At 34.0% G+C, this 142,244-nt stretch overlaps 2 protein-coding genes across 2 annotated transcripts; both read right to left on the reverse strand.

The window, feature by feature from the left end:
* Positions 1-16,721: 16,721 nt before the first annotated feature.
* LOC114338401 (pseudouridine-5'-phosphatase) lies at positions 16,722-83,409 on the reverse strand. The gene is made up of 4 exons (XM_028288992.2): positions 83,064-83,409; positions 61,428-61,655; positions 39,129-39,352; positions 16,722-19,078 (listed from the first exon to the last, which is right to left on the reverse strand). Exons 1-4 carry the CDS (start codon positions 83,116-83,118, stop codon positions 18,902-18,904), a joined length of 684 nt encoding a protein of 227 aa, XP_028144793.1. The 5' UTR covers positions 83,119-83,409; the 3' UTR covers positions 16,722-18,901.
* A 46,146-nt stretch (positions 83,410-129,555) lies between these two features.
* On the reverse strand, positions 129,556-130,249 carry LOC114338402 (phosphatidylethanolamine-binding protein homolog F40A3.3). Its single transcript, XM_028288993.2, has one exon. The coding sequence runs from the start codon at positions 130,163-130,165 to the stop codon at positions 129,635-129,637; it is 531 nt and encodes a 176-aa protein (XP_028144794.2). The 5' UTR covers positions 130,166-130,249; the 3' UTR covers positions 129,556-129,634.
* Positions 130,250-142,244: the final 11,995 nt, after the last annotated feature.

Raw genomic sequence — 142,244 nt, forward strand, 5'->3', positions numbered from 1 at the left:
CGAGATAAAAAAATTTAATAAATGTTCGCTAATTCCATAGTACTTTAGTTTACATAACAAACTGTCGTGACTTACTTTATCAAAAGCTTTTGCAAAGTCTGTATATATACAATCTACCTGTATTTTATTGTCTATATTCTCCCTTACTTTATTAACGAATGTCAAGAGATTTGTTTCAACTGATCTCCTTTTACAGAAGCCGTGTTGTTCAGCTGAGATCAAATGTTTAAAACTGTTGTACAACTTATCATGTAAAATGAATTCAAAAATTTTCGCTATACAATTTAGGACCGCAATAATTGGTCTATAATTTTTGACATATTTTTTATCACCATTTTTAAATATTGGCGCAATCTTGGTTTGTTTAAATTCGTTTGGATAAACACCGGAGCATAATGATTTATTAAATATTACCATCAATGGGTACATCAAACAATCCCTGCATCCTTTAAAAATATAACAAGGAATATTGTCAGGGCCAGAAGACCTTTTCGGTTTCAATTTATAAAACGCTTTTTCTAAATCAGTAGTGCTAATCGTCTCAAAATGAATGTTATCAAAAAATTGTAGGGTAATTCACACATTTTTTCGGTAATTACATCTTTATTATACGAGGAATCATTATCATAGACCGAAGAAAAGTAATCAGCGAACTCACCTGTTATAATTTTAGGATCGGATACGTCCCTATTCTCAACCTGAAAAGTACCATCGGAATTGCTGGTTTGCCTATTATTTTTTACAAAATTCCAAAAAAGTGTCGGGCTTCGTTTTATATTACCCTGTATATCTCCAAGATAAGCATTATATGCATTTTTAATTTAATTTCCTTTCTTTTTTCACTGTATTTTACCTGAAAATCTTCTGATTGATTCCTTCTGCGCCTATAAAACTCTTTTACTTTTAAATCACTTATAATATCACTATTAAACCAAGGCGGAAATATTTTGCAGTTTTTTGGTTTTATATTAAATTTTGGTACCGTTATATCTAGAATATTATATAATATTTGATAAAAATACGACACACAATCATTAACATTTTCAAACTGACCTAATAATTCCCAATTAAAGTCCCTTAACAATTCATAAATAAGCTTAAAATTTGCTTTATTGAAATTATATCTACTTTCTAAATTATTACATTTGTTAAAACTACTTTTCTTCATACTAAATTCTATTTCCAATGAAGGATGTCTTATATCTATTTTTACTAATGGTGATATGCTTTCTTCGACCTTGATACAAAAATTACTCATGATCAAATCTAGTGTCCTATTATCAATGTTTACGACATTATTATATGATTTTAAATTATACGACAACATTAAATTTTGAATTATATTTTCTACTTCATTTCGATCATTAAACTGGTAGTTTATACCATTTATTTGTGGTATATTATAATCACCCGCCAATAAAATATATGTACTGTTGTCAACAAACTGATCCAATCGTTCAAATAAATTAGCATACTCGTGGTACACAACTAATTTAGATGCTGGAGGAATATATGTAGAGTTTAATATAATAGTATTTCCAAACACCTTAACGTTTACAAATAAGGTTTCTAGAGGAGTGTCTACCTGAATTTCAGAAGAACTAAATTTTCTACTTACTTCTATAAGAACCCCGCCTCCTCTTGTTTTACCTGTAATTTTTAAATTTCTGTTCTTTCTGTATACAACGTAATTTTTATTAAATAACTCTCCATCCTGTATATCATTAGCTAACCATGCCTCTGTTAATATAATAAAATCGTAAGACTCTGAATGTAAATTTTGGATAAATTCTGCTGTCTTGGTACGCAGACCCCTACAATTTTGGTAACACGTAGTTATAGACATTTTAAATTAAATTAAACTAGTTATATTTCAATAATAACTTTAAAATTTTGTTTCAGGATCTCTATTAGTCCCAATCACTGTAGCAGTGGAGCTATGTTTTTATTTTCACGGTGCCAGTATATGGCGCATAAATCGTTTAATTTTCAATATTTTTTTTTATGAAAACTTTTTTAAATGTACTTCTTTTCATAATAAATTTTCGAAAGAATTGATACAGTACTTCTTATTTTAGAAATTTCCAAAAAATACATGAATTTCGTACTTTTACACTAGAATAGCCCCTTAAACATACTCTTTTATTATGCAGTATGAGTTATCCCCATTCCAAACTGCTTTCTGAACCGTTACACTTATATCAACAAATTTTTGGTTACTGATCTACATAACTCCGATTAATTGTTTTTATGGCATTTCATTGGGTAGTTATTAAAGGGGAACTAGTGCCATTTTCTAAGATAATTTAAAAGGGGACTTATATGTCAGGGTAGGCAAGGTAGGCGCCGCCTAACCTCTTCCAATGTACAATAATAAATTATTTATTAATATAAATTACTTATTTCAAAATTGTGATTTATAAATTTTGACACTATCTAAAATAAAATAAAAAACAGAACAGAATGGGTATATATGTCTCTCACTCTTTACGCTAACTAAGCACGGCGCTGTAATTGTCGCTTGTCTGGCCGTGGTGGGCGAGAATTTGCAGGAATTTTTTGGGACTAAAGGCGACATTTTGTGGCGCCTTCGACATTGGTTGTCCCGAGATACATCGCGGGACAGCCAATTGTATGTTTTAAGATCCTGACTACAGATACTAAAAAAACTAAGTGCTAATTTTGTCATAAAATTTGGTATGTGGGGTTAGAATAATATTTGGAACAACTTTTCAAATAATGTTTTCCGATATATCTAACGCGAAGCAAAATATCGAAAATTTGCCCTGTATGTGGATTCGCAGTAGGCCGCGTTTAAAATTTAAATTTCAGTTGACTCTTAAAAAATGTGAACCGTCAACATGTAAGACTGCAAAATTTCAAATATCTATTTATTTTCATAGCCGAAATATAGCGTTATCTTCATCTTAAATGCGACACTGTATATACATATGACTAAAGGTATATGTGTCGTCAAAAATGAGCCATAACTACCTCTTAAAATCCACCAAATTTCATTTGCACATCTCAACCGGTTTTAGAGCAATAAATAAATCGTCGGTTTGCAAGGAAAAATTCAACATCCCGTATCTAGGAAACGAAGCATTTGCGGACATATGTTTATAAAGCAAACGGTCATTATTTTTCATGCAGAATTACCTCTTAAAGTTTGTCGCACTCATTTAGAAACACCCTATATTGATGAAGAACGTGACTAGTTGCTAAGGTATTGTTCGTCCGCTATAACTTTTCACATGCGTCACGATTCATTTTCAAACAAATTAAGTCAAAACATAAAGTGAAACGTACGCCGATGTGTGTAGTATATACACTCCTGGCCAAAAAAATCGGGACACCTTAAAAATGGGCAATTTTTGATGTCTCGAATCTCCTAAACCTGTTGTCCGATTTTAGTGATTTTTTTAATATGTTATAGCCTTATTGTCTAAGAATATGGATGTAGTAATAGTGTTGCTGAACAGGTAAATGTCGTTGTGTATACCGGTTGTAACAATAATACTGTGTTTTTTCCTAAAAGTTCGTAACACCCTGTGAAATATTCCAGCATTTAAAAAATATTGAAATTAAAACTCAATTGTAGCCTTAGCCTTTTTTAACATTCTGCCTTTTGATTCATTCACTTATGTTGGATAATGAAAAAGTTAGGTACTTTGACAACTAGCCATGTTCTTCATCAATACAGGGTGTTTCTAAAGAAGTGCGACAAACTTTAAGGGGTAATTCTGCATGAAAAAATGATGACCGTTTGATTTATAAACCCATGTCTGCAAATGCTTCGTTTCCGAGATACCGGATGTTGAATTTTTTCTTACACACAGACGATTTATTTATTGCTCTAAAACTGGTTGAGATATGCAAATGAAATTTGGTGGATTTTAAGAGGCAGTTATTGCGCATTTTTTGACATATAATTATGTATTTTATATTCACCATTCACCAGGTAATATGACCTGTACGCACGCCAATGGCGAATATAAAATTTTTAGTTGTATGCCAAAAAATGTGAAATAACTACCTCTTAAAACTTACGAAATTTCATTTGCATATCTCAACCGGTTTTAGAGCAATAAATAAATCGTCAGTTTGTAAGAAAAAATTCAACATCCCGTATCTCGGAAACAAAGCATTTGCGAACATATTATGTTTATAAAACAATCTGTCATTATTTTTCATGCAGAATTAACCCTTAAAATTTGTCGCAGCTATTTAGAAACACCCTGTATTGATGAAGAACAAGGCTAGTTGTCAAAGTACCTAACTTTTTCATTATCCTAGAGAATAAGGCTATAATATTTTTAAAAAATCACTAAAATCAGACAACAGGTTTAGGAGATTCGATACAACAAAAATTACCCATTTTTAAGGTGTCCCGATTTTTTTGGCCAGAAGTGTAGTATACGTATACAGTATAAAAAATGTATATACACATCAACATTCGTTTCACTTTATGTTTTGACTTAATTTGTTTGAAAATGAATCGTGACGCATTGGAAAAGTTGGAAAAGTGACGCAAGCGAATGAACCAAAAAACAGAATGTTAAGAAAACCTGAGGCTATAGTTGGGTTTTAATTTCAGTATTTTATAAATGCTAGAATATTCCACAGGGTGGTGAACTTTTGAGAAACTTTTGAAAAAAAAACCAGTTTGATTGGTACACCCGGTATACAATGACAATTTACCTGTCTAGCAATAATATTATTACAGCGATATTGTTAAAGAATAAGGCTATAACATATTAAAAACATCACCTAAAGCGGACAACAGGTTTAGGAAATTCGAGACATCAAAAATGACCAATTTTGTGAGTGGCCCGTTTTCTGTGACGCGCAGTGTATAAGTGTTAGGGTTCAAAAAACAATTGGGAGTGTAAGATCTTAAACTCGCACTGTATTATCACTCATTGAGATTCTAAAATATGAAAATAACATATCCATGATAAATACATGGAGATTATATGCGCCTAGTGACTTTTAAAAAGACTAATACTATGGAACTCACGCACTCCATTTTTCACAGCAATATTTTATAAGAGAAGAGAAATTATATGCTTACTAAAGGCCGTGGGTAATGAATTAGATATATACATCTCCCGGAGCGAACCATGGCCAATGAGAAACGCCGTCGTCGGTCGTACACCCACGCAAAGCTCTATGCAGAGAGGATTTCTCTCATCGGCCATAGTTCTACAATACTTAAAGATAACAAAAGTTTTGAGTACTATTAAATGAGATCAATCAATATTATAATAAAATGAATAACCGTTTTGTCTAATAAGAATCTTAGTCATCCTTATGCCAGAGCATACATTAATGGCAAAATAATTATCGTTGCAAATATAGATTTAACGATGACGTCATAAATAAATGGTAAAATATTTTTCAAAACAATTATCGGGTATAAATCTGCCGTGTTAAGGTAAAAGGCAGTATGTGTCATTTTTGTCAAAAATGAGATACCCAGATAGCATGTACACTTGTAGCAAGTTCTTCTTTGATTTTAAATTGCTGCGTCAAATATGACGAGGCAAGTTTGTGTCAAGTTTGCTGCAATATTGTTATGACAAAGATGATGATTCAAGTTTGTAGCAACTTTTTGGTTGACTTACACGTTACGGTCGGTTCGGTTTCGTTCGTTACCCTGACTGATGTCACGCCCACGAAAACGAGACTGTTGCCACCGGCATAGGCGTAACCAAGGGGGTTTTAACCCCCCCCCCCCATTGGGATGTACTTTGAGCTCTATAGGCTTAACACCATGCTCTTTCAGTAATTGTAACCCCCCTTAGGATCATCCTGGTTACGCCTATGGCCACCGGTGGTAAATTTCCCTTTCTGAGAGAATTTTCAACATAAAAGGGAAAAGTTAACTTATGAGGGAATCTTTGCTCCAGTCCAAATTGTAAAATGTTTATAAAAATCAAAATATTTGAAAATAATTCAACATATTTTCACAGATTTTTTAAATACGAGCATAGGAGGGAATTTTATCATAAAAGTGGGAATTTTTAAGGTACGTTGAGGGAAAAAGTTTACTCGACAGCTGGCAACACGGGAAAAGTAACCTGGCCTGCCATCCTGCCAAGCGGTGATAATTTGTGGTTAGGTATATCCTATCCTATGTTGATATTTTCTTTGATTTTTTTACAACATTTACAGTATAATTCTCCGAGACTATTACTTTAATTACTAAGCTGAAGCTTGTTTTCTTCAGTTTTTCATAGACCCACCTGCATGTGGTGATTAGGTACAGATTGGTATTCTTTTTGCTTTGGTGAAATTAAGGTAAGTTTTTTTTAGGTTTTTCGTAGAACTGTAGTTACATACATACTATCTAAATAAACATATTATAATATATTATTTATAAATAAGTTTTAGGTTTTATTGTAAAATTGTTACTTTAACATGTTTTTATCTCATTTAATAGCAAATATTAATTCTGTTCACACAGCAAGACTTTATAACAATTTCTTTTATTTGTTTCAGAGCTGAAACAAAACTGAGCATCGGAATCTGAAGCTAGTGGGTTTAATGTAAGTTCCAATAAATAATTTTAGACAATATATTGTATTTTAGTTGAGTGATTACTGAATAAATAGTTATATAAAATGGTATTGTATTTTTTATTCACATTGTTTATTCAAATTGTGGCTAGTATGTCAAAACAAACCTTAAGCAAGTTTGTATCAAGTTTGAAAAAACAAACTTCATGCAACAAAACAAAAACAAACCTTCAGCAAGTTTATTATATCAAGTTTGAAAAAACAAACTTCATGCAAGTTTGTCACACTCCAACTAGCAAGTTTGATTTAAACTTGCTGCAAGCTTGCAAAGTTGCCATGGCAAACCTGCAGCAAGCTTTCATGTTTGATGTATCAAACTTGTTGCAAGTTTGAAACAAGTTTATATTGCTATCTGGGTATTAATGTATCCTGCCTAAGTAGTAACTGCTCTTACTTTTACAAAGGGTTTGGTGCACATTTATAGTCAACTTATACCAGAACTAACAATGGCAAAAAGCAGTAACTAACAAAGAAACTTTCAATGTGATGATAATACAGACAGTATCCAACGTAATAACTAATTACTGCTGTTTGTCTACACAGAGATCTGGAACATAATTTTTAATGTGAATGTAAACGGCAGTATCTACTTAGTAAAGTATTCACATTTGTATTCAAAGTTTGTATTATATCATGACATAAGGCAGTGTCTTCTCAGATACTGCCATTTGCATAAACATCACCTGATTTTTTAACATCCGTTAAAATAAACACATGACATCGCGCAGAAAAGTGCAATTTGCAGTTCCTGCTCGTACTTATGATTTGTTTAGTCTACTGTTTGAAGTGTATGTAAGGTATTGTATTTTGTGGAGTACACCAAAAGTATTTAAATAACATGTTCACCTCACGGGGTAAATATTTAGTGTCCTTAATAATACAAGCAGAAGCATCGGCTCAAGATTGTAGGTATATTTATGTTTTTAAAATTGACGGTTTTTTGTTATAAACGAGTAATATGTCTCTTGAGTCTGTAAGCATGAAGTTTGAAGCAACTTGTACATCTTGCTTGAAATGGCTACATCACTCTGAAAAGGCCAAAAAAGGAAGATTTGAACACAAACAGGATGTAACACAGGAAAAAGTGAAAACCGAAGTAGTAAGGAGTGTAGACTTACAGAAAGTTATAATGGTATCAAGGATTCCCGGAAGCCAGAAGACATTTTTTACAAGACGACTTGTGGCTTTTCATCTAACCTTTGCATCAATGGCAAACAAGAAGAGTAGAAGCACTAAAAAATATATCAGTCTTGTGGCATGAAGGAGTCGCTGGAAGAAAGACAGACTTGCATCTGCATGTGTAGAGCTTTAGTTGAAGAAAGAGACGCCGTTAAAGTATTGTATTCGACAGACAATTACTCAGTCCAAAAAAAGAATGTGTGTGTACTTTGTACGCACGTAAGAAGTTATACTTCTATTATATGATTTCAACGAAATAAGTATACTTTCAACAGGTTATTTGTATTTAAAGATTAAACTAATTTTTACCTACTACTTTCCAAAAATTTTTACTAAAACAATACTAAAAATAAAAAAAAGTTAGACAACACACGGAATTGAACCAGGGACCTCTCGATCTCCGATCGAACGCGCTACCACCGAGCCAAACTCACTTTGCTTTGACAGCTTACAAGATTTCTCATACATACTGACAAATTCAATAGACCAAGTTTAGTTGAGGTATAAAAATACTTTAAAATTTAAAGTAAATATACTTACTATTATTATAAAATATTTTATTTCCGAGGAAGACAAATCCAAAGACACAAAAATTATAATAAATAATACATTTACTAAAAACACTAATATATTCTTTTAATGACTTATTTGCGCTGATATTGAAGTATAACTTCAATAAAAATTTGTGCTTATTTACCATGTTTGTCACTATGGTAAATTCAAAAATTATTGCTACCTCTGAAATTACCCTTAAATATTTTGAGACGGGCCACACCTTCATGAGTGCGAATTCTATTCATCACGGTGTGGAAGAGAGCCTGAAGATCACAAATGAAGGAAATATTTACAACTTCAACGATTTTATCAAGGCAGTAGAAAAGTCAAATGAAAAAAAAATGAACGTAATTTGTTTAAAAAACGAAGATGTTTTAAATTGGCAATCTGTAGATTCAAAAGCCAAATAAAAAAGCGGATAGACCTTTGCTTTGCGATATATCTGTGGTAATACAGTTCAGACGAGGCAGTCGATCACTTTTTTATAAAAATAATATTAACGACGAAAATTTCAAAGAATATAATTTTCTTAAGGAAGATTTTAAACTAGAAGTTCCTAGTAAATTACGCGATAATTGTAGAGGTGTCTCTAAGCAAAAGAAACAAGATACAATTTCTCAACTGTGCCCTCTCATACCTGAAAACAGACGGCATTTTTTACTTTCATTAAAAGATGACGTAGAGACTTAATACATTTTGAATAGTTTTTTAATATTAAGTAATTAATTAGGACTTTTTTCTTTTTTTCTAATGTGAATTACGTTTGATTTTTTATTTGATTACACTACTGCTTTATTCTACATTATTTTTTTATTTCTAAACCGATATTTACATAAAGCTGACAATTCTACATTTCTGTTTAAGAAAACAACTTCATTATTAGGACAAACAGCAGTAACTTCTGAATTTTCAGCCAAAAAACAAGTAACACAATTGTTTGATTTGTCAAAAATTAAGACATATTTTTTAATGTTTTTTAACGTTTTTCTGCTTAAAATTAAAGAAATAATAAATTGTGTGAAAGAAAAAATCTTAAATGTCAAATAACTCAAAACCATTATTTTAGCACTGCTTTTTACCTTATCACGGCAGAAATCTTCTCAGGGCCGCGTCCAATAATGACGTATTGTTATGTTTTAGGATGTTGAGAATTATCGCAATATCGTATATTGACTGATTTGAAAATAAATAGTTACTTCGATTTTAATTAAGCAGAGAATATCAACGGTAACATTCTTTATCATCATAATCAACCCGGACGCGTCCACTGATGGACATAGGTCTCCCTCTGCTCTTTCCATCTATCTGATTTGTGCGACTTGCATCCAGTTACCGATAAAATGCTTCAGATCGTCGGTTCATCTGGTTGGTGGGCGTCCTCTGCTCCGTAGTGCTTTTTCTCGTGGCCTCCACTCGACAATACGTTTTGTACATCGGTTGTCTGACAATCTGGCGACGTGTCCTGCCCAATTCCACTTTAGCGACGCGATTTTTTCGACAGCGTCTGTTGTTTTTGTTCTACGACGTATTTCCTCATTTGGGATTCGGTCCCCCAATGAGACACCCAACATCTGGCGCTCCATAGCCCTCCGAGTTACGCGAATCTTGTTCACTACCTTTTTTGTGAGTGTTAATGTTTCCGCTCCATAAGTGAGTACAGGCAATACACACTGGTCAAAGATTTTCATTTTCAGGCATATGGGTAAATCCAATTTATATACATAGTTCAGTTTACCAAACGCTGCCCAGGCTAATCCTATGCAACGTGGGAGCTCGCACGTCTGGTTATCTCTTACCAGCCGAATTTCATGTCCCAAGTACTTATAAGACGCAGTCTGCTCAATATGCATTGCATCAACAACAATATTACGATTTAGCATCAGATTTATGTTAATCTTTAGTCCGACCTCTAAGGAAGCATGATATAATGTGTTCCAACATTATTATTGCATCGTCCATACGATCGACTATAAGGACGATGTCATCTGCAAATCTTAAATGACTGAGATTCGCTCCATTTATGTTGATACCATATTCGTTTATAACTGCCTTTTTAAAAGTGTGTTATAAAAGGGTTGTGAATATCTTTGGTGAGATGGTGTTTCCTTACCGTACTCCTCGCTGTATACAGAATTTATTTATTCAGACAGTTCAGATAGTTTTACGCTAGCCGTTGCCTTATAGTAGATACGTACAGGGTGTTTGGTAAAGAATGGGCCGCTTAACCTTAGATTCCTGGGGTTAAAATAGGTCGTTTTAAGCTAACTGACCTTAGTACGAAAGTTGATAATAACCGAAATACAGGGTGTCGAAGTTAAACTTTTATTGTATTTATTCCTGAATATTTCCTAACAGGCATGGGATAATAACAAGAAATTTGGTAAGCGGGGGTTTTTGGGACAAGAAATCTAAATTCGCCACCAAAACTGATGTATTGCCCAGAGGGCGTCACACACGCCTTTCAGCGCTCATTTAATAGGTTTAATTTTTTTTATTACCCACTCTACATACTCTTTGGATCAAAAATTTTATTCTCTTAATATTTTTACTTCAAAAAGGTATACTACATAGATCTCGCTAAACTCAACCGTTTTCGAGATAAACGTATTTTAAATCTAAGAGGCAACATAATTTTTTACATAATATCATTGTAGTTATATATATATATCAATCGGTTTTAAAACGTCTTGCGACGTTGTCCGATGCCTAATTTCCATGACACTCTATCATCCCATTGGCCCTCTCTAAGATCTCTTGCGCTCATCGCCTTCGTTACTCCCTCTCTCCAAGATTTCTTGGGTCTTCCTCTCTTTCTGCGGTTTGGTGGTACCCATTGCATAATTATTTTAGGGAGTCTTGAGTTATCCATCCTCTGGACGTGTCCGTACCATATCAGCTGTTTTCTTTCTATGTCTGTTGTTAGAGAGCCGTCAACCCCCATTCGCTGTCTTATCTCATCATTACGTATTCTCTCTCTGCGTGACACTCCTACTGATCTTCTAAAAGCGTCCATTTCTACTGCCTCCAGCTTTCTTCTGTTGTTTTCGGTTATCCGCCAAGTTTCTGCTCCGTACAATAGACTGCTTTTAATAAGAGATTCGTAGATATTGTGTTTTCTTCTTTTTCCTATTTCATGATTCCACAGTACGCTGTTTAGACAACCTATTGTTTTTCTGGATTGTGTTATTCTTCTCTTTATTTCTTCATCATCTTTCCCGGTTGTGTCAAAAACGATTCCTAGATATGTGTAATGGTCGCAGTGCATGATGATTTCATTATTTTCTAATGTGATGTTCGATAGTTCGGTACCTATTGGCAGGTATTTTGTTTTTTCTGTATTAATTTCTAGTCCCCACTTTCTATATTCTTCTTGTAATTTCCTTGCCATGTACTCTAAATCATCTTTATCGTTTGCTATAACAACCTGGTCATCAGCAAACTGCAACGTATATAAGCAAATCTCTCCAAGGTCTACGCCCATGCCTCTGCATTTTCGTTTCCACTCTTTCAATGCTTTTGCAACATATATTTTAAATAAGGTCGGTGATACACAACACCCCTGACGTAGACCTTTATTAACCAGGAAGCTTTGCGATAATCTGTTTCCAGTTTTTATTTGTGATGTTGACCCTTCATACAAATTTCTTAAGGTTTTTATTAAGGTGACACTAATATTCGTCTGTCGTAACACGTTCCAGAGTTTGTTTACAGGAACTGTATCGTACGCCTTCTGCAAGTCAATAAACATGAAGTGGGTTTCTTGATTTGTGCTTAATTTTTTTTCTATTAGTTGTTTGAGGCAGAAGATATTATCAGTACAGCTTCTTCCTGTTCGAAAACCGGATTGTTCTTCTTCCTCTTGGTCTTTGTACTCCTTCTCAATGCGGTCTCTAATTATTCGTCCATACAAACGGCTGAATGTACTAGTCACTGATATCCCTCTATAGTTTTCACATTTAAGCTTATCTCCTTTCTTATGGATCGATGAAATATAAGCAATTTTCCACTCGTCGGGTACGGGAGAACCATTTATAAATTGATTTATGCACCAAGTGACGGTTTCAAACAATTTTTGTGATCCACATTTTATTAGTTCGGCTGGGATATCGCCTGGTCCTGGAGACCTACCGTTTTGCAGTTCTTTTATAGCTTTTCTAATTTCTGTCACTTGTATTGTTATATCTTCTCCTTCAATGTTAACCTCTGTTGGTGATTGAGTTAAGTATTCGTCCCTATTTTCTGTCAGTAGTTCCCCATAGTACTTTTCCCATTTTTGTGTGGATATTAATTGAATGTTTGTGCTCTTCCTTTCGTTAGTTCTTATTTTATTGAGGAATTTCCATGTTTCTGTACATTTTCTGCCTCCCAGGTAGGTATTAATTTCCTGGCACTTCTTATCCCACATTTCTCTTTTTGCTTTAACTGTTGTTCTTCTTGTTATTCTTTTGAGTTCCAGGTATTCATCTCTATCTTTTTGTTGTTTACTGCTCAGCCATCTGATATACGCTTGCTTTTTCTCTTCTACGAGTGCTTCTATTTCTTTGTTCCACCATAGTTTTTCACTTTGTCTTTGAGTGTTAAAGCCGAGTGCTTCTTCTGCAGCTTTTTTAACGCTAACGACTACGTTTCTATATACCTCCTCTACTGTTGATGTTTCAGTTATATTCATTAGTTTGCCATCCAGTCTTTGTTGATATAGTATTCTTGTACTCTCTTGGGTCAAACTATCCAAATTATAACTTCTTTTTTTCCAAAGTTTCTTCTTGTTGGGGTTGACAATTTGTTTGATTATGTGTTATTTTATATCTAAATGGACAGGTTACTTTTGATAAAGTAACCTGTTTTCGAGATAAACGTATTTTAAATCTAAGAGGCAACATAATTTTTTACATAATATCATTGTAGTTACACCCGAAAAATAACTTAAAACCATAAAAATTTCCAAAAATGTATCGCAAATTTCTTCACATGGAATTTGCGATGCAATGACGTAAATATGAGAAGTGGCACAATTATTATGGTTTCAAGTTGATTTTTCGGGTATAACTACAATCATATTATGCAAAATATTATGTTGTATCGCAGATTTAAAATGCGTTTATCTCGAAAACAGTGGAGTCTAACGAGATGAATGCAGTATACCTTTTTCAAGTAAAAATATTAAAAGAATCAAAGTTTTGATTCAAAAAGTATGTAGAGTGGGGGATAAAAAAAATTAACGTATTAAATGATCGCCGAAAGAAGTAGTGGCCCCTTTTGAGTAATACATCATTTTTGGTGGCAAATTTAGATTTCTAATCCCAAAAAACCCCCGCTTATCAAATTTCGTGTTGTTGTCCCATGCCTGTCAGGAAATATTCAAGAATAAATAAATTAAAAGTTTAACTTTGACACCCTATATTTCCGTTATTATCAATTTTCGTACTAAGGTAAGTTAGCTTAAATCGACCTATTTTAAGCTCAGGAATCTAAGGTTAAGCTATGGGCCATTATTTACCAAACACCCTGTATATTTGATCATGTTAGTGTAGCGATGGTCTATGGTCTAACGATAACATTACATCTTAATATATAGGATGGAAGGCACTTATTGAATAAAATTATTTCTGCCCTTGTTTTAAAAAATCGTAAAAAACGCCGAACCCGTCGATTTTTATATAAAAATGTGCGTTTTTTAAACATAAATTTGAATACCTTTTAACATCGAAGTAAAACTCCTTTTGTAATAGGTACAATTTTAATTATTAGAATTTTAAATAATCCAATTGGATTATATAAATGTTCACAACATTTTCGGACCTCAGTAGAGCCTCAGTGAACTCATTTTCCTGGCTAAATAGCCCCAGTACTAAGCAGTAGTTGGATTTAATATGAAATTTACATTATAAAATTGCCTTAAATAAATTGAGTTAATTGACGTTGAAATAAGTCAACGAGTCAGCAGATATTCTGCTGCTCGAGATCTCCTATATATACATTATTGAAGATGACAAGCAAAGCAATGGGCAACTGGAAATAGAAAATTTCGATATACATAAGAGTATGCAAGAAAACATAAAAAGAGAAATGGGAAAGAACGATAACATAAACGACGTCTCACTGAAAATCTCCAAATACCAAAGCCAAAAAGAGTAGGCATAATTCAACACTGAAATTACTAAATAAAAGAGAAGAGGAATGATCCCTAGTATATAAGATTCTTGAAAATCATTGTCTACCACTTCTTCTTCTTAGCCTTCTATCGTCCACGTTTGGACATAAACCTCTCCCAACTCCTTCCATCGGTCTCTATCCTGAGCAACATATTTCCGATTTGTTCCAGCTACTCTTTTAATATCATCAACCCATCTCATATGTGGTCATCCTCTCGGTCGTTTACTTTGGTAAGGTCTCCAATATTGTATTGTTGCATTCCAACGTTGTCTACCACAGCCATCAGCAATACGAAAAATTTTTGAATCGATGGTTGATATTGTGGAGACTTTTCCACTACGTGACCAGGCAGATTAACTAAAAGTCTGTCAGTTGGTCACCGAGAGGTAGATTCAACTTAGTATGCCACAATATGTTGCAGCTCCAATGTCATCCGTTAATTTAAGTACTGTGACGGTATCGGTTTATCATGCTGCAACTCTAGTGATATCTGATGATTCAAAACCTATAACACCATAGACACAGTATAAGAAATTAAATAATAAAACTAACTAGAAGCAAGAGGAATCTTCCCAAGGTTATGTTCAATTAAGTAGGTTCAAGTCCAGGAGTTTCTGAAAGGCACTCATAAGTATAAATTTATCAGAAATCTTCCTGTTTTCTAAAAGTTAAAGGACATAAGTATCTATCTGTTTTTGTAGTTAGCTCTTCCAATTCCTATGCCCTCAAACGTATCTACGCCCAGCTCTCCTCCAACAACGCGAGTAGCCGTACGCATAGTACGATTGAGTGATTGCTCTTTTTTCAATTCCCATATCGGCCTATAAGTAAATATTTCGTTTGTTTCCCTTATTTCGACCAACCCTCAACCCCATCTTCTGAGTAAGCATCCCAATTGTTACAATATTACCCCGTTGACGTGGTTTTAGCACTATTTTAATATCTAAATGTTAATTTAGAGGTTAAAAACATATATTATTTATTATTAGTTAATAAATGAGTTCTCAACCTAAGAATCGAACTCTGTCAAAACACAATTTACAAAGTGTCAACTGTCAATAGATAAATCAATCACCGACCATCGTTCTATGGCTGTCTTTTTTCAATGCATGGTGTTATATAGACAGACGGCTTAAATTAATCGTTTCAGTTTCTGTTAGTAGGAAAGAGACGTGGTATAAAAAATAGTTCGTGAATAATTTCATACATGTGTAGAGATAAAGTGGAAGGACCATAATTATACTTACATATCACGTAATAAATGCTGCATACATTTTGATAGCATTTCAACACGAAGGTAAAATGTCGAAAGTTAATATTTTCATAATATTCAACATTGACATGATCTCTATAAAATCCAATAAAGTGTAAACTACAGTTATCTAGACAGATTCGCATTATAGTCCAGGAACCGAAGCTTTTCACCTCGCAATTTTTACAGAATTAATCGATTTGCTTGAAAATTTGAGAATATGTAGTGGATAGTCCAAGGATCAAAATCTATATGATGCCGAAAGGCGCTTTTACCATGGGGGTGGTTGCCACCCCATGTCCGGGGTGGAATTTTTTTATTATATTTAAGCCGCAAAAGTTGATAAAAATGTTCATTCTAAGCAAAAAATGCTTAGCAAAAAAATTTTTTTGATAAAATTAATAGTTTTCGCTTTATTCGCTATCGAAAGTGTTAGTTTTATATCGAAAAAATCAATGTTTTACCAATTGTACTCATTTACGATTCACTCAATTTTTGCCGTAGAAAAAATTTTTTCAAACCAAGTTCTTGGGAATTAAATAACCTACAATTTCGTATTTAAACATTTTCTCGTATCCCTGATGCTAATCTTTCTATTCTGAAGAAAATGGCATTTTTTACCAAACTACAAAAAATCGTTATTCGCTTTTAAGTCTAGTTTTTTAAAAACTAATCATTTTAAGCCACTCAAACTTCTAAAATCTATTAATAATACATAAATAAAGAAGAATGAATAAGGCCAATGACTAAAAACACCGCTAACTTACATTATTATGCTTCCAATTGGATTTCTCCTTTTTTTTTCAAAAAAAAGAACGTTTGGTAAAAAAGAATTTTGTAGGTTTTTACAAGATCTATAAGCATATTATTATTAAATCTTTTAAAAATCCTCAGTTGCAAAAAGAGGTGACTTTGAAAGGGTTGGTAAAGATGGTTTTTGCATGTTATTACAAGTTTTAATTGTCAATAGTTCACTGAATTGTTGCCGTAGAAAAAATATATGCAACGATAATAGCTTTGCCTTTATTTGTATAAATACAAAAAATAAAGTTCCACAAAATTTTTTGTAGAGATAAAATTACATTTAAAAACTGTACAAGGAAATACTTTTCATGAGAACATCATGGATAACAGTTAATACTGACGATATAAGTACATTATGCGCTGTTTTCTTGTGTTCATAATTTTACAATCAAAAATTAAAAAGCTAAGAGAGATTGTCACAGTAACATATTAAAAGTTTGATAATTATTTATATTCTTGGATTTTTTAACTAACAAAACGTTGCAAATGTAAATACGCTGCATCTGTTTTATTGGTTAATAGATCCAAGACATAATTTTCAACGTATCACTTTTCAGAAATATTTTCCAGTCAACCTTAAACACTAGAAACTTTGTAAGCATTTTTTTTAGTGTTTAATAAATAGTAAAAAATTTAAATCATTCAAAATCGTTAACACATTGACTAGTCCTGTCGCCAGGGGGGTACAACGGCCTTCTTTATTCAGAAGGACTTACCCAAGTTTTTTTATGTATTTTGAGCCGTAGAACACGAATTTTTTGGGTAACAGTTAATCCGGATGTCGATACGATTGTTATCAATAAAGAATTTGAGGAATTACATAACAGCGATTTTTCGCTACATAACAGCGATTTTTCGCGAAACAAATTTTTTTTATATATTCTGGTTCATTGTTGTTCTGAAGCTATTTCCTTGTGGCATTTTTATAATTAAGTATTTTCTATGGGAAATAAGCCACAATTTTACTAAAAAATGAATTTATTAACGTTTCGAAGCCCAAATCGGGTTTCGTTGTCAAAATACAAAATACTATTAAAATAAACAAAAATATTGTTGCTAAGTAAAAAAATTCTTCTAATAATTTATTTAATCTGACTCATTTATATTGGCAATGCAGACGTATATTATACATTTTAAAGTAGAAGACTTTAAAATGATATCGCCAATATTTATGAGTTGCGTTCCTGGGACGACTTTACTAAAAGATAGTTTATTCGATTACATGAAATCAATCCCAACTCAAGAATATCCGTCGCAAAAAAATCATAGCATGTGATCTGTGCAAAAAGACAACCAAATGCAACGATGACAGTAAAATTCTCGCGTTAGAGATTCCATAGTAAATCACGAGGGAAAACCAGGAAAAAAACCTCGTGATACTATCCCGACATCGTAAGTATTTGGTCTTACATTTAATTTACCTTCATTCTAAGCAAAAAATGTTCTTACAAGTTTTATCGTAGGCTGCATAGTTTTCAAGATAAACGCGGTTAAACTTTCAAAAAATCGAAAAATTGCATTTTTTGAACCCGAATAACTTTTGATTAAAAATAAAATAGTAATTCTGCTTAACGCATTTGAAAGTTCAAGTCAAATTATACCGGTTTTGATTATTTGCATTGCTAAAAATTAATTATTTTATCGTCAAACAAAGCTATAAACAAATAGTATTTGAGCGTTTTGACCCGTGTCCAATGCATGCGTTTTAACGCATGCTACGTAGAAATTGCCTGTTTGTAGGCGCGCCTACTCGTTCGATTTTAAATGAGAGATGCATTGAAAACAACACTCAAGCACTATGTGTTTATAGCTTTGTTTAACAATAAAAAATTAATTTTTAGCAATGCAAATAATCAAAACCGGTATAATCTCACTTGAACTTTCAAATGCGGTAAGCAGAATTGCCATTTTATTTTTTAATCAAAAGTTATTCGGTTCAAAGATTGCAATTTTTCGATTTTTTGAAAGTTCAACAGCGTTTATCTCGAAAACTGCAGCCTACGAAAAAACTTGCAAGAACATTTTTTGTTTAGAACGACCCAAAAAATACAAAAAATGTTTTGTTTTGCGAGAAATCGCCGTTATGTAATTCCTCAAGTTCTTTGTTTATAACAATCTTATCGATATCCGGATCAACTGTTACCCAAAAAATTCGTGTTCTACGGGTCAAAATACATAAAAAAACTAGGGTAAGTCCATCTGAATAAAGGAGGCCGTTGTACCCCCCTGGCGACAGGACTAGACGTAAAATATCTTGTGCAAGTGTTATTTAAAAAATTGGCAGTTACACTCACTTCCGCCCTCTATATATAAAACATAAAATATCGATAAATAAATAAATAAATATTTAAATGAATTGTGCTAAAAACAAATTTGATCATTCTATGGCAGGTAAACCGAACAACTCCGGTTTGAACTGCGACAGGGAATCCAAGACTAGAGTAGCAGGTTTTCGAAGTTCCTGAGAAATATAGGAAGCCGGTACCATCACAGCTTGCATACCAGCACTGAGGGCTCCTCGGATTCCATTGGGAGCGTCTTCAAAAACGAGACACTAAAAATACGAATGTAAGAATTACAAAAAGGTCATAACACAACATAAAAAGAAAATGTCAGTAGGATTCAGTTATAGGGCTTTTCATCGATTGTCATTTGTTTCGAGCTTCTGTCATATGTTGTATAATTTGTGTATAATATTAATATACACGGATTATACGACATTTGACAGGGGCTCGAAACAAATGACTGTGAATCAAAAGCCCTATAAATATAAGATCAATCGAATCGTATTCTTTAGCAGAAGCCTAAAGTGATTAAAAATACGGTACGCCAAACATAGCTTAATGTGTGAAATTCCCATTGCCTGCGAGAACAATGAAGTGAGAGCGCACATACAAACGGTTTGGGAGGTCTTATTCACTTAATTCTAAATCCTGAGCTAATACTTTGTGACGTGTAATTTGGGTTGCCTATATGAATTTGAATCGGCGAAATGGGCATATAAATAATAAAGTTTTGCTGTATTAACCAGTTAACCACTTTAAGAATTCACATTGTAAGGCATGAATGAATCAAATATGTAGTACCTTTTTTGTAGATGTATTTAAAAATGAAACTGAAAAGTTATTAAGTACTATAAAGAGTGATCTGTAGGTAATACCGTAATACCTACAACGCTATAACTGTGGCTATGCTTGACTTAAATTTTTTTTTGTTTAATGTTTATTTTGCAATCTGTTACATCATATAATAACAATAAGCATACATGTTGATTGGTACAATGTCGTGAGAGAGGGTTAGTCCAATGATCCACTCTCTGTATGTACTTTTACATCCTTACATTTATGTTAAAAACAATAAAAGTTTGTAACTTTACATTATTACATCGATATTAAAAAATAAAATAAAACTATCACAATTTAAAATTAATTTCATATGTAAAATTATTGCTGTTAGAATGGTAGATCCAAGGGTGTTCTTATTTTCAGCCTTTGGGTTTCTTCACTGTTGTCAAGCAGATTAATTGCCAGTGTGTTTGGATGTTGCTCTAGGCGTCTTAGGTAGTTTGTGCTAAGCTGTTTAGTCACTGCAGTAACCGTTGGCATCTCTAGCTCAATATAAATGTCTCGGTTTGTTACGAACCAAGGAGCATCTACTATACTGCGCAGGGCTTTTGACTGGAATCTCTCTAGCAATGTTCGATTTAGATGCTGTTCCCCATAACTGGATTCCATAGGTCCATACTGGTTTGAGAACGGTATTGTAAGCTAGTAATTTGTTCCGCAATGATAATTGTGATTTTCTGCCAAGGAGCCAGTACAGCTTTTTCCATTTAGTATCCAGCTGCTTTCTTTTTTTCCATATGTGGGTACGCCAGGTTAGATGTTTGTCCAGGTGTATCCCCAAATATTTTACGCTGTCTGTTTTAGGTATTCGTTCATTGTTGAATGTGATGCTTGGCGTTTCACCATGGCATTTTGTGAATGTTATGTGTGCAGATTTACTTTCATTTATTGTAATTCGCCATTTCCTCGCCCACGTTGCTATATTGTTGAGACTGGTTTGTAGTGTTGTCGCTGCTACTTCTAGTCCAGAGAAATAAGGTTTTTCTCGTGACACATCCCCCTCCAGGCCGAAACCAAATTTTTTGAGTAGTATGCACATCTATATTATTAACCTATATGTTTCCTGCAGCCGATTTTGATGATATACATAGTTATAAACAAATGAAGATCGAAAAACGGTAAATTATCGCTTTTTTCGTCTATTACCAAAAAGTTAAGCACTTTAAACAAATTTGAGAGTAAGAAACTCATAAATCGTATAAAAAACTTCAATATGGCATTCGCTGAATATGTCCAACCTTATTGGTTGCTTAGAAAATTGCAAAATAAATCATAAATATTGAGTTTTTATCAGTGCCGTTTTATCCATTGGGCGCTTGGGGCGGGCGCCCAGGGGCCCGGACCCCGAAGGGGCCCGTAGGGAAGCTTCCTTTTATTCATAACAAATTAAAAACCGCTAAATAATCGAGGACCATATTTTTTTAAATAGAGAAAAAGACTACGAAATACCTGCGATTTCGATATGGTCTGATTTTAAGACTGATAGATAAGAACTGTGACAACTTTAAACCAAAGAGCGATTCCTTAGAAAATTGTAAAAAATGTATGAATCTGGAGACAAAGCTTATTATAGAAGATTAAATGAAAGCAACTCTTATAGAGTAAAATCCAATGGAGGCGAAAAGAAGTGTTAAAGCTGTTTATTGTTACCCGTGCAAATTATTTTCGATTGAAAAAAAAATAGTTTAACTGATTTTGGATATACATATTTTACCCACTAGAAATATTTGAATAGTTTACTCAAATCTCACGAAGAAATTAAATTTCATCTGAACTCTATTGTTACATTAATAACAAGATCATCAGTTGGAGTTAGATGGATCATCAGTTAAATTGGAGTTACAGACGTTCGACGTTGGCTTGAAAGAGCAAGTAGAACGCGAAGCTGACTATTGAGAAGAGTGGTTGTCACCATTAAATTACTTGCTTCTCAAGGACTAGCTTTTCGTTGATCCCATGAGAATTTAAAGAGTCGTCATAAGGGAAATTACTTAAGTTGTCTTGTATACTTTGCTTTTGACAACTTCTTAGCTCAGCATTTACAGCGGAATGCGAATAAAGAAAAAGGTTCAGTTAGCTATCTGTCTGACCAAACTTGTAATGAATTCTTGGAAGCAATGAAAACAAAACATGTAGAAACTTGTGACGCTGTAAATGCTTTACTTAAAAACTACGGATGCATCAAACATATTTTTCCAGTTACGCAATAATAGAGACAAAAAATCAGCAGTTAGAAGTGAAGCCAAGACACTGCATAATAAAATGGATACCTTTGAGATAGGTTAACTTGGACACTCTATTGACACTGATTTGGGCAAGGATTTTAAACGAGTCAATGCAACAAGCAAAACATTAGAAATTGTGAACTTGGACGTGTCAATTGGAGTAGAATTAATGACATTTGAGTTTTGTTGGAGACGTAAGAAATAAAATAAGCGAAATTGAAGCCCAAAAATATTTTTTTGGGAAGGCAATAATCTCAAATATATTCTATAGAATTGGCCCTCAAAAAACAAAAAAAAACAATTTTCGATGAAGCAGTTGAAAGTGAAAAAATTTTAAAGGGGCAAGAGATATTCAGAATTGAAGTACCTATTTAATGTTACATGCCACAATATTTCTTACGGTCTTTTAAAGAGAATATAATGCTACAAAGATGTTACATCAGCTGTTAGATTTTTTTTACGCTAAATAAAGAAGAAATCAAAAATTGAATTAATATTTTATGCGAGGAATATAAAAAAGATGTTGATGAAACCAAAGAGAACTTGCCTAATAAAATTATTCATTATAATATAACGTTACGCCAAAATTTCAATAAACATTTGAAAATTTGGTGTCATCCAACCAGGATGTAAAGGCAACTTTTGCCAATTAACTTTACTGCAAGTTTATTTGACGATACCAATTTCTAATGCGTCAGGCGAGCGGTCTTTTTTGCCTTTAAAAAGAATAAAGATACATATATTGAAGGTCAAAGGATCAAGAAAACCTAGACGCATTATCACTATCCTATTGTAAAAAATGTAGAAGTGGATCAGCTATATTTTGATAGTATTAATATGGCAGTTTGCTAACTAGCCTAACTAACTTCTTGCCTAGTCAAGAAAAAAAGTGAGCTAATTTTTGTCTTAGAATATGTTTAGGCTTAGAATATGTCATATTTTTTAGAATATGTTTTTTTGTTTGTCATGTGTTGTTCTGTAGAACTTTTTTTATATTTGTTTTTTGATTTGTTATTGAACTGTTTTTTTGTATTTTTTGGAATATCTTTTACGTTTGCTATTTTCCTCGTTGGTTTTAAAAATCTTTTTTAAACTTTTTAAAAATGTATGGGTTTTACAATAAACGTTTATAGTTAATGCAGGTTAATGCATGTGTTTTTTTGTTAAAAAAATTGACAACGAATAGCAATGAAGGGGCCCCTAAATCTCTAGTGCCCAGGGCCCGAAGTTAGGTTAAACCGGCACTGGTTTTTATAAATATTCGTAACTTAGGTAAAAAATTAACTTAGAATCTTCTTATTACGCGGAATGCCGAGACTTCTTGTACTTAAATTATATTTTAAATTTCAAAGCAATTGGTCAAATAGTTTAAAAGTTATTTAATTTATTTTTCCCAAATTCATTTTTTTTGCAACACTATAAGTCAGAAAATTATGAGGTTACAATAATACTTCGGACAGTTTATGAAAGAAGAACATTTATACTATTACCTTAATTAAAAATAAATGACAAAAAATAATTTTAAACAGTGTAAAATTATTTTGCAAAAACATGTCCATTTTTTGCTTACTTATAAACAATTAAAATAACTTTTTAACCGTTACCCGTAGAAAAATTATTTTTTCATATTTAGAAAGACTGAATTTGTATACACATTTACAAAGAAAAACAACTGTTCTAGGACATTTAGGGACAAAGTTAGCCCTCCCATTTTTTTAATTCACATGTTTTAAATTAAATTAATACTGTAAATTTTCTTCTTTCATAAACTATCCAAAATATTACTGTAACTTCATCATTTTCTGACTTACAGTGTTGCAAAAAAATTAATTTTGGATAAACAAATTAAATAACTTTTAAACTATTTGACCAATTGCTTTGGAATTTAGGGTGTAATTTAAGCACCATAAGTCTCAGCATTCCATGTAATAAGAAGGTTCTAAGTTAATTTTTACATAAGTTATGAATATTTATAAAAACTCAAAATTTATGATTTATTTGGCAATTTTCTAAGTAACCAATAAGGATAGACATATTCAGCGAACGCCATATTGAAGTTTTTATACGGTTTATGAGTTTATTACTCTCAAATTTGTTTAAAATGCCCAATTTTTTAGTAAGAGACGAAAAAAGCGAAAATTTACCGTTTTTCGATCTTCATTTGTTTATAACTATGTATATCATCAAAATCGGCTGCAGGAAACATATAGGTTATTATTATAGAGCCTGGAGGGGGATGTGTCACCAACACGATATTTTTTTTCCTTATTTCTCTGAACTATTCAGGATTTCTGTTTACTGCTAATATAGCTGTGTCATCAGCAAAGGTAGAGGTGACTGTGTCATCAGTACATGGCAGATCAGCCGTGAAGGTATAAGACTGGGCCTAAGACACTTCCTTGTGGGACTCCTGATTTGATGATGCGTAGTTTAGTTACTTCATTTTCATATCTGACTCTGAAGTATCGTTCTTCTAAGTAGGATTTTAGAATCAAATATATTGTTGTTGGTAGCTGCGTTTTTAATTTGTAAAGGAGTCCCTCATGCCACACCTTGTCAAAGGCTTTGCTGACATCCAAAAAAGCTGATTCACAGTAACTCTTATCTTCGAATGCTTTGATGATTGTGTTAACAACACGATGCACTTGTTCTACTGTCGAGTGTTTCTGACGAAACCCAAATTGATAGTCTGGGATTAAGCTTTTTTCTGCGACAGTTTCCAACAGTCTCTTCATCAGTAACTTTTCCATTATTTTTGACAAGACTGGTAGTAAACTGATTGGTCGATAGGAGCTAGGTTCATTTGACTGTTTTCCCTGTTTATGAATTAATATGATTTCTGCTACCTTCCATTGTGCAGGGAAGTACTTCAGTCTTAGAACTGCGTTGAAGAGTTGCGTCAACATAACGACCGCTTTTCTAGGAAGTTCTTTTAATATTTGGCCGGTAACCAGGTCATATCCAGGTGCCTTCTTGGGGTCTAAGTGATTTTTTATAACGTCGTAAGTTTTTTGTATTGTGAAGTTTTTAATAGGCTCCATTTGTTGCTCGTTTTCCTCAAGGGATGCATATATTTCGTCGTCATTAATTCCGTTTGCAGGTGGTAACGGTTGAAATACTTCCTCCAAATATCTACCGAAAACTTCTACCTTTTCTCCATCTGTTTTGGCCCAGGTACCATTAGATTTTCTAATTGGTGGGATTTGATGTGGCTGTTTTAGGTATTTTGTGGCTTTCCAGAGACTATAGTTAGTATCGGCTGAGGGTGATAAGTTTTGTAGATATTCTGTGAATGATTTATTTTTAAGTCTTCTAAGTGTTTCTTTTAGCTGCCTTGCAGCTAGATTGTATCTTTGTCTATCATCTGGGTGCCTTGTTCTTTGCCAGGTGTTTCTTAGTCTTCTCTTTTCATTAATCATCTCTCTGACATTTAATGGGCAGTTTACTTGTTTTTGCTTTGGTGTTGTGGTAGGGGTTGATTCCCATGCAGCCCCTTGGACCAGTGTTGTGAAGTACTCCACCGCATCTTCGAGTTCTTTTGCGTTTAGCTTTTCTTCAATTTTATCCCGGAATAGATCCCAATTAGTTTTGTTATTGCATAAGGTTATTGGTTTTTCTTTTAATACTACCGAAGAGTTAATTGTAGCAATTACTGGTGTATGATCAGAGGCAATATCAAAATTTGACTGTATGTCTAGGTATCCTTGTGCAAAACCTTTTGTAATGAAGAAATCTAGACAGTCAGGTATTTTTCGATGATCTGTTGGCCAGTAGGTTGGTCGATATGTAGATAGATGGTCTAGTTTTAATTCCTGTTTTACTTGATGGAGTATTCTGCCTCTACCGGGTGCTGTAAGCCGAGATCCCCAGCTGGTATGTTTAGCATTGTAGTCACCCCCTGCTAGGAATCTATTGCCAAGACTTTTGAAGAGGTTGGTGAATGCTTCTTTGTTAGGTGGATAATTAGGAGGGCAGTAGGCAGCTGAAACCGCTATTGGCCCTATCCAATCCTCTATGACTAAGCTGACTGCTTGGAGGTATGTTTCTTCTACTTTGTTAGCCAAATGGTGTTTAATGCCATCCTTTATTAGGACCATGGCTCCTGCTCTTGCTAGTCTAACAGCATCGGGGTGCGCTACATTATAACTGGTATATCCATGTATCTTGAAACTAGTGTTAGAAGTTAGGTGGGATTCTGAAATTAGCATTATATCTATTTTATGAGACTCTAAAAATACCTGCAATTCATTTTTATGGTTCAATACACCATTAGCATTCCAGACAGCAATTTTGAATAACTGTGCCATCTATACTCTAGTTTTCCTGTCTTGTTTTACCTCCAATCTTAGGTTTTTAACCTCTAGTATTAAGTCGTTGATTGAAGCTTGTTGTTTTTCAATAGTTAGCTGCAGTTGTCTGTTTTGGGGTCTAGGACGTTTCATCGCCGCCGTTTCGATGCCGCCAGTTCGATGCCGATGCCGGCCGATTCATCGCCAGTCAATTAATCGCTATCTGATATATTTCCGAATTTTCGACAGTTACAATTATTAGTTATTTTTAGTATTAATTAGGAATTCTAGGAAATGCGAGATATGACGGCGATGAAATGTACTGGCGATGAACCGGCGGCATCGAAACGACCGGCGATGAACCGGCGGCATCGAAACGTCCCATTCCGCTGTTTTGTTGCTGGAGGTAATTGTTTTGGTGTTGTATAAATGTTATTATTTGAAAATCATTTGCTGAGGAATTTGGTTGGGCGTTTGTATTTGTTGGTAACACTACATGTTCTGCCGCAGCTTCTGCATACGTCATAGCTATTGACCTTTCTTCATTTGTGTTACTATGTTTTGTTATTTTGGCTGGTTGGGGTGTGTTTATTTTGCCAGGTGCACTTCTGTTTTGAGGAAATCTACGATTTATGATATCAAGATATACCTGGCACCCTTTGTAGTTTGAGGGATGCGCTCCTCCGCAAAGAGAACATTTGGGTGGCTTACCATCCTCTTTTTTCTTTGTGCACTGTCTATAATCGTGTAGTCCTGCACATTTAACACATCGAAATTGCTGTGTACATTGATTTCTAGTGTGTCCATAATTCTGACATCTGCATGCAGTAATAATTTGATGTCATAGATTTCTTTATTTTTTTCGTTTCGTTGGAGGTCTATAAAGAATAAGTTTTTTGGCTCCTTGGTTCGTTTGTCTCTGACATTCAATATTGATGAACCATGTGACCTTTTTCTTTTAGCGCTGTTATTATTTCATTGGTGTCTGTACTGTGGTGGAGGTTTCTCAAAACTACTCGAAAAAGTTTTTCTTCTGGTAATTTGTATGTATGTCTTACAATCTTATTTTCGTCCAGTAGTGTTTTAAGTAAAGTTTTTAGTGTAAAGTAAGCGATATGTAAAATCAGTTGTTACTGTTTCAACTTTAGCAGGTTTGGGGCATTTTTATTCACCCCGTATAGTATAAATGGTGGAATTTCTTTGTGGTACTTTTGCTGTCGTTTGTGGTTTCGTTTTGATCTCCCTCAGTATCTTGCAGTATATCAAAACGATTGCTCAGTTCAACTTTGTTACTTATGGTCATAGTTTTTGCTGATTTCGAGTTGTTCTGTGGGCTGTCTCCGCTTCGTTTGCGTTTACTCCGTGATTTTATTGTTTGGAATTGGTTTGGTTCGTAGAGCTCTTCTACTTCTGGTTCATTTTCTTTTGATTCCTCAAAGAGTTTGGTTTCATTATTTCGCTTAGAAACATGGCATGCTTTATTGATGGGAGTGTTTTGCGTTGGTAAATCCGGATATCTCGATGTTGATGGAAAAGACATCTGTTGTGGGACGTAATTACCTGTAGTGGGTTGTTGGTATGCTACCTGTATGGGTGGTTGTGTGTAATTTGCCATTTGATCAACCATCATATTTGTTGTCTGTGCTTGGGATTGACCATATGCAATTTGTGGGTAATGTTGTTGAAAAAATAAAGCTTGTGGTTGGTGTGATTGTAACTTAAATAAAACAATGAAATATAAAAAATCACAAATTTTAATAAATGTGGGAAAGTATCATAAATACAAATACTGATTTTGTAACGTATTTAAACACTAAAAATGTACCCAAGTTTTTGGGTTAATTTTTTTCTTAATCATTCACGCTTTTTGTACATTTCATATTTTTAACTTGGCATCGGAGCTAATGGGCCGTATTTCAAAATTTAAATATTTATTTGTAGGTATTTACATACTTTAGACTTTAGAGCATTTAAATACCAAGTACTTATTTATAATTATAGAGTATTTAAATACTTGGCATTTAAATACCAAAGTTTTAAATACATACTTACAAAAAGTATTTAAATTTTGAAGTACTGCCCATCAGCTCTGATACCAAGTTAAAAATATAAAATGTGCAAAAAGAGTGGATGATTATCACAAATTTAAAAAAATTTGTGATTTTTTTTATCTAATCGTTGTTTTATTTTAGTCAATCATATTCGCGGTGTGCAAGTACTCGGAAGGGATACGCGAAACGATCGTGCGCAAATAGCGGAGAAATATTGCAACTTTCTTAAATAATTCATATTGTCAATTGAAATTGTCAAATTGACGTACATTTCATACCTATTTTCATTTAAGAAGAAAAATTATATATTGCTCCACAATATTGATATGATATGCAATTATTATATAAAGGTAAATTTAATTAATTGTATTTTGCTTGCAGTACTGCATTTTAATAACTAACTTTATTTACTACATACAATTGTTTACGTTTTAATAACATAACCTAAATCTTATTTTTTCTTCTTATTATTTTTTTTTGGACTATGGCCTTGACAATTATCCAGTAACCAGGACCATATGATTGGCCAATATAATTAAAAGTGCGAATAAAAGTGCAGAGCGAAGAAACCAGGTGTCGCTTTTCCGAACTTGCACGGTCCCAATAGCCACAGCATAATTACATATTTACATATCACTCTATATATAGTAATAACTTTTCAGTTTCATTTTTAAATACCATCTACAAAAAAGTTACTACATATTTGATTCATTCATGCCGTACAATGTCAATTTTTAAAGTGGTTAATACAGCAAAAGTGTATTAAAAATAAAAAATGAATAACCATTTTCAATTTCGTTGCAAAACGAAAATACAGCCGAACCATATTCTAGTCCAATCAGAGAGTGCTGCAAGCACCTCTACCGGTTTCGAAACTTATTAGTCTCTCATCAGGAGGCACATATGCTGCTCTCCCCGATCCAACCAAAACAAACCCCAGCGTGCAGTCCCGGATTGCAACGAACGAAATGGCATAGATGCCCTAGCGGCAACTGCTACAAAAAGACTAAGTTTTCACTCTAATGGCATATAAAACAACATAATTCTCGTTGGAACTTTACCGCGCTGAGCAGATGGGACGTGAATTGCAAATTGTAGAATTCCCTCATCTTCCTTAGTCTCAGCAACCGTATGGCTTGCAAATTGTAGAAGCCTCGGAGGTGTAACCAGAGAAGGTTCCCATTGTTTTCATTCTGGTGGGATGTAGAATAGCATTATGTTGTTTTATATGCCATTAGAGTGAAAACTTAGTCTTTTTGTAGCAGTTGCCGCTAGGGCATCTATGCCATTTCGTTCGTTGCAATCCGGGACTGCACGCTGGGGTTCGTTTTGGTTGGATCGGGGAGAGCAGCATATGTGCCTCCTGATGAGAGACTAATAAGTTTCGAAACCGGTAGAGGTGCTTGCAGCACTCTCTGATTGGACTAGAATATGGTTCGGCTGTATTTTCGTTTTGCAACGAAATTGAAAATGGTTATTCATTTTTGATTTACATTTACTCTGTGTGGAGTATGAAGGGAACCATTCTCGTTGGAACTTTACCGCGCTGAGCAGATGGGACGTGAATTGCAAATTGTAGAATTCCCTTATCTTCCTTAGTCTCAGCATCCGTATGGCTTGCAAATTGTAGAAGCCTCGGAGGTGTAACCAGAGAAGGTTCCCATTGTTTTCATTCTGGTGGGATGTAGAATAGCATTATGTTGTTTTATATGCCATTAGAGTGAAAACTTAGTCTTTTTGTAGCAGTTGCCGCTAGGGCATCTATGCCATTTCGTTCGTTGCAATCCGGGACTGCACGCTGGGGTTTGTTTTGGTTGGATCGGGGAGAGCAGCATATGTGCCTCCTGATGAGATCCTAATAAGTTTCGAAACCGGTAGAGGTGCTTGCAGCACTCTCTGATTGGACTAGAATATGGTTCGGCTGTATTTTCGTTTTGCAACGAAATTGAAAATGGTTATTCATTTTTGATTTACAATTACTCTGTGTGGAGTATAAAGGGAACCATTCTCGTTGGAACTTTACCGCGCTGAGCAGATGGGACGTGAATTGCAAATTGTAGAATTCCCTCATCTTCCTTAGTCTCAGCATCCGTATGGCTTGCAAATTGTAGAAGCCTCGGAGGTGTAACCAGAGAAGGTTCCCATTGTTTTCATTCTGGTGGGATGTTGTTTTATATGCCATTAGAGTGAAAACTTAGTCTTTTTCCAAAAGTGTATTATTTATATGCCCATTTCGCCGAATCAAGTTCATATAGGTAAGCCAAATTACACGGCACAAAGTAGTGAGTCAGGATTTCGACAGAATAGTCTTATTCTCGAGCCATTCGAAATATATCGACGGTGACGAATGTCGAACAAAAATGTCACACGCAAGTGCTCTATCGTTCGAGATTGTTTATGTCGATCGTAATCGAGATTGCTATTCTCGAAATTCCTTGTTGGACATAATATATGTGAGGTCTAGAACAGCGGTTCTCAATCTTTTTGAGTCAGGTACCACCAAATACGTTTTATTATTTTTGGTACCATCTAACTAAAATACCTATCTAGCTAGGTGATCTAATTAACTATAATTGTGCCAATAGCGGTGCTGATTTTGGCTGTATTGAGTTTTGTGTACCACCTCAAATAGTGAAATGTACCACCAGTGGTACATGTACCACAGATTGAGAACCGCTGGTCTAGAATCTACAACTCAGAGATTGGACATTCTTAATGAAACCCCCTCTATAAGCAAAAATATATCTTTTACTATTCGCGGTGTGCAAGTACTTGGAAGGGGAAACGAGAAACGACCCTGCGCGAGTAGCGGAGAAATGTTGCAACTATCTTAAATAATTCATATTGTCAATTGAAATTGTCAAACTGACGTATATTTCATACCTTCTGTCAATGAAGCAGAAAAATTATATATTGCTCCACAATATTGATATGATATGCAATTACTATATAAAGGTAAATTTAATTAATTTTATTTTGCTTGCAGTACTGCATTTTAATAACTAATTGTATTTACCACATACAATTGTTGACGTTTTCATAACATAACCTGAATCTTATTTTTTCTTCTTATTATTTTTTTGGACTATGGTCTTGACAATTATCCAGTAACCAGGACTAATATAATTGGCCAATATAATTAAAAGTGCGAATTTTAGTATAGAGCGTAGAAATAGGGGTCGCTTTGCCGAACTTGCACGGTCCCAATAAGGAAAAAAAAGAAGAAGAAAAAACGACAAAAAAAAATTGTTAATTAGTGGCGGGAAAAGTTAAAGGAAAATCACTTGAGGAATTAAAAATAATGGCGGAAAACAGAAAATAATGGAAGAGATGGGTGAATGTAAATTAAAACAGCGAACCCAAATCCGACACCCTGATAGGGTACAAGGAAGGGGAGAAAGAAAGAAAGAAAGAAAGTTAATTAGTGAAAAATTCCCAGGAACCCGATTATCGAAACAGGATTTCAAAATGTTTAATCCCCGTGACGTTATTAAAAAACAAATTATAAACACATTAGAACAATTTTCAAATGCCATTTTAGAGGGGAGTTAAATTGAAATTTGAATTTATCAATACATTTATCGAAATCATACATAAAAATAAAAGTAATGAGGTTTTACACAGATTTATATTCTTTTGGTAACAATCGCGTTTTTGCAATTGAAAATATAGTAATATTTTATAAACAAATTAAATATCTCATAAATTATTAAATTTTTTTTTTTTCTACGACCGTTTAATAATATTGCTCATTATTCGCTGTTTTTGAATAGATAAGAACACCCATTACTTTACCCGTGAGTAATGCTTCATTACTCACGGGCTGAAGTTACTCACGGGTCATTACTCACGGGTTGAAGTTAGATTCAAGTGGTGCATGGCACTTTTGATATACCTATTAGCAAATAATAGTATATTATTCAACGAGCATGTAATGATGGCTATTACTCACGAGGATGAAGTTTGCGACACAAGCCATTGGCGAGTGTCGTAATTCATCAGAGTGAGTAATAGCAATTACATGCAAGTAGAATACTATACTTTTTCTACGACTTTTTTTTATTTGGATTAGTAGAAAAATATAATTATCAACTACTAACATTATTTAAAACGAAATATTTTATTTTTCATAAGAAAATAATATATTTTATATAACTATGGCAACACTGTTAGAATTACACTCGTTGAACTTATAAAACAATCGAACAGTTGTCATTTAGTTTAGGGCCGGTTGTTCGAACGCGAATCAACAATGATCACTATCAAATATTTAATTACTGTCACAACTGTCAATGTCAACTTTGGTTGGGTTGCTGAAAACATAATTGATTATAATTATGAGATTAGTTAATTAATTAACATAATAATTATTAACATAATTTATTAACTAATTTCATAACTGTAATCAATAATTATGTTTTCAGCAACCCAATCAAAGTTGACATTGACAGTTGTGACAGTAATTAAATATTTGATAATGATCATTTCTGATTAACGTTCGAACAACCGGCCCTTAGTCGTGGAATGGCGGAGGCTTTTAAAAATAAGACATATTTTAAGACAATTACATGAAAAAGAACGTGTGCTCTCAATTAATATCTATTGTATGAACAGTAAGTAAAACAGAATTCATTGATATGAATTTCATATCCGTAAGTCCTTTTACGAAATTAATACCGATTGTTTATTGTTTACCTTTTATAATAACGTCAATCTTAAAATGTCAAATGTTGAAATTTAAACGTAAAAAATATACTAACCCATTGTTAAGGCTGTATGACACTATGCATTTTCTTGTATCATTTCTAATATCGTTTCTGATATGTCAAAAAAATGTATAGTGTCATACACAGATACAAGAAACGATATCAGAAACGATACAAGAATTTGTGTCAGGCACAGATTCTTGTACAATAACTGCGCCAATTTCTGCGCAGAGAGCAAAAACGTAAAACCTGCTGGTAAAACTTCTAAATGGCATAATGGCGGCTGAAAATGAGATCATATGATTTATGTCTTGATGAATTTATTTGTGTTTTGTAGGTATTATTTATAAATATTTTATTGATACTTAATATACCGTTTGGTATGGACTACTGTTCTACTAATAACCATTTATTTAATTTAAAAGGTTTCATATTGCATAATTTTTTAATAGAGGAAAATACAATAGTTCCAATTTGCATCAAACTGAAGATAATTATAATGCAAATATTTTAGCACAAATATCAAAACACAATAAAAAACACAAATAATCAACAGTCAACGTAAAAATTCTAGTTATTATAACATTAAAATATTTGTTTTTAAAAGTTTATAAATTTTATAAAATCCTTAAAATCAGCTGTAGACGCAGTACTACCATACCAATGTAACGTGACAGGGTGACAAACAAAATTTCGACCAATCACGTGCCGAATTTCATACAGTTTTCGATACAAGAACTTGCATAGTGTCATACAGGGCACAAATGTACGTACAAGAAATGATACAAGAAAATGTATACAAGAAGCGATATCAGAAACGATATTAGAAATGATACAAGAAAATGCATAGTGTCATACAGCCTTTAAAGTTAAAAATCCTTTAAACATTTTTCAAATTTAATTGTTCATATAAATTACAATGATTATTTTATTAAATAAACAAGTTTAAGTAATTTTATTTGCTAATAGGTATATTAAAAGTGCCATGCACCACTTGAATCTAACTTCAACCCGTGAGTAATGACCCGCGAGTAACTTCAGCCCGTGAGTAATGAATTATTACTCACGGGTAAAGTAATAGGTGTTATTATCTATTCAAAAATAGCGAATAATGAGTATATTATTAAACGGTCGTAGAAAAAATTACTTAAACTTGTTTATTTAATAAAATAGTCATTATAATTTATATCAACAATTAAATTCGAAAAATGTTTAAAGGATTTTTAACTGTAACAATGGGTTGGTATATTTTTACACGTTCCTTTTCGTGTAATTGCCATAAAATATGTATTATTTTTAAAAGCCACCTCCATTCCATGACACTAATGTCAACTGTCTGTTTCACTGTTTCGTAAGCTCAAAGAGGGCAATTCTAACAGTGTAGCCATAGTTATATAAAATATGTTTTCTTATGAAAAATAAAATCTTTCAATTTTGAATAATGTTAGTAGTTGATAATTATATTTTCTACTAACCCAAATAAAAAAGGTCGTAGAAAAAGTATACTATTCTACTTGCATGTAATGACCATTGCTCACTCTGATGAATTACGACACTTGCCTACGGCTCGTGTCGCAAACTTCATCATCGTGAGTAATAGCCATCATTACATGCTCGTTGAATAATATACTATTATAGTTAGTGCTTATTTAAAACGCAAATAATATTTTTTGCAAATTTGATTTTTAAATTTTATATACAATTATTTATATAAATAGGGGGTCAAATTTAATTTAGTAAGTCTTAGGTAAAATATTTATCCTTCAGCTTTGTAGAAAAAAATCCCTAAAGACCTTCATTAAAAGGTAAATTACCTCAGCAGTTAGCAAGTAAATATTGTGCAAAAATGACCCTTTTTAATTATTTAAACAATGATCTCCTCATATCATTTGGATACTTTTTTGAAAATATCTTTTGTATTCACCTAAACTTTGATATAAAATTTATTTCAACCTGTACGGAATTACGTTTTGATTTTTTTTTATATTATTAGGCTAATGTTCCACTTTTGGTGTTGAAGACACCAATTTACGTGATCAATCTTGTGCTGCCTGGTTAACTCGGGATCCCGTAACTTGCTTCTGCTATAGCAGGGGTTCCCAAACTGGGGGGCGTGAGGACATATCAGGGGGGGGGCGCGAGACAAGTTGAACATTAAATTAAATTTAGTTATTTTTCTAAAATTCAAAATTAACCGCTTGTTAGACTGTGTCTGGTAACGCAGAGTAAGCAAAAGTTATCTCAAATACCTCTTTTTGACAACACTATGAAACGCCGCATTGACGATATGACCGAAGACATACAAAACCAGGTAGTTGATACAGTAAAATAATCGCCATTTTTTGCTATTCAGCTAGATGAGAGTACTGACATAGCACAATGTCCTCAGTTAATTGTTTATGTTCGGTATATTCAAAACGAAAGAACGAAACACGAGCTACTCTTTTCTACAGAGTTGGAGACTGGAGACCACGACAAAAGCTATTAATGTTATGAAAGCAGTGTGAAAGGTTTTTGACAAACATGAACCCTCTTTGCAAAAACTGATCAGTTTATGTACAGATGGCGCCCCTTCAATGCTTGGTTTTCGCTCAGGCTATTTGCAATTAGTAATAGAGAAAAATTCTGATGTGATTGGGATACATTGTTTTATACATCGACAAGCCTTGGCAGCAAAAACCATTCCAAATAAACTTATGGCTGTCTTAAAGTTGTGCTAATGAAGTACATAAAAAAAACAGTGCGTTGAATACTCGACTGTTCAAAACTCTTTGTGAGGATTTAGAAAGTAATCCCAAAACACTGCTACTTCATACAAAAGTACGATGGCTCTCAAAAGGAAACATGTTGGCAAGATTATTTGACCTTTGAGATGAAGTAATCACCTTGGAACATCAAAAACAAAATGAGCTAAACATGGCCTTCAAAAAACATTGTACCCAAGTAATATTGGCTTATTTGTCAGACATCTTTGACTCGTTGAACAGCCTTAACCTAAAACTGCAGGGTGGAGACTTAAATATAGTAGCATAGTAGTTACTCAGTGTGATGGAGGCTTAATTACTCAACTTTGGAGGCGTAAAATATCAGCAGACCCCTGAAATTATTCAAATTTTTCTAAAGTAAAGCAAATCTTAGAAGAAACACGCTTCAGGACATTTATGAAGGATAAAGTTTGAAAATCCAAATATCAAACCATTTGGAGCGCCTAATTGAAGAGTTCCAGAAATACTTCCCAAACACTTATGACAATTTTATTTACAGAATGTCAACTGATCCATTCCATGTCAACATAGTCTCCCTGCCTGAATCACTTCAGGAAGATGCTTTGCAAATAAGTCCAAATGATTTTTTGCATGATTCCTCTGCCAAATAATTTGTTATAATTGACAAACCTTCATTTTGGTTAAAATATTTCAAAGTGTATCTTAGTGTATCACGGGAAGCTCTTCATTTATATTTGCCTTTTTCAAGTAACTGCGATTTTCAACACTTGTGACAATTAAAACAAAGTATCGGAATAAACTTGATGTTGCTAGTGACTTGTGCTGTGCACTTACTAAAACTCAGCCACGAATAGGCATACTAGTAAATAAAACGCAAACACATCCATCTCACTAACCAACCTAATCTATTTTTCTTTTATTAATTTTTGTATTTTATGGAAACTGATATTGTTGTATCTTATGGCAGAATAAATAAATGATTTGTTTTGTTCCTATTTAGGCGCATACAATTTATTATAAAGGGGGGGGGGGCGCGAGAAGTTTTCATTTCAACAAAAGGGGGCGTGGTACAAAAAGTTTGGGAACCCCTGTGCTATAGTCTTTGGGCACGGCAGCTCTTCTTCTAATCGTTTTAACTATAATAATTAACTACCTTTAGCTTACAAAAGTTGCAGGTTTCAAATACATAGTGATTCCATATAAGTTTGGTTGAGTATTAAAGTATCCGTTTTGGATATTGGCGACTATCATGACAATCTGTACTTTGCCCATGCTGCCCTGAAAAGATTTGTGGTTGTTGTTTTAAACCCACAGATATAATAACCTGTAGATTAGGCTAGCTATGGGCCGCTCTGTGCATCGAGGTGTAACGCCAATATCAAGGACGCCATTGGTCAATATTCATTTTGAGTGGTCTAGCCATCTTTGTCCGTCATATGAGCGGTATCGCTTAGTAAAAAGAGATAGATAGACCACCGATCGACTGCCCTGCTTTTTTGCTCAGTATGCCTTGTCTACGGTTAACATGTCTCTGGTTAAACCACGTACATAGATTTTTCAGCCAGGAAATTCTTCGCCTTCTTGCTCCTCAGAAGAGCTTCAGAACTGTCTGAAGTATTGATACATTCTTCGGTAATTCGAATTCCGGCTTCAACATCATCTACTGTTTCGTGAAAGCAGTGGTGATAGTATACATCCCTGTCGGAGCCCACATTAGATTTTGATATCGTCGGATTCTCCTGCCTCTGTCCGGATAGATGATGATTGACTATCCTCCTCCTCCATCTGTTCTCCTTCGTAAGGATGTAGTGTCGTCATGTAAGTCGTTTGACTATTTCTATCCAATCCTCTCTCTCCTGTGAGTGTTGTTTTGCTTCGGAGAACGAGTAACCAGTCATGTCCCTTATTTGGTCCGACCATCGTAATGGAGATCTTCCTCTGGATCTTCTTCCCTCTACGTTGCCTTCAACTATCATTCGTTCCATGCCTTCCCTTCTTCTAGTTATATGTCCAAAATATCTCAGTATATTTTGGTTAATAGTTGTGCTGAGTCTAGTTTTTATGTTAAGTTCGGCTAATATTGAATTATTTGTGCAATTTGCGGTCCATGGTATGCGCAACATTCTCCGGTAGACCCACATTTCAAATGCCATTATACGTTTTGAATCTGCTTTTTTGATGGTCCAAGTCTTTGAAGCGTAGGTGGCGATACGAAATATTAACGCTCGAACAAGGCGTAATTTTGTGTTTTTTGTAATGTCAGTATTCTTCCATATTTTTGTGAGTTTGGCTGTTGCCGATCTGGCCATTATGATGCGCCTACGGATCTCGTCTTCGCATCCTCCACTGTTAGTAATAATGGAGCCTAAGTAATTAAATTGTCTGACCACTTCGTAACCTGCAGAGTCTCTTATCTCCGGTTGGTTGTTTCTGATTCTATCGATGATCATTACTTTGGTTTTCTGTATATTTATTTTCAAACCATATTCTGTACTCACCGTTCCTAGCCTATTCATAATTTCTTCCAGTTCTTCTAGTGAAGACGCCAATATAACAGTGTCATCAGCATAACGTAGGTTTTTTATTTGTCTTCCTCCTATCGTTGCTCCACCTTGCCATTCCTCAAATACTTGACGTATAATGTGTTCACTATATATATATATATATATATATATATATATATATATATATATATATATATATATATATATATATTGAATAGAATGGGGGATATTATACATCCCTGCCGCACTCCAGATTTTAATTTAAAGTTTTTCGAAACCACATTATTAACTCTTACATTAGCGGTGTTATTTACATAAAGTGCTTGTAATAGATAGATTAGATGTTCTGGCGTACCCATTTCTCTAAGTATATGCCACATTTTATCCCATTTTACGTTATCGAAGGCCTTGGAGTAGTCAACAAAGCACAAAAAATATGTTTCTATGTTAAACTCTCGAGATTTTTCGATAATTTGACGAATATTAAGAATATGTTCTCTTGTCCCCCTACCTGGGACGAATCCGCATTGTTCTTGTGGAATTTGCGGCAAGAGAATGGATTTTAATCTTTCATTGATTGTACGGTAATTACTGCAATCTGCCGGAGAACCTTTTTTGTATATGGGAATAAACGTGAGTTTACCCCAGTCATTTGGCCACTTTCCGGTATTCCAGATCTCATTGCAAATTCTAAGCATTACTTCCGTCCCTAATTCTCCCATTTCTTTGAGTATTTCAGCTGTTATTCCATCCTCTCCTTGTGCTTTTCTACATTTTAACTTTTTTATTGCCGACTCAATTTCAGATTTCAATATTTGAGGTTCTTTTTCATAACTTCTTTTCTCTGATTGACTATAGTACTGGTTAATTTCTTCATCAGCTTGTGCTTTACTTTACTGATTTACTGAACGCTTTATGGTTACAAAACTACGGTTAGCTTGTTACAAAACATAAATTTCAAAATCATGGAAAACTTACTTTAGAAGGACTAGGTTTATCAGGAAATCTGGAAGCACATACTAAAAATATATCTGGAGCTGGTTTTCCATGTTTAACAGCTGGATCCGTGCTACCACAGACAATGTGATGGAACAATTTAAAAACATCTTGGTGATCTTTGGTTTTTACTTGCATCGCTTCTAAGGAGGATGACGTGGCTACGGCAATGGGAATCTCATTCTTGTAAAGGTGTTTTACCAGTTCTAAAATAATAAAAATGTTATTATATTTACTAACATTGAAACTTGAACAACACAATAAAGGTAAAAGTAGAAGAACAACTGACAAAACTGAAGCTGGCAATGTCGCCTATTGTTAAACCTGATCATGGATATGGCAAGCCAATTACGAATAGTCCAAGTAATGAAGCTTAAAATAGGACAAAACCTCGCAATTTTTACAGAATGGATCGATTTGCTTGAAAATTTGAGAATAAGTAGTGGATAGTCCAAGGATCAAAATCTATATCATGCCAAAAGGCGCTTTTACCATGGGGGTGGTTGCCACCCCATCTCGGGGGTGGAAATTTTTATTATATCTTGACCGCAAGAGTTGGTAAAAACATTCATTATAAGCTAAAAACGTTCTATACATTTTTTTGATAAAATTCCTAGTTTTCGATTTATTCGCTATCGAAAGTGTTAGTTTTATATCGAAAAAATCAATGTTTTTAATCAGTTTTCTGCTAATAACTCAAAAAGTTTTCGTTTTATAAAAACAACTTTACTTAACAAAAATGTACCATTTTAAAAAATAAACAAAACCATTTTTTTTTATTTTCTTTAAGACCAACACTAATCGAGCTATACTTTATTATATGTTGGCTCTTCTTCGTTAAATGCTAAATATTATAGTTTCAAAGTCAAAGGACGGGAAAACTATGCATTTTTCGAGGATAACTTGTTAAAACTAATTTAAAGTATTTAAAAATATGTATCTCCAGAAATAAAAGAAAAATCTCTAGCTAAAAAAATTAAGTGACTTATAATGAAAAGAATGCCAGTCCCTATTTTTTTTCAGCAAAAAAGTGATCGTAAACAACCCCCTAACCACCACCGTAATTAAAATTTGTCAATGATCTGATTTGGTTTTCTTGATTTATGTATTGTTAATAGGTTCTAGAAGTTTGATCGGCTTAGAATGATTAGTTTAAAAAAAATGGAGTTTAAAGCGAATAACGAGTTTTTGTAGTTTGGTAAAAAATGCTCTTTTCTTCAGAATAGAAATATTAGTATCAAATATAGGAGAAAATATTTAAATAGGAAATTGTAGCTTATTTAATTGCCAAGAACTTGGTTTACAAAAATTTTTTTACGACAAAAATTGAGTGAGCTATTGACAATTAAAACTTGTAATATCATGCAAAAACCACCTTTACCAACCCTTTCAATGCCACCTCTTTTTGTGACTCGAGAATTTTAAAAGCATTTAATATTAATAACCTTATAGTTCTTGTAAATACCTACAAAATTTTTTTAACGAACTTTCTAAGATAAAAAATAAAAAGTTACGGTTAAAAAATCAATATATTTTTTTGAAGAAGAAAAAAGGAGAAATCCAATTGGAAGCATAATAATGTAAGTTAGCGGTGTTTTTAGTCATTGGCCTTATTTATTCTTCTTTATTTATGCATTGTTAATAGATTCTAGAAGTTTGACTGGCTTAAAATGATTAGTTTTTAAAAAACTGAAGTTTAAAGCGAATTACGAATGTTTGCAATTTGGTAAAAAATGCCATTTTCTTCAGAATAGAAAGATTAGCATCAGAGATAAAAAAATGTTTAAATATGAAATTGTAGGTAATTTAATACCCAAGAACTTGGTTTGATAAAATTTGTTCTACGGCAAAAATTAAGTGAATAGTAAATGAGTATACCATCGAAAAACATCGATTTTTTAGATATAAAACTAACACTTTCGAGAGCGAATAAATCAAAAACTATTAATTTTATCAAAAAAATGTATAGAACATTTTTTACTTAAAATGAATGTATTTATTAACTTTTGCGGTCAAAATATAATAAAAAATTTCCACCCCCGAGATGGGGTGGCAACCACCCCCATGGTAAAAGCGCCTATCGGCATCATATAGATTTTGATCCATGAACTATCCACTACTTATTCTCAAATTTTCAAGCAAATTGATCCATTCTGTAAAAATTGCGAGGTGAAAAGCTTTGGTTCCTGGACTAGAATTAAAATGCGATTTTTTCTAATAGTGGCTTATAGTAGATACATCGACAAACAAATACAATATGTAGTGACATGAAATCTACATTCGCACATATGTTTTTATCAATTTAAAATTGGGTATGTTGCTAAAAGACAACATATTTTATTATGTTGCCACAAGACGACATATTGCATTTAAGGGATACGTTGACCAGGTTTTATTGTATAGGAATATTCGTAGACGACAAATAATAAACGAGAAGTCATCTTTGAAAAAGGCCAATAAAAACCTAATACATAAAATTAAAAAATTAATGAGTATTTATTGAAAAACAATCTCCTGGTCCAACATCATTAAGCTATAGAAATTAAAAATCAATAGTCTGTTAATCTATTTTCCGAAACACAAAAACACATAAAATATTATCAAATCAAAGAAATATATCGAATATGTCACAAATGAAGTTTTAATGCAGTATTTATTAATCAATTAATTATATGTTCTCTTTTGTGATTTTTTAGTAATATACTTAATGTGATAGAAATAATCTCTTTAGAAAATAATTATCTCTTTAACTTTAATTAAGTCATTAGGGTTTAGTAGTACTACTTTTTTTCCAAATTAGCAAAAGCCTGGTTTTTACTTCAATGAACAACAAGCAAAACAGAATTTTTCCCATTCTAATTTTTCAACGGCAATTGGCAAATCTTTTTTAAAACTTTCTATTTCTCTAGCAATTTGAAACAATTCACATTTCTGACTCATGATCGTAAAGGATTGAATCAAACCAAATGTTACATGTTTCCTTCCGATTCACTCAATCTATTTCATATTATTACATACTTATAACGCTACAGCCCAAGTCGGGCTCCAGTTTCTAAGTAAATTCTTCATTTCATGTCTTTCCTGATATTTTTGTTTCTCCATATTGTTTCATTCAGGCATCCTGCGGCTATGTTTGCTCTATTCACTCGATCTTCCACTTCTGTTTTGAGCTTGCCGTAGCTACGCAATGTGATGGATAGATATTTAAACTCCATCACTTGTTCTATTATCTGATCCTCCAGCTCTAATTTACATTTTAATAGATTTGCTGTTATAACATGCTAATTTTTTGGCGGTTATATTAAATCGGTGCAGCAAGGGTTGAAAATCATCTCCACTTTGAGATATTAATATTGTGTTATGGCAGACTATTTTAAGTTGTTTTTCTCCCATTTGATATACTTTTTTCGTTCTTACTGTTTTTATTATATCATCTATGATCAGGTCCAACAATGGAGGGTTCAGGGAATCCCCTTGTCTTATGCCATTGCCAGCATCAATTGGATCATTTAGTACTTCCTTTACTTCTACTTTTGTTGTGTTGTTCCGGTAGATATCTTTTTAATTATTTCTATAGGGTACAGACATCTTTTAATTTGACCCTACCAAATGCCTTATTAAGGTCCACGAAATAAATATACCGTATTTGTTGTATTCTAGTGATTTATCTTGAGCCCGACTTATTGTAAATATAGTGTCGGTGCATCATCTTATAGACCTAAAACCTTGATATTCTTTTGCTAGTGTTATATCATCATCATTCTCTTTGCCTTGTCCCTATGCGGGGTCGGCTCCCTAATTGCATTTCTCAACACAATTCCATCTTGGGTCATATCAATGTTAATCCCCTTTACCAACATGTCCTGCCTTATCGTCTTCCCCCCCCCCCAGGTCTTCTTTGGTTCGCCTCTCCTACTCCTTCCAGAAATCTGCACTTCAGCTATTTTTCGTATTGGGTGATTAACGTCTCGACGTTTAACATGACCAAACCATCTTAACCTATGCTCTCTCGTTTTGGCATCAATTGGTGCCACACCTAGACTTCCCCTAATATACTCATTTCTAATTTTATCCTTCTTTGTCACTCGACTTTGTCAATAATGTGAGATACGCTGACGACACAGTGATATTAGCAGACAATCCTGCAGATCTGCAACGACTGATGGAACGCATTAACCACTACTGCAACAGCTACGGACTTACATTAAACCTCAGAAAAACTAAATGGATGGTAATAACAAAAGATCCACACGCCAGGAATGATTTGGTTGTCAATAACACCGTTATAGAAAGGGTATCCTCCTATAAATACCTTGGAGCTTGCCTGGATCATACAGGCGATCAAACAAAAGAAATAAGAGCAAGAATAGAAATAGCTAGATCAGCATTCTCCACTTTATTATATGGAGTTGAGTCATGGACCATGAATATGGGCAGCATTAAAAACATTGAAGCTTTTGAGATGTGGTGTTACCGTAAAATGCTACGTGTATCTTGGGTGGACCACGTGACGAATGCCGAAATTTTACGTCGGATCGGAAAAGGATGTGAAGTTGTACTTACTGTTAAAAGAAGAAAGCTAATTACTTTGGCCATGTTATGAGAGGTGACAAATACTCGCTGCTGAGACTGATCATCCAGGGTAAAATCAGGGGTAAGAGAAGTATCGGTAGGCGCAGAATATCTTGGTTAAGAAATCTGAGGGAATGGTTCGGCTGCAGTTCCATCGACCTATTTAGGGCGGCCGCCAGTAAAATAAGAATAGCTGTGATGATTTCCGGAGACGGACTTTAAGAAGAAGAAGATATTTTCATGGTGTGGCTAAGTAGTTTTATAGCCCTGTAGTTTGACATTGTTGTATGTCTCTCTTGTTTTTGTAGACAGGTACTAATATACCGCTTCTCCATTCGTCTGGCTAGTGTTTTGCTAGTGTTATAATTTTATTAGATTTGTTTGTTATTACTTTGGTTGCTAATTTTAGTGTTGTGTTTAACAGGTTAATTCCTTTGCTGTTCTTCGAGTCGGATTGGTCTCCATTTTTGAAGAAAGGTACATATTAGGATGTTTGATCTTCATTTTTGTGGTATTCTGTTTTGTTCTATTATTTTTTGGACTAGTTTTAAAAGTTGTTTGACATGCTAACACATAAAATAAATTTTCGTAAAAAGTTTTGGAGCAATATTAAAAAAGTCGGTTATATTTTGTAACTCTAAGACCCCGCAACTTTTTCACGGTCCACTTTTGCATATGGGTAAGTTAGGCCAAATTGACTTATTTTCATCTCTAAAAATGGAGATATAATTTATGGCCAATCTTTTTGTGACACCCTATACCTACACACATGAACGTCAAAACTTTAACAAATTCTTTCTTGCTAACTTTCTAATTTACGCAGTATAAAAATAGCAAAAAAATCGAATGTTTTAAAAAGAAGGAACAACAAACTCGTGATTATCTATCAAAATGAAACCTCAAACATTCGTACATCCCACCGCATGTAACGTCAGCAGACGTTGTATCCGACTTATTCTTGGCCTACATACAAATCAACATTTCACGTTTTTAAAACATTTATTAATAAAATTTATCATAAACCCATTAAGCCTAATTCGGTTTTTTGGCACCGGATTTCCAAGAAAATTACGTCTTTTTTGTCACACGAAAAACAGAAAACAAACAATATTTTAATGTTGTTTGTCAGGAAAAATCTGATAAAATCTGTGACTTGATATTTTTACATGATAAAAGTCGTACGACTAATACTTATATGATATAATACCCGATATATATTTTAAAATTTATCTTATTTACAATGTAGTTGATAGATTTACATCGAGTGCCAATCTTTAGATATTATTAAAAACTTTATTATCATTTGTCAAACACCACACAGATATTATTAATTTATCGTACAATGAATAATTGATTATTATTATATCTATTAAGAAAAAATAAAACAAAAAAAAACCAAAATAACTTTGATTGTTTTGTAGTATCAAGTAAACACCATCTTAAATCAACAAACGAGTGAAATAAAGTGAGTTAAATTGAGTTTTTAAGAATTACGGAAACATTAATGAATCATTTTCTAAAACTATTTTTAAAAGACGTAGGTATACAAAATTTGGAAGCACTTGTCCATATTGACAATGGCGCTACCGCAGAATTTGTTTGGTTACTATTTTGGGCTCAATTTCCTTTTCCACTCCTCAAATATATCAAGAAATACAAAGATAGGGCTATATAAAACAATAATACGTCCACGTCCAATCCTTACATACGGGTCAGAGACTTGGACTCAATGAAAACAAAAAGCAATGAAAAATGCAAATGTTTCCCATTCCCATTATTTGGCATTGAATATTTCAAATTGTGCATTTGACGAAAAAAGCTAACCTTTAACATGCCGTATCTCGGTTTGTATTGGTCTTAAAGATATTATAGGAAAAGAATTTGGTTGGTGTTACTAAAAGATACAATTTTGATATCTACAATTTTTTTTTGATTAAATGCATATTTTTCGAGGTATTCTCAAAAAACCCTCTAAAAAAGTCGATTTTTTCGTCGAAAAACTGTTATTTTCAAGCGCGAATAACTCGAAAAATATTAGTTTTACGAAGAAAATGTAAAAAACATTTTTTTCTTAGAATTTCTCGCTTTTTCCATCGAATTACGTGGTTAAAATGTAATAAAAAATTTCCACCCCCGAGATGGGGTGGGAACCACCCCCAAGGTTTTAGCGTATGATAGCGGCATGATATAGAAAATGATCCTTGGACTATTCCCTACCTTCTGTAAAAATTTCCAGTAAATCCATGCTGGACGAAAAAATTGCGAGCCAAAATGCTTCATTTCCTCAATCGACTATTGGGGCCGACCGACCGGCTCTGTCCCGTCATACAGTTGACCGACTATAATAACTTTTATTTATATTTAATTTAGAATGTGTGTACTGACTTTCAGCCTTAGTAAATGGAAATAATTACCTTCGTAGGAAAGCAACTTTGATACCCTCTCAGTAACCCCTGTTCTACGTTTCGATTGACCGACCGCAGTATGTTTCTCTACACACTCACAGTAATCAACTGTGAAAAATCTAGCTTTAGTAAATTCAAAGAGATTTTCCAGCGCTGCCTCTTGGTCTATTTGGTTGCTAATTTTAGTGTTGTGTTTAACAGGTTAATTGCTTTGCTGTTCTTCGAGTCGGATTGGTCTCCATTTTTGAAGAAAAATTGTTTTGCTGTTCTTCGAGTCGGATTGATCTCCATTTTTGAAGAAAGGTATCAGGATGTTTGATCTTAATTTTTGTGGTAATCTGTTTTGTTCTATTATTTTTTGGAGTAGTTTTAAAAGTTGTTTGACATTCTAACAGTAACACACAATATACATAAATTTTCGTTAAACTGTTTTGGAGCAATATTAAAAAAGTCGGTAACATTTTGTAACTTTAAGACCCCGCAACTTTTTCACGATCCACTTTTGCATATGGGTAAGTTAGGCCAAATTGACTTATTTTCATCTCTAAAAATGGAGATATAATTTATGGCCAATCTTTTTGTGACACCCTATACACTCATGAACGTCAAAACTTTAACAAATTATATTCTGGCTAACTTCCTAATTTACGCAGTATAAAAATAGCAAAAAAAAACGAATGTTTTGAAAAGATGGAACAACAAACTCGTGATTATCTATCAAGATGAAACCTCAAACATTCGTACATCCCATAGACCAGGGCATTTAGCACTAAAAATACTCGAATAAATAAATTTTTAAATACAGCACCTAGAGACTCGCAGTTTTTTGCATTATGTTCAGGATGACGTCAGGAAAAAAGTCTACTATTCAAAAATGGGTGGAAATGCATAATTGCACTGTAAAGTGCATAAAATGCATCCAAAATTACATAAATATGAAAATAAAGTCAAAATTAGTATGCTAAGGAACAAAATTTATTATTTGGAGGGTTTTTGGGGTCACTGAATACGATTAAGCCATCAGAACTGATCCCCGGATCACCTGGTGCCCAAGGTCACGACAACAGACGTCATCTTCTGGAGTTTCGATGGTTTTCGGCATTAAATCGATGCAAACGGATTAGTCACAGGTTTTGGGGATCGCTAAATATGAATATGATATCAGAATTGACCACCGGAGTACCTGGTGCCCAGGGTCGCTACTAAGGTATGTCGTCTTCTGGAGTTTCGAGGGATTTCGGTGTCAAATTGATGCAAACGAATTACTTACGGGTTTTTGAGGTCGCTAAACACGAATATGCCATCAACCGACTCCCTGTGCACCTGGAGCCCAAGCTCACTGCAAGGGGCGTCCTCTTCTGGAGTTTGAGAGATTTTGACATTAAATTGATAAAAATTGATTACTCGGGGGTTTTTAAGTCGTTAAACACGAATATGCCATCAGAACAGACCTCTCGATCACCTGGTGCCCAAGATCACTGCAAGGGACGTCATCTTCTGGAGTTTCGAGGGCTTTCGGTATTAAATTGATGCAAACGGATTACTTACGTGTTTTTGGGGTTTCTAAACATGAATATGATATCAGAATTGAACTCCGGAATATCTGGTGACCAGGATTGCTACTAGGGCACGTCATCTTCTGGAGTTTCGAGGGTTTTCGGCATAAAATGGATGCAAATGGATTACTCGGGGAGTTTTTCAGGTCGCTAAACACGAATATGCCATTAGCACACACCTACCGAGCAACTGGTGCCCAGGGTCACTGCAAGGGACGTCATCTTCTGGAGTTTCGATAAATTTTGACATTAAATTGATGCAATTGGGTTACGAGGGGTTCTTGAGGTCGCTAAATACGAATATGCCATCAGAACCGAATCCCAGAGAACCTGGTGCCCAAGGTTATTGCTAGGGGCGAATACGCCATCAGATCTCACACTCGGAGCACCTGGTGCCTAATGTAGGATATTTTCTTTAGTTCCGAGGATTTTCGGCATTCAATTGTTACAAACGGATTACTTACTACTCGGATTTTGGCGTTGTCGAACACGATTGCTTCATCAGAGCAAACACCAGAGCACCTGGTACCTAGGGCACGTTATCTTCTGAAATTTCGAGGGTTTTCGGTACTTAATTGATGCAAATGGATTACACATGGGTTTTGAAGTTTCTGAATATATATGCCATCAGAACAGACACCGGAGCACCTGGTGCCTAAGGCACGTTATCTTCTGTAGTTTCGATAGTTTTCGGTACTAAATTAGTGCACACGGATTACTCTTGAGTTTTTGGGGTTGCTGAATATGAATATGCCATCAGACCCAACCCACGCAGCATCTGGTGCTTAAGGCAGGTCATCTTCTGGAGTTTCGAGTGTTTTCGGTACTAAATTGATGAAAACGGATTACTCATGGGTTTCTCAGGTACCTAAACACGAAAACACCATCAGAACAGACACCGAAGCACCTGGTGCCTAAAGCACGTTATCTTTTGGAGTTTCGATAGTTTTCGGTACTAAATTGATGAAAGATGGATTACTTTTTGGTTTCGGGGTTGTTGAACACGAATATGGCTTACATGAGGAATTCTGGAGTATCTAGTGATTACGGTAATCACTAATAATGTCAACGCATAATAAAACTCATGTAAAAAATTAAATAGATCAACATAGTAGAGTTCGTATTCCGTAAACCCAAAAACCCATGAGCAATTTGTTTACATCAATTTAGTACCAAAATTTTTCTAAACTCCATAAGATGATATACTTTAGGCACCAGGTGCTCCGGTGTTTGTTATGACGGCGTATTGGTCTTCAGCAACCCCAAAAGCCCATGAGTAATCCGTTTGAATCTATTTAATGCCGAAAACCCTCGAAACTCCAGAGGATAACGTGTCTTAGGCCCAGATGCTCTGGTGTCTCTTCTGATGGCGTATTTGTGTTTAGCAACCCCAAAAACCCGTGAGTAATCTGTTTGCATCAATTGAGTACCTAAAACTTTGGAAACTCCAGAAGATGACGTGCCTTAGGCACCAAGTCCTTCGGTGCTTGTTCTGATGGGGTATTCGTGTTCAGCATCCCCAAAAACCTATAAGTAATCTGTTTGCATCAATATAGTACCGAAAACCTCGCCTACCGGGTGACGCCCTTTGCAGTGACCCTGGGCACCAGGTTTTACGATGGGCTGGTTTGATGGCATGTTAGTGTTTACCGAACTTAAAAATCCCCCGAGTAATTTATTTTTATCAATTTAATGCCGAAATTCCTTAAAACTTCTGAAGATGACGTCCCTTGTTGTCACCTTGGGCACCAGGTGCACATGGGTTGTTTGTGATCGCATATTCGTGTTTAGCGACCTCAAAAACCCTCCAGTAATTCATTTGCAACAATTAAATGCCGAAAGCCCTCGAAACCTCAGAAGATGACGTGCCCTAGTAGCGACCCTGGGCACCAGGTATTCCCAAGTTCAATTATGATGGCATATTTGTGTTTAGCGACCCCAAAAACCCGTAAGTAATTAGTTTGCATCAATTTAATACCGAAATCCCTCGAAACTCCAGAAGATGACGTCCCTTGCAGTTACCTTGGGCACCAGGTAAGCCTGTGGTCTATTCTGATGGCATATTCGTGTTTAACACCACAAAAACCCCCCGAGTAATCCATTTTTATCAATTTAATGCCAAAATCCCTCAAAACTTTAGAAGATGACGTGCCCTAGTAGCGGCCCTGCGCACCAGGTATTTCCAAGTTCAATTCTGATGGCATATTCGTGTTTAGCGACCCCAGAAACCCGTAAGTAATCCATTTACATCACTTTAATACCGAAAGCACTCAAAACTCCAGAAGATGACGTCCCTTACAGTGACCTTGGGCACCAGGTGATCCAGAGGTCTGTTCTGATGGCATATTCGTGTTTAACCACCTCAAAAACCCCTCGAATAGTCCAGTTGCATCAATTTAGTGCCGAAATCCCTCGAAACTTCAGAAGATGACGTGCCTTAGTAGGGACCCTGGGCACCAGGTACTCCGGAGGTCAATTCTTATGACATATTAGTACTTAGTGACCCCTAAAACCCGGAAGTAATCCATTTGCATCGATTTAATGCCGAAAACCATCGAAACTCCAGAAGATAACGTGCCTTAGGCACCAGGTGCTCCGGTGTCTGTTCTGATGGCGTATATATTCAGAAACTCCAAAACCCATGTGTAATTCATTTGCATCAATTAAGTACCGAAAACCAGTTGCATCAATTTAATGCCAAAATTTTCTTGCACTGACCTTGGGCACCAGGTGATCCGGGTGTCAGTTCTGATGGCGTAATCGTATTCAGTGACCCCAAAAACCCCCCAAATAATAAATTTTGTTCCTTAGTATACTGGATTTGACTTTATTTTTATATTTATGCAATTTTGCATCCATTTTATGCACTTTACAGTGCAATTATGCATTTCCACCCATTTTTGAATAGTAGACTTTTTTCCTGACGCCATCCTGAACATAATGCAAAAAACTGCAAGTCTCTATGTGCTGTATTTAAAAATTTATTTATTTTGTGCTAAATGTCCTCGTCTACCACCGCATGTAACGTCAGCAGACGTTGTATCCGACTTATTCTTGGCCTACATACAAATCAACATTTCACGTTTTTAAAACATTTATTAATAAAATTTATCATTAACCCATTAAGCCTAATTCGGTTTTTTGGCACCGGATTTCCAAGAAAATTACGTCTTTTTTGTCACACGAAAAACAGAAAACAAACAATATTTTAATGTTGTTTGTCAGGAAAAATCTGATAAAATCTGTGACTTGATATTTTTACATGATAAAAGTCGTACGACTAATACTTATATGATATAATACGCGATATATATTTGAAATTTTATCTTATTTACAATGTAGTTGATAGATTTACATCGAGTGCCAATCTTTAGATATTATTAAAAACTTTATTATGATGTTGTCAAACACCACACAGATATTATTAATTTATCGTACGATGAATAATTGATTATTATTATATCTATTAAGAAAAAAATAAAACAAAAACACCAAAATAACTTTGATTGTTTTGTAGTATCAAGTAAAACATCATCAACAAACGTTCAGTTATGAAATAAAGTGAGTTAAATTGAGTTTTTAAGAATTACGGAAACTAATGAATCATTTTCTATAACTATTTTTAAAAGACGTAGGTATACACAATTTGAAAGCACTTGTCAATATTGACAATAGCGCTACCGCAGAATTTATTTGGTTAACAGGAGCTATTTTGGGCACAATTCCATTTTCAACTCCTGCAATAGGTATATCAAAAAATACAAAGATAGGGCTATAGTCCGTTCTTTAACGGTAAAATATTGCAAAACCTCTAAATTTTAAAGAACCGCTTGGATTGACATGAAATTTGGCAAACACATAGCTAACAAGTCAAAGAAAAAAAGTGATAATGTGCCGATATGTGCTTTTGCCCTGGGGGTGGTTTTCACCCCCTCTTGGGGGGTGAAAAAATATTCGTCCAAAGAAAGTCAGGAGATGGATAAACTGGCTAATTTTAAGTAACTTTTCTTCTATAGAGTTTTTTCACTAAGTCAATACTTTTCGAGTTATTTGGCAGTGAATATGTTCATTTTTTCAACAAAATAATCACGCTTTTAGACGGTTTTTCGTAAATAACTCAAATAGTAAGTATTTTGTCGAAAAAACGTTCTTAGCAAAAATATAGCCTGTAAAAAATTTAAAAAAATGGTGTATATATCACGTCTCTACATCTAGTAGAAGCAGAGTTATAGCTAATGAAAAATAGGTTCATATTCGTCAAATTCCAAATGGAATACTTTAACGTGAAATAACCAAAAATTAAGCACATTTCGGGGAATATTCATTACAACTTATTTAAAGTGTTTAAAAAAGCTTCATTTTTGTTTTATAAAAAAATTTCTAACATCAAAATTAAACAAGTTACTCTCAAAATAAAGTTAGTCCCTTTTGGTTTTGGTAAAAAACGAGAAAATCACCCCCTAATTAGTATCTTAAATGAACTTAATCGTTACGACTTCACAAGTTTCTTGACTCGTGTATATATTTTTTATATGATCTGTAAGTTTCATCAGTTCAAGGTCCTTATTATTGAAAGGGCTGCAGTTAAAAGGGGTTGAACGAGTCACTGATCACGAATGTATGCAAATTTAGAAACACCAAATCCTAATCAATTTTTGTCTAACAGAAAAACAAAAAAATACATGATATTCAGAAAAGCAAATCTGACTTTTTTTGTTTTTCGAGATTTTTGGTATCTCTAACAATTTTTAAGTTATTTTGAAAAATGCATATTTTTAAAAATTTAAATTTTTAAAAATTTTATTTTGAAACCAAACTTACAGATCATATAAACACAACATAAGTAAAATAATTTGTGGAGCGGTAACGATTAATTTCATTTAAGTTGCTAATTAGGGGGTGGTCTTCCCGATTTTTTTTTTTGCAAAAACAAAAGGGACCAATTTTATTTTGAGCGTAACTTGCTTAAATTTAATGCTAGAAACTTTTTGTAAAAATAGAAATAAAGATTTTTTAAACACTTTAAAAAAATTATAATGGATTTTCCCCAAAAAGTGCTTAATTTTTTGGATATTTCACGTCGAAATATTCTATTTGACATTTGGTGAATATGAATCTATTTTTCATTGGCTATAACTCTGGTTCTACGAGATCCAGAGACCTAACGCGCACACCATTTTTTTTTAAATTTTTTATATGCTATATTTTTGCTAAGACCATTTTTTCGACAAAATACTTACTTTTTGAGTTATTTGCGAAAAACCGTCTAAAAAATGTAGTTATTTTGTTGAAAAATTGAACATATTCACTCGCAAATAACTCGAAAAGTGTTGACTTGGCGAAAAGGCTCTATAGAACAAAAGTTACTTAAAATTAGTCAGTTTACCCATTTCCGGACTTATTTTGGACATATATTTTTTTACCCCCAAAAGGGGGTGAAAGTCACCCCCAGGGCAAAAGCACACATCGGCACAATATCACTTTTTTTCTTTGACATGTAAGCTATACGTACGCCAAATTTCATGTCAATCCAAGCGGTTCTTTAAAATTTAGAGCAAAAACCGTGAAAGAATGGACTACTATATAAAATGAAATAAAAATGTATACCATATTTATTCAGTTGCAATGCGAAGGCAAAACTGTCTTATTTTTCACTTAGAACAGAGAGCGCAAACCAGCACTCTAAATCGACGATTTTCGACTCTATTTGGAGTCATCATCAGAGGCGTAGGTTTGCTGCTCCCCAAGTGACGAATCTCCGAGAGTTATCCCCGCATTGCAACTGACGTTTATGGAGTAGGTGTCTAACGACATTTGGTAACTGAAAGTCAAAGTTTTAAAGTTTTCAACCTAATAGAAATATTAAAAATATTCAAAATATTCCTAAAAGATATTTAATTGAAAACTTATTGGACCGTTTTCCTGGTAACACCTCCATGGCTTCTAAAAATTGCAAGCCAGATGTATGCTGAAGCGAAGAAGACAAGAGGGAATTCAAAAAACTTACAATTTACGACCCCGTCTGTTCAGCTGGTAAATTCAAACGGAAAATGGACCTAGTTACTCAAAGAAGTAAAACCAATATAAAATTAAATAAAAATGTATACCATTTTTATTCAGTTGCAATGCGAAGGCAAAACTGTCTTATTTTTCACTTAGAACAGAGAGCGCAAACCAGCACTCTAAATCGACTATTTTCGACTCTATTTTGAGTCATCATCAGATAGGCCTAGGTTTGCTGCTCTCTGCCCCAAGTGACGAAACTCCGAGAGCTTATCCCCGCATGACGGAGTTTGGTTACTTGGGACAGAGAGCAGCAAACCTACGCCTCTCTGATGATGACTCAAAATAGAGTCGAAAATCGTCGATTTAGAGTGCTGGTTTGCGCTCTCTGTTCTAAGTGAAAAATAAGACAATTTTGCCTTCGCATTGCAACTGAATAAAAATGGTATACATTTTTATTTAATTTTATATTGGTTTTACTCCTTTGAGTAACTAGGTCCATTTTCCTTTGAAATTTACCAGCTGAACAGACGGGGTCGTGAATTGTATGTTTTTAGAATTCCCTCTTGTCTTCTTCGCTTCAGAATCCGTCTGGCGTGCAAATTTTAGAAACCATGGAGGTGTTACCAGGAAAATGGTCTAATAAGTTTTCAATTAAATATCTTTTACGAATATTTTTAATATTTTTCAATATTTTTAATATTTCTATTAGGTTGAAAACTTTAAAACTTTGACATAGGACTATATTCGCGATGAAAAACAAAGTAGCTGACCTCTGGTGGAATAAATTTAAACTACTATAAGTGGTATAAACAAACCAGAAAATTGTAGATTTGAGTGGAATTTGGTCATTATTAAGAAATTTTTAGTAAATTTCAGCATTATGACTACATTAAAATATTTTGAATCAAATCGGTATTGTTCTATTCCTCAATTGAATGTTTGTTTATACCATTTATATCGGCAATTTTCTTGCATTCGACCTGCCCTCTATATTCCGTTTCAATCGCGAATAGTTCGTCCGCTATAACTTTTCCCATGCGTCACGATTCATTTTCAAACAAATTAAGTCAAAACATAAAGTGAAACGTACGCCGATGTGTGTAGTATATAGTATACAGTATACAAAATGTATATACACATCGACGTTCGTTTCACTTTATGTTTTGACTTAATTTGTTTGAAAATGAATCGTGACGCATGGGAAAAGTTATACCGGACGAACAATATAAAACAACAACACGTCCAGTCCTTACATACGGGTCAGAGACTTGATTCAATAAAATTGTGTTTTGACTAGGAAAGTTTTGGGGTAGTTCTGATTTCTTTCATTATATATGGATTTTGGGCTGCTGAATCCGAATATGGGGTTTGCGGAAAAAAAATTTCTTGCCGGAACATTGAAAAAATCGCGAAAAAGCGAAAAATTTTAGCTTTTTTCCGCTTTTTTGCTCAAATCTCGAAAACTATTAACTTTTAGTAAATGGTCTGTTAACAAAAATTAAAGTACTTAAAATTATCTACAAAAATCACTATTTACTTTTTTTTTCAGACGAACCGTTCGGTCTAAAGTACAAGTTGAAAATTGCCAATTTTTAACGGTCTCGGCAAAACCCACTTTTTACATTTCAAAACACTATTTTTTATTAGAATGCTGTCATTTGATAAATTTTTCCTAGTTTTCTGTACAAATAATAAAAGTTAGTTCATAGGTATGGTATGTCTCTTGTGACAGCTTCCATGAGTCCATTCCATCCTAAGAGGCCGGGAATGTCTCTCCTTTTCCCTTAGAGCCACAGAAGATCAGGCACAGATGGAGTCACAGTTTCAGTTGGTGTGAACATTTTCTTTGGATCTGTTATCTTGATTTCTGGTAAACCTTGAGGTTTTGTCCTTTTAAAATGAATTAGTTGAACAGCTCCCTGACTTTAATAAACCTCAGGCGCGGGTTTCATTTTTATCCGAGGAATGGATTGCTTAGGAGCTACTGCATGTTTTGGTGCAATACAAGAAATGCCACATATGACGTGAAAAGTGTGGTATTCGTCGATTGTATGTACGTTAAAATCAACGTTATCGTACACCTGCTGTGTAAAGCACGGCAGGTCAATTTTCTGCAGATCGCCTGCGAATGCTGACACTTCCAGGCGAACAGCTTCTGTATAGGATGAACAAAACCCCAAAGAGGAAACTACATCAACCTATTTTCTTGAGCCGTACTTTTTGTAGAGAAAACGGCCAACCCTGCAAGGAATGGTGAGACCAACTATCTGGGCCTTACTGCCGCTACAAGACTTTGAGCAAGCGCGTTGCTTATCTGGAAGTGTCAGCAATCGCAGGCGATCCGCAGAAAATTGACCAGCCGTGCTTTACACAACAGGTGTACGGAAACGCTGATTTTAACCCTTTCTATGCCAGGCCTTAATTTGCATGTTGGTCCCTCAATTCCAAAGGTTTTTTCATGCTTAGAGTCCCATTGCCTTATATATACGTCGCATATAAATAAACAAATAAATGACCAAAACATGTTTTTTAATGAGTTTTTTTTAACCAACTTAAACGTTTTCTTTTCAAAAGTACTCATCAGAGAGCAAAACCAACTTAAAAAAATGTAACTAACTTAAAAAAGATAATGTAATGTAAATTACCATTAAAAGTTTTTTTTTTGTGTGGTACTCCTCAAAACATGACACTACGCAAAGGCCGACTCCGCATCTTGCACACATGTGTCTCGATTCGCTTCTTTTTTTTTTCTGGTCTTTTCTGTAGCTACAAACGCTTCACCTTCTAGCAGCTACCTATAAGCGTTGCCACCAGTGCTACAATATAGCATATATCTAAAATATGTGAACAAATATATACGGCAATGGGTCCGCATGACCTGTCTTAGGTGCCAACATTTTGAGGCTTTGGGAACAATAATCTAACATTTTCGGACATATTTCTACGGCGTTGGGACACCAATGAGTCTAAAATTCTATAAGCAACGCATATTTTCGGCTTTGGTAAATTGAGACCATAACACCTTGAACGTATATATACGGCGGCTGGGAATACAGACCCACTTTTTCAAAAACATATATATGCAGCGTTGGGACAGAAAGGGTTAACGTACATACAATCGACGGATACCACACTTTTTACGTCATGGGTGGTATTTCTTGTATAGCACCAAAACATGCAATAGCTCCTAACCAATCCATTCCTCGGCTAAAAACTAAACCCGCACCTGAGGTTTATGGAAGTCAGAGAGCTGTTCAACTAATACATTTTGAAAGGACAAAACCTCAAGGTTTATCAGAAATCAAGATCCGAAGGGAATGTTCACATCAACTGAAACTGTGATTCCATCTGTGCCTGATCTTCTGTGGCTCTAAGGGAAAAGCAGAGACATTCTCGGTATTTTAGGATGGAATGGATTCATGGAAGCTATGAGAAGAGACATACCATATTTATATTATGAACTAACATTTATTATTTGTACAGAAAACTAGGAGAAATTTATCAACTGACAGCATTCTAATAAAAACTAAAGTTTTGGAATGTAAAAAGTGGGTTTTGAAAAAAAAAAGTAAATAGTGATGTTTGTAGATAATTTTAACCATTTACCAATTTTAACCAGACCATTTACTAAAAGTTAATAGTTTTCCAGATTTGAGCAAAAAAGCGGAAAAAAGCTGAAATTTTTCGATTTTCTCGCGATTTTTTCAATGTTCCGGCAAGAAATTTTGTCCGCAAACCTCATATTCGGATTCAGCAGACTTAGACAAGACCGAGACTTAGGTACCAAGACAACCTAGAAAATGATTTGAAATCTATTGGAATTAAAGCATGGAGAAGAGTTGCCAGAGACAGGGGTAGTAGAACAGCAAACTATTATCGACGGATATTCAGAGACGTCACAGAAATACATAATAAATAATAATTTTTGCATATTTAACATTGTTTCAAGTAACTAGTGTCGATGAACACTAGCCCAGGGGGACCGACGGATTAACGTACACTCCGAAGCAGGATGAACGGCTCGTAGCATTTTTAAAAATGTCGTTGTTAGTGCCGAGAATCGAATTCGTGCTCTCTGGCTTATGAAGCCAGTACCTTGCCGCTAAGCTACGGCCGTCCACAACAGAAATAAAAAACTAATGAAGAATAAACATCAGGAAGAAACAATTCCAGACCTGGGTCTATCATTCCGAAAACTAATGTAGCAGTTTAAGATACCTAGTCCAGAAAGCCACTGCGCATCCGCTAGGAAAATATTCCGATTCGGATTTTTTGCACAATCGTACTCAAAAAGGACCCCTTTTAACAAATTTGCATGTTGCCAGGTCCAAAAGTAGGTCAATTTTTTTAAACGTTTTTTTTCCTAAAATTATTTTTTTTGCATCGAACAAAGGTTTTTTAGGTTTTTTGGATCATTTCAAACAGAAAAGGTCTTTAGTGACTTTTCTCTAAAGTTAATCAAGCGGGCGCTTGATTAGCAACCGTTGCATGTATATGTCACATGCGTAAATATATATGCGGAAAAATATTTCGATTAAATTTTTTTTCACCATCTTGCTTGAAATATCCCCTCTTAACAAATTTGTATGTTGCCAGGATCAAAAAGTCAAAAAATTTTTTAAACGTTTGTTTTTTGTTTTTTTCTAAAACTCTTTTTTTTTGCATCGGACAAATTTTTTTAGGTTTTTTGGATCATTCCAAATAGAAAATATCTTAAGTGACTTTTCTGTAAATGTGATAGTTTTCGAGATATAAGCGATTGAAAATTTAAAAATTGCAAAATAGGCCATTTTTAACCCTCAAAAACTATGTAAAACACCGAAAATTTCAATGATACCAAGGTACGTAGATATTCTAAGAATATCGATTGATGAAGTCCCGAAGAGGTTTTTGCAATACATTATCGAAAACCCCTTTGTTTTTTAATTGCTAGTCAAGCGGTCGCTACACTATTTTTAACCGTTGCATGTATACAACATTGTATGTAATATGCGTAAATACACTCGCGATCATGAAATCCGGGTCACCTTAAAAATCACGGATATTTCATTTTTAACGAGCTTTATCGTAAATAATAATAACACAAATACAAACTAAGACATGTTTCTGACAATTGTTGTCGGCTTAGCGATTTCCTTTGTAACAAAGAATTCCAATATTGCCGATTTCGTGGAAACGTGCAAACAAGTCAAAATGAACGATATCTATAACTGTCAAACGCAGCGAACACCGTTTATTATTGCCGTCATAATTGTTCATTAATGTCATTATTAGTGTTTATTATTGTTTATTTTTTGCCAAAAATGCCTTTGACTGTTGTTGAAACGGCACGAATCGTTGCGCTTGTGGAAGACGGTCACTCTCAAAGACAAGTCGCAAGAACTGTTGGTGTAAGCCTTTCTACGGTTCAACGAGTACTTCAACGATTTCAGGAGACGGGTCTGCTAACCAGACGGCCTATCTCTGGACCAAGAAGAAAGACCACGGCACGAGATGACCGTTTTCTTGTGTCTCAAGCTTTACGAAACCGGACCTCAACTGCAGTTATGCATCGAAACCGTCTACAGGAAGTACGAAATCGCAACGTTAGCGTTGCAACAGTCAGGAGAAGACTTTGCTCTTCTGGACTATCTTCTCGGGTAATGGCTACAAGACCGCCACTTCGCCGGGAGGATCGAGTTGCACGACTAGCTTTTGCTCGACAATACGCGCATTGGGGAATTAACGATTGGAGCAAAGTGTTATTCTCAGATGAATCCCGTTTCTGCCTAACTGGATCCGATGGACGTGTACGAGTTTGGAGGAGAACCGGCGAACGATTTTCACAAGCTTGCATTGCTCCAAGAATGCCATTTGGTGGTGGCTCGGTTATGGCTTGGGGAGGTGTGGCTTCCGACTTCCGCACAGAGTTACCTTTTGTCGAAAATGGGTCCTTAACTGCACAAAGGTACATTACGGAAATTCTGGAGGAACATGTTATGCCCGCCATGGTGGGGCTTGGAGAAGATGCCGTTTTTATGCAGGACAACGCGCGACCGCATGTTGCCAGGATGAGTATGCAATACATGGACGAGGTTGGAATTACGAGGTTACCCTGGCCAGCTAGGTCTCCGGACATAAATCCTATCGAACATATCTGGGACGATTTGAAAAAACGTATTCAAACCCATACACCTTCTCCTAACAACGCACAGGAGCTTAAGGGCCTGTTAGTTAGAGAGTGGAATAACATACCACAACATTTAATCCGGAGTAAAATTGAGAGTATGCCCCGTCGTCTTCAAGAGGTTATTAGAGCAAGGGGAGGCAATACACGATATTAGTTATTGAAATTTCACTGATGTTCTACCACGTTCTATTCTTTTCATTTTTTTTTCGTTTGTCTGAATTATTAACAATTTGGTTTGTTATCTACTATCTCAATAAAAACAATAAAACACCGTTTTTTTTTCAAACAAACATTGATGACAAATAAAAAATACATTAGCTTAGCCTAAAAAATGGTTATTACTGTACCAGAGGCAAAAATGTCCAAGAAACTTGAAATTTTCAGGGTGACCCGGATTTCATGATCGCGAGTGTATATATGTGCGGAAAAATATTCTGATTCAATTTTTTTTCACCATCTTGCTTAAAAAGGTTTCCTATTAACAAATTTGCATGTTGCAGGGTCAAAAATGTGTCAAAAAAAATTTAAACAATTTTTTTAAACTTAAAATATTCTCCGATTACATAATTATACACATGCAACGGTTGAAAATAGTGTCGCTCCCGCTTGATTAGCATTTAAAAAACAAAGGGGTTTTCGATATTGTATTGCAAAAAGCTCTTCCAGATTTCATCAATCGATATTCTTAGAATATCTACGTACCTTGGTATCATTGAAATTTTTGGTGTTTCACATAGTTTTTGAGGGTTAAAAATGGCCGATTTTGCAATTTTTAAAATTTCAATCGCTTATATCTCGAAAACTATCACATTTACAGAAAAGTCACTTAAGATATTTTCTATTTGGAATAATCAAAAAACCTAAAAAACGTGTCCGATGCAAAAAAATTAGTTTTAGGAAAAACAAAAAACAAACGTTTAAAATTTTTTTTTGCTTTTTGATCTTGACAACATACAAATTTGTTAAGAGGGATATGTATTTTCAAGCAAGATGGTGAAAAGAATTGAATCGAAATATTTTTCCGCACATATATTTACGCATGTTACATTTCATGCAACGGTTGCCAATCGAGCGTCCGCTTGATTGGCAATTAAAAAACAAAGGGGTTTTCGATACTGTATTGCAAAAAACTCTTCGGGATTTGATCAATCGATGTTCAAAGGATATCTTCTTACTTTGGCAACATCGAAATTTTCAGTTTTTCACATAGTTTTTGAGGGTTAAAATGGCCGATTTCGCAATTTTTTGAATTTTTAACCGCTTATAAGTCAAAAACTATCAACTTTAGAGAAAAGTCACTAAAGACCTTTTCTGTTTGAAATTACCCAAAAAACCTAAAAAAACTTTGTTCTATGCAAAAAAATAATTTTAGGAAAAAAACAAAAAAAAAACGTTTAAAAAAATTTCGACCCACTTTTGGACCTGGCAACATGCAAATTTGTTAAAAGGGGTCCTTTTTTAGTAAGATTGTGCCAAAAGTCCGAATCGGAATATTTTTCCTAGCGGATGCGCAGTGGCTTTCTGGACTAACGGATCATTAATGTCTTTAAACCTGTGTGAACTATTGACTTACCTCTAACGCCAGGTAATAAAGGTGGATGTGCAAGATCTTTAATTTGCCTTTTCTTGTAAACTACCAAAAATTCTTCAGGAGTAATAGGTAATCCTAATTCTTTTACAACTATTTTAGCCGTATCTAGTTCTGGAGAACCTAGCACTTTTACTCTACATTCTTCGGTATATTCTTTACCATAATTTCTGGCAATATCACCAATAATTTCGTCATAAATGGATTCAGACTCTACAAAAGAAAACAAACACCTAAGTTAGATAAAAATATGAGTGGTTTATTATTTTGTGAATATCAACAAGTAATTTGGCAAATAGTGAAATACGCATAAATGAAATGCACTTTACATTTTCTTCTTCTTTAACTTAAGATGTGTTTCTTAACTACTGCCAGAAGAACTAGACAGAGGAAATGTTGAAAAATAGTTTTTATTATTGTAAGTAAACAATGTTTTAAAATTATTTTTAATTATAAACATATTTTCTGTATATTAATTTTTGATATTGTCAAAAATAGAGATATTCTTGAGCAAGAAGCACATTTTTTACACACTTCCTATACAATTAATAAAATTTGATATCTGATGGAATATTGTAAAGAATTATTTATTTATTTCATTTATTAAGCTTAACAGGCCTTGTAGGACTAGGGCTAAAATGTTTACATTTCTGATTACATTTTATTTTAATCTTATGAATTTCATTTAATTACACTTCAGTCTTTTTATACACTCCTTCACCACCTCCCTCCATCCCCTTCTGTCCAATACTAGGTCTTCCCATCTCTCAATGTTACTTTTCTTCAGGTCTTCGTACACACTGTCCTTCCATCTTTGTCTTCACCTGCCTTTGGTTTTTGGTCGTCGTCGTGATCGTTGGCTCTTTATATCGTTCTTCCAATTCTTTATTGGTTCTTCTTCTCCACTGACCTTCTATTTTAACACCTCCATATTATATTCCTCTTTGCATTTTTCTCTCCCATCTTTCTAAAAGGTCTGTTTCTGACTTTTTCAGCACCCATGTTTCGCATGCGTATGTTACTGTAGGTCTGATAACAGTCTTATAAATTCTGATTTTTGTTTTTCTTGGTACATATTTGGATTTCATTAATGTGCGTAATGCTCCATACTTTTTATTTCCTTTAGCTATTCTTGCCTTTATCTCCCCTTCCTCATGACCATTTTCATCTATTTTGGCTCCCAGGTAATTAATACCTTTGGCTCTTTTGAGAGTATGTTTTTTCTCCATCTATTTGTCCTATGATGTTATTTTCTTTTTCTTTTTGGATCTTTTCCATTATCATAATACTTTTTTTTCATTTATTTTAAGTCTTGTTGCTAATAGTGTCAGATCATCTGCTAATGCTATGCATTGGTGGCCGTTTTGAAATATCGTTTCTTGCATGTTTATTATGCTTTTCCTGATTATTCCTTCCAATGCTAGATTGAATGCAGTGGTTGATAGTGGGTCTCCTTGTCGTAATCCTTCCTTGGTTTCAAACTTTTTGGATGTATACCCTTTCCATGCTATTTCGTTTGTTGTGTTTTCTATCGTCATCTTTACCATCCTGACAATTGTACTTGGTATCCCCAATTCTTTCATCAGTTCGTGCATCTGTTGTATCTGTCTGTATACTGTGTCGTAGGCCTGCTTAAAGTCGATGAACAAAGCATATAGTACAGTTTTATGTTCGTAACAGGTAGTAAATTATTATAGACTTCTACAAATATTTTAAAATAAAAAGTAGCCAAATCAATCCAGTCCTTCTCGAGTTATAAAATAAAAAAAAATATAAAAAATAAGAGTCAGAAAAAAAAATAAAAAAGAGGGTGCCAGAAAAAATTCAGGGAATCAGAAAAAAATGGAGGGTGTCAGAAAAAATTGGAAGGAGATACGATGATTTATATGATGCTTTACATCTGTCAAGACTTATCCTGGAGCAGACTTAGAGACGGACCACGTTTCACTGATGGGAGTATTTCGCGTCAAGCTCAAAATAGTGCAGAAAAAGAAATCGCAATCATACGACCTACGTATGCTAAAAGACCCTGACACGAAAATGAGGGTCCAAGCCACGTTAAACGAGCAAGTGACTGCAATTAGAGACGCATCGAACGAAGAACAAATGATCAAATAGATGACCGAAATAGTTCAAAATGTAAAGGATAGACACTTAAAGGCAGATAAATTAACCAAGAAGAAATCATGGATGACAGATGAGATCCTGAAACTAATGGACGAAAGAAGAAATTCCAAAAATGACCCCGACACATACAAAACAATCAATATATCAATAAGAAGGAAAATTAGAGAAGCGAAAGAAAAAATAGCAATGGAGGGATGCCAAGAAATTGAGATTCTACAATCAAAGTACGATAGTCACAATGTACATAGGAAAGTTAAAGAACTCACAGGTGGACTAAGACGGAGACAGAGAGGAAATCTAACTGATTCTGACGGAAACATCACCTTAGATAAACAGAGTAAAATTAGAACGTGGAAAGAATATCTAGAAAATCAATTTGAAGACCAAAGAGATAACACCTTTGAGCTAGAAGAAGAGGTAAATGATGGACCAAGAATATTACAGCAGGAAGTTTATTCTGCCATAACACAGCTAAAGGATGGCAAAGCAGCAGGTCCCGATAATATACAAGCAGAACTACTCAAACTGATGGACAACGAATCAATAGCAATAATCACAAAGATATTCAACAACATATACAACTCTGGACAAATACCAACACAATGGCTGAAGTCTGAGTTTATTGCACTTCCAAAAAAACCAGGAGCCAAAAATTGCGAAGAATACCGTACGATAAGCATGATGAGTCCTCTCCTAAAATTGTTCCTAAAGGTAATCCATACGAGAATTTACAAGCTATGTGAAAGTCAAATTTCGCCCAACCAGTTCGGGTTCATAAATGCTGTTTGTACGAGAGAGGCTTTGTTTTCAATACAAGTCTTATTCCAGAGATGCAGAGACGTAAATTGCGACGTATACGCATGTCTGGTTGATTACGACAAGGCGTTTGATCGAGTACAACACGCCAAGATGATGCAAATACTAAAAGAAGCAGGAATTAACAACCAAGATCTGAAAATAATTAGAAACCTTTACTGGAATCAGACTGCAAACCTCAGAGTTGACGGTGAACTCACCGAATATGTCAAAATCATGCGTGGAGTGAGGCAAAGCTGCATTTTGTCCCCCCTAATTTTCAATCTTTACCCTGAAAGAATATTTATCGAAGCTTTGCACGAAATTGAAAAAGGTATTCTACTAAACACACCATGAAAAAGATGACACCATAGTATTTGCGGAAAACCTAGAAGTCCTAATGGACAAAATCACGTATTACAGTCAACAATATGGACTCAATATAAACGTAAAGAAACCAAAGCTTATGATCGTCAGCAAGAAAAAGATAACAGAAGGTCAACTCTATATCAACCAAACCCCTGTAGAAAGAGTGAGGCACTACAACTACCTCGGCACCATAATAAATGAAGAATTGACCAACAACCAAGAAATAAGAGCGAGCATCGGAAAAGCTAGATCAATCTTCAACCGTATGGGGGCGTTTTTTAAGAGCCACAACCTTTCTCTTGGTATAAAAGTAAAAATGCTGAGATTTAAGTCTTCTCTGTCCTTTTTTATGGTGTTGAATCATGGACCTTGAACGAGGATATGTGCCGAAAATTGGAAGCACTTGAGATGTGGCTATATCGGAGAATTCTTAAAATCCCATGGACTGATCGGGTCACAAATGAGGAGGTTCTTAGAAGAATGGGCAAGAACCGAGAAGTACTAACCACCATCAAATCTCGAAAGTTGGAATACTTTGGACACATTATGCGAAATGAATCCAGATATGCCCTCCTACAAGCCATCCTGCAAGGAAAAATATTTGGAAAGCGAGGTCCAGGAAGAAGAACATCCTGGTTAAAGAACCTCAGAAACTGGTTCAACACAACATCTGTGCAGCTTTTCCGCGTTGCTGCAGATAAAGTGAAGATTGCCATGATGATCGCCAACATTCGTCACGGATAGGCACATCAAGAAAAAGAAGATACGATAAAATAGGAGGATGTCACAAAAAATTGAGTGCAGTGACTGTAGAAGGCAATTGATTGTATTCCCCGTCGTATGGCAACGGGCAAAATCACTAGTTCTGAACAAACTGCTGTAAACTATAAAAAAATAAAACTAAAAATAAATCTTAAAAAATACAAATACAAAAAATAATATTAGAAGAAAAACAAACAGAAATAAAAGAGTTCTGATATCTATAAATTGAAAAATATCTACAGAAAGTAATAAACTACAAATAAGAAAAAAATAGTTATACAGTAGACTCCCTCTATAACGAGAACTGAAATGGCGGACTAATTACCTCGTTATAAGCGGATCTCGTTGTATCAGACAACAATAATATTGTGCACACCACCACCACTGAAATGTTTTGATGCCTCTTACGCAGTTTATTAGGTGTCGATGGTCGACCTCAACAATGAAATTTGGCCATCGTAAATTGTCATGTACAATATTCAATATCGGTCGATAGATAAACAAGAAGGAAGAAGTTTCTTACCGGCGGTGGAATTTATTACAGCACTGGTCTCAATAAGCACACAGATGTTGCACACTCCTGTATGCAGGCAGTTATGGTATTTATTTATGGCCATCATCACGTCAAAAACAGGCAAAGAAACATATTCTTCGATTTCATTTTTCCTCGTTATAACCAAATATGCCTCGTTATAGAGGTGTTATAGTTCAATAGGAATTTCATGGAACATCTGGTGTACCTCGTTATAAGCGAAACCTCGTAATACCCGTGTTCGTTATAGAGAGAGTCTACTGTATTATAGTAGAGAAGATTATAATATATGAGGAGCAGACTTTCAAATCGCACTCTGTCCATATTTTCACATTATGACAGGTGGCGTTGTATATAATCCGTGTATATTAATATTATACACAGATTATATAACATATGACAGAAGCTCGAAACAAATGACAATCGATGAAAAGCCCTATTACCGAGAGACAAACAAATATCACTATTTTGGACAAAATGCGATTCGTTTGTCTTGCAATGCTATTTTAGCATGTAACGACTTTATTTTGCATTTTGTGTGACAGATATTTTAACAATAACTCCTGTTTTTTATACATGGCTTGAGCATGAAGCAGGAAGACTAACTTTCTAAAAATGACTGATTTAAGAAAGGATAAGTCTACAAGCTATGCTCTGATTGGACTTTGTATGACATAAAACATGCAGCACTTTCACTCAAAAAAGTTATGGGCATCAGTAAAACCAAAAGAATATAACTCAATGCAAACAAATTGCTGGTAAAATAAAATCTTGTACAAAACAGAGGTTTTGTACAGAAATACTGACTCTTCTAAAAAGTTTTAAGTTTACTTCAGCCAAAGTAACATAGTTTTGCCGGAATTGCCAATGAAGCATGCTGTTGAGAAGAAAAAACTGTGGAGATGAAGAAAGTTGCTGCCTTCTGGAGGACGACATCCATGTCATATAATTTTTTTAATCTTCTATATTGTTCTTTAATCTTCTATCTTTGGTTCCTATTTTTTTAATCATTTAGAGACAATCAAACTACATTTTGTCCTTCGAAGACAATCAAATGGCATTTTCTCCATAAAAAAAAATTTTTTTAACTAATAAAGTCTGTTGTTACTTATAAACAGGGCAAATTGATAATAAAAAAGTACATCTTTTCATACTTTTTGTGTTTTTTTAACATTATTAATATCGGAGTAGCAGTTTTTCTCATTTCCTGAAAAATGTAAAAAATGGACAAAGTGCGATTTGAGAGTCTGCTCCTCATATATGGAATATTTTGACACAAGCATTGTCGGAAATATTAGAATACAAAAATTCCGCCCTTCATTATTAATAGCTCAAAATTAACTTCCTATTGCACATTTCCTTCATTGAAAAAATATGAATAATTATGATATAATGAACGTTGATTAAATTTTCCATTTGTAAATGCTAACCTATAAACTCACTATAAAATTTCAAAATTAAACATAGACCAGTAAGGATCTCTGAAAAAACGTGTATTTTTGGATGTGAGAAGTGGCATTCTGATTTTTGCAGATAAAGTTAGATGACACCTTCAGTAATAATAATTGACTTATGCTCCTTCTCAAATATGCCCGGAACATTAATAAAAAAATTAAAATATTTAAAAATTTCAAAAAACGTCGATTTCTTTCTGCTTTCTTTGCTTATAACTTTAAAACGATTCGTTTTGGAACAAAGTCGTAGAAAAATAAAATAAAGATAATTGAATTTTGTATGATATACGACTGCTCAAAAATGTCTTAACGTATTACCTTTTCTGCAATATAGCAATAAATGCAAAATAAGGGGGCAACATACGCCTGTTGTTATTCAATGTTTTTAACCACTTTGGTGGCACTTAGAACCTTAGTTATTCGCTTAGGAAATTCTTTGTAACATGCTTAAACCGTGTACCAAATTTCATTAAAATCGACTTTATAGATTTTGCATAATAAATTTGCAATCTAAATGTTTTTAAAAAAGTTCAAATTTTTTAAAATCTTTCTGAACAAAAAATAGACCATTTCGAAGTTGTCTAATTTTTTTACATATAAAGAGGTGCTCTACCTATCTAATATACTTTACAAAATTAAAATCGAATTATTTAAGGGGTCTCAGCAATGTTTTAAAATTATAAACAATTTTTTGGCTTATAAACAAATAGCTTTGTTTAATAATAAAAAAATTAATTTTTAGCAATGCAAATAATTAAAACCGGTATAATTTGACTTAAACTTTCAAATGCTGTCAGCAGAATTGCTATTTTATTTTTTAATCAAAAGTTATTCGCGTTCAAAAATTGCAATTTTTCGAATTTTTGAAAGTTCCACTGCGTTTATTTCGAAAACTATGCATCCTACGAAAAAACTTGTAAGAACATTTTTGCTTAGAATTATCCAAGAAATACAAAAAAATGTTTTATTTTGCGAAAAATCGATTTTATGTAATTCCTCAAGTTCTTTGTTTATAACAATCTTATCGACATCCGGATCAACTGTTACCCAAAAAATCGTGTTCTACGGGTCAAAAAATACATAAAAATCATGGGTAAGTCCATCTAAATAAAGGAGCCCATAGCACCCCCTCCTGGCCACATGACTAATTTGTTTATAAGCCAAAAAATTGTTTATAATTTTAAAACATTGCTGAGGCTGCTTAAACAATCCGATTTCAATTGTGTAAAGTGCATTAGATAGGTGGAGTACTTCTTTATATGTAAAAAAATTGACAAATCTTTGTATGTTCTAGTTTTTGTTGTGCAAGATTTTAAAAAATTTTAATTTTTTAAAAAAAGTTTAGATTGAAAAATTATTATTCAAAATCCAGTAAGTCAATTTTAATGAAATTTGGTGTACAGTTTTAGCACATTACAAAAATTTTCTAAGCGAATTAGGAAGGTTCCAAGTGTAACCTAAGTAATGGAAAATCATTGAATAAGGACAGGCTTGTTTTGCCCCCTTATTTTATATTTATTGCTATTTTAAAGCAAGGGTGATAAATTAAGACATTTTTAACCAATCGCCTATCATAGAAAATTTAGTTATCTTTGTTTTATTCCTATATGACTTTGTTCCAAAATGAATCGTTTTAAAGTTATAAGCAAAAAAGTAGAAAAAAAAACGAAATTTTTTGAAATTTTTAAATATTTTATTTTTTTATTAATGTTCCGGGCATATTTGAGAAGGAACATAAATCAATTATTATTAACGAATTTATCACCTAACTTTATCCGCAAAAATCTGAATGCCACCTCTCACATCCACCTAAAAACAGATCCTTACTGGTCTAACATGTAAACCTTTGTTTTCATGTTTTAATAGACGCAGTTTTATTTTGGTAATAAATTACATGTGAATCAGTGTTTACTTTCAAGTTGCAATTAATATTGGCTATGGGTTTATGGGCATGTGTGCTTGGTCATACATTTTTATTAGCATAAAAAGATAAAAAATTCAATAATCTTAAACAAAATATTAGTTTCATATTTGTAGTATTTTAATATATATCCATTATATTTTTAGTCTTATACAGTGCTTTTCAGTTAAAACTATCCATCTTAAATAAACTTTTGAACCACTGATTTTTAGGAAATTCGCAAAAACATGTCAAATAATATTTGAAGGAGGAAACATTATGCCATATTTAAGCATGATCACCTCCGTACCACCTCTTAATTTTTTTTAATTACTTCCACCTATTTTTATTTGATATTTGAATTTTCCTCTTGAATTGATTTCAAAAATGTATAACACGCGATGCTTTTAGTGATTAGTTTATGAGAAAAATAAATACAAAAAAGCAAGAAAACTGGATTGAAAACAAATATTTTTTTAATAATTTTATTACAAACATTTATAATGAACATTTCACTACCAGAAATTTTTACAATAAAATTGTTCAAAATGACTGCCATTCACTTCCATACAAGGCTAATAAGTGGCAGACATTTTGAACAATTATTGTAAAAATTGTTGGTAGGTAGTGAAATGTTCATTCTAAATGTTTGTCATAAAATTGTTAAAAAATATTTTTTTTCAATCAAGTTTTTTTGCTTTTGTATTTATTTTTCCCATAAACTAATCACTTTAAGCATCATGTATTATACATTTTTGAGATCAGTACAAAGAGGAGAATCCAAATATAAAATAAAAAAGGTGGAAGTAATTTAAACAAATTTAAGAGTAGGTACGGGGGGTGAGAGGGTGCCTTCCCCAGCAAGCTTAAAATGACATAATGTCTAACCCTTCAAATATTATTTGACGTGTTTTTGGGCTTTTCCTAAAAATCAGTGGTTCAAAAGTTATTTAAAGTGCATAGTCTTTTTCTGAAAAGCATTGTATAGTGACTTCTAGCTACTTCCAATGGAAGTCAAAATGTGAACCACATTTTACTCGCACAAAATGAATTACTAAATTATAGACAGCTGGGACTGAATTCAATAAGAGTAAATTATTTAAAACGTCATAAAAAAATAAAAAAAAGTAAACCTGCAATTCTGTTAGTTATTACACAATAAACAATTGAAAAAGGAAGTTCCTCGATTTAAATAATCACTATGTATATGTATAGCAAATATCTACTGTCATGAAACAGATGAAATAGAGAATGTGGAAAAATCCCCTTACGAACAATTCACACATCCACCATTTCGGGCTGGGAAAAATTTTTTGAATAGAATCAAAGATCCAAATACCAGCTCTTAGAAAAGTGTTTCGCCCTCTTCAACCTCTCTGGGCTCATCAGTAAAGATGAGAGGTTGAATATCTTTAGACACATTCCAATCAAAAAACAACATTCGAGACCTAGACATAGCAGGAGCGTAAATCTACGGCAAATCCGACAATGACAGTCTCAAGTTTTAATTCCCTAATTACTTAAAGTAAGTAAAATATATGTTTAAAAACAAAAGATGTGGATCTTTGAAACACACTCAGTGATCAAAAGATCCAAGGTTAATGGTTTAACGACCACTCGTACCAAATCAAACAGATGAAATAGAGAATGTGGAAAAATCCCCTTACGAACAATTCACACATCCACCATTTCGGGCTGGGAAAAATTTTTTGAATAGAATCAAAGATCCAAATACCAGCTCTTAGAAATGTGTTTCGCCCTCTTCAACCTCTCTGGGCTCATCAGTAAAGATGAGAGGTTGAATATCTTTAGACACATTCCAATCAAAAAACAACATTCGAGACCTAGACATAGCAGGAGAGTAAATCTTTTTTAAACATAATATATTTTACTTACTTTAAGTAATTAGGGAATTAAAACTTGAGACTGTCATTGTCAGATTTGCCGTAGATTTACGCTCCTGCTATGTCTAGGTATCTAATGTTGTTTTTTGATTGGAATGTGTCTAAAGATATTCAACCTCTTATCTTTACTGATGAGCCCAGAGAGATTGAAGAGGGCGAAACACATTTCTAAGAGCTGGTGTTTGGATCTTTGATTCTATTCAAAAAATTTTTCCCAGCCCGAAATGGTGGATGTGTGAATTGTTCGTAAGGGGATTTTTCCACATTCTCTATTTCATCTGTTTGATTTCGTACGACTTAGATCTTTTGATCACCGAGTGTGTTTCAAAGATCTACATCTTTTGTTTCTAAACATATATTTTACTTACTTTAAGTAATTAGGGAATTAAAACTTGAGACTGCCATTGTCAGATTTGCCGTAGATTTACGCTCCTGGTATGTCTAGGTCTCGAATGTTGTTTTTTGATTAGAATGCGTCTAAAGATATTCAACCTCTCATCTTTACTGATGAGCCCAGAGAGGTTGAAGAGGGTGAAACACATTTCTAAGAACTGGTGTTTGGATCTTTGATTCTATTCAAAAAAATTTTCCCAGTCCGAAATGGTGGATGTGTGAATTATTCGTAAGGGGATTTTTCCACATTCTCTATTTCATCTGTTTGATTTCGTACGAGTGGTCGTTAAACCATTAACCTTGGATCTTTTGATCACTGAGTGTGTTTCAAAGATCTACATCTTTTGTTTTTATCTACTGTCATGCATCCAAAAATATATTTTCCTAGAATCAACACAAATTCTACAAACATGCAAATAATACATATCTATTGCCTTGGTATATAAACTATTATTTACATCAACTTCTAGCTTTTATTGGTTTACTATAATAAATAGTGAATAAATTATGGTGAAGAAACGGAAATATCCAATAATCAGTTTGGCTTTATGCAAGGCAACAGATGCAATTTTCACTAATAGCCAGTTGATGGAAAAATACAGGAATAAAAAAACAAACTCTCATATAGTATTCATTGATCTCGAGAAAGCATATGATAGAGTTCATCGAGAGATTCTGTACTGGGCACCCGATAAGAGAGGAGTCCCTGGTGAATATGTAAAGAGTGTCAGAGATCTGTATGAGAGAGCAACAACTAGTGTTAGAACAGGTGTGGGAGAGACTGATAAGTTGCAGGTTAAAGTAGAATTGCACAGAGGCTTGGTGCTTAATCCTTATTCATTCTCATTAATGTTGGATCAGATAACAGCAAAAGCAAAAGGGTAGCATTCCCTAGTCCTTAATATTATATGCTTGAGGAGAAAGGTATTTGGAATGTTCATTTTAAAGATGAAGTTAGGTACTAGGGTACTACAAATAAATTTCTTCAATAAGTTCAAAATATTTCATAGCATTTTAATGCCTTCTGGGGTAACCCTAACTTTATTTTAGAAGCTATTTAGTGGAGCCACTGAAGGTTTTCACCTCTGATTTCGTTGAACCTCCATCGATTTTCATGAAAATTGGTGAGTAGTTAGAGGATGCCTCCAGCAACAAAGGTGACATGATGTAAACTTGCGCTTTTACCTTGGGGGTGGAAGCCACCCCTTCTCGGGAGTGAAAATTATTTTATCAAAAATAATACCTTAAATTGATATAAGGATAAATTCTACGCAAAATTTGTTATATAAAGGTATTAACATAAATCAATGCTTTTTGAGTTATTGAGGATCAAAGATTTTATTTTTTCGTAAAAACAATGCATGCTTTAAAGCTGTTTTTCACGTATAACTCAAAAACTATAAGCTTTTAAAACAGTTATAATTACCAACATTGAAGATAATAAAAAACTGAATACACTTCTTACTTAAAGAACTAAACTAATGTTAAGTCAAAGTGAGTTATGGGTAATTGAATGTAAACTTTTTTCGACGAGTACTCAAATCTAATTATTCAAGCTTAAATAACAGGAAAACGATGCATGTTATAAAATATACCTGTTAGATACTTGTCAAAGCACTTCGGATTACCTATCAATTGAGCTTCACAAGAAGTCAATAGCATTAATATTAAGCAAGCTATGATGAAAATAAGAGAAACCTTTTGAATTTTTTAGGAAAAAATGAAAAATGAAACACACGCCATTTCCACAAAAATTAATATTCATAGTAATCCTTACAATGGTTTCTTTATATTAGCATAAGTAATAATTTCAACAATCTTGACCGATAATAACTCCAAAAATACTTAATATACGTAAAAAATGATATATAACCAAATTTTAGTTTTTTCTGTGTCAAATATTTTACCTTCTTATTATTTCTGTAGGTAAAAAATAACCGAGATAGAAACCTTTAAAGCTTAAATTTTTCTGCGAGAACCATGTAACCGAGGCCATTTAACCTTTAATTTTTTAAAAAAGTGAGGGGTTTAAAAGATTAAATTCAACGTCGTTTAATTGCCCTTGGAACTAACTTTCAAATGGTTTTTTCTAAGTACTTTGCCAAATACTTAATAAGTTTATGTTGTAAAATGCATAATTTTTCCGTTATTTAAGCTTGAATACTTAGACTACCGTACTCACCGAAAAAAATATACATTCAATTACCTATAACTCATTTTCAGTTAACATCAAAAGGTTTTCTTAGCAAGAGGTTTATTTTATTTTTTATTAGCTACAATTTTGGTAATAATAACTTTTTTATAAAAACTTATAGTTTTTCAGTTATTTATGAAAAATCGGTTAAAAACATGCATTTTTCTCACAAAAAATTAAAATCTTTGATATTTAATAACTCAAAAAGTTTTTATTTATTTTAATAACTTTATATAACAAATGTTGCTTAGAATTTGCCCCTCTATCGAATTATGAGATTATTTTTAATAAAATAATTTTCACCCTCGAGAAGGGGTGGCACCCACCCACAGGGTAAAAGCGCAAGTTGGCATTATGTCACCTTTGTTCCTTGAGATATCCTCTAACCTCTTACCAATTTTCCAGCAAATCGATGGAGGTTCAACGAAATCAGAGGTAATAGCTCATATCCACCTTCAGTGACTGCACTCAGTGCCGGATTAAGCAATAGGCAAAGTAGGCAGTTGCCTATGGGCCTCGGCCCCAAAGGGGGCCTCGCAGGGCCCAAAATGAAAAAATAATAATTAGATTTAAATAAAAATTGTAAATCATATTATACTGAAAAATTCAAATATCGCGCAATACCAGAAAAGTGATGGTGGACGTATAAAACTACATTAATACAAGGAACAGTACTGCCTATCAGTCTGCACGGTTTCTTAGAAAAGTAGTAAGATCAAGAGCAACAAATAAGTTAGCGCCCCTTCGCTAACCTCTCCTTCATTAATCATGCCTTTCACTACATGTCAGGCAAATACAATGGTCTCCAAGCTCATTTTCTAAGAATAACAAACTTGAAACTTACATTTTTTGCGCCGCACACTCGCTTTAGTTGGAGTAAATGCTGCTAAAATTTGCGTTGGACCAGTTGGAGCAATATCGTATTTTGGATTTGTTCAGTCCGTGTACAAATTTTTTTCAGCCTCTATCCACCGTTGGGAAGCTATTCTCCTTTTCATGAACATTTTTCAGTGCGTCACAAATTATAGAAAAAAAGGTAAGTCCGTGATAATACACATTTATGACATTTATTCTAACGTGACATTTTAGTTAAATCTGACAGTTGTCAAATTTTATTTTCAATTTGGAATAAAACCAAATCAATTGTGTCTATTGCATTTATAAAATGGTATTTTCTTTCATTTGTATAGTCTTATAAATTGTACAGATTATATTGATAACAGTATTATTTTATTTAATAAATAATTCTTTTTTTATTATGGCGCCATCTATCGACAACTAGAATAATCACCAAACTAGAATAATTACCAAAGTATTCACAGACTACAGACGTGCCTTTTTTTCTGTCACATACAATTTAATGCGTTAGAGAGAAATCGAAAAACTGTGACGCACTGAAAGATGATCATGAGAAAAAGAATACGATCAAATTCGTAAATGAAACTTAACTAGGCGATCCCATTCGCCACAATCTAAACCTTGTCCTTAAAAGAACAAGCAGCACTAGATGGACTGCAAGGGCTGATGCAACAAGAGCTTTGTCTAAAGGTTACAATGCCTGCAAATCTGCTCTGCATACTCTTGCTGAAGACCCTAATCAGAAAGCTGAAACAGTTAATAAGGCTAATGTTTGTTGAAAGAAATGTCAAAACAGTAACACTCATAATGAATGACTTTTGGTCAACAATTTTAGAACTCATCATCGCTGTCAGTAAATCATTACAGAGAGAAGAGATTGAACTTGAAACTCTAGTTCAGCTTCTAAAATGACTTTTGGAGTTCTTAAAATCCCAAAAAGATAATTGTGCGTACTACGAGCAGAAGGTCTGCGAACTACAATACTCTCAATTAACCGACGAGAGCAAACAAACGCAAGCAAGAAAACTAAATTTTGATGATGCTTATTTCAATAAAGTTTTTTTACAGGTTGGAGAAAAGTTGAAGGTTGAAACGAATGTACCAATTTTGGATAAGTTAATTATTGAGCTGAAGCTGAGTCGTCAGTTGACAGCGTACGAGTCAGTAACTCAGTATTTTGTGTCTTGTGTGTTTTTCCAAAACTGTGATACTCAAATAACGGAGTGTGCTTCAAAACTACATGAAAAGTATACTGATGATATTGGACCTGAAATTTAAGATGAACTACTACAGTTCAAATATTTTACAGTCCATCTCCAGAACCTGTAGCGAAAACAATTTATTCCTGCTTCATAGTCTTTTTGGGTTATTTATGAGAACAAATTCGAATCGAAGTTTCGAAATTTGTCAGTAGCTTGTAAGATTTATCTTACGCTAATGATTACAAATGCAACAGGGGAACGGTCATTTTCAACAATGAAAATTATTAAAAACCGTCATCATTCGACAGTGGCACAAAATAATCTCGCATTGGTGCATTTCATTCAATTATGGGTATTGAGGATGATGTGCTCGAAAATTTGGAAGTTGAAGATATTTTAAGTAGTTTAAGTTTGTTTCTATGACACTCAGAAAAGTTACTTTATAATAATTTAAATAATTTATAAGGCTTTGAAAACTCAAACTAAATTTAATCCATAATTATTTACTATTACATAATTATGTAATAACAACGAGCATGTAATGATGAGTAATAATGAGTATTACTCACGATGATCAAGTTTGCGACACGAGCCGAAGGCGAGTGTCGTTATTCATCAGAGTGAGTAATAGCCATTACATGTGAGTAGAATACTATACTCTTTCTACGACCTTATTTTTTTATTCATTATTATACAAATTTTTATAGTATATTATATATTATACTTTAAAATGAATCGTTCGTTTATTGATAACTATAACAAAAAAAAACTAAAATCGTTTTTATTGCAAAATTATATAAATAGTTTCTTGACTTTTTCTTTGTTTTATTTCTTCAAGCAACATGTTTTACAAAATGGAACAAAAATTTAAGTTTAAATCTACAAAATGACAAACAATATATCAAAGGAATACCGCTCGGCGATGGAGGGGTTATCCGAGGTTTTGGAAGGAAAAGACAAAAGTTTATTAAGGGGCCTCCTAGCTTGGGTTGCCTAGGGGCCTCAAGATTCTTAATCCGGCACTGACTGCACTAATTGAGATCTTGTGGCATCTTAATGCAGTTCACTATTTTTGTTGGGAATAAGCCATAATTTTGAATTATTCCTAACTTTATTTTTACAAACAACAGATTAACAGATCAATAAACTTTAGAGATGGCAAATAAATTTAAAAGTCTAATATTCAAGAAAAGGTAGACAAAAGATGTGTGGTCCAAGCAAAGGATAAGTTTTGACCCTTTTGGTCCATGTGGTGAGACCGCTCCCGTCTGGAAAAATTTCTGATTCGGTTTCATTGTGGATTCCTATTCAAAAATGTCCCCTTTAAACAAATCTGAAGGGTGCCGGGCGAAATTTTTGGGCAGAAATTGTTTAAACAATTTTTTTAAACAAATACAAAAGATCACTTTTTTTGCTCCGGAACATATATTTTTAAAAATGAATAACCATTTTCAATGTCGTTGCAACACGAAACTACAGCCGCGCGATATTCTAGTTCCATCAGAGAGTGCCGCAAGCACCTCTACCGGTTTCGAAACTTATTAGTCTCTCATCAGGAGGCACATATGCTGCTCTCCCCGATCCAACCAAAACAAACCCCGGCGTGCAGTCACGGATCGCAACGAACGAAATGGCATAGATGCCCTAGCGGCAACTGCTATCAAAAGTCTAAGTTTTCAGTCTAATGGCATATAAAGCAACATAATGCTACTCTACATCCCACCAGAAAGAAAACAATGGGAACCTTCTCTGGTTACACCTCCGAGGCTTCTACAATTTGCAAGCCATACGGATGCCGAGACTAAGGAAGATGAGGGAATTTTACAATATATAATTCACGTCCCACCTGCTCAGCGCGGTAAAGTTCCAACGAGAATAGTTCCCTTTGTACTCCAAACAGAGTAAAGTAAATCAAAAATGAATAACCATTTTCAATGTCGTTGCAACACGAAACTACAGCCGCGCGATATTCAAGGTCTGGAACTGAGCAGGTGGGACGTGAATTATATATTGTAAAATTCCCTCATCTTCCTTAGTCTCGGCATCCGTATGGCTTGCAAATTGTAGAAGCCTCGGAGGTGTAACCAGAGAAGGTTCCCATTGTTTTCTTTCTGGTGGGATGTAGAGTAGCATTATGTGGCTTTATATGCCATTAGACTGAAAACTTAGACTTTTGATAGCAGTTGCCGCTAGGGCATCTATGCCATTTCGTTCGTTGCGATCCGTGACTGCACGCCGGGGTTTGTTTTGGTTGGATCGGGGAGAGCAGCATATGTGCCTCCTGATGAGAGACTAATAAGTTTCGAAACCGGTAGAGGTGCTTGCGGCACTCTCTGATGGAACTAGAATACCGCGCGGCTGTAGTTTCGTGTTGCAACGACATTGAAAATGGTTATTCATTTTTGATTTACTTTACTCTGTTTGGAGTACAAAGGGAATTATTCTCGTTGGAACTTTACCGCGCTGAGCAGGTGGGACGTGAATTATATATTGTAAAATTCCCTCATCTTCCTTAGTCTCGGCATCCGTATGGCTTGCAAATTGTAGAAGCCTCGGAGGTGTAACCAGAGAAGGTTCCCATTGTTTTCTTTCTGGTGGGATGTAGAGTAGCATTATGTTGCTTTATATGCCATTAGACTGAAAACTTAGACTTCTGAATATATTTTTAAGTTTTATGGGTCATTCTAAACAAGAAAGGTATCTCGTAAATTTTCTCAAAAATTGATAGTTTTCGAGTTAAAAGCGAGTTAAAATCTGAAAAATGCGAAAATACGCATTTTCGAGGCCTAAAAACTCATATTTAAATTAGTATTTTTGAGGTTGCCAGATACTTAAATTGAAGATTAAACATTCAGCTTCAAGATTCTGAAGAGTGATCGCGTCTAAGCTTAATTTATACCGTTGTTTTTTAATTGTTAAATATGCGTGTTTATCCGACTTTTTTGCCGGTGCGGCGAGCTCTATTTCAAAAATCTATTTTCCTCCGAAAAATATTTTTTCTAGATTCTTTGTGATATTCTAAATAAAATGAGTAAGTATCTTGACATTTTTCTTAAAAGTTAATAGTTTTAAAGTTATAATCGATTTAAAATCCGAAAAATGCCAAAAAACGCATTTTTGGATTTTAAATCGCTTATAACTTTAAAACTATTAACTTTTGAGAAAAATGTCAAGAAACTTATTTTATTTAAAATATCCCAAAGAATCTAGAAAAAATATTTTTCTAGACCTTTACCTTTCTTGTTTAGAATGACCAACAAAACCTAAAAATATATATTCCAGAGCAAAAAACGTGATTTTTTGTATTTGTTTAAAAAATTGTTTAAACCATTTCTGCCCAAAAATTCCGCCCGGCACCCTTCAGATTTGTTTAAAGGGGACATTTTTGAATAGGAATCCACAATGAAACCGAATCAGAAATTTTTCCAGACGGGAGCGGTCTCACCACATGGACTATTTCATTTTCACCAATTATAAAAAAGTGTATAGTATAGAGTTTGAGTAATAATATAATTAATAGAGCAATCCAGGTTTATTGGAGTAGGTATCTGCACAAACTCTTGTTAATAAAGGTAAATAAATAATTATTTATTTACCTTTATTAACAAAATTTAATGCAAATACATGTATCTGCATTATCAAGATAACATTATCTATCTGTACATATTTATATATGCCTCTGAAAAATTATAAATGACACAATGACTAGTAGAGCAAAATATGTATAACTAAACTAATGTGTAATAATAAAAAAGTATCTATAAATATATTTTCAGTAAGAGAACATTTAATAATAATATGATAGTTATTTTCCAATGGATGCATAGAAAGGAAATTAGATAAAAGCAGATAACTAAAAACAAACATGTTAATACCAAATACAAAGTACCTACTGACAAAATAATCATGTTAATACAGTAAATTGTATTGTCAGACAATAATGGAAAAATATAAACCATAATGAAACACCTGTCAATAAAAATAAATCATTGAACATTCTCAAACACCATTACAATACAATAAGAATATTCACTGAAAATCAATCTCAGCCTCAAAACCCATGAAAAAAGAAAAATACATATGTATCTATGGTTCAAAAGCAGGAATAAACATATTGTTATACAGTGTGTCCCGAAAAGATTGGTCATAAATTATAATACAGATTCTGGGGTCAAAAATAGGTTGATCAACATCGACCTCACTTACCTATATTATACAATAGTGCACACAAAAAAAGTTACAGCTCTTTGAAGTTACAAAATGAAAATCGATTTTTTTTTTCATATACCCATCGAAGAGATTGTTTATTGAAAATGGACATGTGGCATTCTTATGGCAGGATCATCTTTAAAAAAAACAACAGTGAAATTTGTACACCCCATAAAAATTTTATGGGGTTTTGAATTATTATTGTGGTACCATTTGTTAAACACAATATTTTTAAAACTTTTTTGCCTCTTAGTATTTTTTCATATTATAAAAATGTAAATCAAACATTTTTCATATTATTACCAGGTCTCTATAATCGTACTTAACCATATACAAATATGTGGTGGATTTGACAAAAATTCAAAATATCTCGATAAAAACTGACTTTTTGAGAAAGTACTAAGAGGCAAAAAAGTTTTAAAACGTTATCTAATAGTACTACAATAATCATTTAACAGGAACATACACAAAAGTTTAGGGGGGTTTAAAGGAACAAAATCCCCATAAAATTTTTATGGGGTGCACAAATTTCACTATAATTTTTTTTTCAAGATGCTCCTACCATAAGAATGCCGCATGTCCATTTTCAGTACAAGATCTCTAATAGTTTTCGACATATTGGAAAAAATTTATTTTCATTTTGTAACTTCAAAGGGCTGTAACTTTTTTTGTTTTCACATTTATACTAAGGTCAGTAAGGTTCAATCAACCTATTTTTGAACCCAGAATCTGTGGTATAATTTATGACCAATCTTTTCGGGACACCCTGTATAACTAGGACTTTATTACAAAAGGTAGTCAATTCTAGGTCAAAGATATATTGTCAGTCAAACAATTCAAAAAGTTTCCACACTTTCAACACAATCTAGGTAGGTACTTATGTATTTTGAGAAAATGAAATATAGATAAGTTTAGCAAAACACTGCAAGAACAATGGAAAAAGGTCTATTTAGTCTTAGATATAAAGACAATGAATGTAATAAATATACCAAAAATAATTGAAGTTTGTATGTACACAGAAATTATTATTACAATAATAGAAACTTATGCTTTAAAGAAATAAAAAGAGGGTTGTGAAGAGCATTAGCAGAAGCAGGAACAAATTGGCTAACAACTTTATTTTGTAGAATTAGGGAAGTTGGACAAATGCCAGAGGAATGGAGAAGTGCAGTACATTAGTACCTGTTTACAAGAACAAGGAAGATGTACAACAATGTACAAACTACAAGAGGCATTAAACTACTTAGTCACACCATGAAAATATGCTAGAGAGATATATAGACAGATAGAATAGATTAATAGACAGATACGTAAAGAAACCAAAATATTCAATAATCAGTTTGGCTTTGTGCAAGGCAGGTCAACAGATGCAATTTTCATTATAAGGCATATATTCACTCAAAATAAATTCGAGAACCTCAAAAGGAGAGTATGGAGAGCATTAGTAGAGACAGGAATAAGTTGGCTAACACGTTTATTTAGTAGAAATACAGAAGTTGGACAAATGCCAGACAAATGGAGAAGCAGTATATTAGTACCTGTATACAAAAACAAGGGATATATACAATAACATACAAACTACAGAGCCGTAAAACTACTTAGTCACACCATGAAAATATGGGAGAGAGTAATAATTAATAGACATGGAAGAGACAACTACCAAAAAATTACAAACCTTTATAAATAAATCGTTGAGAAAAATCCTATAAAAATATAAGTACAGGCGGGAAAAAATATCAAAAGTAGATCTATGGAGAAGAACAAAAGAAGAGAAAATAACAGTTACAATTATTAAAAGAAGGAAATGGATTGGACATACTCCAAGGAAGGACCAAAATAATATAACCAGACAGGCACTTGAATACCAACCAGACGGAAGAAGAAGACGAAGACCTGATAAAAGCTGATAATTGACCCGAGATGAAAAGAAGTCGAACATAGAGCGAAAAATAGAGAAGGAAAAGACTCGTGGAGGAAAGTTCGAAAGAATAAAACAGAAAAGAATACGCTTATTCAGCCAATCAGCCATCTTTCACTTTTGGCTAAGAAACTCAAGAGCGCCCAATACTTAATAAGTAGGGAACGCAACAGAGAGAGAATTAATAGACAGGCATGAAAAGAAACTGAAATATCCAATAATTGAGCTTGTCTATATACAAGGCAGATCAACCACAGATGCAAGTTTCATTATAAGACATAGGTACATTATACTCGCTAAAATTCAACTATAGAACCTCAAAGCCCATGAAAAAAGAATGTATGAAAGAATAAACATCTTGTTATGAACCTAGATTACCAAATGTGGTCAATAGGGTATAAAATATACCTACCTAGTGAAGAAACATGTAAAATCAATGGATAAATTTTAAATCATCCTGATATACCTAGTGCCAAACTCTCCATAAAATTTCCACTTTTAACACAATCTATATGTGTTTTTGGGTAAATAAAATACAGACAAGTTTACCAAAACACCAAGAGCAATGGAAAAAAGAATACAAGTTAGGCTTAGAGATAAAAAAATGAATGTAACAAAATGTACCTACCACAAATCACAAATAATTGATGTTTGTATGTATGTACACAGAAATTTAGAAACTTATGCTTTAAGGAAATAATAAGTTTAATTTAGTCACAGTTTATTAAATGCATACCTAAGTAATGTGTAGTATTGTTAAACAAAATCGACTGTGATGAATTGTTAAAAAATGTGGATATATTTATAAAAAATGACTTATTGCGAAAATTGTAATAAATATAAATGTGGTATTCGGACATACTAAAGAAAAATACATCTGTTATAATGTACAAAAGTATTTATATATAGGTACTTAACTCATCCGGAAGTAAAAAAATTTTACAAGCAAGAAAAATATATTTTTAAAGAAACCTGTGAATATTGTAACAGTCATATTCTCTTACCTATTAAAAGTCCATCCATGTCGAAAATAACATGTGTCACCTTTTTAAACTGCATTTTTGGCTAGTTTCTCACTAAGAAATCAAACTGGAATTAACGAACTCCCAGAGTCTGTTGTAGAAAATAAACTCTTGTCCCCTCCACGACCTTGTCGATAACTCTTGATTACTCACAATTCTCAGATCTGATGTTAGGATAACAAAAACGATATATAAACCAGGTCTAAAAAAATCACTCAATTTTCTTAACCTTGCACTTGTCCCCTAGGTAAGGCACATGCGTGCACGTGCGGTTCATTCATGATCTTTATTTAGGGATACAATTAAACCTGGATGATAACTTATTTCCTGTGGGAAACAGGGTAAATGGTCAAATTTGGAAATTTGTATATTTTTGCTTAGAATACTGATAGTTAATTTAATCCTGCATAGTATATTAGTTATTATATAAAATAGTGTTAAAATATTTAATAATTATATAGGTGACGGCACCCAGCAACTTGACGTCGCTGACGTCGGATTTGACGTTAGAAAAGCACATGGCGCATGGAATTTCCGCTGTTAGTAACCAATAATCAGGTAAATCGGTGTCACGTGTTTACTTCAAAAGGTATTATTGGCTTCATTATGCGTCTCCCATATTTCTTCTAAATTGGTAGTGTCTACTACTACAACTGCAGTGTGTTATAAACAATAATATGTCGCACATCCAGTTCTAATGGTAGGGGAGCCCAAGGCGCGATTTTTGCAGTTACTCGAGCGAGTCAGATTATTACATGGGGAGAAACCTTGTACCCTAAAAATGTACCTCTACCATATTTTAATGCAGGGGAGTTCGTTAAGGGGGGTCCGATAAAAAATCTTTCCTTAGAAAAACTCGAAAGAAGAGAAACTCAATCATCCAATGCATGCGTTGTCAAGCTTACGGTCACAGTAAAACATATTGCACTAAACCACACTACTGCGTCAAATGTGGAGAACAACATGATACAAAATCTTGTAAAAAACCTAGAAACACTCCGGCTAAGTGTGCACTATGCAAACAAGATCACCCTGCTAACTATAAGGGCTGTGTTGTCTACATGGAACTAGTAGAAAACATAAATATGCCAAAAAGAGGAAACCAACAGCCCCAAAGAACAACATTTAACAACCCACATGTAAGTAATGAAACAAATCAGCTAAACACTACTCTACAAAATCATCATAGAACATATGCAAATGTGACAGCAAATCAAATCAACCGCGACCAAGAACCTAAAACTAACATAGAACTACAACTAATAACATTCCTTAGCGAGTTCAAAAACATGTTCTCACAACTCATGAGTCAAAATAGTATGATATTAAACTTACTCACACAAGTCATTAACCGAAGGGATTGTTAATGTTAAACATACTTAGGATTGCCACATGGAACGCTAATGGCCTGCTAAACCATAAGCAGGAAGTAATCACTTTCTTAAACCAGAATAAAATCGATGTACTGCTTGTTTCAGAAATCCACTTTACTGATCTAACTATGTTCAATATTCCGCTCTATACTACATATAGTACACCTCACCCCGATGGTACTGCTCATGGTGGCTCGGCCATAATCATACGAAGTGATGTATATCACATCATGAATTGCCAAAATATGCAACAGATAAAATTCAAGCAGCAATTGTTCAGGTGAATGCAACGCCATGGCACTTTAACATATCTGCAATCTACAGCCCACCTCGTCATGCAATCTCCACAGATGAATACAAAGCCTTCTTTCAATTACTTGGCAGTAAATTTGTAGCCGGGTGAAATTGGAATGCGAAACACACACATTGGGGCTCAAGACTCATAACAACAAAAGGTCGTAACCTTTTAAAAGCAATGACCGACAACAACTACGATTGCCACACCAACGGAATCCCTACTTACTGGCCAAGTGACCCCAGAAAACTTCCAGATGTGCTAGACTTTTACATAAGTAAAGGAGAATCCAGAAACAACTGTCTAATAGAATCCAGCTATGACCTCTCATCTGATCATACACCAGTTATTATGAACAAAAGTACCACAGTTATAACCAACACACCCCTCCTCGACTAGCGTCAAAAAACACCAACTGGGCAGATTTTCAATACTACCTAGAAGAAAACATTAATCTTAATTTGCGAATCAAATCTCCACACGAGATAGATACAGCAGCTCAATATTTCACCACCCTTGTGCAAGAAGCGGCATGGCAATCTACACCACGAACTGAACGCAGACCGACACATACAACAAATGTTCCCCTACACATTCGGCAACTCATTGCTGAAAAACGTCGTGCGAGAAGAAACTGGCAAACATCTAGAAACAACATAGATCAACATATATACAATAGACTACGTAGACAACTTGGAGTAGCCATCAAAGCTGCAAACAACGAAACCTTCGAACATTACATTACAAACCTTATAGCAAATGATCAGACGCTATGGAAGGCGACTAAGAAACTCAAAAAACCATACACAATTATTCCTCCCCTCCATAAACCAAATGGCGAATGGGCTCGTTCCAACAAAGAAAAAGCGGACGTCTTTGCTGAACATCTTACGAGTGTATTTCAAACCGGGCCACCAGACCTTGATGAAGAAGTGGAAGAACTAATTAGCGCAGCATGTCAAATGTCCCTTCCAATCAAAAGTTTTACTCCTATAGAAGTCAAGAAAGAAATAATCAAACTCAACTCACGAAAAGCTCCAGGTTATGACTTAATCTCGGCACAAGTACTAAAACAACTTCCTCGTAAGGCCATTATTATGCTAACAGTAATATTTAATCGCATGCTAAGTTTATCATACTTTCCAAAAATATGGAAATTTGCAGAAATTATAATGATCCTTAAGCCAGGCAAAGCTCCCAATGAAGTAACATCTTATCGACCCATCAGCCTACTCCCAATCGTTAGCAAAGTTTTTGAAAGATTACTGCTACAAAGAATATACGCAGATCATGAATTCCTAACATTACTACCAGAACATCAGTTTGGTTTTCGGGAAAATCACTCTACTACACAAGTCCATCGAATAGTAAATGAAATATCAAAAACTCTCGAAGAAAAGAAATACTGCAACGCTGTATTCCTAGATATCTCACAAGCGTTTGACAAAGTTTGGCACAGAGGACTGCTTTACAAAGTAAAATTAGCACTATCTAGTAACTATTTCCTCCTAATCAAATCCTACTTATCAAATAGATATTTCTCAGTAAAATTCAAAGACCAACAATCCAGCCTCTGTCCTATTAACTCCGGAGTTCCGCAAGGTAGTGTTCTCGGACCTCTGCTTTTCTCACTCTACACAGCCGATATACCAGAGTCTCCTAATACTACGATCGCTTCCTTTGCTGATGACGTAGCAATACTAGCAGTAAACGAAAATCACATACAAGCCTCACAAGACCTGCAACACCATCTGGACATACTCAGTGAATGGTACACAAAATGGCGAACAAAAGTAAATAAAACAAAATCATCTCAAATAACGTTTACAAACCGCCACAACACCATGCCCACCTGTAAGAATGGAAAATGTACGAATACCAACAGTAACAGAAGCTAAATACCTTGGCCTCCATCTTGACCAACGTCTTACTTGGAAAAAACATATACAGACTAAAAGAAGACAACTAGACTTGAAATTTCGGCAAATGTATTGGTTCCTTGGACGCAGATCAAAACTCAACATCCAAAACAAAATTCTTCTGTATAAAGCAATAATCAAACCTATTTGGTACTACGGACTACACCTCTGGGGCTGTGCAAAGTCAACATCACTGAATATCATTCAAAGATTTCAGTCGAAAGTTCTAAGATCAATAGTGGATGCACCCTGGTATGTAACTAATCAAACACTTCACGAAGACTTAAATATACCTTTCATTAGAGAAGAAATCCATCGAGCCTCGGAATCACAAAACGAGCGTACCATTCACCATGACAACGAATTAGTAAGGGAATTATTTCATAATTGCCCTGTCACAAGGAGACTAGATAGAACCTGGCCTCAGGACCTATTTTAAAACTTTAAACATAAATAGAATAAGATGAGACATCATTGGAAGTCTCTTCTTAATGACCAAAAACATGGAAAAAATTTACTTAATACTCTTTTAATGATGTAGATTTTAAATAAACATAATTACATAAAAAAAAGAAAAACTCGAAATTTAAAAACTTCCTTATGTATGAATAGAAAACAAAAAGTTGTGACTGTCTAATTGACACCCAAGTATATGCCATAAAAAAAGATAAGGTAAGTTAAGTACATGCAAAATAGTGTATGTATATATTTCAAAAATCTAACGATTTAAGCGGGGCGTAAGGAAATGGGTGAGCCCCAAAGTTTCACTAGAAAAAAGCGAATATTTGAATATTTCGCGAAATGAATGGCAGATCGAAAAACTAAAAAATACGTACTCAATATTTTTCAAAAATCTATCGAATGATACCAAACACGACTGCCCACGGAGGTGGGGGGTAAATTTAATATTTTAAATAATACGAATCCCGCGATATTTCGCGAAATGAACATCAGATCGAAAAACTGAAAAATACACTTATTCAATATTTTTGAAAAATCTATCGAATGGCAATAAACACGACCCTCACGGAGGTGGGGTGGGGGGTTACTTTAAAATCTTAAGTGGGAGCCCCCATTTTTTATTGCAGATTTGGATTCCTTACGTAAAAATAAGTAACTTTTATTCGAGACATCTTTTCGAATTATGGATAGATGGCGCTATAATCTAAAAAAACGATTGTTGGAAATGGAAAATTAAATTAAAAATGGACAAGTCCCCACTAAAATGGAAAACTTTACCTAACTTTTTTTGGTTTTAGGACCTACTCTTCAGAACCCAATAGGTCCCCAAAGAGCTCGAGTGACTGCACATTTAGCAGACTTTGCTCCCCTACCATAAACCGTAGCAACTCAAAATATTAAAATTTTACAGGACAGCGAAAACAAAATATTTGGTTTGATTATTTCCTAATATATTTTTTATTTTAGTTAGCATTTACTTTTTGTATCAATATTTTACCTGTTACAACTGGACTAGAGAAAGATTAGAAAAATATTTGTTAATAAAAATAACAACTAAAAAACGACATTTTGATTCGAAATAATACAGTGTTCTTCCATAAATTTGATTTTCGACACTTTTTCCCGACAGAATAGAAACGTTAAAACAAACGTTTCGCTCCAACTAGTGAAAATTTTTAAGGTTGCGGTTGCGATATCGCAATTTTCTGAGGAAAAAGATGATGGCATCTTGTTGGTGAGATAAACACACAGTGGCGTAGCTAGCCCCACAAGGGCCCCATGTCAAAGTTTGCCGCGGGGCCCTTTTCAACCACTGATATAGCATACTGCTAAAAAATGTTCAACAAAAGAAGCAAAAACGTTTGTATAGAATAGAATACAAATATGCTTTAATGTCACTAAAAGTTTTACAATCTTATGGACAAAGCTTACAAAGATTAGGAGCAGAAAAATAACAAATACAGTTTACTGAAATACTTCATTACTTCAATGCAATACTTCATTACTGAAATTACAAAATAAAAGATAATGAAATAAAACAAAACAATACAGGGTGTTTCATTAATAATTGGAAATATTTTAACTGTAGATTCCTGGGCTCAAAATATTAAGGGTTAACCCAAATCACCTACTCCAAGAATGCTTCCTAAGGGAGCTTGAGTCCTTTGAAGATGGTGTCTTTTAATGAGTTTTTTTTAAATACCTTTAAATACCTATTTTTTTTTAAACTGGTACGTCTATTTATCTTCCAGAGATAAATCGATTTCATAAATTGCGAATTTCTAATACCGGTCATATGCGTCCTCTTTGGATAGGGCAACGGTTAATTTATCGCATAACTTTTTTGTCTTTGACTTTTAAGCATTTTTGACACTGGATTAGTAAATCGTGAGGTATTCTAGTAATAAAAGTTACTGTTACTTTAAGTCGGTAGGATACACCGTTTTATAGAAAAATCGATTTGAAAATATTTCGTTTTTTTGAATTTGAACAAAATTTGAAAAAATTTTCAAAAAAACGGTGTATTTTACCGACCTAAAGCAAGAGTAGCTTTTAGAACTAGAATACCTCATAATTTAAATTCTAGTGTCAAAAATGCTTCAAAATTAAGACACAAAAAATAATGCGATAAAATAACCGTTGACCTATCCAAAACGGACGCATACCTATGACCTGTACTAGAAATTCGCAATTGATGAAATCGATTCATCTCTGGAATAAACGTACAAGTTTTCGTTTTTTTTGTTTTCATAGTTTTTTTTTTAATTATTCTCAAATTAGAAACACAAAATTTTCAAATCAACATTTCCCGAAAACGGTGTATCCTACCGGCTTAAATAAAGAGTACCTTTTATTACTAGAATACCTCCCAATTTAATACTCCAGTGTCAAAAAGGATTAAAAGTTAAAGAGAACAAAGTTATGCGATAAAATAACCGTTACCCTACCCAAATCGGACGCCTATGACCGGTACTAGAAATTCCCAATTTAAGAGATGATTTATATCTGGCATATAAATCAGCGTAGCAGTTTTCGTTTCTCTAAATAGAAGCGTTCTGGAGGTATTTAAAAAAATTAATTACAAGACGCCTTCTTTAAAGAGCTCTAGCTCCTTTTAGAAGCATTTTCGGACTAGGTGATTTGGGTTAAATCTTAATATTTTGAGCCCAGGAATCTACAGTTAAATTATTTCCAATTATTAATAAAACACTCTGTATATTGCAAAATTTAAATAAATTGCAAATTCCATAATACAACATTAGGAAATAGTAAGTTCTGCGTTAACACCCAAATATAGATAATAATAATAAACCTAATAAACTCTAATAAACAAAGTGGAAAAATAGATTTAAATTGTTGAGACTCATTGTTTTAAAACAGATTCAGTTTTTTCAAGCCAAGGGTAAATGGACATTAAAAATGAACGTAAACAAAGAAGCTCTGTACTTTAACGGCGAGCGACCGGCAAATACATAGATATACCTAAATACAATTTATAGATAAAAAACAGACTACACGAAAATATAAGCAAACAATACACAGTGTTTCAATGTTTCAAATCCTCAAAGGTAAAGCGATTACAAATATTGTAATTTGGCATTATACATTATACAATGTCTCACACACAGCAACGATGAATAGATAATAAAAAGTAGCTTGAAAACAAAAAAGCTCTGTAGTTATAGAAATGCGAGAGGCATAAAATATATAGATACCTGTTCATAACTATAGTTTGTATATAAATAAAGAATCCATTTCACGAAAATGTCGATATCCAAACAATACACACCGTTCAAAGCGTTTTAACAGTGAAGTAATTGTAGAATATTTTCTTCAATTTTTTGAATGGCACTTTGAATATCGATCTGTGGAATATTCTGGCGTATATAAAATATTGAAATTAAAACTCGACTGTAGCCTTATGCTTTCTTAATATTATGCTTTTTGATTCATTCGCTTATGTTGGAAATAAAGAAGTTAGTTACTTTAACAAGTAGCAACGTTTTTCATCAATACAGGGTGTTTCTAAATAAGTGCGACAAACTTTAAGGAGTAATTCTGCATGAAAAAATAATGACCGTTTGCTTTGTGAACATATGTCCGCAAATGTATTGTTTCCGAGATACGGGATGTTGAATTTTTTCTTACAAATTGACGATTTATTTATTGCTCTAAAACCGGTTGCGAGATGCAAATGAAATTTGGTTGGTTTTAAGAGGTAGTTATTGCGCATTTTTTGGCATACAATTAAGAATTTTATATTCACCATTGGCGTGCATACGGGTAATATGACCGGGTATTATGACCCGTATGCACGCCAATGGTGAATATAAAATTCTTAACAATTAATTTCTTGGTACATTCCATGTCAAATCACTCAGGCAAAAAATTTTGGATCTCCGATTTGTCTGAAAACTGGTACATAGCTTCTGCGGGACGTAAAAATAAGATATTTAAGGTCAAAAATCTTCTTCTTCTTTTTTTCTCAAAATGTTATTTTATGCGATTTTACAGTGATTTGGTGTTTATTTAAACAAATTTGCATTTTCTGTCATAAAGTATCAATGAAAAACATAATATTTTAATAGAAAGGACTCAAAAATGTCATTATATGGCATTATAATAAGTTATTTTGAATCAAAACAAGTTTTTGATCAAATTTTATAGTGTAAAAAACGTTAAAATACCGTTTTTACATTTTCCTCCATTCCCAAAATACATCATCATCGATTTGGCTGAAAATTTGCCCACATATAGCCAAAAGATAGGACTTTAAGTGGTTAGAAGAATTTGAATTATATTACAATATCAAAAAAGTTATATGCAGTAATATCAGACTCAAAAGTATATATTAGTCCAGTCGGGATAGCATTTGACCTTGAATGCCGAGCTGCCCAAAATTTTATTTTTCTGATCTTTAGGGGAGTCAATAGTAGCCTAAATTTAAAATCACGAATGAATTCCTCCGTTACGTTAGCCGCCATCTTGATTTTAAAGGAGAACCTGTTTTGCTCAATATTTCCGCCATTTTTAACTTTTCGACAAAAATGGTAGGAACTACAATTGTTCCAAATAAATCGTATTTACAATTATTATAATTTCTTTTTAACAATTTTTAGTCGTGAGGTCGATATTTTCGAGTTAATTATACTTACAGTAGACGCCTATATTTTTGACTATAATATTGCATGTCACTTTTTTGGTATTGTAATATAATTCAAATCCTTCTCACCACTTAAAGTCCTATGTTTTGTCTATTTGTGGGCAAATTTTCAGCCAAATCGATTGTGATGTATTTTGGGAATGGAGAAAAATGTAAAAAACGGTATTTTAACGTTTTCTACACTATAAAATTTGATCAAAAGCTTATTTTGAATCAAAGTAACTTGTTATAATGACATTTTTGAGTCCCTTCTATTAAAATATTATGTTTTCCATTGATACTTTACGATAGAAAATGCAAATTTGTATAAATAAACACCAAATCACTGTAAAATCGCATAAAATAACATTTTGAGAAAAAAAGAAGAAAAAGATTTTTTGACCTTAAATATCTTATTTTTATGTCCCGCAGAAGCTATATACCAATTTTCAGACAAATCGGAGGTCCAAAATTTTTTTTGCTCCAAAATTGAGTGATTTGAAATGGAATGACCCCTTAAATTAACAAATATACCTTTTATAAAGGATTTTGAAGAAATAAGAATACGCACCGAGTCTGTCTTTGCAGTGAGTTTGTTTTTGGTTTATACCTTGTTCTTCTGAAGTTTAATTTTCTATAAAATATTCTAAATTCCATTTATATATTCTGGTCTTCGATATCTGTCATTTTTCAATTATTTTTGCAAGTGTAAGTGTGGTCTGTTTTTGTACCTGAATATGTTCTTTCTTTTGTTTCACTGGATATTGTTCTCGTTCTGCAGTTTAATTTACTTATACAGCTCCTTGGGGCGAACCATGGCTGATGAGAAACGCTGTCGTCGGTAGAACACCCACTCAAACTCTACGCAGAGAGGATTTCTCTCATCGGCAATGGATCGCTCCGGGAGCCGCACCTTATTTTTGGCTTCGGTAATTTGATTAAATTCTTCGTTAAACCAATGGTTTATTTGTACCTACTTGCTGTTTTTTACCTACTAAGTACCTCATCTGCAGTTTTGTGAAGTGGTTTTCATTTTATCGCATTTTTCAATTATTTGGACACTCTCATTTTTATCATCATTATCTCTTAATAATTTATGGCATATTCAAATGGCATATAATTTTATAATTTTTATCAGTGGAAAAATTGGCAGTATACACTCCCAATAATTATTTGTGTATTTTAAATTCAAATACTTAATTGAAGTTCCCAGTTCCTAATTTTCAAGGTAAATAATATTTAATTATGATGTTACCAATGAAGTAGAAGATAAGATATTAATATTTGCTTATCACTTTGTGTACATATTTATGTATGTAGTGTGTCTACGTCCTACGTAAACGTAAGTTGGAATCATAGGAAACTTTTTTATTACCTAAGTACCTATTCATTTTACGAAAAAAGGTAGGTATTCTTCACAAAAAGCTCTACATAGCTTAAAACCTAAAGGTACGTATCTATACGTGGGTGCTCCGTGCTCGGTGTATCTGCTCAAATGGATAAGGCATAGATAGCCCACATAAAAATAAAAACCACAAACCGATTGAATCGAAGAGAGTGAGCGCCGAGCGGCGAGCAGCAACGTATCCACTGTGTGGAGTTGCTACACCGAGCATGGAGCAGGGGCGTAACAGAGGCCCCCGCAGCATGAAGCTTGTGGGGGGGGGGGCAATATGTCAGGGGCCCCATCTTGTCGTCTAATAAATATATATGTAAAAATGTGTTATTGTTATATTATTGAAAATGTATAATGAATCAACTACAGTATTGAAAATGAAGTTGCCCATCAGATAGATACAATGTATCGTATACCCTATTCCACGAACATACGCCTGTTTTGGATTACTTCGACAACGAATATTTTACTGTGCAAAATAAGAAGAACGAAAGTAAATTGCAAATTACATTGTTGTTTATTGGAATAATTATTAGCGCCATCTACTTTCGTACTTCTTATGTTGCACAGTAAAATATTCGTTGTCGAAGTAATCCAAAACAGGCGTATGTTCGTGGAATGGCCCATATGTAGGTATGTATTGTATGTATTAATAAAATTGTAGATGTATTCGCTGATAGTAGTGCATGAAGAAAATTGTTCATCTCATAGAATAATACTATGTAATAATGTAGTCGTTTATTAATGTTCTTTCTATTTTATTCTACCAATAAAGATGAAAAATGTAAGTTGTCCTAAAAAGTGCATGAATACACTAATAACCCAGTAAATGACTGTTTTGGAGTGTAATTATCAGCGTCACGACGTATTTGCCAGGCAATTTGAATTTAGATTCTACTTATCCTCCACTGCAAAGTTGGGGTTCTGCCGTTGGTTGCTTTTACTTGGGGGGTGAAAGTAACCCTGCGCCCGGGGGGTGAAAAATATACGTTTAAAATAAGTCCGGAAATGGATAAATTGACTAATTATGAGCAGCTTTTGTTCTATAGAGCTTCTTTATCTATGTCAATTCTTTTTAAGTGACTTGCGAGTGCAAATGTTTATTTTTCAACAAAAAACCACGTATTCAGGCAGTTTTTCGCAAATAACTCAAAATGTTTATTTTTCAACAAAAAAACCACGTATTCAGGCAGTTTTTCGCAAATAACTCAAAAAATAAGTACCTATTTCATCGAATTAAATATTATCGAAAAATTATCGAAAAAATATTTTTAGCAAAAATGTAGCTTATAAAAAACAAAAAAAAATGGTGTACCTATTCATGAAGTCTATCGACACAGTAAAAGGAAAGTTGTAGCTCATGAAAATATTCGTTTAATTTCAAATCGAATATTTCAACGTGAAATAACCAACAAACGAATCACTTATCGGGGAAAACTCATTGAAACTTTTTTTAATGTTTAAAAATGAGCTTTATTTCTATTTTTTATAGCATTTTCATCGCATTTTATAGCAAGCTTCTAGCATCAAAACTAAGCGAGTTACGCTAAAAGTTCAAGGGGGGCTCAGAGAGCCTCCCCTCGAGAATTTACAATAATATAAATTTATAATTTGCAGTACAAATGTTTTTGGTTTAAACACATATCTCGCTTCCTACGAGAAAAAATGTTTTATCTTTGTGCTGAACGGTAGTGAAGGTTGTGCTGAACGAGGTAAAGTGTGAGGTAACCTAAGCTATGCATATATCATAAAAAAAAGTTCGTGCCCCCCCCCCCCCGAAAATCGGTCTTGGATCCGCCCTGTATTAGTGATACGAAAAATCTCAAAGAGTAAAGAAATGTAGGTTTTGCACTTTTATAAATATTTTAGTTTTATTTTGTTTTTCTGGAAAACAAAAATTGTTTAAGATATGGCTGTTTACAATTTGCATACACTCGTAATTAGTGATTCGTTAGAGCCCTTTCAAATAAATCCCATTCAAAAATAGTCACTTTGAACCGGTGAAACTTACAGGTCATTTAAAAAAAAGTTAAGTAATTTTTAAAGCGGTAATGATTAGTATAGTTTCATTTTTGAGGAGCTAAATAGGGGGAGATATTCACAATTAAATAGGGGGAGATTTTCACAATTTTTGTTTACCAAAAAATACTTTAACTGTATTTTGAGCGTACCTAACTCGCTTAGTTTTGATGATAGACATTTTTATAAAAAGTAAAAATACCTAAAACATATTTTTTTCTACAACCGTGTTAAAAATGCAATTTTTAGCACTCCATGCGTGCGTTAAAAATGCTACTTTAAGGCATTAGTGCTTTAAAAAAAATTTAAGGCACTGCAGTTCGTATTGACCGTATATGCAATTTTGATGTAATGTCAAAAAAATATAAAATTGGAATGTCAGTCAAGTTCAAGTAAAAGTTTTTGTAGATATTGTCCTGTAATTGCGTTTGTAGAAAAAATATTGTATGTTATGCGTGTTAAAAAGTACATTTTTAAGGCACTCATGTGAATTGCAGAACTCGCTGTCGCTCATTCTGCAAACTTTCACATGCATTCCTTAAACGTGTACTTTTAACACTTATATCATAAATAACTATTAAACACTAAAAAATTTTAATGAGTTTTCCCCGAAAAATGCTCCATTTTTTGGTTATTTTATTTTTATGTTGAAATATTCGATTTAGAATTTGACAAATAAGAACAATTCTTCATGAGCTACAAATTTGTATTTACTTAGTCGATAGACTTCATTTTTGTATAAGCTACATTTTTGCTACTTGCTTACGAATAGGTACTTACTTTTTGAGTTATATGCGAAATCCGCCTGAAAACATGATTTTTTGTTGAACAATGTTGAACATTTTCACTCGTAAATAACTCGAAAAGTAGTTTTGACTGGACCACTTCGGTGGTGATATTGAAAATTACACGATATCGCCGTATTTCACGTTCATTTACTGGGCTATAACACATATAAGTTTTTGAACACATGTCGCATTTAGTAATTTTTCAAGAGGGCCTCATTTCCAATTCTGCGGGGGGGGGGGGGGCGACAGATTTTGTTACACCACTGGCATGGAGCACCCACGTGTGAATACGTATTGTACCTTAAGATGCAACCATAAAGCCGGACTCAAACGACTCGTGTACTTCCCAAGTACACAATTATTCGCCTACTTGGAAAGTAGGCGAATTTGCGATTGCGATGGGAAGCACGGCGCTCACACCCTCACACGACGTGTACAATTTACAAGTACGCGAGCGTGAACTCGTGAACATCTGGCTTAACGACCTTGACAAATGGATCAGTGGTGTGATTACTAATAAATAGACCAGGGCGTTTATGAAAAATAAATTGATTTTTTAAATACAGCACCTAGAAAGTTATAACTTTTTTTATTGTATTCAGGATGATGCCAGGAAAAAAGTGTACAATAGAAAAATGCATGCATGGGTGTAAATGCATAATTGCATTTTAAAGTGCCTAATATGCATCCAAAAGTGCATAAATATCTCAAAATAAGTGTATTAAGGCCAGATTGTGTTACTCGGGGGTTTTTGGGGTCACTGAGGACGAATACGCCATCAGAACCGACCATCGGAGCACCTGGGGTCCAGATTCACTGCTAAGATATGTCACCTGGAGTTTCGGGGGTTTCGGCACTAAATTGAAGCAAAAACAGATTACTTGCGGATTTTTGGGGACGCTGAATACGCCATCAAAATTGACCTCCGGTGCCCAAAAACAGTATAAACTCTGGTACAAAAGGTCACTTGGCAGTGACCTTGTGTACCAGGTAGTCGGTGGTCGGTTCTGATGGCGTATTCGTATTCAGCGACCCCAAAACCCCCTAGTAATCTATTTGCATGCATTCAGTGCCGAAAATCTTCGAAACTCCAGAAGATGACGTGCCTTAGAAGTGACCGCTGGTACCAGGTGCTGGGGGGGGGGGGCGGTTGTTTCTGATGGAGTCTTCGTTATCCAGCAACACCAAAAACCCCCGTGCAATCTGTTTGCATTTCCGTTCTCAATTTAAGGCCGAAACCCTCGAAACTTCAGAAGATGACGTGCCTATATAGCAGTGATACTGGGAACCGGGTGTTTCGGAAGTCGGTTCTGATGGCTTATTCGTGTTCAGCGACTCTAAAAACTTTTATTAATTAAACTGATTGCCCTATTTAGTGCCGAGAATCATTGAACCTCCAGATGACGTGCCTTAGCAGTGACCCTGGGCACCAGGTGCTTCGGAGGTAGGTTCTGATGACGTAGTCGTATTTAGTGACCCCAATAACCCCATAATACGCTTATTTTGACATGTTTATGCACTTTTGGATGCGTTTTATGCACTTTATGAAATTATGTATTTCCACCAATTTTTCTATTGTAGACCTTTTTCCTGATATCATCCTGAACACAATGCAAAAACTTGCAAGTTTCTAGGTGGTGTATTTCAAAATCGATATAATATTCCGGTGTTTTTAGTGCTAAATGAAATGGTCTAAATGAATAGTCGCAGTAAATGCCAATTATTTATACATTTCGTTTGAGCGCCTCTGCAAGTATATGTACAATTATGTACATGGTAAGTGTACGAATAATCGTGATCCCTTTGACTCGGGTCATTTTTACCGACAAGACATGGAAAGCCAACGAGTGGCAATGAGTGACAAATAATTGTACGAGTAACCCACTTACACGACATCGTAAGTATACGCAAGTGACGATTATTCGCCAAGTACACGAGTCGTTTGAGTCCGGCTTAAGATATGAGGAGCTTGGTATCAAAGACGGACAACTCCATTTTTTTCAAAATTGAGTTAATTGTAGGGGAGAGTTGGATAACACGGGACAACTAGTGGTGCTACCAATCGGACAACGACGGAAACTTGTTATCAGTCGTCATTTTAACATTCTCAATTCGTTTTACCTCGATGCCACTATTTGATGAAAATTTGTGTTTAGAATTGTTTGACTCTATTTTTTGATACTTTGTACTTTTAAGTGCGTTGTTTTCTACATTATACTGCCTACACATGTAAAAATAAAATTCCGGTGACTATTACATTTAATTAAGCAGTCATTAACGAATATTCTCATGTGTAGTCTACCTAATTTTACTTTCACATTTAGACAGCAGCCATTTTTGTTTTGAAAAATGTCTGAGTTTGGCAAAACGGGACACATATAAGTTGGATAAAATTGGATACAGTTTCTTATGTCCCGTTTTATCTACCTATTTATTTGTTGTCCTTTTAATTTTTTAAATACAGATATGAAGCGTTTTCTCATACCGCAGAAAAGAACAACATATTTTTATGTGATTTTGTTCTGATATACGTAACTAGTCTTAATTAAAAGGTCTTATTTCCCATTTTGCCATAAAACATAAAAAACGCCTATTTTTAAGTTTCTGACTACTGAAGATATTATTCTTTCAAGAGTAAATTTTACTATACAGTTTAATGTCTACTTACTTAATTTAGACATAAATTAAGTTTTAGATAATTTTATACAAAAAATTAAATATAAACCTATCCCGTTTTATCCAACCGTGATTGGATAAAACGGGTAGGACTTTAATAAATATTTTTTTTACTATTTTCCAGTTAATAAAACTAGCTAAAGATATGTGTTTTGTGTGCTGCAATAAATGTTATACGTATAAAAAATAATATTATTATAATTTCTTTAACATATTTTACGTAGTAAAAGTAAACAAGAGTGGTATCCCGTTTTATCCAACTCTCCCCTACAGCCTTATAGGATTTTTCACAATGAATTCAAATCTGAATTGCTCTAGTTTCAAAAGCGGCTAGAACATGCAAGAAATTGCATTTTAAATCGAGCATCAGCTAATTGAGTCAATGGTCGCTTATGCCTGGTTGAACCAACAAATCTTAAGCTGCAGCTTAGCCCAGCTCAACTCTTAGATAGGCCAGTTTAAGTCTCATTTACGTTGCATCATAATTTTCGATTCTTATGTAAGCACTCCACGTGACAATCCACTGTGGATATAGCTGAAAATTGATCTTAGACTGAATGGTGCAACGCGTATGTTTCGTAAGCTGAGCTTAATGCACGTCTTAAGCTTAAGATATGTTGGTGCAACCAGGCATTAATCTTAGGTAAGAGCTAGGATAGGTATTTGCTAATCATTTTAGGCACCGTTAGAGCCTTAAATAGTAGAACCTAAAAGAAAACGTATGGGCACTATGCCGTCACTTTTCAGTGGCACATGCGTTGAGAGTGGCACATCAAACTTTCCCCTTATGGACTGGATAAATCAATTAATAAGGATAGGTACCCCTCCACTCTCTGAATTAATTTTTTTTCATTTTTTTTTAAGTTCTATGTGAATAAAAAATAAGACGCGTCGTTTTCCGTCGCTCACCTGGGACAACGGGTCAGCGCAATTTAACGCGCCACTGTCGACGCATTTGCCACGGAAAAATGACGGGATTGTGCTCAAACGTTTTCTTTTCTACTACTTCTACTATTCGCTGTGTGCAAGTACTTGGAGAGGATACGAGAAACGATCGTGCGCGAGTAGCGGAGAAATCTTGTAACTTTATTTGCATATTGACATATTTTATACCTAGTGTCATTGAAGAAAATGAGATTTCGCAAATGCTGTCTTATAAATTGTAAAAATACAAAAAAATTGTCAATTTAAGTTCTACTAGTTTCCAACTTCTAAGCACAAATTAATGAGATAAACAGAACAGTGGATGATCAAAGAGAAAAGTGGATTTCAATCACAATAAGGCAGAAGTAAGTAACATAATTAGTTATTTAATGCATACAATGTTTACCTTTTAATAACATAACCTCAATCTTACTTTTTGTTCTTATTCTTTTTGGGTTATGGCCTTGACAATGATCCAGTAACCAGGACGAATATAATTGGCCAATATAATTAAAAGTGCTACAAATGTTTCTGAACTAGGACACTAGGTGTCGCTCTTCCGAACTTGCACGGTCCCAATAGGCTCTTATACGTTGCCTAAAACACAGAATAAATAACCACACCATGTGGTTATTTATTCTGTGTCTAAAATTATAAGCTAATTTTACTTATCCCGGCTCTTAGTCTACATGTAATGCGGAATGCTTGTATATTTTCTTATACTAGATTTGTTTGATAGGAAAGACTAAGGATTTGGTTGAGATAAATATTGTGGGATAAGTGACCATTTGTGTAGATGAACCTGGCATTTGTTTATTTATGACCTGTTGGCTTTCATCTTTTGGTAGTCCATTTGGATCTGTGCCATGGACGATGCGAAATGGATCCCGCGTACCAAATAAAAGAGTATTAATAACAAGCTAAAAATTTGTTCATAGCTTAACAGTGTCGAGTCGGACAAACTTTGATGTATGGGAACACGGGGATCTTTAAGTGTGGAACGTGATATACAGTGGCGGCCGGTCAGGGTCGGCAGAGTCGGCAGTGCCGACCCACACAGGGTCTAGGACGTTTCATCGCCGCCGTTTCGATGCCGCCAGTTCGATGCCGATGCCGGCCGATTCATCGCCAGTCAATTAATCACTATCTGATATATTTCCGAATTTTCGACAGTTACAATTATTATTTATTTTTAGTATTACTTAGAAATTCTAGGAAATGCGAGATATGACGGCGATGAAATGGACTGGCGATGAACCGGCGGCATCGAAACGGCGGCGACGAACCGGCGACGATGAAACGTCCCATTCCGACCCACACATTATGGACACATTGTAGATTTTCTAAATATTTAATTTAATCCAGAGTTGATGATATTTGTTTCTGTAAAATAAAAAAAATCTATGAAATAATACAGACTAAATTTAATTCATTGTTTTTAAAAGAATTCGATCAATCCGATACGTTACGTGATCCCTACGCGTAAGAAACTTTCAAATTAATAATCCCAGCCGTGCATCCGATTGCGATTGTATGAATTCTTTTTTATTTTTACCGACAAGACATGGAAAGCCAACGAGTGGCAATGAGTGACAAATAATTGTACGAGTAACCCACTTACACGACATCGTAAGTATACGCAAGTGACGATTATTCGCCAAGTACACGAGTCGTTTGAGTCCGGCTTAAGATATGAGGAGCTTGGTATCAAAGACGGACAACTCCATTTTTTTCAAAATTGAGTTAATTGTAGGGGAGAGTTGGATAACACGGGACAACTAGTGGTGCTACCAATCGGACAACGACGGAAACTTGTTATCAGTCGTCATTTTAACATTCTCAATTCGTTTTACCTCGATGCCACTATTTGATGAAAATTTGTGTTTAGAATTGTTTGACTCTATTTTTTGATACTTTGTACTTTTAAGTGCGTTGTTTTCTACATTATACTGCCTACACATGTAAAAATAAAATTCCGGTGACTATTACATTTAATTAAGCAGTCATTAACGAATATTCTCATGTGTAGTCTACCTAATTTTACTTTCACATTTAGACAGCAGCCATTTTTGTTTTGAAAAATGTCTGAGTTTGGCAAAACGGGACACATATAAGTTGGATAAAATTGGATACAGTTTCTTATGTCCCGTTTTATCTACCTATTTATTTGTTGTCCTTTTAATTTTTTAAATACAGATATGAAGCGTTTTCTCATACCGCAGAAAAGAACAACATATTTTTATGTGATTTTGTTCTGATATACGTAACTAGTCTTAATTAAAAGGTCTTATTTCCCATTTTGCCATAAAACATAAAAAACGCCTATTTTTAAGTTTCTGACTACTGAAGATATTATTCTTTCAAGAGTAAATTTTACTATACAGTTTAATGTCTACTTACTTAATTTAGACATAAATTAAGTTTTAGATAATTTTATACAAAAAATTAAATATAAACCTATCCCGTTTTATCCAACCGTGATTGGATAAAACGGGTAGGACTTTAATAAATATTTTTTTTACTATTTTCCAGTTAATAAAACTAGCTAAAGATATGTGTTTTGTGTGCTGCAATAAATGTTATACGTATAAAAAATAATATTATTATAATTTCTTTAACATATTTTACGTAGTAAAAGTAAACAAGAGTGGTATCCCGTTTTATCCAACTCTCCCCTACAGCCTTATAGGATTTTTCACAATGAATTCAAATCTGAATTGCTCTAGTTTCAAAAGCGGCTAGAACATGCAAGAAATTGCATTTTAAATCGAGCATCAGCTAATTGAGTCAATGGTCGCTTATGCCTGGTTGAACCAACAAATCTTAAGCTGCAGCTTAGCCCAGCTCAACTCTTAGATAGGCCAGTTTAAGTCTCATTTACGTTGCATCATAATTTTCGATTCTTATGTAAGCACTCCACGTGACAATCCACTGTGGATATAGCTGAAAATTGATCTTAGACTGAATGGTGCAACGCGTATGTTTCGTAAGCTGAGCTTAATGCACGTCTTAAGCTTAAGATATGTTGGTGCAACCAGGCATTAATCTTAGGTAAGAGCTAGGATAGGTATTTGCTAATCATTTTAGGCACCGTTAGAGCCTTAAATAGTAGAACCTAAAAGAAAACGTATGGGCACTATGCCGTCACTTTTCAGTGGCACATGCGTTGAGAGTGGCACATCAAACTTTCCCCTTATGGACTGGATAAATCAATTAATAAGGATAGGTACCCCTCCACTCTCTGAATTAATTTTTTTTCATTTTTTTTTAAGTTCTATGTGAATAAAAAATAAGACGCGTCGTTTTCCGTCGCTCACCTGGGACAACGGGTCAGCGCAATTTAACGCGCCACTGTCGACGCATTTGCCACGGAAAAATGACGGGATTGTGCTCAAACGTTTTCTTTTCTACTACTTCTACTATTCGCTGTGTGCAAGTACTTGGAGAGGATACGAGAAACGATCGTGCGCGAGTAGCGGAGAAATCTTGTAACTTTATTTGCATATTGACATATTTTATACCTAGTGTCATTGAAGAAAATGAGATTTCGCAAATGCTGTCTTATAAATTGTAAAAATACAAAAAAATTGTCAATTTAAGTTCTACTAGTTTCCAACTTCTAAGCACAAATTAATGAGATAAACAGAACAGTGGATGATCAAAGAGAAAAGTGGATTTCAATCACAATAAGGCAGAAGTAAGTAACATAATTAGTTATTTAATGCATACAATGTTTACCTTTTAATAACATAACCTCAATCTTACTTTTTGTTCTTATTCTTTTTGGGTTATGGCCTTGACAATGATCCAGTAACCAGGACGAATATAATTGGCCAATATAATTAAAAGTGCTACAAATGTTTCTGAACTAGGACACTAGGTGTCGCTCTTCCGAACTTGCACGGTCCCAATAGGCTCTTATACGTTGCCTAAAACACAGAATAAATAACCACACCATGTGGTTATTTATTCTGTGTCTAAAATTATAAGCTAATTTTACTTATCCCGGCTCTTAGTCTACATGTAATGCGGAATGCTTGTATATTTTCTTATACTAGATTTGTTTGATAGGAAAGACTAAGGATTTGGTTGAGATAAATATTGTGGGATAAGTGACCATTTGTGTAGATGAACCTGGCATTTGTTTATTTATGACCTGTTGGCTTTCATCTTTTGGTAGTCCATTTGGATCTGTGCCATGGACGATGCGAAATGGATCCCGCGTACCAAATAAAAGAGTATTAATAACAAGCTAAAAATTTGTTCATAGCTTAACAGTGTCGAGTCGGACAAACTTTGATGTATGGGAACACGGGGATCTTTAAGTGTGGAACGTGATATACAGTGGCGGCCGGTCAGGGTCGGCAGAGTCGGCAGTGCCGACCCACACAGGGTCTAGGACGTTTCATCGCCGCCGTTTCGATGCCGCCAGTTCGATGCCGATGCCGGCCGATTCATCGCCAGTCAATTAATCACTATCTGATATATTTCCGAATTTTCGACAGTTACAATTATTATTTATTTTTAGTATTACTTAGAAATTCTAGGAAATGCGAGATATGACGGCGATGAAATGGACTGGCGATGAACCGGCGGCATCGAAACGGCGGCGACGAACCGGCGACGATGAAACGTCCCATTCCGACCCACACATTATGGACACATTGTAGATTTTCTAAATATTTAATTTAATCCAGAGTTGATGATATTTGTTTCTGTAAAATAAAAAAAATCTATGAAATAATACAGACTAAATTTAATTCATTGTTTTTAAAAGAATTCGATCAATCCGATACGTTACGTGATCCCTACGCGTAAGAAACTTTCAAATTAATAATCCCAGCCGTGCATCCGATTGCGATTGTATGAATTCTTTTTTATAAGATCAGCTTCGCTTCGACGGCAAGCCGTCCCTAGATCTACGATTTGAAGCGCTGCGCTGTGGAATATTAGACAACCAATTATACATTTCACCAATAATTTCACCCGTATTTGAATGGCAGGGTCCGGCACATAAACAATCTGCCGATCGGTGATAGGTAGATACAGCAGCAGGCAAGCCACGTACCCTGCTAAAGTGCGCTCGGGATGAAATTAATTATGAAATAAAGTAGCTTTTGGAATTTTAAATCTCGGTTAGTTTTCACTGTAGCAGATTTTCGTAAACAGCTTTTGGAAGTTTTTAATTTTATTTTATTAAAAAAGGCGACAATTTTGCAAGTGATGATATTATCTCGATTCGTGAAACAATCGGTTTGAAAACTTTACTAAATGATTATTCTTTTAATATTTTTTTTACATATTTTTAAGAAAGTGTTTACCCAAACTGATGTGATATTCAATGTTGTTGAAAATCAGTCAACTGACATTATTTATTCCAAAAATAGAATAACATAGCTGGTAAAAAATCTCAGAGATAGTAATTTTCAATATATATACGCAGTGACGTTTTGGATTCGCTTGATATTTCCGAACACCCCCAAAAAATACAAAAGTATGGCACAGATCTCGAAAAACAAGTATATTTTGAAATTTTTGATACTATTATTATTTGTGCAAATAGATACTCCTTTTTTTCAAATTTTGAAGATTTGCAAATTTTTGAAGCTTTGCAAAAATTTAAAAGTTACGCCAAAGAATTTTCAAAATATCTATTAGACAAGTGTATTAAAACTATGCATCATTCTTTAATCAAATAGACAACTAAAGAAATGAATTAAAAGTTTTATATGCTGATCCAAATATTTTCGGAAGGTGGGATAAGTTACAAAATATGTATAATTTTATACAGTGCGTCCATAAAGTAACGCATAAATTCATTATTTCGTAAACCGGCGACTTTAAAGAAAAATCCCAAAACAGGTCGATTTTTTATTTTTAATTTTTGATTTTTTGGCATATATATCATAGTAGTGACGTCATCCATCTGGGCGTGATGACGTAATCGATAATTTTTTTTAATGAGGATAGGGGTCATGTGATAGCTCATTTGAAAGGGTATTCAATTCTCTATTCACTAATGTAAACATTAACATAATAATTATTTATACAGGGTGTTCAAAAAATATTTTTTTAATTAAAGTAATTGAGGCAAAAAGAAGAATGTATGTAATTTATTTAATTCAAAATGCGTTTTCCTACTGTCAGTAAACAGAAAAAAAAGTATTTGACAAATAAACATTGATTTTCGCTTGAACGAAATGTTCAAACTGGCAAGAGGCAGGTGGGTGGCAGCTTTAACATTGAATTTAAGCGAAAAACAATATTTATTTGTCAAAAAAACATTTTTTTCCTCTTTTCTGACAACATTAAAAAGTATTTTGAATTAGATAAATTACATACATTCTTCTTTTTGTTTCAATTATTTTAATTAAAAAAATGTTTTTTTGAACACAATGTATAAATAATTATGTTAATGTTTATATTAGGGAATATAGAATTGAATACCCTTTCAAATGAGCTATCACATGACCTCTATTCTCATTTAAAAAATCAACTGTTACGTCATCACGCCCAGATGGATGACGTCACTAATATGATATATACGCCAAAAAATCGGAAATTAAAAATAAAAATCGACCTGTTTCGCGATTTTTCTTTAAAGTCGCCGGTTTACTAAATAATGAATTTATGCGTTACTTTATGGACGCACTGTATACTGCAATTCATTGCAATAAACTGTTCCCGAAATTAATAAATTATTATCATGAATTCTCTCATTGCTACCAACTTTTGCCTTAAGGTGATACAGTAGCGATCAACAGGTAGCAACAAATGCGGTCCAAGATTCCGAAAGTTCTACGAACTTTCAAAAGTGAGGCAACAGTGCGTCGGTGATTCGACACTGACAGTGACGTTTATACTATCAAAAACAATAATTTTTATACAGATAGGGGCGAAATGCTGCCAAGTCAGTGACGTTCGATTTCTTGTTAAAAAAAATCGTTTTTTGGTAGTTTCAATGTGACACAAAATCTAGGCACGGGATAAAAAAGTTTATTTGAAGAAAGTGTATTTTTTTGTCTTTCCTAATGGCGGTACAGGCTCCAAAATTACAGCCGCAATCTTGGAACGCGTTTGTTGCTACCTGTTGATCGCTACTGTTTCCTCTTAAATGAACGGGATTTCTCTTGTCTCAAAAGTGTCAAAACGTATTGTCGAAACACCATAAAACAAAAGAGTATGTCAAGGTTTTCTCAAATGTCAATAGAAAAAAACTATTAAAATATCTCCCACACATTAATAAATTTTACGATGATGTTATAACCCATTTTGCTACGTCCAAACAACATAGACTAAAGTTAATTTATAAACATGTTTAGGATCTAAATCTAAATCTAATGTGAAAAAAACAAAAAAAAAACAAAAAAAAAAAATAAAAAAAAACAAAAACCAAAAATCAAAAATCTTCTATAATGATTGAAGCCTTTCAATTAGATGGTATACCTATCTGAGGAGACAAAAACCTTGCCGACCCTGTCCCTAAAGCCACGAACCGCCACTGGTGATATATACATGTCATCCGGACAAGTTTACGATTGTGAAAAATAGCAGGCTGTTTTTAAGTTTATTCAATAGCCAACGTTATATTTATAATATATGAAAAACTGTTTGTCCAACAAAAATGTTGTGGCATTTTAACCAGTCAGATACGTAGAACATGTTAAATGACAGGAATTATGTTGGTGATAAATAGCAGCCTGATTTTTGCATGGGAGTTTATAATGAACGGGTAAAAAATAAAGTTCTGTCCGACAAAATTCATGGGAAGTTTTCGTAGTCCGACGTTCGAAACTACTACTTATATCTTACAGGATTCATTAAACTCTCATGCAAAAATAACATTTATCACCAACATAATTCCTGTCATTTCACATGTTCTACTTGTCGGACTGGTTAAAATGCCCAACATTTTTGTCGGACAAACATTTTTTCATATATTATAATATAACGTTGGCTATCGAATAAACTTAAAAACATTTTCTACAATCATAAACTTGTCCGGATGACACGTTTATCATGATACACAGTTTCCCGTGTTACAGTTTACAGTGTTCCCATACATCAAAGTTTGTCCGACTCGGCACCGTTAAGGTATGAACAAATTTTCAGCTTGCTATTAATAATCTTTTATTTGGTACGCAGGATCCAGGACTATCATCTGATATCCAGTGTAACTAGACGGCACACCATATTATTTTTGAGATCCCTTTTTAAAATCACTCCACTGGTATCATTGTATCTGGTCGGTGTTTTGACGCATAGAAACAGAAATAGCACTTGTTTTATTTTGAGTTTGTTTTATTTTTGTTTATATTGATAATTGTTGATAATTAATATCACTAATTATATTTTAACGATATTGCTTCGGATAAAAACAGCTTACAATCATTTTTAATACATAACTATATAACAAATACGTATTTCTTTTTTTCTGTTACAGAAACAGGCGAATTCTTTAAGAGTAAAACGAATGGCAATGGTTCATGTGATTTACTATGTCTCTCCAAATGTAAGCTTTGCCAATGTCGTACTTAACGTGTTTACAAATAATTAAATTATAATATGTATTGGAAGGAGGGGTCTGTGATATCAGTCTTATTATTTTTTTAACGTGTATCATCTGCGACATACCTACATATTTTGTTATAATTTGATGCTCTTTAGAAAATCTGTTACAGTGGAACCTCGTTAACTCGGATTAATCGGGACCGCGGCCGATCCGGGTTATCGAAAATCCGAGTTAGCCGGAGAAAATGGTAAAAATTAATAAAATACGGTATACTTCAGATAGTTGGCGTATTCCATGACGTTTTTTCCATCTATCCAGCCAACCTTGACCCGCAGTGAAATTTGGTTCACAATCAGGCAACACTTTATTCAGCTTGAGTGCTGATTCTTGAATAATTGGTCCAGACACTGGTAAACCACGTTCCCGTTCCGCACAAATTCACACATACAAAGCGTCGTCGAGAGTCTCATTTTTAGCTTTATTAGCTTTGCACCGATTGTCCAAACTATATTTGGTTATCGTTTTGAAACAAAATTCTTCGATTTTAGTTCTATTTTTTTTTCCAATCCGATACTTAGATGTACCGACACCATATGATGATGCAATTGTTTTTAAAGATTCGCCTTTATCAATTCTACCTAATGCTTCTAGTTTTCCATTGTCACTACAACATTTTTACGTTTTGTTGCCATTAAGTAGACAAAAAAAAAACACGCAAACACAAAATCTGAATAGATTTACGAACGATTACAGAACGAAAGCAAACAATACGACTGTACTACACACAATACGGCCTCAATCGCAACGATGTTATGTTATTTAATAACAGTGAAGACTAAGTCCATTGTTAAAAAAAAAATGTTTTAATAGTCTTTTTGTCTTTTTTAAACAATGCTAAGACAATTTGAAATAAATAAAGGATACTACAGGTGCCTGTTGTTTCTGATAACACGACAATGAAAGTCGTGTGCCATGATGAGTCATTTTTACTATCGTATATGTATTTCAAATTACACAAATACCCATTATCTCTCAAATATTATATTACATACATTTTTATTGTTGAAATGTTTGTCTGATAAAAATCGGTCCGGGTTAGCCGGACTTCCGGGTTATCGGCGGCCGACTTATCGGGGTTCCAGTGTATTTCCAAAATGAAGAGTACCTAAGGTATAGTCCAAGAGATGGAAGCGGATTTTGCTCGTGATAAGTACCTAATATGGACAAACTATGCGAGGATATGTTGAATTAGTTGTGTACATGACTTTCCCACATGGGCGGACACCAGAGCCGGTAACGAGGGTAGTTATAAGGGGTCAAAGTTGCGGTTATTATTATTTTTTTGTGACGCTCATGATCGAGATAGTGCACCAAAATTTGGGAATAAGTAGGTCAAGACGTAACTAAGCAAAATCTCGAGGGGCAGACAGCTCGGTGGAGGGCATCGGGGTGGCGAGCAGGGATAAATATGAAAATTATAAGCGGTTTTTTGTGACGTTCGTGATCGATATAGTGTACCAAAAGGATATAACTCGATACTAGATCATGACGTAAAGTCCCTGCATGGGGACAAGGGGTGGCGGGCAGGGGTGAATATAAAAATTTTAAGGGGTATTTTGAGACGTTCGTGATCGAGATCGAGAGTACATCAAAATTTGGGAATTAGTAGATCATGACGTAACTACAGCGGGGGAACGCTGCATGGGGGACAAAGGGGTGATGGTCAGGGGTGAATATAAAAATTATAAGGTTTTTTTGTTACGCTCGTGATCGAGATAGTGGGAAGAAGTAGGTTATGACGTACCTAACTAAGCAAAATCTCCAGAAGCGGACAAGGGTGAATACGCAACATTTTTGAGAGATGCTCGTCATCGAGAATATGTATGCAGCTTGCACAATTGATTCATTTAGATGTGTAGAATCAAAATCCAAAAGGGTGGACAGCTAGGAGGGGTCATTATTCTTAAAAATAGGGTCACAACATTTTTATAAAAAATGTAGAGAAAAAATGAAATTTTCTTAAATTTTCAAATATTTTTTCATTATTAATTTATATAAACAGTGATGAAATTAGAAAAAATAATAATCGTTTTTTCATTTAAATACATATATAATTTTTTTAAACTACAAGTATTTAGAGGCTACATCAGCGCATCATTAAATTAATTCGAGCGATAGTAGCCGCACCGTTTTTCAAAACTTTGCAAACCTTCGGAACAGTGCGTAGTGCGTCGGCACAATATTGTGATGGTAGGGGAGCAAAGTATGCTAAATGTGCAGTCACTCGAGCGCTGTGGGGACCTATTGGGTTGTGAAGAGTAGGTCCTAAAATCAAAAAAAGTTAAGTAAAGTTTTCCATTTTAGTGGACACTTTCCATTTTTAATTTAATTTTCCATTTCCAACAATTGTTTTTTTTATTATAGCGCCATCTAGGTATCCATAATTCGAAAAAAGTCTCGAATAAAAGTTACTTATTTTTACGTAGGGAATCCAAATCTACAATAAAAAAATGGGGGATCCCATTTAAGATTTTAAAGTAACCCCCCACCCCACCTCCGTGGGGGCCATATTTGGTGCCATTCGATAGATTTTTCAAAAATATTGAATAAGTGTATTTTTTAGTTTTTCGATCTGATGTTCATTTCGCGAAATATCGCGGGATTCGTATTTAAAATTTTAAATTTACCCACCCCCCACTTCTCTCCGTGGGAAGTCATGTTTGGTATCATTCGATTGATTTTTGAAAAATATTGAGCACTTTTTTTTTAATTTTTCGATAGGTCATTCATTTCGCGAAATATTCGCTTTTTTCTTGTGAAACTTTGGGACTCACCCATTTCCTTACGCCCTGCTCAAATCGTCAGATTTTTGAAATATACACTGTTTTGCATGTATTTAACTTACTTTATCTTAATCTGACGATTTCGAGTTTTTGTAAGGATAGATTTTTTTTTCGGCCCCCTCTTAACGAACTCCCCTGCATTAAGAGCCAATATATGGTAGAGGTAAGTACGTTTTCAGGGTACAAGGTTTATCCCCATGTAATAATCTGACGCGCTCGAGTAACTGAAAAAATCCCCTCTTGGGCTCCCCTACCATGATAATAAACACTGTGATGCCGGTGACTATTTCTCTATGTTGCCAAATCAGTCAGTTAAGTTCGATTTCTTGTTATAGATAAACGATTTAAGGAGTTCCAATGTAACACAAAATCTAGGCATCGGATAAAAAAGTTTATTCGAAGACAGTGTAATTTTTTGTTTTTCTTAATGGCGGTACATCGGACTCGTTTTTGTAATATGTTATTTAACTATAGAGTAATTTCCACATACTTCTCAAATACATATTTCTCAAATTGGGCTCTGTACCTTGGCCCGCCACCCCTTTGTCCCCCACGCAGCTGTCCGCCCCTGGAGATTTTTCTTAGTTACGTCATGATCTACTTATTCCCAAATTTTGATGCACATCTCGATCACTAGGGTACTACCGAAACTAGTTACTATCCAAAGACCTGGAAAGTAGCACATATAATAATGATCCCCAAACCAGACAAAAAAATTGGAAGAAGTTACCTCTTATCGACCTATTAGCTTGCTCTTGCTACCAACTACGTATCTACAAAATTTTCGAGAAAATATACGTCAAAAAGCTGAAGTCAATAACAGAAATAATGCACTTAATTCCAGACTATCAATTTGGATTCCGAAACCAACATGGCACCATCGAACAAGTAAATAGAATAGTTAACAAGATTAACGATGACTTCCAATAAAAACGTTATTTTTCTGCTGCATTTATTGATATGTCACAAGCATTCAATAAAATTTGGCATATTGGACTCTTCTACAAAATTAATAAGCTACTCCCATATCCCCACTTCCTGTTACTAAAATCATACCTAACCAATAGACACTTCCTTGTCAGACACAACCAAGAATACTCTTCTCTGAACGCCATAAAATCAGGGGTACCACAGGGCAGTGTACTCGGACCTATCCTGTATTTGTTGTACACAAGTGATCTTCCGACTACACCGATGGTTGCAGTAGCCACATTTGCGGACGATACAGCTGCTCTCTCTTCACATGAAGACCCAAAGATGGCGTCAAGACAACTTCAAATCTGCCTTAACAAGATACAAAAATGGCTGTCGAAATGGCGCATGAAAGCAAATGAACTAAAATCTGCACATGTAACATTTACACTCCGTAAAGAAACTTGCCCACCAGTACAACTTAACAACAACAATTTACCTCAAGCCGAAGATGTAAAATACTTGGGGATCCACCTAGACAGAAGACTAACATGGCGAAAACATTCTTCTTCTTCTTGTAGTGCCTATCCGTTTCGGATGTTGGCGACCACCATGGCAATCTGTACTTTGCACACTGCTGCTCTGAAAAGATTTGTAGTGGTTGTGTTGAACCACGTACGTAGATTTTTCAGCCATGAAATCCTTTTTTCACTAAACATATTTTCACTAAACGCAAACAGTTAGGACTAAAGCAAAGTCGTCTATACTGGATCATCGCCAGAAACTCTAAGTTGTCTCTAGAAAACAGACTACTGGTCTACAAAGCCATTATAAGGTCCATTTGGACCTACGGTATCCAGCTCTGGGGAACAGCTTCTAATAGCAACATAAATATAATACAGAGGTTCCAAAACAAGACGATAAGGCTGATTCTTGATGCTCCGTACTACGTACCCAACTACGTGATCCAACGAGACTTAGCAATTCCAACAGTGCAACAGTGCATAAGTGAATATAGTGCAACAGTGCATAAGTGAATATAGTGCAACATATCGCGAAAGAGTGTCTGCGTACATCCTAACGAGTTAGCCAAACGGTTGTTTGAAGACTTACATGAACATGGAAAAAGAAGATTAAAAAAATTCAAACCAAGAGACTTAATTAATAGGTTTAAGTAACTTGTAATATACATATTTTTGTAAATAGTAAAATATTGTAAATAGTAGAGGTAATGCCATAAAGTAGCAATAGCTACATTATAAAATAGAGTGCTTAATGGATCATCCTGTACATGTCATCACTATTTGTCAACAAAAACGCTTATTGTCATTTATGATAGATTGCTGAATAAAGGAGTTCAAAAAAATCTCGAATACGAGATAGAAAATAATAAAACCGCGAATTTCGTTCCTTATAACTACCCTCAGCCCTGGCTCTCGTGTCCGCCCGTATGGGAAAGTCATGTAAAACACAACTAATTCAACATACCCAGGGCCGCGCCAAGGCTTTCAAGCGCCCCGGGGCAAGTAATTTTTGGCGCCCCTTTCCTCCTCACCCCTTGTAACTAGTTTTTTGCAACTCAGTGAATAAGTCCACTTACTCACGGTTTTTGTTCCGGATTTTAAAGCACCACTTGGATTGAAATGCAATTTGGCATAAGCGTAGCTAACATGTCAAAGAAAAAAAGTGATATTGTGCCGATGTCTGCTTTTGCTCTGAGGATGAGTTTTACCCCTTCTCGGGGGTAAAAAGACTATACGTTTAAAATAAGTCCTTAAATGGATAAACTGACTAATTCTTAGCCACATTTGTTCTATAGAATTTTTTCACTAAGTCAATACTTTTCGATTATTTGTGAGTGAATATGTCCATTTTTCAACAAAAATACACGTTTTTCGCAAATAACTCAAAAAAGAATTTTTTTTTATTTTGAAAAAATGACATTTTTTTCAAAAAAACTTAAAAATTATTATTGATACCAAAAATCTCAAACAGTATAAAAATGTACGTTTTTCTTTTCTGAATATTTTGGATTTTTTGTTTTTCTGTAAGACAAAAATTGGTTAATAGAGCAGTCATCAGCGGTAAAAAAAAAGTAAAACCGTGGAATTTTGAGCATCAACACCGATTTTAATGAAAATTTGGATTTAAGCTCGGTTGATCCTCTTCTTCAAAATCTACCCTATGCCGAACCAAGCTTTTGCCCTGGGGGTGAACACAACCCCATCTAGGGAATGAAAATTTTTCAATCAAAATAACTATGGAAGTCGTTAGATCGACCAATTCTGAGTAAATTTTGTTCTATAAATTATTTTTGCAAAGTTGATATTTTCCAACTTATTATCGATTGAAACTATGCATTTTTCATTGAAAAAGCTCATGTTTTATAACCGTTTTTCATGAAGAACTTATATTTTTTAATGACCTATAAAAGATGTCTCTTAAGTTTTCCCAAAAAAATTTTACCACATTCAAGTTATTTGAGACTGTTATGTTCGTGTAAAACTCCCTTAACCATGAATGTAGGTTGGTACTACTGTCATCTGAACGACAGCTGTCACATACTTAATACTGCGATAGAAAATGGAAACCATGGGCCTGATTCTAATTCATTTCGACAGTCGCAATTTCATTTCGACACCGCGCGATTCTTGGGGATATTAACCTTATTATGTTGAGACTGCTCAGAATTTGGGTTGGCGCTTCGGTTTCTTGGATTTTGTTGATAGTCTGGGAAAATTATCGAAAAAATACCATTTTTGGGAAAAATTATTTACCAGCTATTTTATTGCTAAAATCGAATCTTAAGATTGCATATATTAGTAATATGGGGTATGACAAGTCCGCAGAAAGTGTGTTATTTTATTTATAAACAAATTAGCACTCCTAAATCTTCTTTTTTTTTCAATTAGTGGTCTGTAACTCCTATATTTTTTCCTTTGAGCCAAAAACACTCAAATAAAAATTCACCGTAATTTAGTTCTGCACAAAGTTATTTTTTTTCCGATTTCCTTCAACAAAAATTTTACTCAGAAAATCCGAGTTTTCCCAAAAAATCTGCCATTTTCAATTAAAATTTTAGGGAAGTACCTAATTATTTATCAATAATTAAATAATTGAAGACATGAAAGATTTATTATAGTAGATTATACAGAGGGGCTAAATTATGGAATAAATTCATTTCTTTAAAACGGACGATTTTGGAGCAAAATCCCGAAAGAGGTCGATTTTTATTTTTAAATTACAATTTTTTGGCATATATTTCATACTAGTGACGTCATCCATCTGAGCGTGATGACGTAATCGATAATTTTGTTAATGGGAATAGGGGTCGTGTGGTAGGTCATTTGAAAGGGCGTTTAATTCTCTATTCAGTAATATAAACATTAATATCATTAGGTATTTATACATGGTTGCCAAAAAAAAATTTTGAATTAAATTAATTGGCGCAAAAAGAAGAATGTATGTAATTTATTTAACTCAAAATACATTGTACTGCTGTCAGAAAATAGAAAAAAAGGTTTATTTCACAAATAAACATTTCTTTTCGCTTAAATTAAATCACAAACAGACTCCCTCCTACCTATTGGCAGTTTGAACTTTTAATTTAAGCTAAAAGCAATGTTTATTTGCAAAATAAACATTTTTTTCTATTTTCTGACAGCAATACAATGTATTTTGAGTTAAATAAATTACATGCATTCTTCTTCTTGCGTCAATTAATTTAATTCAAAATTTTTCTTGGCCTCCCTGTATAAATAATGAAACTAATGTTTATAATACTGAATAGAGAATTGAACGCCTTTGTAAATGAGCTACAACACGAACCCATATTCCTATTTAAAAAAATAATTACGTCATCACGCTCGGATGGATGACGTCACTAGTTTGAAATATATGCCAAGAAATTTAATTTAAAAATAAAAATCGACCTGTTTCGGGATTTTTCTCTAAAATCGTCCATTTTAGAGAAAATGAATTTATTCCATAATTTAGCCCCTCTCTGTATATCAGGAGACCGGCGACAATCTAACCAATAGTTTAGCAATAATTAAAATGTTAATTAAAAAATTTCGGTCGAAATAATAACCAGAAAGATTATGATACACCAGAATAACTATGATTTTCATATAAAAAAGCACTATACCTATTCAACGTACCTTACAGGATTGAAATTGGACCATTTGAGCGGTCTCGGGAATGTTATAAAGAAACAATTTTTTGGCTTATAAACAAATAGAACCCCTCAGAAAATATTAGATTAAATTAAATTAAGTTAACGCTGTTGAAAAGAGCACGGCTTCTGTGTCCTTTTCGAAGAAAAACAAATTGAATTGCGAGGAGTGATTCCAGGTATAACCGGTCAAATTTGACCGGCATTTGCGACAGAGTTATAAACAACAGGATTTTAATCTTTGAACCATTAGATACCTTTTAATTCCGGTCTTCTTTGTACATACAAATTTTCATATCTTCAAGACACTCATAACAAAAAAGATTTATGTCACTGTCACCAAATTATTTAATTATTGATAAATAATTACTTCCCTCAAATTTTAGTTGAAAATTAAAGATTTTGTTTGGAAAACCCGAATTTTCCGAAGAAAATTTCCGTCGAAGGAAATTGGAATAAATTATTAATGTGCAGAATTAAATTACTGTCAATTTTTATGTGAGTGTTTTGGTTTAAAGTTAAAATTTTCGGAGTTTTAGAGCAATAATAAAAAAAAAGATTTCGGAGCGCTAATTTGTTTATAAACAAAATAGCACACTTTCTGTGGACTTTGCACAGCTATATTACTAATATAGGAAATCTTGAAGATTTTATTTCAGCATGTCCAGCAATAAAATAGCTGGTAATTAATTTTCCTTGTTTTTTACTAATTTTCCCAGATTATTACCTCACATCTTTCATTGAGTTGATGATTCATGTTGTGGACATTCTCAATTATTATATTTCTAATTTAATACTATTCTATCTAATTCCTCAAAACAAGCAAATTTCAATTAAACCCAGCTATATTATAATACCTTTTGATTTAGTTTTCCTTGCAAGAAATAAACAAAACACATCTAAACTAAACCTAACCTCGCTTTTGGCCATTCATTCATCTCCGTGTCAAATAATTTCGACAGTCGCCATCGCCATATTGAAAGCGACTTGTTTAGTGTCGAAATTTGATTTAGAATCAGGGCCCATGTGCATAATTCTTTAAAATAAAGTATTTTACATCGAGTATTATTTCATTACAAATACTTACGTCCTTTAAGTACAAAGGACTTGACATTTGGCGACGAGGATAATGGATACAAATATTACAGACACTACATCAACTACAACGTTCCAACTACAGCCGGTACAAACACGAGTTCCTCGACTACAACTGCGATAGTTGCACCTGCTACAGCTCCAGTAATGTCTACACAAGTTTCTACATTCCAGTTTTCCGTTGAACCTTTTAACCAGACAGCTACAAAATGGTCCAGGTGGGTAAAACGGCTGGAAGGAGCATACAAAGTTTTTAAAATTCCAGAGGAAATGAAATTGCCCTATTTACTACATTACATGGGGTCGGAAGCATACGATACACTGTGCGATAAACTAGCTCCAGAGGTCCCTGAAGACAAGTCATATGAGGATACAGTTAAGTTAATGGATAATTTTTACAACCCTGCACCACTTGAAATTGCTGAAATATTTAGGTTTCAATCAAAAAGACAAGCAGAAGGCGAAAGTATACAAGAATACCTACATTCTCTACAGAAACTTGCCATAAACTGCAACTTTTCCACATATTTAAAAAGTGCTATACGAAATCAGTTTGTTTTTGGTTTACAGTCAAAGAGGATTCAAGCCAGACTATTAGAAACAAAGGGATTGGACTTGGACCGAGCCGTAGAAATTGCAGCAAGCATGGAAACTTCAGAAAAGGATAGTAATCAATTTTCTCACAACAATAATTACAATCAGGCTAGTATAAATGTTTTAAATGCGAAAGCAAAAAGTTTTCATAAAAATACAAACACTAGTAAATTTAATGATAATAATACAGTAAATAATCATAGTAGCTCTCCTAATAATACTTTTACAATGTCAAATAACCGTAATAGGGCTTGTTATAGATGCGGAGACACCTCGCATTTAGCAGATAAATGTAATAAAAAGCATTTAATCTGTAACTTTTGTAAAAACGTCGGACACATTCAAAAAGTTTGTTTAAAGGCACAACAAAATTCACACAGGCAAGTAAATTCAGTAAACTCTGCTCAAGAGGTCTTAGAAGTAAATGCTGGAAATTGCAAAGATAAATTTTTTATAAATTTAAAAGTGAATGGTAATATTTTAAATTTTGAAATTGATTCTGGCGCTGCTGTTACAATCATAAATAAAAATATATTTGAAAAATATTTTCCTGCATTACAATTACAAAAATCGGATGTTAAATTAACTACATACTGCAAAAATAATTTGAATGTTTTAGGTTTAGTTTCAGTGGAGGTTGAGCACCAGGAATTAAAGCACACTCTAAAGTTGTATGTGGTGGATGGTGATGGCTACTCACTGGTTGGTCGAGAGTGGATACATGCTCTGGAAATCAATTTACATCAGGTAAATACAATTCTACATGAAAATTTTGAAATTGCAACTTTGTTAGATAAATATAAACATTTATTTGAAAAGTCAGTTGGTGAAATAAAAGGGTTAGAGGCTGAAATTTATCTAAAACCTGGTACTAAAGCAAAATTTTGTAAGGCCCGTCCTGTAGCTTTTGCATTACGCCCTAAAGTTGAGGCAGAATTAGAGTCCTTAGTAAATCAGGGAGTCTTAAAGAAAGTAGCATTTTCGGACTGGGCAACTCCTATTGTTCCTGTAGTTAAACAAAATGGGGACATACGCATTTGTGGTGATTTTAAAATCACATTAAACCCTTGCATTGAAGTGGATGAATACCCTTTACCTACACCAGATGACCTACTTTCCCAATTAGCAGGTGGGGACAAATATACAAAAATAGATATTACGAAAGCTTACTTACACTTGCCAATAAAAGATGAAATGAAACATTTACTTACATTAAACACCCATAAAGGTTTATTTCAACCAAATCGATTAATGTTTGGAATTGCTAGTGCTCCTGCCAAATGGCAACATTTAATGGAGCAAATGCTACAAGGAATAGATGGTATTTCAATATTTCAGGATGATATAAGAATTACAGCTCCAAATAATACCTTACATTTACAAAGACTTGAACAAGTTTTAAAGAAATTATCTGAACATAATTTACATATAAATTTGGATAAAAGCGAATTTTTCAAAGACGAGATTGACTACTGTGGATATAAGATGAGTAAAACGGGTGTGTCTACTAGTGCAGATAAGGTAACTGCAATTGCAAATGCTCCAATACCTACAAACAGAACTCAAGTTCGGAGTTTCTGTGGCCTAATTAATTATTACAGACGTTTTTTAAAAGATACTTCTACAATTTTACAACCATTAAATAATTTACTTAAAAAGAATGTCAATTTTAAATGGTCGAATACTTGTCAAACTGCGTTTGACAAAGCAAAAAAACTCATTTGTTCTAGAAATGTTTTATGTCACTATGACCCAAATTTACCATTAGTCCTAGCAACTGATGCATCACCCTATGGGGTAGGTGCAGTACTTTCACATATCTTTTCAGATGGTACAGAGAGACCCTTACAGTTTGCTTCTCAAACTCTTACTACTACACAGCAAAGGTACTCACAAATAGACAAAGAAGCTTACAGCATAATTTTTGGAGTAAAAAAATTTTACAATTATTTATGTGCTAGGAAATTTACTTTGCTCACTGATCATAAACCGTTAGTTCAAATTTTTGCACCTGATAAAAGCCTACCAGTTTTAAGTGCAACAAGAATGCAACATTATGCAATTTTCTTACAAGGTTTGAATTATGACATTCGTTACAAAAATACAGATTCTCATCTCAATGCTGACGCACTTTCACGTCTACCTATAAAATCAGAACAAAATTTCACACATGATGAGCCAGATATTTTTGAAATAAATCAAATTGAAACTTTGCCTACAAATATTAGAGATCTAGCTTTTCATACAAAAAATGATCATACCTTAAAAAAATTACTTGTTGGGTTAAAAACAGGAAAACCTGTTGATAAACGATTTAGCTTCAATATAAATCAAGCTGAATTTTCATTACAATCTGATGTTATTATGAGAGGACAAAGAGTAGTTATACCTACTAAATTGAGAAATAAAATTTTGACAGAATTACATACTGCACATTTTGGAATAGTTAGAATGAAATCTTTAGCTCGTAGTTATTGCTGGTGGCCTCACATAGACCAGGATATTGAGTCACTTTGTAAAAATTGTTTAGAGTGCAATAAGCACAAGAACAACCCAATTAAAGATAATTCTCATATATGGGAGCCACCAAAATTTTGTTTTGAACGAGTGCATGCTGATTACGCTGGACCTTTCAATGGAGGTTATTATTTTATATTGGTAGATTCCTTCAGTAAATGGCCTGAAATTCATTTTACAAAAAATACTACTACAAAAACTACTATTGAAATTTGCCGAAAAATTTTTACAACTTTTGGTATTCCTAAAGTTTTTGTTACAGACAATGGTAGACAATTTGACTCTCATGAGTTTAGAACTTTTATGAAAGATAATGGAATTACACAAAAATTTACTGCACCCTACCATCCTGCAACTAATGGACAGGGAGAGAGATATGTCCAAATACTAAAAAAATGTTTAAGGGCTATGCGAAGTGAGGGAAATGACAGGGAGTTTGAATTATGTAAGCTACTTATGCAATACCGCAGAAGCCCACATACAGTTACAGGTAAAAGTCCCTCAGAACTTATGTTAGGAAGACAAATAAGGAATAGATTAGATTTACTTAAACCTTCATGTAGTGATAGAGTTACCTATACTGATATGAGTCTAAGAAACTTTGATATAGGAACTAGGGTTTCCGTGAGGGATTATTTTCATTCTAAATGGCAATTTGGCATTATTGTACTCAGATTAGGGTTATTGCATTATTTAATTCAGTTAGATGATGGTAGAACATGGAAACGTCATGTAGACCAAATACGGCAAATTGGGGAATATACTCCATCTCAAAATAATCCAACATGTTACATTCCGGATACCATTACTCACAATTTGATTCCGAGGGAGGCATCAATTCCAGAGCACAGTGTCTCACCACCACCTACCGAAGTGATTACTGATGAATCCGAAATTTCAAACAATATGGAAAGTTCGAATAGTGTACCTGGGGCTCAAACTGAAACTGAGGAACCCATTTTAAGGCATTCCACTAGAGTAAGGAAACCTGTTACCAGACTGAATTTGTAAGTACTTTTACTTCTAGTTAACTTTTGTAATTCATGGTCAAGGGAGGAGGTGTTATGTTCGTGTAAAACTCCCTTAACCATGAATGTAGGTTGGTACTACTGTCATCTGAACGACAGCTGTCACATACTTAATACTGCGATAGAAAATGGAAACCATGTGCATAATTCTTTAAAATAAAGTATTTTACATCGAGTATTATTTCATTACAAATACTTACGTCCTTTAAGTACAAAGGACTTGACAGAGACAGATAAGGTTTTCCATTTCGAGGTTCTTAGAAAATAACCACCCTTTAAAGAGCATTAACTCAGTGGTTATTGGGTTAACATAGGTCTTTCTGACGCAAATCTCTTTGTTTTTTCATTAGCTACAATTTTGTTTTATATTATTATTTCTATAAAATTAATGTTTTTTAAGTTATTCATGAAAAACGGTTATAAAACGTGAGTTTTTCAATGGAAAATGCATAGTTTCATTCGCTACCAAGTTTCTAAGTATCAACTTTGCAAAAAAAATTGATAGAATAAAATTTACAATTGGTCAAGATATCTACTTCCATAGTTATTTTGATTAAAAATATTTTCATCCCCTAGACGGGGTTCTTTTCACCCCCAGGGCAAAAGCCCGCTTCGGCGTAGGGTAGCTTTTGACAAAGGTTAAAATCTACCCTACCCTGAAATCGACCTTGACTCTCAAAATTCCACCAGAAAATGTTGATTGGACTATAAGATTCAAAATTCAAATTCAAAATTTGCATACTCTCGTGATTAGGGAGTCATTCAAACCGCCTATTCAACCGACGAAACTTATAGATCATAGAAACAATACCTAAATAAAGTAACTTGTGAAGCGGTAACGGTTAATTTCATTTAGGATGCTAATTAGAGGGTAATTTTCACGATTCTTCTACCAAAAAAAAGGGACCAACTTTATTTTGAGTGTAACTTGCTTACTTTTGATGGTAGAAACTTTTTTAAAAACAAAAATAAAAAAGTTATGATGAGTTTTCCCCGAAAAGTGTTTTTCATGGGTTTCTAAACGTGTTTTTGTTTGTTGAAAAATGGACATATGCACTCGCAAATAACTCGAAAAGTATTGACTTAGTGAAAAAACTCTATACAACAAAAGTTGCTCAGTTTATTAATTTCCGGACTTATTTTAAACGTATACTTTTTCACACCCGAGAAGGGGTGAAACTCACCCCTAGGGCAAAAACACACATCAGCACAATATCACTTTTTTTATTTGGCAGGTTATCTACAGTCGGAAAAATGATAGAATACCCATGAACGAACATAAAACACGCTGTATTTTCCTGTCACCTTTTCACACAAAAAATTGGCCAGCGCAAGTACATGTAATAATTATTGTTAAATCTACTTGCACTGGACAATTTTCTTTGTGACACGGTGAGAGGAAAATACAGCGTGTTTTATATATGTTCGTTCATGAGTATTCTTTCATTTTTCCGACTGTATGTGTATGCCAAACTTCATGTCAAGCCAAGCGGTTCTTAAAAATTCGGAAGTTTTGCAATATTTTATTGTGAGTGAATGGACTAGAATCGGTATTCGCTCCGTGCGTGACCATGGTGGGGGTACCTTGAAACGATGCCAGCGTGAGTAGTGGCCAAAAAGACATTATTGGAGCTATCTTTGTAATGTCATTGGCATTGTTGGTATAACAAATTTTATAAAAAATGGTAAATAAATGTTATCTATTTATCATATGCTTAATGTCAATTTGCGAGATCTAAAAAGGTCAGGTAAAGCTAGGTGTTGCGTCAGTCATGCACGGAGCGAATATTACAAACTATTTGTTATGTGTTTAGGAAAGTAATATACCTATCGATAAATTATTATGAATACTATAAATATTTACAAAAAACAACGATTACACCATCAGAGAACAAATATGGTTCAGTTTAATAAGAGAAATAAGAGTTAGTACAATTAAGGGATCAAAGTAATACTTACTGCCATTTTTATACCTACCTACGATTGGTAAGTTTTAAATTTTACAAGATAATAAAATATTTCTAATATTTCTGGTAATTTCGGTATTGTCAAAATTTTTTTTCGGCTCCTACTGGCGCCTTTTGAATACGGCGCCGGGGGGCTCCGCCCTCTTCGCCCTTATGGAACGCGCGGGCCTGAACATACTCCCGTAATGTTTGTCCATATTATTTATCCAGCAAAATCCGCTTCTATCTCTCTGATTATATAGTTGTTATTTTCCAAATTAGTTTATTCCAACTAGGTTTATTCCAATTAGGTTAGGGGATCATGGTGGTTACACTAAATGTTCCGTCTGTTAATCTATCTTGTCGAAAAAGTAGTGTCTGTTAAGTTCGCATCCAGGTGGTAATAGTGGATCATAGCTCGATATTGCTGAAGTATTACGTTTTGAGAAAACTCTCGCGGGTTTGTAATTATAGCCTTCATTGTCATCATCACGGTTTCCAACATATTTCGGTAATTTTTTTCATTTAGTAAAGTATCTGAACACTCTGAACAGTCTCTAAACTTCTGTGAACCTATTCGCAATTTCCCGAAAAGAAAATCCAAAAAATCCGGCTTCTCTTAGGCCAACTTCCTTTCCCTATTTTACTCATTCCGTTGATGAAACTTTGAAATGAAGAACTACACACCACTAAATTTTGATCGGTACTAAACTTAACAGATAAAGTTTTTAGTGGTTAAAAAAATAAGAAAAAAATAAATAAATAATTTTCATTGTAAACTTTGTTGAGGTCTAGGTGCCTATAGTAAAATATTTGTGATACTTTTTGCAAAATTTCTGCAATTTTTGTACTTTTAAAGTTTACTTGTTATACAGAGAGGATCTAAATTATGGAATAAATTCATTTTCTCTAAAATGGACGACTTTAGAGAAAAATCCCGAAACAGGTCGATTTTTATTTTCAAATTACAATTTTTTGGCATGTTTCATACTAGTGACGTCATCCATCTGAGCGTGGTGACGTAATCGATTATTTTTTAAATGGGAATCGTGTGGCACCTCATTTGAAAGGGTGTTCAATTCTCTATACAGTAATATAAACATTAATATCATTATTTATAGAGGGTGGCCAAAATAATAATTTTTGAATTAGATTAATTGACGAAAAAAGAATGTATGCAATTTGTTTAACTCAAAATACATTCTATCGCCGTCAGAAAATAGAAAAAAATGTTTATTTGGCAAATAAACATTGCTTTTCGCTTAAATTAAATGTTCAAACTGCCAACAGGTAGGTGGGAGGCTGGTTGTGATTTAATTTAAGCGAAAATAAATGTTTATTTGTGAAATAATCATTTTTTTTCTATTTACTGACCGCCGTACAATGTATTTTGAGTTAAATAAATTACATACATTCTTCTTTTTGCGTCAATTAATTTAATTCAAAAATTATTTTTTGGTCACCCTGTATAAATAATGATATTATCGTTTATATTACTGAATAGAGAATTGAACACCCTTTCAAGTGAGTTTCCACACGACCCCTATTCCCATTTAAAAAAATCATTGATTACGTCATCACGCTCAGATGGATGACGTCACTAGAATGAAATATATGCCAAACAATTGTAATTTAGAAATAAAAGTCGACCTGTTTCAGGATTTTTCTCCAAAGTCGTCCATTTTAGAGAAAATGAATTTATTCCATAATTTAGATCCTCTCTGTATACTTTTCTATGTTATTCATGAACATTTTAAATCTACTGATTTTTACATGATACCTATACAAAATTAATCAATATTTAAAATTTAGCAATATCATCAATGTTTTTATTATCGTGAAATAATGAGGGCTCCAAAGATAGTTTTTTTTTGTAGCATTTATATGTATCTTAAAATAATCTCTGCCACTTTATTATGCAATGTTTACACTTACTTAGCAACATTTAATCTTTTCCTGATTGTGCGATATCAACTTTAGAGATACTTATGAATGTTTAAACAATATCTATATAATTCATCTATTAGAAAAACATTTGAATTATAATTGATTAACACTTGAAGGAAAAATCCTCAAGTCTGAAACTTATAGAAAATAGCATTTAGAACAAAAAACACCGGAATACATCGATTTTTAAATACAGCACCTAAAATGGGTGGAATTACATAATTGCATTTACCGTGCATAAAATGTATCCAAAAGTATATGAATACTCCAGAGGCCTTCACCTATGTCATATTCGTGTTCAGTAACCCTTTAACCCTCCGAGTACTGCTGTTTGAATCAATTTAGTGTCGAAAAGTCTCGGAATGCCATAAAATGACGTGCATAGCAATTACTAAGAGCACTATAGGGTGCTTGAGGGATGGCTCTGATGCCGTATTCATGTTCAGCAACTCCAAAACCTCCGAGTAATCTGTTTACAGCAATGTAGTGCCCAAACCCATCGAAAAGAAGATGACGTGCCTCAGCAGTAACCCTGAGCATCAGATGCTCCTGGGATCGATTCTGTTAGGGTATTCGTGTTCAGCAACCCCAAAAACCCCCGAGTAACAAAATCTGGCCCTTAATATTGTTACTCAGCTTTAAAATAAATATACAAAAATAGTTCGATTGAAAATAACTTTCCTCAGTACAAATCTGCACATAAAAAAAGTTACAGCCCTTTGAAGTTACAAAATTAAAATTGATTTTTTCCAATATATCGAAAACTATTAGAGGCATTATGGCAGTAGCATCTTAAGAAAAAATTATAGTGAAATTGGCACACCCCATAAAAAATTCATGGGGGTTTTATTCCTTTAAACCCCCAAACTTTTGTGTACGTTCCAATTAAATTATTATTGTAGTACCATTAGTTAAACACATTGTTTTTAAGAGTTTTTTGCCTCTTAATGCTTTTTCGAAAAGTCAGTTTTTATCGAGATATTTTGAATATTTATCAAATCCACCACATATTTGTATATGGTTAAGTACGATTATGGAGACTTGGTAATATACCCCATTCCACGACGACCCTCTTGGATTATCGCGACAACGAATATTTTACTGTGCAAAATACGAAGAACGAAAGTAAATTGCAAATTATATTGTTGTTTATTGGAGTAATTATTAGAGCAAAATACTTTCGTACTTCTTATGTTGCACACTAAAATATTTGTTGTCGCGATAATCCAAAACAGTCGTATATTCGTGGAATACACCATAATATGAAAATTTATTTATGATTTACATTTTTATTTATACATATTTTGAACCATATTAAAAAAGAAGCCACATCTCGATAAAATGTACCTTCTCGAAAAAATACAAAGTGGCAAAAAAGTTTTAAAAACACTGTGTTTAACTAATGGTACCGCAGTAATATTTTAATTGGAACGTACACAAACATTTGGGAAGTTTAAAAGAACAAAACCCCCATAAAATTTTTATGTAAACATATTAAAAAATAAGTCTTAAAAATACTAAGAAGCAAAAGAGTTTTAAGAATATTGAATTTAACTAATGGTACCACAATAATAATTTAATTGAGACGTACACAAAAGTTTGGGGGGTTTCAGGGAACAAAACCCCCATAAAATTTTTGTGGGGTGCACAAATTTCACTATAATTTTTCTTTAAGATGCTCCTGCCATAAGAATGCCACATGTCCTTTTTCAATAAAAAATCTCCAATAGTTTTCGATATATTCGAAAAAATCGATTTTCATTTTGTAACTTCAAGGGCTGTAATTCTTTTATGTGCATTTTGTACTAAGGTAAGTTAGGTTCATTCGAACTATTTTTGTGCCAAAATATGTGATTTAATTTATGACCTGTATTTTTGTTACACCCTGTATATTTAACTCAAACAATATTACAATAGAACTTAACACACTGACAACTATAAATTTCTTCTTCTTCTTTTTCTTTTATATAGGCAGTACTGCCTGTTTTTCTTCAACGGTGCCTTTCATTCTGTCCCTAAATTGTCATTCCATCTTTTCCTTGGGCGTCCTATACTTCTTCTGGCCTAACGGTGACTTGTTCCTGGCTATTCTTACTATCCTTGATTCAGACATCCTGCTTATGTGTTGATTCCACTCTCTTTTTCTTTTCTTTACCCAGGTATTTATAATGTCTACCTGCGTCTGATTTCCTCACTTCTTACCCTGTCATGTAGTCCTTTTCCAGCAATCCTTCTTAAGATCTTCATTTCGTTGGTCTCCAGAAGTCTTTGTGTTTTGCTTGTATGTGGTTTTTTTTCGGCCGTGTAAGTCTTAACTGGCCTAATAACTGACTTACCTATATCAGAGAACAATGATGCTGCTTATATATTCGCCTTTGTTTCCACTCTTAGGTGTTTGTTTTTCCAAATTGTGTCGTTTAGGCATCCGGCCGCCCTACTGGCTTTAATTATTTGGTCTTTTACCTCTTCTTCGATATTGTTGTCGGCTGATATATTAATTCCCAGGTCCAGGTATTTGAACGTCATTATTTGTTGTATAATTTGATTGACTAACTCTAATTTGCATCTTATTGGTTCTTTAGCTATTACTAAGCTTTTTGTTTTTTGGGCTGATATGTATTTTCATATTCATTTCTTTTGCGTTAATGTTGAATTCGTGCAGTAATATTTGTTGGTCGTCTTCGCACTTCGCACTCTTCTAATATAAATTTCAAAAACTGAATTACCTACAACAAACTGTTCTCTGAAATGTATCCAATGTGTCGTGTTTTGTAGTATTTGTTGATTTTGTACTTGATTTTTCGCTATGTCGATCCCGATAATAGTGTAGGAAATAGAGGTTGAACGTGGCAAAATGGACACAAGTCCGGTTTTATTTTTTTTCTGGTATATCAAGGGGTGCTTATTATGCGACTAACTTTTACTTAAACAATTTTGCCCCGGAACCCCCCTCTTCATCCCTTTCATCATCATCATCATTCAACCCGGATCTATCTACTGTTGGATATAGGTCTCCCTCAGTCTTCTCCATGCATTTCTGTCCTGTGCTGTCTGCATCCAGTTTCTGTCGATCCGTTTGATGTCATCAGACCATCTGGTTGGTTTATCCCTTTAAAGGGGGTAAGTTGTGGTTTTTGAATAAATAAAGCAATTTTCGGGGAAAACTTCATTAAAACTTTTTTAAATGTTTCAAAAAAAGCTTTATTTTTATTTTTTATAAAAGTTTCTAGCACCAAAACTATACGAGTTACGCTCAAAATAAAGTTGGCTTCTTTTTTGGTAAAAAAAATTGTGAAAATCTGCCCCTATTTCGCACCCCAAATAAAATTTATCATTAGCGCTTTACCATTCACTTTAAATATTTACTGTTTATATGATCTGTAAGTTTGACCGGTTCTAAGTTCTTATTTTTGAAAAAATTTGGTTTCATAGTAAAACAAGTTTTTTTTTGTAAAAATGCCTTTTTTCAAAAGGTATTAGTGATACGAAAAATCTCAAAGAGTAAAGAAATTAGGTAGGTCTTGTTTTTATAAATATATTGGCTAAAAATTCGTTAAGATATGGCTGTTTAAAATTTGCATATACTCGTGATTAGTGAATCGTTCAAGTCCTTTCAACTAGAACCCATTTAAAAATAAGCACTTTGAACCGGTGAAACTTAGAGGTCATAAAAAAAGTTATTTATTTGTTAATGTATTTTGAGCGTAACTGGCTTAGTTTTGATGCTAGAAACTTTTGTAAAAAATAAAACTTCTTTTAAACACTTTAAAAAAGTTCTAATGAGTTTCCCCGAAAATATTTCATTTTTTGGTTATTTCACATTGAAATATTTGAGTTGGAATTTGACGAATAAGAAAAACTTTTCATGAGCTACAACTTTTCTTTTACTGAGTCGATAGACTTAATTTTTGTTTCATTTTTTTATAAGCTATAGTTACATTTTTGCTAACAATAGGTATTCTTTTCGATCGAATACTTACTCTTTGACCTATTTACGAAAAATCGACTAAAAACGTGGTTTTTTTGTTGAACAATAAACATTTTCACTCATAAATAACTCGAAAAGTCTTCAGTTGACCACTTCGGTGATGACACTGAAAATTACACGGTATCGCCATATTTTACGTTGATTTACTGGGCTGTAACACATATAGGTATTTGCTGCATTTAGTAATTTTTTAAAGGGGGCCCCATTTCCAATTCTGCGGGCGGGGGGAGTTTGTTACGCCACTGGTTATAGAAAGGAAAAGTTAAACATACAGAAAGGGAATAAGAGAGTTCTGACATATAGTAAGCATTATGTCGTTTTCTTGTTACTTTTTCTGAAGACTAAAGTATAAAATTTTATTTCAAATGTTCATAGTTGCACAATTAAGTTAAAGGCACATAAGTTTTCGAAAAATAATCACCAGTTTTCAAAAATCAAGATTTTATTAAATTAAAGATTCTTATACAGTAGTAATAATTTTAAACAACATTGTATAACACAATTTAAGATTCAAATTGCTTGTAGAAAATTGGCACATAATCATCATACTGGGCCTGAAAGAAATTAGCAGCAATAGGTTGCCCAAGATTATATTTTTCTGAAAATTTTCTATGACAAAATCCACCTCTGTCTGCGGATTTCTTAGTCAATTTCGGTTCATCAAAGTTCAATTTACCTTTTTGTTTGTACACTAAGAAAACATACGTATAAAGTTCTCCATTTGGTGGTGCTCCGGATCCAATATATTCAGTAAATACTTCTCCTTTTGGGACGTCTACACCTGGAATGTTTACAACGAGCCAATGATGATACTGGCGATATTTGGGACCTAAGCTTGGGTCGTCGGGAACGGTCATGATAAGTGTGTAAAATGAATCTTTATCAGCCGTCCATTTCACCGACGGGGCATCTTTAACTTGTGTTGGAGTTAATTCATTGCCAAGATCTACCTTTACACCACTGGGATAGACAACTTCAAGTTGTTGTTCGGGAACAACATCAATAACATTGGGAACAATACCGAACTTTTCCATAATTTTAATTTAAGTTGAATCGTGTTTATAACTGAATCAGTTTTGCGGATTGTGTATTTTATACCAGAGAACACATAAAAAAAACCTAATGCCATCCCCTCTTTGTGAACACACAAACACACACATAAAAAAATCCACTGATAATAATGTCAGATAACAGTCTACTACTTAATAGTTCTTTATAGTCATAAACAAGTTCTATAGATTCATATATGTATTAGATGATATTATTTAATGTGTTAAGGAAACTTAGTATGGTACATTCCATGTCAAATCACTCAGGCAAAAAATTTTGGATCTCCGATTTGTCTGAAAATTGGTATATAGCTTCTGCGGGACGTAAAAATAAGATATTTAAGGTCAAAAAAGTCTTCTTCTTCTTTTTTTCTCAAAATGTGATTTTATGCGATTTTCCAGTGATTTGGTGTTTATTTAAACAAATTTGCATTTTCTGTCGTAAAGTATCAATGAAAAACATAATATTTTAATAGAAAGAACTCAAAAATGTCATTATATGGCATTATAACAAGTTATTTTGAATAAAAACAAGTTTTTGATCAAATTTTATAGTGCAAAAAACGTTAAAATACCGGTTTTTACATTTTCCTCCATTCCCAAAATACATCATCATCGATTTGGCTGAAAATTTGCCCACAGACATCCAAAAGATAGAACTTTAAGTGGTTAGAAGGATTTGAATTATATTACAATACCAAAAAGTTACATGCAGTAATATCAGACTCAAAAGTATTATATCAGTCCAGTCGGGATAGCATTTGACCTTGAATGCCGAGCTGCCCAAAATTTTATTTTTCTGATCTTTAAGGGAGTCAATAGTAGCCTAAATTTAAAATCACGAATGAATTCCTCCGTTACGTTAGCCGCCATCTTGATTTTAAAGGAGAACCTGTTTGGCTCAATATCTCCGCCATTTTTAACTTTTCGACAAAAATGGTAGGAACTGAAATTGTTCCAAATAAATCGTATTTACAATTATTACAATTTCTTTTTAACAATTTTTGTCGTGAGGTCGATATTTTCGAGTTAATTTTACTTACAGTAGACGCCTATATTTTTGACTATAATATTGCATGTAACTTTTTTGGTATTGTAATATAATTCAAATCCTTCTCACCACTTAAAGTCTTATGTTTTGTCTATATGTGGGCAAATTTTCAGCCAAATCGATTATGATGTATTTTGGGAATGGAGAAAAATGTAAAAAACGGCATTTTAACGTTTTCTACACTATAAAATTTGATCAAAAGCTTGTTTTGAATCAAAGTAACTTGTTATAATGCCATATAATGATATTTTTGAGTCCTTTCTATTAAAATATTATGTTTTTCATTGATACTTTACGATAGAAAATGCAAATTTGTATAAATATACACCAAATCACTGTAAAATCGCATAAAATAATATTTTGAGAAAAAAAGAAGAAGAAGATTTTTTGACCTTAAATATCTTATTTGTACGTCCCGCAGAAGTAGCGAGACGGTCGAATATTTCGCAAAATTTACATCATCATCACGTAGCGCTACAACCCTGGGTGGGTCCTGGCTGACTGTACAACTTTCTTCCAATTTGTTCGGTCTTCCATCACCCTAGGGTCAAATGGGATGTTCATTTTTCGGAGATCTGCTTGGATGTTATCTCTCCATCGCATTCTGGGACGTCCGAGTGGTCTTTTGCCTGTAGGAATCTCCTCCCATACCAGTCTTACAAGTCTCTCGTTATGAAGTCTGTGCACGTGGCCTGCCCATCTTAGTCGCTGTGATTTAATTTCTTGGACAATATCGGTGTCATTGTAGAGTTCTTTTAATTCGAAGTTGATCCTGATCTTATACTGGTTTCTTTGTGTTAATGTCGTGGTGAGGTCCGAAAATTTTTCTAAGTATTTTTCGTTCAAAACGTCTGAGCTTTTCTTCGTTTGATTTGGTCATGGTCCACGTTTCGCAACCATATGCAGTGCCGGATTAACCAATAGGCAAATTAGGCATTTGCCTAGGGGCCTCGGCCCCAAAGGGGGCCTCGCAGGGCCCAAAATGAAAAAATAATAATTAGATTTAAATAAAAATTATAAATCATATTATGTTGAAAAAATCAAATATCGCGCAATACTAAAAAATTGATGGTGGACGTATAAAATTACATTACAGGGCATACTTTTGTTCATATAAAAAGCCTATTTTGTGAGAATAAGTCGCTAATGAATGCAGTTTGGTAGAAGGAACAGTACTCCTATCAGTCTGCACGGTTTCTTAGAAAAGTAGTAAGAGCAAGAGCAACAAATAAGTTAGTGCCCACTCCCTACCCTCTCCTTCATTACCCATGCCTTTCGCTACATGCCAGGCAAATACAATGGTCTCCAGGCTCATTTATCTAAAATTAACAAACTTCTAATTTAAAAGCAATTTACATTTTTTGTGCCGCACACTCGCTTTAGTCGGTGCTAAAAGTAGCGTTGAACCCATTGGAGCAATATCGTATTTTGAATTTGTTCAGTCCGTGTACAATGTTTTTTCAGCCTCTACCCACCGTTGGGAAGCTACGATCAAATGCTTAAATGAAACTCAACTACGTGATCCCATTGGCCACGATCTACTAAACCTTGTCCTTAAAAGAACAAGCAGCACTAAATGGACTGCAAGGGCTGATGCAACCAGAGCTTTGTCTAAAGGTTACAACGCCTTCAAATCTGCTCTTCATACTTACTCTTACTGAAGGCCCTAATCAGAAAGCTGAAACAGTTCGTGAGGCTAAGTGTTTGTTGAAAGAAATGTCAAAACATAAACATTTTTAGAACTCTTCAAAGCTGTCAGTAAATCATTACAGAGAGAAGAGATTGAATTTGAAACTGCAGTTCAGCTTCTAAAATTACTTTTGGAGTTGTTAAAATCCCAAAGAGATAATTTTGCTTACTAAGAGCAGAAGGTCTGCGATCTACAATACTCTGAATATACCGACGAGAGTAAAGAAACGCGAGCAAGAAAACTACATTTTGATGATGCTAATTCAAATGAAGTTTTTCTACAGGGTGGAGAAAAGTTAAAGGTTGAAACGAATCTACCAATTTCGGATAAGCTGATTATTGAGCTGAGTCGTCAGTTGAGAGCGTACGAGTCAGTAACTCAGTATTTGGTATTTTGTGTGTTTTTCCAAAACTGAATCATACTCAGACAAAGGAGTGTGCTTCAAAACTACATGAAAGCTATACTGATGATATTGAACCTAAAATTTAAGATGAACTACTGTAGTTCAAATATTTTATAGTCCATCTTCAGGATTTGTAGCGAAAACAATTTATTCCTGCTTTATAGTCTCTTTGGGTTATTTTTATGAGAACAAATTCGAATCGAAGTTTCGAAATTTTTCAGTAGCTTATAAGATTTATCTTACGCTAATTATTACAAATGCAACAGACGAACGGTCATTTCCAAAATGAAAATTATTAAAAACTGTCACCGTTAGACAATGGCACAAAATATACTAGCATTTCTCTCAATTATGGCTATTGAGAATGATGGGCTCAAAAATTTGGAAGTAGAAGATATTTTAAGTAGTTTTGTTTCCATGAAATTCAGAAAAGTTGCTTTATAATAATTATAAGGCTTTGAAAACTCAAACTATATTTAATCCAAAATTATTTATAATTACATAGTTATGTAATAAGTAATGGCATATCATTCAACGAGCATGTGATGGTGGGTATTACTCACGATGATGAAGTTTACGACACGAGCCGAAAGCGAGTGTCGTTATTCATCAGAGTGAGTAATAGCCACTACATGTGAGTAGAATACTATGCTTTTTCTACGACCTTCTTTTTTTTTTCATTATTAGAAAAGATATAATACTTTAAAATAAATCGTTCGTTTATGGATAACTATGACAAAAAAAGACTAAAATAATTTTTTATTGCAAAATTTAATCAAAATTATATAAATAGTTTCTTGACTATGTATTTCTTTTTTTTTTCTTTAAGCAACACGTTTTACAAAATGAAACAAAAATTTTAAGTTTAAATCTACAAAATGTCCACTAATATTAATATATCAAAGAGATATATCTCAGAGATGGAGTTATCAGGGGGTTTTGGAGGGAAAAGATAAAAGTTTCTTGAGGGGCCTCCTAGCTTGGGTTGCCTAGGGGCCTCAAGATTCTTAATCCGGCACTGAACATATGTTAGTACAGGTCTGACGATGGATTTATAGATTTTGATCTTGGAACTTCTTGTAAGATTTTTTGATTTTATAAGCTTATCCAGTGCGAATAGACAGCGATTTGCTGATTGGATTCTTTTTTTTATTTCTTCAGTAACATCGTTGTCAGCTGTGATTACCGCCCCCAGATACTTAAAACGTTGTACTCTTTCGAAATTGAAGGTGTTGACCGTCACATTTTGTCCTATCCTGTCTCTTCGTGTCGTTGTATTTATACACATATATTTCGTCTTCTCTTCATTAATCCTCAGCCCTACTTCGCTTGTTGCTCCTTCCACCTTGTTGAAAATGGCTTTTGTGGATAGGATGGAGTCTCCAACGAGATCAATGTCATCTGCGTATGCTAGTAATAACTTGGGACCTTGAACCGATAGCAGTTCTGTTTTTATTTCGGCCGACCTCATGGCTTTCTCTAATACAAGGTTAAAAAGTAGTGGAGATAACGCATCACGCTGTTTGAGTCCACTGTTGATTTCGAAGCTGTCAGACAGTTTATTATTTACACGTACTTTTGATATTCCACCCTCCATACAGACTTTAGTCATCCGAATGAGTTTCTTTGGTATTGAGAACTCCGCCATGGCATTCCATACTTGGCTTCTTTCTACGCTGTCATATGCCTGTCGAAAGTCTATGAAGAGATTGTGTATGAGTCTGTTATACTCCATCCCTTTTCTAGAAGCTGTCTCAGCGTGCATAGTTGATCTATTGTGGATCTGTTTGCCCTAAAACCGGCTTGATATTCTCCTAAGACATTTTTAGCATGAGGGGTTAGTCTACTAAGAATGATATTTGAGAGGATTTTATATGCCGTGTTTAAGAGTGAAATTCCTGTAATTCGCGCATTTTGTTTTGTCCCCTTTTTTGTGGATGGGGACTATGCTGTTTTCCTTCCATCTTGCTGGTATCCTTTCTCCTAACCATAAATATGTGTGTTATTAATAATTGGTGGATTTGGCGATGTAGTGTTTCTCCACCATATTTCAGAAATTCTGCTGGTATCTCGTCCGTACCCGGCGCTTTGTGATTTTTCAGCTTATTTAAGGCCTTTCGGGTTTCTTCAAAAGAGGGATTTTCGACGGGCATGTCTGCTGTTATATAGATCTCTTCTTTGTGCTGTTCTTCCTGTATGATGTTTAGAAGGTCCCTGAAATACCATTTCCATCCTTATGTTAGTGCTTTATCGTCGATTATCATATGGCCTTGATTGTCTCTCAGTGTATGGATAGAATTGGTTCTATGTCCTCTTTTATCTGTGTAGATTGCTTTATAGAATTCTCTGGAGCCTGGTTTGGGTCGGTTTCTCTCCATAGCTTCATATTTTTGTTGTTCATAGTTTCTTTTCTTTGTGCGTATTATTTTTCTTGTTTCTTTTCGACATTCGTCGTATTCCTTTTTACTTTTGTCTGTTTGTAGTTGTATCCATGTCTTCCTTACTGTTTGTCTTTTTCCAGCTGTTTCCGACATTCATCGTCATACCATGTTTTTGCCCTCTTCTGCCTACTCCTTCCAAAGATCTTGTCAGCTGTCTTGGTTATTATTTCGGCAGTCGTTTCCCACAGCTCATCTTTATCATTGTAAACTGTTTCAGAGTTCAAGGTTTGTGCAAGTTGTTCTATATATTTTTGATGTTTCTCTGTGTTCTGCATTTCGTCCATGCATGTTCCATTGTGGGTTCATTGTTGATTTGTTGTATTTGTGGCTAGAAATTCTGCATTTGACTTTTGCTCTGACTAAGTAATGATCTGTGTCTCCTTCTACTCATCTGAGGCTTCTTACGTCTATGATATTGTTCCCATGTCGGGCATCTACAATGATGTGGTCAATTTGGTTTCGCGTAATATGGTCGTTTGAGATCCAGGTTTGCTTATGAATGTCTTTATGCGGAAACATAGTTGACTTTATTAACATATTATTAGCTGCTGCAGTTTCTGTGAGTCTTAAGCCATTGTCGTTGGATATATTGTGAAGGCTGTGTTTACCGATTGTGGGGTGTAGGCTAGGCTCTTTGCCTATTTTAGCATTAAAATCTCCACAGAGTATGTGCATATCTTGTTTGGGCATCGTATCTATCACTCTTTCTAGGGCGTCGTAGAAGTCATCCTTGATATCTTCATCGTTCTCTTCCGTTGGCGCATGAGCTGAGATGATCGAAATGTTGTATCGTTCTCCCTTCATTCTGACATATCCTTTCGTTTATAGGTTTGAAATTTAGTATATTCTGTACTAGGCCGTCTCTAATCACAAAGCCCGTTTCAAATTCATGTCTTCTGTTTTTGTTACCGCTGAAGAAGATGCTGTTTAAACTAGTTTATTTAATGGGTTATAAGTCAAACAATCATAGTATTGAGTAAACTTATATATTTTTATAAAACTTACTAAACATCTTACATACAATAAATCATACAAGTGACAACCATGTTGACTGGCTTGAAGTTAGCCATGTCATGTCTAGCATGCAGCCCCTTGCTACGCTGTTACACAGCTATATATATTAAACACCTTCCCCCTAAGATCGATATCTATAAGGGGTCTTTATATTACGACCAACTCTCGTCTTATAACTGTTAGAAGTCTCAATATTTGGGTTGACTTTATGACTCAATGTAGGTACTGATTTTACATTTGGGCTTGGGCAACTAATGGTTTTATTAACACTATCATTTACGTTAATGTGAGTGGTATCTTTATGAACACTTTGTGACTGAATATCAGGGTACAACTCGGGTTCTAAAATGAGTTCTTTTTCAAGTGTTGTGGTGTATGAATGTTTCATTTGGTGTGAATTCCGTCTAATAATTTTATTGTTATCTTCTTTTTTCACCCAATATGATCTAGGTTCATTGGCCTTTTCTAACACAATTGCTTTACGCCAATAATTATCTTTTGAACTTCTTATTACTACCCTATCTCCCTTTCTAAACTCTACTGGTTTTCTTCGTGCTGTCTTATCATAACGTACTTGTAATTTCTCTTTTTCTTTGCATAAATTCTTATATACTTGTTTCTGGATTGTAGGTTCTAATTTATTAGCTGTAGTTGGTAATTGTCCTCTCAGGATCCTGCTCTGTAAAATTTGAGCTGGAGATGCATCAAGATTTATTATGCAGGTATTATTATATTCCATCACCAAATCTCTAAAATCAACATTTTCCTCATTACTCTTTCTTAAAATTTGTTTGCTTATATTGACTGCTTTTTCTGCAAGTCCATTACTCTGGTGGTAATGTGGAGTGCATGTCATAATTGTAATGTCTTTTTCTCTATAATAATTTTTACATTTTACCGAAGTAAATGGTAGATTATCTGCAATTAAAATTTCTGGATATCCAAATCTACTAAAAGTATCTTGAAATGAGTTGATTACTGAACTGGAGGTTTTATCTTTTAATATTGAAATGTCCAACCAATGCGAAAAATAGTCTACAATTATTAAATATGCTTTTGAACCATACTCTAAAATGTCTGTACCAACTTTATTGAATCTTAGTCTGGGAATGTCATGAGGCATCATTGGTTCTTTAAAATTATTTGGTCTGTATTTCTCACATATCCTGCATTTTTTTATATAGTTTGTCACATCATCATTAAGTCCTGGCCAATAATATATACTCCTGGCTTTGTTTATAGTTTTACTGACTCCTATATGGCCTTTATGAAGCAATTTTATCATGTCAAGCCTAAGTTTTTTCGGAATAATTATTTTGTCATCAATAAATGCGATGCCAGCTTCAAAATACAGTGAATCTCTTATACCATAGTACTTTTTACACACTTGAGGAACATTTTTTTCTTTTGGCCACCCATTATAATAAAAATCAAAAATTACTGCTAATGCCTCATCCTGGCTAGTAGCTAGTCTTAACTCAGATTGCTTTTCCTGGCTCATAGGTAAATGTTTACTCACTGAGTGGACCATTTCAAACATTTCTGGGTCATGTCTCTCTATATTTAAACTGGACCTAGATAGCATATCAGCAAAATGTATGTCTTTCCCAGGAACAAAATATACATTTAATCTGTACTTGAGAAGTTTAAGCCTTAAACGTTGGAGTCTAACTGATCCAATTTTGGAAATTGGCTTCTTCATAATGGAGATTATAGGTTTGTGATCTGATTGAACGTCAAAATCAAAATTATAAATAAAATTGTGAAATTTTTGAGTAGCATAATAAATTGCCAATAGTTCCTTCTCAGTCTGACTATAATTTATTTCACTATCATTCATATTTCGTGATGCACAAGCTACTAATTTTAAAATAGAATCATATTTCTGGAACATACAAACACCTAAACCATTTTTAGATGCATCACATTGTAAAATAATTTTTTGATTAGGATCATAAGGGACTAACGCTGGTGATTTACAAATTATGTTCTTTAAATTATCAAAACATTTTTGATGTGACGGGAGCCACACCCATTCTACATTATTTTTAAGTAATTGACAAAGAGGTTGAATATGTTCAGCCATGTTCGGAATGTACCGTCTAACGTAATTAAATGCGCCCAAAATTCTTTGTAATTCTACTTTACTATTTGGTTTTTCAAGTTTACAAAGTGATTCCACTCTGTCAGGATCTATTTGCATCCCTTTATGTGAAAAAACTTGACCCATAAATCTGACCTCTTCTTGACAATATTGAAATTTGTCCCCATTAAACTTTGCTCCTACTTCTTTAGCCCTTTCTAACACTTTTTTAACAGTTGTATCATGTTCTTCTTTTGTTGTTCCCATAACAATCATATCATCATGACAAATCAATAAATTCTCTATACCTTTAAATTTATCTTCTACTACTTCTTGAAACAGATCTTGGGAATTTGATAATCCATATGGCAATACTTTATATCTGAAAATTCCATAAGAAGTTGCAAAACAGCATTTCCATGATGATGTCTCGTCAAGTTCTAAATGATGATACCCTTCAGAGAGATCAAATACAGAAAATATCTTTTTACCTATCATTTGTGCACAAACATCTTCCAATTTATGTACTACTCTTGGTTTGCGGACTATTTGTTTGTTTAGATCTAATGGGTCTAAGCATAAACGTAACTTACCATTTTGCTTTTCCACAATAACAATGCGGTTTATGCTTGCCCTGGGGTCAATTTCGTTAACTTTGACAATTGCCCCTCTTTTTGTCAACCTATCTAATTCATTTTTTAAATTATCTCTAATTGCGACAGGTACATTTACAGGTGGGTAACTTACTGGCTCAAAATTGTCTACTGTAGTGATCCTATGTTTACCACAAAATTTACCATGACCTCTAAAAACTTCAGGGTTAAGGTTTATAAATTTATCCCTTTCTGCTAATTCTAAAGTACCACAACTCTCAATATTGTTGATTCGTTTAACTAACCCCAAATCAATACATAATTTACCACTTAAAAGAACTCGAGTTGCCCCATTAATAATTGTAAAATCCTCGTAAACATACTTATTTTTATGTTTACAAAATAAATTTACGACACCCATTGTTTTAGCCTGAGTACCCTCAAACCCTTTCAGTACATAATGATTATCCCTAATTTTAAATTGTTTATCAATTTTCTTAAAAATTTTTAATGGAATTATACTTACATCTGCACCTGTGTCAAGTTTTACTTTAATTCTCTTGTTTTCAATTTCTATAATTTCATCCCAAATATTTTGACTACTTACATTTTGGTATACTTTATTGACATTTCCTACAAAACTATCAGCTGATCCATCACTGCTATCTTCATCTATGACATCAATATTCTTCACTCTACACGACTTTGCAAAATGGTTTAAAAGCCCACATTTCTTACATTTCTTTCCATACGCTGGACATTCTCTGGCCCCATGAGTTGATTGACATCTTTTACACTTGAATTTTTCATTGGTATTCGCTTTACTTCTAGAGTTATTATAATTTCTATGGCCCTGGTACCTATCTTTACGAACTTCTCCTATGTCTACATCTTTTCTTTCGGTATGAAATTTCAAATTTTGGTTCTTACTTTGTTCACTAGTTCTACAAAATTCGATGGCTTTTTGTAGGGTAAGTTTGTCCACTCTCAATAGAGCTTCTCTATTAACTGGATCTCTGATGCCCATTAATATTTTGTCTCTCAGAGCTTTATCTTCGGCTGTTTGTTCTGGATCAATTTCATTATAATTACATGTTCGAATCAAATGTCTACAACTAGTAAGAAACTGCTCAAACGACTCTCCTTCTTTCTGGACCCTCATGATAAAATTGTATCTTTCAAATGATTCATTCATCCTTGGATTAACATACTTATCGATTAGTGATATCATCAAGTCATACTTGTTATTTTCGGCTTCTGGGATCTCGAATGTGGACATAATTTTGGCAGACTCAGCCCCAATTATATTTCTTAAAATTGACATTTTCATTTTATCTGCTGACTGGTCTTGTCCCGTTGCTAGTAAATAATCTTCGAAACTAGTCTTCCAGAACTTCCATTCGCTTGCAGCATTTTGATCCTGCAGGTCAAAATCTGGTGGTAATTTTACATTTATTCCCATCACTGCCATTGTAGGTTATGTATGGTACCTCGTGTACAAGTTGCTATAAATTTAGCTTTTCGACTGTAAACTGTAACCCAACTAGCTGTTTGACTGCGCCATGTTTAAACTAGTTTATTTAATGGGTTATAAGTCAAACAATCATAGTATTGAGTAAACTTATATATTTTTATAAAACTTACTAAACAGATGCTAGATTTACTTATTTTTATATTTCCATCGTTTGGCCATCTTATTTCTTGGACTGCTGTTATATCCATTCCTATGTTTTCCAGTTGTTCCACAGCATTTGTGGCAGCTCCAGGTCTGTACCAACTCTGGACGTTCCAAGTTCCGATATTCATAGTCCTTTTACATTGCATTGGTCGTTTTTTGTGTTTATCCGTCCGGTTCCGAGGCAAAGTTGCAGTTTTCATAACTAGCTTCTTTTTCCGAGGGTGGGTAGTTAACACTCCGCTCAACCCTCCCCTTTTACCCGGGCTTGGGACCGGCTGCAGTAAGGTGATTTCCGAGCTACTCAGTTCACCCGTTCCTCACCCTACACCAGGCAGAGTTAAAATTTACATCGGATCGGAAAATTAAAAAACACGTGTTCAATATTTTTTAGAATTCTATCGAATGACACCAAACACGAACATCCACTTTCACCCTGTGGGTCGGACGGGGGTAGATTTAAAATCTTAAATATAGGAACCCCCTATTGCAGATTTGGATTCCTTACCCAAAAATAAATATAAACAAACTTTTATTCGAGATATTTTTTCGAATTGTCGATAGATAGCACTATAATCAGAAAAAACCGATTTATCCTTATATCCTAGGTCCTAGGACAATTATGGAAACAGTTTAATATCCCGGGAAATATACTTTTAAATGAAAAACTGAAAGTCTGAAACTGAAAAATAAAAGATTTTTCAAAAATCCTTTGAGTTTCACCAAATATGGCCCCCCACCTTATCCCCTGTAGTGTAGTGGGGTGGGGATAACTTTAAAAACAAAATAAATAGGAACCCCCATGTTTTATTGCAGATTCTGATTCTACAAAACATTATTCAAAAGCTGTATTCGGTAACATAAAAATTAGTTTTCAGACTTTGGATCTGCAGGTATATTGTATCTATGTTTGTGATTACAGCGCCATCTATGCCGAATCGGAAAAATTCGTTGAAGATGGAATTACCCCTGTAGGGGGAAGGGAGGGGATGTTTTTGATGCCACTTGATAGCTTTTGGAAAAATATTAAACACATGCTTTTTGGTTTTTCATTTGGAGGTGTATTTCTTGAGATATTAGACTGTTTCTATAATAATTTACCTTTCAATTTAAT

This window comes from Diabrotica virgifera, chromosome 8 (assembly GCF_917563875.1).
Source record: "Diabrotica virgifera virgifera chromosome 8, PGI_DIABVI_V3a".
Classification (NCBI taxonomy): Eukaryota; Metazoa; Arthropoda; class Insecta; order Coleoptera; family Chrysomelidae; genus Diabrotica; species Diabrotica virgifera.

Bases quoted from the DNA above. Each gene is read 5' to 3' on its own strand.
- LOC114338401 (XM_028288992.2), bottom strand. From the start codon at position 83,118: ATGCAGTTTAAAAAGGTGACACATGTTATTTTCGACATGGATGGACTT. The intron at 61,656-83,063 runs GTAAGAGAATAT...TTTCTTTTGTAG, and splicing joins CATGGATGGACTTTTAATAG to AGTCTGAATCCATTTATGAC. The intron at 39,353-61,427 runs GTAAGTCAATAG...TTATTATTTTAG, and splicing joins TTTATTACCTGGCGTTAGAG to AACTGGTAAAACACCTTTAC.
- LOC114338402 (XM_028288993.2), bottom strand. From the start codon at position 130,165: ATGGAAAAGTTCGGTATTGTTCCCAATGTTATTGATGTTGTTCCCGAA.